Genomic DNA, 143,469 nt, shown 5'->3' on the forward strand with positions numbered 1-143,469 from the left:
CCTGGAATCAGGACTCGGAAAGTCATTCCGACTCTCTCCCTGTGTCTCCTACCATGTCTTCTCTTTGCACATCTACTCAGTCTCCTCTCTTTCTCTGCTGACCAGCCTTCTTTGATCACCAGAGCAGAAGTCATGACTACCGAGGTCTCCTGAGGATAAACGGTACAGTCCAACCACGTTACTCTCAGCCCCAATTCAAATTGCCAGGGTTACAACTTTGATTGGCCCAGCTTGAGTCAGCTGTACAATCAATTGTGGCTGGAGGTCAGAGGCATGTTCAACCAAGTGGTCCTGGGGACCATTTCCTCTGAATTAGGAAGCCCAGTTATGAAGGTTACTATAAACTGAGCAGATACTCCAAAATGTGTCCACTATACACACCTGTGCTGAAGAACAAACCAACACTGTAAAAATCATTATGATGCATTCTTTTACTTTTTAACAGGTATTTAATGAACCCCTAATTTGTCAGACACTGTTCTAGGCTCTGAGGATTTAGATAGATGAGGTCCAGCCCTCCAGTGGGAGAGATAAACAAAAGAACAATAAGCTTGTAGGTAAAATAATAATAAACTGGAATAATTGCTACATACGAAATGGAAAGGGTGATGTGATAGAATGTTTGAGAGGTGCATGTAGAGGTGTGCTTACTTGAGGCCTTTTTGAAGAGATAATGTTAAATATGGTGATGTCAGCAGAGGGAAGGCAGGTGCAGAGTTGGCCCCAAGAAGGAAAAGGACTTGGGGCTACAAAATGCATTTAGAGAAGTGGACGAGATCCAGCCCACACCGGTCCTTGTGTGCCATGTTTATTCTAAGTGTGGTAGGAAGATGTCAATGAAGATTAAGCAGGAGAGAGAAAGACGTGATCTGATTTATGTTTTGAAAAGCTGACTTTGGGATGGGATTTAAGGAAAGCAGGAGTGGAAGCAGGGAGGCCAGTTAGGATGCTGCTGTGGTAGCTCAGGAGAAGGAGCAGATGAATCTTTGGACCAAGAGAGGTGTTATTGGGATGGACAGAAGAACTCAGATTCTAGACGTATTCTAAGGTAGGATGAGCAGAACTTGCTGAAGAGTAGGATTTAAGGAGAAAAAAAGAAAAGTTGCAGATGACTCCTAGTTTAGTTTGAGTGGCTGGGTGGATGGTGAGCTATTTTCTGGAATGGGGCAGACCGGAGTAAATGATCAGGACTTCATCACAGAAGATGTCAAAGCAAGACCTCTACAACCCCAGACATCAAGGGTCCCTGGATCCTGTTCTGGTGAGAAACTTGGGTTGGTTGTCTCTGCAGCCCAACGGCTCCTACCCTTTTAGAACACCATTGTAATCCCACCTCAGCTGTGTTGGCCTTCCCATCCAAGGCACGCCAACCACCTCCTCCTTCAAAATTCACCTACATTCCAAAGCCTCTCCTCCTCCCTGAGGAGCTTAGAGGAAGAAAGGCCTGGGGTTGAAGCAATATTAGGAGACAGTGAATTAATCCAGATATCACTTCTCCCGCTTCTAGCTTCATACACTATTAGGATACATTGCTTGGTGCCTTATCAGCTTCACCATCTATAATAAGGGCAGAGAAGAGATGCTTTATAGACTTTTCATTTTTAAGACTGAAACAAGACTACATGTGTAAAGCACTTAGCACAGTGCCTAAATTACTTTACATGTTTAATACACATTGGATGTCATTTTTCTTAAAGTTTCATTCTTTTACCCATTATCAAAGTAAATTTACCAGGTACCAGTTTGCTCCTTATACAGAGAGCCTGGAAATAAGTTTTGTTTGTCTCTAGCTCCACAGACCAGGAATGTTTAGGAGCAATATAATTATTCAGGCAAAAATTTCCACCACCAGGAAAACAGATATTCAACTACGTTTGCCCAAACTAAAAATCAAGATGGATTAAGACAGAAGATCTTTTTCTGATTTGTGAAGTTGTATGAAAAATCTTACTAAGATATGAAATTTAATTATATTTTATTATACATTTAATTAATTCTTTATTGAGAAGAATAAAATTATATGAAATGAGAACTATTCCAGAAATTCAGGATGTATGGTCATTGTCTAATGCGATCAATATAATGGGGGTTTACTTGTGCTTCCTGCCAAAGAATAGCTTCTTTGGCGTGCAGACATGACTTAGAAGTTGAAGACAACGAAAGAATATCTCACTGAGGAACATTCTGGTATCTCTTTCCCTATAAATTTCCGAGTGTGGAGAAGACAGAATGTGTCCACTAAATAAGCACAATAATAATTCTTTCAAGAGACTAGAACATGTGTTATCTGACATGATTCCCTCTATTTCCACACCCTCCAGCAATACGTTCTCTCTTGGAAGCCATCTCACCAAAGGGAAGATCATAAACTCTCAGAGTTAGGAGAGAACTTAAAGGTCAACAGTCCACCTCTCCATCTGGATAGAAAATAAATGAGATAACGATATATTCCCTCCTTTTCTAGCTCTATCCAAGAATTGCTACTGCTCTTCCCACCATCTCACATTCAGCTGCCCTTGCAGGAAAAACTAGCAATCCTGCCCCATCGATGGGCATAGTCTCACCATGTTTACAGAAGCAAAGTGATCAGATTCCCACGACAGCCCTGCTCTTAGTCTTAGTGGCTTCTCCTTTTGCAGGAACTCCCCATGAGCCACAACCATCTAATAAATCCTAATACATCAAAGAAGCAAGTATGGTAGGCAGAATAATGACCCCCTAAAGATGTCCACATCCTAATCCCCAGAACCTGGGAATACATTATATTACATGATAGGGAGAAATAGTGGGAAGCAAGGGAGAGAGAGTCAGAGTCAGAGAGAGGTTGGAAGAAGCTACCCTGCTAGCTTTGAAGATGCAGGAAGGGGCCAGTAGCTGAGGACTGCGGGCTGCCTCTAGAAGCTAGAAAAAGGTGAGGAAGGAATGCAGAAAAGAACCTCCAGAAAGGAACGCAGCCCTGCCAGCATATAGATGTTGACCCCGGTGACACCCACTTCAGACTTCTGACCCCTAGAACTGTAAGAGAATAAATTTGTGTTATTTTAAGCCACTAAATTTGTAGTAACTTGTTACAGCAGCAACAGAAAACTAATCCACAGGTGGGTAAACATTTGAGGGTAAAAAGAGACATCGTTTCCTCTCAAGGCCTCTTGGAAACCTCACAGGGAGCAAATGCCCCGGGTACAGAGCTGCCTGTCTTCTCGGCCCTTGAGGGTCGGCCTACTACTCCTCAAATACTTAAGGCTTTACCACGGCATAGTGGTGTGAAAACTTCAGGAGGCTGGTTACGTATTAGCATGCAAAACAGTTTGGAGGGTTAAGCTAGCCCCGTGGCGTAGTGGTTAAACTTGGCACGCTCTGCTTTGGTGGCCCGGATTTGTGGGTTCGGATACCAGGTGCAGACCTACTCCACTCATCAGCCATGCTGTGGTGGCATCCCACATATAAAGCAGAGAAAGATCAGCACAGATGTTAGCTCAGGGCTAATCTGCCTCAGCGGAAAGAAAAAAGTTTGGAGGAGACAGTGAAAGTGGGGAGAAATTAAAGGGCACTATGTAACGGGCCAGGTATGAGGTGATGGAACATGGGAAGGGAACAGAGCAGGAGCAATTACGGAAGTCATGACTCTCAGGGTTCCCCCATTCCACTACTACCAAACCCTACCTCATTGGCCTTCCTTCTCTTCCTAGAACTCACCACGCTCACCCAGGGCTTGGGCCCTTCTCCCTGGAAAGCTCTTTCCCCTAATAGTGCATGACTTTCAGACCTTACCTTAAATGGCACCTCGTATACAGCTTTTCTATGGCAGACACCCAGGCAGGATTATATCACTTGCTTCAATTCTCTTCTTGCACTTACCAATATCTGCTCGTTTTCTTGTCTATGTGTTTATAATTTATTTATTATCTATCTTCCCTAGCCAGAATATAAGCTCATGAGAGCAAGGACCTTGTCTGTTTTCTTCACACTTGCATTCTCAGGGCCTAGATCAGTCCCTGGCATATAGGAGGTGCTCAACAAATACATGTGGAATGAACGAATGACAGTTGAAAGGTCTTAGTTACTCATGGGACATAGGTAGAAATGAAAAGATGAGTCACATATGGCTCCAAAGTGCTTAGCCTTCAGTGACTGAGAGATGGCGGTGCCATGGACAGAGATAGGAGAACAGAATGAAAACATAAATTGGGGACATAAAGCCAAGGATGAGTTTGGTTTTAATACGTTAGGCATGAAGTAACCTCAGGAAGTCCTGTAGCTTAAAAACTGAACTCAACTATTGCAAAGTTCCACTCCGATGTCTCATCGTCTTCTTCCTAAACTGGCTCTCCTTCTCTCCTCCACCTACCTCATTTGGTGACACCATCATTCAGGCAGTTGTCCAAGCTGGAAAGCATGGAATTCGCTCTGGACTCTCTTCTCTCTCTCATTCCAACATCCAATCAGGCCAGTTTTCAAATTGCCAAACTTAAGAGGCATGTTTTTTCTTTTGCAAAAAGACAACCTACATTTGTGGCTTTTTTCTTTGACAGTGTCAGTATGCTATCTAGCAGTTGTTTTGGGGGCAAAAAAACAGCCCCTTAAAGTAAAGTTAACATTTTAACAATGCGTAAGAAAATAATTACTTTTTGAAAGAAACTCCTACCGAGGAGAAATTTGGAAATGTTTCCATCATTTTGTGATTTTATTGCCAAAGATGATATGAGGGCATCACGTGAACAAACGTTTGGTTTAGAACACTCTAAAGGCTTGGGATACAGAATTTACTAACCTATTTTAAGAATTTTTAAGCAGAGCTTCAGCAGATATTGAACCAATTTGTTGACACTATGAAAAACATGTACCCCTTCCAATTAGCTTACAAAAACAACTGATTGATATCAGGGATAAAGGAAATTACTGACTTGAATTTCAGCAAAAACGTTTGCAAAATTACTAGATAGATCTAGAACTGAGTCTAGGAAGAACTGATAAAGGAAGTGTACTTGCAATTGGGTTGACATTGCTTTATGAGGCCTTTTCTACTTATGTCAGCCATTAAAACCCAAAACTGAAATAAGCTTAGAGCAAGACCTACAAATCATAGTATCACAAGTATGAGCCAAGATTGTAAAAAATAGACACATACAATCATGAGGCTTTGTCTATTTTAAGTAAATAAAATAAAAATTTTCTAAATGTTTTAATCTCATTTTTACCTTATCCTTTTACGATTTCCATTTTGCAGGATGTTTTTAAATGGGCACAATATATTAGTGTAGCAATAAACATATGCAATTTATTTGAAAAATATGTACATTGGGAGTGTGTGGCTGAAATTTCTTTACCTACAGGATGCCAATCGCTGCTCTGTGAAGGCAGAGGAATTGTCATGAAATTCACGTGGGCCCACAGCATGGAAACCCTTCCAGGCCTTCGCATCCTACACCAAAGAGAGGGGTAATATAGACTCATGGAAGTGTGCCATGCTGGGTGTACCCAGATTTGATGAAACCCCAAAATCTTGGTAAGGCGGTAAAGCACAGAAGCAATTTGTTAATACCATGGCCACAAGCTTGCTGCTTGGATGAGGTGAGCAGAGAGTTATTCTCAAGCCCTGGCTCCTAGCCCTAGCTCCATCCTTTTCTTTCTCTCTCTCTCAAGAAAGCATATGGAATGCCAGTGGGGGGCAGTCACCATATTATAGGGATGACCTTGAATTTGCTCTAATTTAAGTTTTTTCAAGAGTAAAGCCATTACAAACCTAATACTTTATTATTAGTAACACATTATTTGGCTGCACCCTGGTGAATCAAAGAACCTCTGACTCACAGAACCAAATCTCAGCTCCCTAGCAGCATTCTTGACCCTGCCTTCCTCTCAGGTCTCACCTCCTACCAACCTCAGTCTCACACTTTACATTCTGTTGCCTGTACATGCCATGCTATTTATCCCCTTGTTCATACAGTCCCCTTTGCCCAAAATGTCCTCCACTCCACACCCCAACCTGCTAATTTCTATTCTTCCGTTAAGACTAAGCTCAAACCACTTCTTCCAGGAAGTCTTCCCTGACCTACTGCAGGCTACCTTTGCTGGCCTTTCTTTATGCTCCCATTACACTCTTGCATAGCTCTATCGTTGCATCACAATTATCTCTCTATGGGTTGCTCATTCCCACCAGACTGTGAGGTTTCTTTTAGGCTGAGGATGGAGTCTTACTGGTAAGCACAGTGCCTGGCACGTAGCAGGCATTCCATAGATGTCTGCTGAATGAGTGAGAGCGTGAGGGAGCGAGTGAATCAGAGAGCATCTGTAAGCCATTGGATATTTAGGACTGACAGAATCAAAGGTTAAACTAATGACAAAACAACTACATTTAATTGCTGACCCTCCATTGCCTAAGAATATGGCTTGAATGAGAAATTGCCAAAGAATGAGAAATTACAAGGGAAGTAGGAATGGGGGAAGGGAGGTCATGGATAGTGTCCCTCACCCCACCCACACGAAAAAGGCTGCTTCTGCCCTGTCTCAGATATTACCACAGAGCAAAAACCTCTGAGGTAGCTTGTGGCTGGAGAGGGTTAGAACAGCCCCCAACCCGAGTCGTTAACCCGTTAGTTGCTGTACTGTCAGGAGGTCTGAGGTGATTGCAGAGGAGCCAGGAAGTGCGGGTGGGGGGGACTCTTCAGGCCATTTTCCAACACTTAAGAAACTATTTCAATTTTTAAACAATTGGTGCAGCCACTCCAGTGAATACCAGCTTAATATGAGCCTGCCTATAGGTAAATCAGGTAATACGGTCTGTGGCCCTGAGTCTCCATGGAGAATAATGGCCCCTTTAAAAGCTGAGAGTTTTTTTATTAGCTAAGAACCCTTTCCCTCTTGACATGTGAGAACACTTTCTTTCTCAGAACTTGAGTGGATAGAGCAAGCTCTAAACCAGCATTGAGTGATTTTTTTTTTTACTCTTTTTGTTCCCCTTAAAACGCTGCCTGTAATTGTGTCGGGGAGCTCTGTTCTTCCCCTTAGCAATGAAATGAAAGCTGATTCAGGCCTTACCATGTGGGGGACTTTTAGTCACAACAAGCAATAGCTTTACAGTTATTTGCATGCTAAGCTTCCTTCTTTGTGTAATTGGAAGAGATTACGATTCAGTCCTTAACCTAGTTTTTACAGTCTCCACCAAATGCCTCAGACCCAGACATACTCTATTACTCTCAGCTAAATAAATGAAATGGGCTTTCATCAGAAATGATCAGTCCTCCTCCCAGAGAGAATTTCCATGATTCCAGCCCTTGATGAGGTTTTTTCCTTCCCACCTAATGGATTTACTTCTCACTTGATTGTCCTTTCCACACCGAGTCTGCACTGTAGCCCTTTCCCACGTGGAACTCATTCCGTGTTTTCATTTTCCAGGATTGATTCACTCTCAGAAGGTGAAAGGTGGGGGGCTCTGAAACCATCTCTGAAATGACCTAAAATAGCGGCAGTGCACAAAGCAGCCGATTAAATTATTTTGAAGAGCTGATGAATGCTGTAAAAACCTCTGCACTGAATGCAATTACCAATGTTTCTCAAAGTGCACTTGTAGGCTACCTGCATCCCAACTGCCCTCGTGCTTGTTAAACACGCAGAGTCGCAGGTCCCAAGAAAGGACCAAACTTCTCATGGTAAGGGCCTGAAAATCTGTACTTTAAAAAAGGAAAAAAAAATTCTTTAATAAAACAATATGCATACAGAAAAGTACACATACCTTGCTGTGTTTCACCTTGCTGAAGTTTCACAACTAAACTCATCTGTAAAACCAGCACTCAGATCAAGAACCAGAATATTCCCAATATCCCAGAGGCATCCTTCTGCTCCCTTCCAGTCGCAACCTATTCCCCCACCCCAAGGTTAACCATAATCTTAACTTCTAATGCCATAGAATTAGTTTCACCTGGGTTTTTTTTGTACTGTCTATAAATAGAATCACACAACATGCATTCTTTTGTGTCTGGCTTCTTTCACCAGTTATATTTGTGAGATTCAGCCATGTTGTTGCACGTAATTGTGGATTGTTCATTCTCTTTGGCTGAACAGTATTCCATCGTGAGATTATACCAAAACGTATTTATCCATTCCAATTTGAAATACCTCTATATAACCACCAGAATGGCTAAAACTAAAACAGAAAATACCAAGTGTTGATGAAGATGTGAAACGACAGGAATAATAAACACTAAAGAGGGACTATAAACTGGTACAACCAGTATCTACTAATGCTGACGATGTGGGTAACTGGTGACGCAGGAATTTCTCTGCTAGATATATGCCCAACGCACATCTGTTCACCACAAAGCAACAAATCAGAATGTCTACAGCTGTTTGTGACAGTCAAAAATTTGGTACTACCTAAAAGTCCATCAACAATTGAGCCTAATTTGTATTTTTAACAAGTTAACTATTTGATTCTTATGCACACAAAATTTTGAGAATCTTTGGATTTGAAATTCTGAAGATTTACATTGAGAATAAACCTAGGAATTTCAGCAACTATCAAAATCCTTAAGGTCAAGATGTTTAAATTTGTCAAAGGAAAAGTTTTTTTTCATATTAAACTTACAACCAGGCTTCAAGCAGGAGTGTATACCTCAGCACCATATATATTTCCCCATTATGTTGAAAGCTAAGTGCTACAAAAAAGAGCGTTTCACAGAATGTGTTAAAATTTTCATGGTATCTCCCCGCCGTGGACTTGGGGCAGCTGCCGCTATTCCTCGATCACACTATCACTGTTGTGAAGGAATATTTCATATACTGCGGTTTTCCTATGAAGTTCCTTTGATTAAATAAAAATTGGGATTTGTGAGCTCAAGAAATAACTGAAAAAAACTCAGTTCTTAGCAACTTAGACAAAAAGCAATGGAGCAGACCCCTAGTCTGAAGTCAAGTGTGAGAGTTTATTGTGTGCTGGTGGCGGCTGACAGATTTGGAACAATCACCTACATAAAGGACTCCCCTTAAGACGAGCAGCCTTAAATAACACACAGATAAGTCAATTATCACTCCTAAGGAGTTGGAAAAACACCCAGGAAGCACACCACCTTCAAGATGAACAAAGAAACAGGCATTCTTTTTCCTCAGCATTTCTATAGACTGAAAATGGTCTAAACAAACCCCAAATGCAAACTGTTTGGAATCACCAAATATTTAGAACTCAAAGAGACCCTAAAGGATGTCTGCAAAGAGGAAAGGAGACTCTTATATGGATTTAATCAACTAACCAAAATTATGCATGGCTGTGATTTAAAAATAATGATCTCTAGCCAAATTCTTAGCCACTCAATAAAGACTGAATTTAGACTCTGTGTGACACATCTCAGCAGTTACCAAAAAAAGCACAACAAACTGAAGGAAAATTTAGTATCTCCAGGTGTAAGCCATGAACCTGTCCTTCTTCTAAGACTAGAGGCGTCATAGATATTGTTCCTTTTATTATATTAAAATGGACTATTCGGATGGAATCTACCACATCACAAGGTGAAAGAGGCTACTAGCAGCCAACAATATCTCAAACCTAAGGTTCAGAAGGGCACAGTGGTGTTTAGAAGTGTATACTTGATGGGGAGCATGTGTCAGCCTCAGCAGGTGAAATGAAAGAGTGTTGTCCCTGGGCCTTGGGAAACAAACACCTTCTATATGCAACTGATAGTGACATGACAAAATGGAGGAAGAACTCTGACTGTAGCAGCAGGAAGTTTGAAGGCTGAGAGTAGAGAGAAAAAAAGTCACCCCTCCTTCCATCATTAATCTACTTGGTCTCAAGAGAGATGACAAATACTTGAAATATCAAGAGGCTTGGTCACTTATAAGAAGCAGCCCATCTGGGAATACACATCTAATCCGCCCTAAATTCCAGAACTTCACTTCACTTGGCCCTTAAGACCACACTTAACTTGCCAGTGGAGCTACAAGAAGTGGGTGGGAGTGGGATGGGGAGAGTGAGGGGGAGGGGATAATAGTTGGCCTGTGCTGGGAAGTATGGGCTTTGGAATGTCCTGTCTTTGTGACCTCTGAGGACTCCACCACCCTGTCATTCATGCTCCCTAGAATGGCAGCCTCAAAGGGTATTGTCAAGTGAATGACTCTCTTTGTTTTGGCAGTTTTTTGTAGAGAAAAGAAGTTGACTCCTTTTAGGACAATGAGATGATTCTAAATACAGTGATTTCTTTTTTTTAAGTTGGAATCTAACCTAGCAGTTAGCTGTTCTTATCCTCATAATTTAGTTTCCTTGAACTGCACAGGAGTTTTCTAATCACAAATGGTCTCTAAAAGTGTTACTAATGAGCTCACTGTTATTTCAGGTTTAAAATACAACTTTGCCTACACACAGCAAAGATAAACCAAGGACAGCAGCTATGGCCCTCAGAGGACCCTTCCTCTCTCAGCAGGAAGTAGATGCTGGTGCACTTGAGTTCTCCTGCTCCTGAGTGCTAATTAAGTCCACCTGTACTTCTTAAACAGGGGTGATGTGGCTGCCAGCAGACCTGTTGTTGTACTGCTTGCATCCCGTTCTTAAGGCTATCCTCATACTACACTGGCCCAGGTTCTGCCTCACCTTCTCCTTTGTCAATGAAAACAATCCATAACCAATCTATGAATGAAAATTTGGGTGAGTTTATTCTGAGACAAAATGTGAGGACCATAGCTCAGGGCCTTCCTTCCCCAAGGAAGGAAGGGCACCAAAGAAGTAGGCTGCACAGAGTGGTTATATACCCTCAAAGGGGATGTTTCACATATGATGGAAGTGTCCCTTTTACAATAGTCACAAGACTGCTCAGCTGGCACAGCGATTGATGGACACAGCAGGTAGTAGGTCTGCTGTCTGGGGGACACAGGGTGGCAGGTAGATCTGTTGTCTTGAGCTGGGTGGTCACAGGTGAGCACAGCGATCAGTTCCTAGCCCAGGGAGAGATCTTTATCCTTAAGGAAATGCCAGTGTGAGGGAAGTTGCACCTTTATCTTAAGGGCATTTTTCTTGCCACAGGAAATGTTTAAAGTGGATATACAACGCATGCTCAACGGCCATGTCAGGCTCTTTTAGAAAAACAAAGTCAGGCTAATTAGGTTTACACCAAATGGCTTCCTCATATACTCCAATATATCCTATTGCTTGCCATTTCTGTTTGTCACCTTTATGGGTCAACCAAGCAATCCAATTGGGGAACCTCTTACATTTCTGGCAAATAGGGGAAACTCATGAACTGTCTGGACTAATTCCCGTCAAGGCCACCCTGGTGCCAAGCTGATTCCGTCACATGTTTGTATGGTATTGGGGGCTAGACAAAAGTACTCCTGGGACAGATACATAGGAAATATGGTCCACGAAAGCAGGTGTTTGTGTGTGCTTTATTCAGTTCCACTCCCCAGGGCCTAGAACAGTGCCTGGCATATAATAGGAGCTGGATAAGTGTTTGGGGAAGGGAGGTGGTAGTGCTGATGCAGAGAAGATGAGAGCATGAATCAGAAGGAACCAGGGTTCAGCAACATAGGCCTTATTCTTATGAGCTAGAAGCAAGAGAGAGGTAGCAGAACCTTGTAGAATTCAACACCCACTGCAAGCATTTTAAAAACTAGCTTATTAAGGTAAATCCTCCCTTATTAGCATTTTTCATTAATTTGGCAAATATTTATTGAGCACCTACATTGTTCTAATACTGTTTAGGTGCTAGGTGTGCAAAATGAACAAGAAAAACCCATGTTCTATGATGTTTACACTCTAGTAGGGAAGACAGACAGTAACCACACAGGTATTTTGGAGAATTTTAAGTGCTAAGAAGAAAATAAAATAATCATTACAATGGACAGAGAGTGATAGAGGAAGAACAGTGCTAATGCTTCCTCTAGGATAGTCCAAGAAAGCCTCTCTGAGGACCAGATATTTGAGTTGAGACCTGAACATTGAGAAGAAAGCAGCCAGGGGGCCTTCTGGGAAAGAACATTCCAAGCAGCACGAGCAAAGGCCCAGATATGCAGGTGCATTAGGAAGGTCAAGGGACAGAGTATGTAGGTAGAGGTATAGGCTGAGATGGGGAGAGAGAGGAGGAAGGTTGAGTTGTGGGTCCTTGTAGCTCTTGGTGAGGAGCTTATATTCTATTTTAAGTGAAAAGAAACCATAAAATGAATTTAAGTGGGAACAAAATTTGCCACTTCAAAATGTGTCTCTTTGACATGAGGATTATTTCAGGCTAATTATTTTTTAAGAAATAGAAAGACTCAGGAAGTTTTGTTCTCTGCCTCCCCACTAACTGCCTAAAAGAATTTAGATAGAGGGCCTGGTCCAGGAAGAGCACTACCACCAGAGATATCCACAAAGAATATGGGCTAGGTGTGGTGGAGAGAGCTCCGCAGGGCCTGGAGATCAGAGTCCTGTCTGTGTTACAGTGTCTTTGAATGGCATGGCAAACATTTGTTTACCAAATATTTGCTTTCTCCTATTCCTGTGAATTGTTTTCCTCCCCTTTGGAGTCTCAGAACCCTATTCCCTTCTCTCTAGCTTCTCCTGGCAAACATTTGTTTACCAAACATTTGCTTTTCCAATCTTCCTGTAAATTGTTTTCCTGCCCTTTGGAGTCTCAGAACTCTCCTCCCTTCTCCCTTCTCAATTGCCTGTCAAGGAAACTCATATCATTGGGGTTCCTGCATGTACATAATTAAATTTTATTTTCTCCTGTTAATCTGTCTGATGTCAATGAATTCTTAGACAAGCCAGAACCTAGAAAAGGGGGAGGAAACATTTCTTCCTCCCCAACAATCTTTACTCATCAAAATTACTTCTCCAGCTGCTGTATGAAGAATGGCTACAGGGGGAATCTGAGAGACAAGTTAGGAGGCTGTTGCAGTGGCTTGGTTAGGCTGTAGGAGTGGAGATGTTGAGAAGTAGTCAGCTTTAGAAACAGTGTGCAACTGCAGGTCCTGCTGATGGACGGCATATGAGGTATGAAATAAGTCAAGAATGAAGAGTGACTCTTAGGATTTTGACTAAGCAATTAAATAGGTGGTGGTGCTATTTACTGATATGGGGAGGTTAAGAGAGGAGCAGGTGCATGGGGTGGGTGCAGAATCAAAGTCTTTTTTAGCTATGGCGAATTTGAGGTTGACTATTAGACATCCAAGAGTCTCATGCTGTCAAGCAATAGTTGGATATACAGATCTAAACGTATGAGCAGAAATAGGGCTGGAGATAGTGACTCAAGAGTCATCGGTATATTCGTGGCATGTAAAGCTCTGGGTCTGTATGAGATCATCTAAGCAGAGTAGCTTTGCATCAATAACATCTTATGCAGAGATGACTAGCTCTGGGGTTAATGGAGAGCTCTCCAGCATCCTGCTAGCTTATAGCCAGATTTCTTTCAGATCCTTTCTTGTTTCTCTTTTTGATGTAATGGGAATGAATTAGGGGAAATTATAGGGAGAAAATGTCTGATAAACATGAAACTTCAAGTATGATGAAAGTTCCTTTTTAAACTAGATAATCTAGAGTGAAAAACAGCAAAATATAAAGCAGAATACAATAATCATTCTTCATCAACTTGGTTTCAAGTCTGTTTTCCTGATGAAGCTAATGCCATCTGAAAAGCTGGGAGTGGAGGTAGGAAAGAGCCTCCAAACATTCCTTTTTAATGACATCATTGATTCTAGCCAAAGAATCAAGGGATCTTAAACAGCAGGACTCAGGAGATAAGGGAAAGGCCAAACAATTAACATTTAGGTAACATGAAGAAACACTAACCTTTTTGTTTTTTTAAACTTTTAAAATATTGCATTTTGAAATCTATGATTTTTCATTCCAAATATATTTGATTTTTATCTTAAATTGTAAGGTCTCGTTGTATTTACTGCAATAAACTTCAATGGCACATCTGCAATTATGGGAAGAAAACTAAAGTTTAAAGCTCTATAACAAATAGATCTAGTTTTCTATTTTGCCACTGAGAAACTAGGCAAACTGCAAATTATGTTTTATAACCAAAATCCTCCGGAGTCCTTACACAAAACCTAAGCTATATACATGATTCTACTTTGAAACAGTGGAATCTTGGGGTGCAGCCAACCTTCACAAAACAAGTCAAGGAAATTCCCATGATGCCAAGGACTCTAATCAGAGTCTGTAGTACATGGGGCACCATTTTCCCCTCTTACTGAGTTCAAATGTAAAGAAAAAACAAAAGAGACAACCTATCAATCAGGAGAAGATATTTGCAAATCATATATCCAATAAGAGGTTAATATCCAAAATACATAAAGAATTGATAAAACTCAACAACAAAAAAACAAACAACCCAACTAAAAAATGGGCAAAGGATCTGAACATGGGTTTTTCCAAAGAAGACATACAGATGACCAACAGGCACATTAAAAGATATTCAACATCACTAATTATTAGGGAAATGCAAATCAAAACTATAATACCACCTCATGCCCATGAGAATGGCTATTATTAAAAAAGACAAGAAATAAGAAATGTTGGAGAGGATGTGGAAAAAAGGGAACCCTCATACACTACTGGTGGGAACGTAAACTGGTGTAGCAACTATGGAAAACAGTATTGAGATTCCTAAAAAAATTAAGAATAGACCTACCATATGATCCAGCTATTCCACTTCTGGGTATTCATTCAAAGAATATAATAACACTAATTCTAAAGATATTTGTACCCCTATGTTGACTGCAGCATTGTTCACAATAGCCAAGACTTGGAAACAACCTAAGTGCCCATCAATGGATGAATGGATAAAGAAGATGCAGTAGGTATATACAATGGAATACTACTCAGCCATAAAAAAGATGAAATCTTGCCATTTGTGACAACATGGATGGACCTTGAGGTTATTATGCTAAGTGAAATAAGACAGATAAAGTCAAATACTGTATCATTTCACTCATAAGTAGAAGATAAAAACAACAACAACAAACGAACACATACATACGGAGAACAGATTGGTGGTTACCAGTGCGGAGGGCAAGAGGGCAAATGGTACATTTGTAAAGTGACAGATGGCAACTAGACTTTTGGTGGTAAACACCGTGTAGTCTACACAGAAGTCAAAATATAGTGATGTACATCTGAAATTTATATAATGTTTTAGACCAATGTTACCTCAATAAAAAAAAAATAAGTTTAAAAAAAAAGAAAGGAAGGAAGGAAGAGCGAGAGGGAGGAAGTTACCACTAAAGAGCAAAAAAAAAAAAAAAAGCTTGGCTTTTTCCTGGAATAGTTCAATCCTGATTCAAGGGCAAAGGATGTATATGGTTCCTCTCAATTTGTGCCAGAAAATAGCATATTTCCTGATCCTTCACTCTAAAACCACTGCAAAATGAAACTGGATCTAAATCCTAAATTTCACCTTGAATTGAGAATCAATCTATACACTCCGAGTGTTCTTCATCACGTCTTCCTTTCACTGAAAAGAAAAAGGAGGAGAGCAGTCTATGGCTTTGGACATACTTACAACAGTGCCATCCTAGTGCTGAAAAATGAAAACCAGCATCCTCATTTTCTCTCACTCTCAAATGGCTGCTTCTTTGAACTTGACCTTGTACATTGCATCCAATATATGATCAGGTTTTAGCAAGTCTACTTTGAAATTGGCCTGCTTTTCTCTACTCTCCCCTCCAAACATTATACTCACTACAACTAGATTTATCTTAGTAAAGAGTAAGCTCTTCCATGCCTCTATGCCTTTGCATACACTCTCTCCTCTCTTATCACACTTATCTGTTTCACCCGCTTGTGCCCCCCACTTATATCTTTCACATTTATACCCTGGTCTAGCACCACACCTGAAGGAAGAGGTCACAAGTAAAATAGTTTAAAAAGTCCTCCTAATTTAGGTCCTTTGTTAGATTGATTGTATTAAGGGCCCTAGTACTTCATTTTTGCCTGGTAACTTGGCAGTGCCCTCACACTCTGGGTGGAGCGTTCTACTCCAACTGTAACTCTGGGTTCGGACAGGTGACTTGCTTTGGTCAATGGAATGTTAGCAAACATAATTCAACCAGAGGCTTCAGAAAGTTACATGTTTCCACTTGCACTTGTATATGCCTTCGTCATTGCTATGAGAATATGCTCAGGCTAACCTGCTGGCTAGTCATGTAGCAGAGTCAAGTTGCCACGGTCACCTAGCCAAGGCTAACCAATATCAGCAGAGCTGCTGAGCCAACTCACAGCTGACTGGCGATTCATGAGTGAGCACAGCCCAGAGCATCCAAGCCCAAACCAAATCAGATTCATTAGGTAAATCAGGGGTCAGCCAACTATGACCCAACAGATCTGGCCCACCATCTGTTTTTGTATAGCCCATGGAGAAAAAAAATCACAGGCGATTCATGGTTGAAAAACGTCAAAATAATATTTCGTAACATGAAAATTATATGAAATTCAAATTTCAGTGTCCATAAATAAAGTTTTATTGGAACATAGTCACACTTATTTGTTTATATATTGTCCATGGCTGCTTTTGCACCTCAATGGCAGACTTGAGTAATTGTGACAGAGAATATGGCCTGAGAAGCCTAAAATATTTACTGTCTGGTCCTTGAAAGAAAAAGATTGCCAGGAAGGTTGGTATCAAGATGGCGGCATAGGCAGACTCTGAACTCACTTCCTCCCATGAACACAACCAATTTACAACTAATCTTGGAACAATTACCCCTGAGAGAGAACTGAAAACTGGATAAAAAGAACCCCTGCAACAGGGGACAGTCCTGACTGAGGTAGAAGAGGCAGAAATTCCTTTCTGGAGAGAAAAAAGCCATCTTCACAAACTGCAGCACTTCATGGCTGGCTAGGAGCAATCCTAAGGTATGCAGCTTTCCCTGGAGGAGTAGGGGACCTGAGCGGGGGAGCATTACTGCTATAAGCATCCTTTGGACTCAGCACAACTGAGATGACTGTCATAACATCTGACTTTGCTGGCTATTAAATACAACAGGGAATACTCCCAGAAAAGCTATCAGACATAAGGATAAAAATGCTGGCTCTTAAAGGACCCATGCACAAATTTACCCATTTCAGAAAGCAACCTAAAATCATCAGAAAGAAAGGTGCACAGTCCTTTCTTGAAAAGAGACTCACCTGATAGGCTCTGGGCACATCTCAGTCAGAGGCGAGACCTCTCCAGGGACCGAGACATTAGAAGCAGCCACTATTGTGACCTAGTACAGGCATGCTGACACTGATGCTGGCAGACACCATTGGAGTTCTTCCACTGGTCTGTTAGCTCAGGGTCTGCTCTGCCCACTAGAGTGCTGATTTAATCCAGCTCAGATGGAATGGGAAGCCTGCCCTAGGGTCTGGCCCTGCCAAACAGCAAGCCCTCAGGTAACTTGTGGGCCTGCATAGGCTGGGTGCCTGGATCCTCTGCAGCCAGGTGTGTGGGTCCTCCTTTGCAGGGCAGGGCATGTGTGAGGAGCCAGGGGAGTGTGGGAGGGCCTCTGCAGGAGTGCAACTGGGTCTACTTCAGGTGTCAGGGCATGCACAGAGGGCAGGACTGTGTTGATGGTCTGTGTGGCCCTGTTGGCGATGGGGCTTGTCAGCAGCAGAAGACTTGTACTTTTGACACAGCCACATAGAGAATCGGCCCCACCTTCCAAAGCTGGAAACACTTGGGAGCTCCCCATAACTGGGGCCAGTCCCACTCAGCTGCAATCCTCAGAGAGCTGACAAGAGCCTTGCAGGCTGGAGGCCTACAGGAATTGTAAGCCCCTGAGCCTAGCAACCAGCCATGCTGGGGCCTACTCACTTAACAGAAAAGCTGCAACAGGAATGAGCTATTAGACCTTGCAGCCAACAGTGCCCAGCCCAGTGGCATAGTGGTTAAGTTCCCATGCTCTACTTCGGCAGCCCAGGGTTCACAGGTTTGGATCCTGGGTGCAAACCTACACGCCACTCATTATGCCGTGCTGTGGGGGTATCCCACATACAAAAATAGAGGAAGATTGGCACAGATGTTAGCTCAGGGACAATCTTCCTCACCAAAAAAGGGGAAGAAGAATAAAGAAAAACATTGCCAAGTTCTGAACTAAATAAATGTTTATTGCTGTATGGCCCTGGGACTCAGTGGTGTTTTGCCATACAGCATTACTATAGCAAAAGTTCACTGACACATCTTCTCATCTGAAAGCTAATTCCTTTCTCTATTCCCACAGCAGAGAGTACTGGTGGAACAGCAGAGGCCTGGGGTCAGAACAAAACCAACTCTCTCCCCCTCACCACTACAGGCATGGATTCCATGACAAGGGGCTCCAAAGATAAATGCCAGTACATCAAAGAATGTCATATTCTTCAGTGGCTCCCAGTCCAGGGAGTAGATAACATCAACCTCTCTGCCACAGTGACCAGTGAGGAACCAAAAGGCCCCTTATCCTGCTGATAGTGCCACAAATCTATGAGCCAGGAATTCCATCCCTAGCCAGCTGCGTACCTAGAGGTTAACTTGCATAGGAGCAGAGAGAGGGAGAAGAAATCTGGAAGATAAAAGGAAACTGAGCAATTAACTAGATTATTACATTGGACTAAGTTTACCAAATTGCACTAAAATTTAATTCCCACCCTGGGATCCAGTGGTGGTAACTTGGGAGGAACACTGTTTCAATTAATCAAGAAAAATTAAGAAGTTACATTTTCTTATCATCTCTCAATATAATATGAATTAATTTTGCAAACCTGATATGAATTTTTGTGGAATAAATAAATAGATGAATAAATGAATGAATAAATAAATAGTAAACTCCCCACCATATTGTCACATACTCCTCCTACCACCTCCTGGCATTTCGATTGAGCCAAAGTACTAGTCCAGAAATAACCCATTCCTCCTCTTGAACTGCCTTCCAATTTCAAGGAGTAAGCAGTGACTTCTAGGTCCAGCTCCCCTCATTCAGAAATGCCTAAACATCCTCCCTCTTCCTCTGTTCCCATGGCTCAGGAATCTAATAGGTGGTCTCAAAGCCTTAGATGAATTTACACAAAACAGACTGGCATCCTCCAGGTTAGAGGAATGAGGATCTTTCAGTAGACTTTGGCCTTAAACCTGTACTGAATATCGTCTGAGATTATAACGAGGCAATGTTTTCCCCAAGAGGAGAAAAAGTCAGATTCCCACATCTGGAGTTTGACCTTTGTGCATGTTGTCATTTCACCCACCACAGGAAACCTTTCTGGGCTGGGCTGAAATGTGTTACTTCTCAACAGTGTGTCTGGTAGCAATCCCACCCAGCTGTGTGGAACGGGAAGTGACAGGGCAATTAATATTCTGTTAAAACTTCAGGGGGCTACACTAAAGCTGGCCAGATTTCAGGGCTGACTCATCATGTTAAAACCAAACATGGTATTGTCTATTCACTTCTGCTGACTCACTTGTCACCCCTAAGAAATGTGCGCTGGGCAGAGCTGCAAGGTCTCAGATCTGCCTTTCCAGAGTGTTACACTTCAGTGCCAGCCATGTCAGATAGCTCTGTGGAAAAGCTTCTGCAATGAGCTATGGATGATTTTCAAATATGTGAAGGACTACGTTATGGAGATGACCAGCAACTTCTCTGCATTGTTTTATATGAAAGCAGCATGGACAGCAACACAACTGACATTCAAGAAGAATCATAGCATTTCCAAGCCGGAAGGGAGGCTTAGAGATCAAGCTAAAAGTACTTTCTTAAGAGAGGGTGTCAAGGTGTATAGCATAGTAGGTAAGAGCTTTGAGTCAGGCATCCTGAATTCATGTCCCATCTCTGCCACTCTTAGTGGAATTATAAGTAGGAGGCTAATGCAGCTATTAAGTAACTTTAAGCAAATTGCTCAGACTCTCTGAGCTTCTACTTCCTTATCTGTAAAATGAGGACTAATTATAGTACCCACCTCATTTGGCTATTGTGAGAATTAAAGGAGATGTATAAAAAGAATACAGTGCTTGGCACAAAGTACTCAATAAATAGTAGCTGTTATTAAGGCTGATGAGGCAATCCATGGAAACCTCTTTCCTGGAAACAGGGTAGATCTACCATGTGTTTGGTATTATATGGGTAAAGGGTAGAGGAATATCTTTGCAAGCTGGATATTGATGGATGTGGGGAGGGCAGAGGAGGAATAGTTGCCTAGGGCAAGGATGGGTCCTCAGTATCTTGAGGCACCGCGACTTAGGGCCCCAGGTAGGCAAAGACCCACCTTTCTGTCCTGGTTTTAGGTCTGCCAAAGATAGTCATTCATTTTCAGAAAAGACCTTTCTGATTATGTCTTTGAAGGCTCTGCTCAGATTTCCCTGTAGGGCCTTGTTTAAGTACACACACAAGGCAGCACAGACCAGTTAAAAAAAAAAAAAGGCCTGGCCAATAATGGCATACAGAAACTGATATTTACATGATACTGTTAAGTGCACTCTTTTTAAACCACTAATTCTTATTCCACAGAAAGTGGTCTTTATGTCAAAGTCCTTAAGAGGTCCAACAGCTTGTATAACGAGCAAACCTCATGGTTAGTTAGCAGCTTTCAGGACTTGGATTCCCGGTGATAAACAAAAGAATTCCGAAGGCCACAATCCATAAACTCTCCATAGAAACATATGGAACTACTTAAGTAGGTTGGCTCAGAGCTGTTGTTTTGAAAACAAGTATCCTCAGCCGGAATCTCCACTGAGTGCTATTTATTGAATGGTTGGAGAAGGGCAAGACCCCATGGGTCCTGTAGGACTGCTCTTCAGCAACCTCAAATATTTCGCAGATATGGCTCTAAGTCTCCCAATACCTGGGAAAGCAAAGGAGAAGTCTGCACATTTGTATCCATTGCACCAAAAGCATTGAGAACACTGATTGAGGAGCTTGCACTCCTTAAATATCCTTCAACGAGTCTCTGATTGCAAGATCTTATGCCTCCATTCTCTCATTTCTTAATCTCAGAACTTTTTTTTTTTTTACAACTTTTTCGATTATAATTCCCTCTAATCAAGACTCAAGTGGCCACTCTGTACCTCGACAATAGTCCATCCAAATTTCCATTATATGATAGATGATTCCTAACCAGTCTCCTACTACTGAACTGTAAGATCCTTGACAGTGGCGACTTTTATCTGCTTCTCTTCCCTATCTCCAGGATTTGGCTTAGTACGTGCTTGCCAATTTTTTCATTGTTCTATTAATAAAATCTAATCAATTGCCTAAGATTATAAGTTACCCAATGAATTAATTAGGCTCTGGCCATCTTGACCTTTTGAGACAGTGGTAGAGGCAAGACTAGAACTCAAATTTCTGATACTCATGATGATGAGCTACTTCACAAGGACTTCCAGTAAACTCATCATGTAATTGTGCTTGCTTTCTGATGGCAGATTATGTGGCCATCAAGATGCAGATATAGAATAACTTTGTGATCTACTGGTCATCATATTTCAAAACATGGACATAGCCAACCGTTCCCGCTTGAGCTGTTTGAGAAATTTGTCTTGGTCCCAGAACAACACAGGTTGTCATTCTCTTTTTAAAACTGATAATACGGGATTTTTTTTTTCTCACTATTAAAGTATCATTGAGGACTTTCTGTTTTAGCAAAGTGGAGACTATGATAAATCTCACTATAAAGACCTACAAATGAGGGATAAACCGTAACTTTTAAAATATTTGATATTCATAGCTAAGCTCTCAAGAAAGAAAAAGAAATCCCCAGGCACCAGAAACAAAGAGGTAATTGAAAACAGAACAAAGTTTCAAAATGTCAGCTCATGATGTAGCTGCATTATAGTGATAGAGGGTTTATTATTGATCTATTCACCTAAGGGCTTGGAATTTCTTGCTCATGTGGGGACATATTGTGGGCATTGGGCCCAAGTGAGCAGGGAATTAGATTGTGAAAACTACATAAAAGCTACAACACTTAAAGTGGTGTACCCTACGTGAAAGGGCAGTGTAAGTAGAAATCTGTCCATTAGCAGAGCAAGATATCAAAAAAATTGGGAATATACATGGATGAGTTAAACAGCAGTTAGATACAGCAAGAAAATTCACAAACTGGAAAACAGATTTGAGGAAATTATTCAGAAGTCACAAATACATAAAGATCTGGAAAATGTGAAAGATTGAGAGACACAGAAGATGGAATGAGCAGGTCCAACATATACTGAATTCCAAAGATTGAAAATAGAGAAAATGAGAGAGAGGTAATCTTTAAAAAGATAAGAGCTGAAATTTTTTCCGTAAATCACTAAGACTTGAATCCTGAAGTTCAAGAATAATGAGTTTTGGGAAGGATAAATTAAACTAAACCCAAAGCTAGACACAATATAATAAAACTTTAGCAACTGAAAGACAAAGAAGAGATCTCAAAGTGCTATGCAAAAATAATCATGAACCTAGAATTTAATACCCAGCTAAACTCTCATTCAAAAATGAAAGTAAAATAAATATGTTTTTTAAAAAGACCAAGAAAGTTAGTTTACTGCTCACAGATAGTGATGAAATCAGTACCTGACCAAACTTTATGCTGTGATTTCTAAAAATTAAAAATTGAACTGTTAAAAATATTCTAATTTCTACTCTCTTGAACAACTATCATGACCCCTTTATAACCATAATGCCATATCCCTCTATTTCTTCAAAACAAAGACTCTCCATCTTTTAAAATGTATATTTGAATCTCTTTATGTATGTATATTTGAACTCTTTCAGCCTTCTTGTTTTGAAAATGTATAGTGGATTCTCTTTTGAAGTTTGTTTATTTGCGAGTACTAGGTCCTCCCTTCCTTGTAGATTCTAAAGTAATTGTTGGAAGGGGTACACGTGTGTGTTGGGGTGGAGAAGAACTTTGCATTCATACATAAAAGAGAATTTAAAAAATGAGTGTAATAAGAGCTGAGGTGTGATAGGTAGTCCTAGTCTCTAGTCTTTGGTCTTTTCATTTCTTCCTGCATAAATGTCTTGAGTACATGACAAAAAGGCATATTTTAAAATTCTAAATCTGTAGCGTTTCCAAAACACGGACCTTACAGAAAGAAATACTAGGAATATACTCACAAAGAAGAAAACTTTAACCAAAAGTAAAGAAGTGGAATGCAAAGAGCAAAGGTGCTCAAGAGTAAATAATAAACGTGTGGGTAAATTTAAACAAGCATTATATTAGTCAGAGTTCTCCAGAGAAACAGAAGGGATAGAGAGAGAGTGATAAGAGGAAATTTATTATAGAAGTCCCATGATCTGCTGTCTGCAAGCTAGAGAAGCAGGAAAGTCAGTGGTGTAATTTAGTTCAAGTTCAAATGCCTGAAAGAGAGGGACCAATGGTGTACATCCTGGTCAGAGTCCAAAGGTCCAAGAATCAGGAGCACTGATGTATGAGGACAGAGGGAGACAGATGTCTCCACTCAAGCAGAGAGAGAGAGAGAACTCACCCTTCACTCGCCTTTTTGTTCTATTCGAGCCTTCAGTAGATTGGATGATGCCCTCACGTTAGGGATGGTGGTCTTCTTTACTCAGTCTACTGATTCAAATGCTAATCTCTTCCAGAGAAACCCTAACAGACACACCTGGAAATAATGCTTTACCAGCTCTCTGGGCATCCCACAGCCCAGTCTAGTTGGATACATAAAATTAACCATCGCAAGCATTGATAGTATTAATTAATAAGAATAACTAATAATAATAGTTATGATGGTAATAATATTATAAGTCAGCATCCAGCTTTTTTGTGGTTAGGTTTTATTGAGGTATAATTAACAAATAAATTTGTATATATTTAAAGTGTACAACATAATGATTTGGTATACGCATACTTTGTGAAATAATTACCACAATCTGGTTAATTAACATATCCATTACCTCACATAGTTATCTTTGTATGTGCATCTATGTGTGAGAATGCTTAAGATCCACTGTTTTAGCAAATTTCAAGTATACAATACAGTTTTACTAACCATAGTCACCATGCTGTACATTAGTTTCCCAGAATTTATTCATATTATAACTGAAGGTTTGTACCCTTTGACCGTCTCCCCATTCCCCCATCCCCCAGCCTCTGGTAACTGGCAACCACCCTTCTACTCTCTGTTTCTATATGTTTCACTTTTTTCTTCAGATTCCACATATAAATGAGATCATACAGTATTTATCTTTCTCTGTCTGACTTATTTCATTTAACATAACATCCTCAATGTTCATCTATTTTGTCATGAATGGCAGAATTCCCTTCTTTCTCGAACCTGAATAATGTTCCATTGTCATATCTTATTTATCCATTCATCTGTCAGACACGGGGAGCCAGCCATGGGGTTGGGAGGAGGATCATGGGTGTGGTACATGGAGCATTGGGGGTGCCCGTGAGCCAGTTGGTGGATACACAGATGAGGTGTCTCCAGCAGCCCATGGTGGCCTTTCTGATGAAATCTGTGAAGCAGTTAGGATCATGTCCCTTTGATGTGATCCAAGCCCTGCCTGCTGTGCTCCTGGCTTCTCCCTACCCTTCAGTTGCACAGATCCCCTCAGTATTCTGGATTGGGTGAGAAAAAAGTGAGCCTCTTTGGCAGCACCCACACAGCTAGGTAAGCCAAGCGCTCAGTCACATGCTCTCACTTTCCTCCATGGGAGAAATCACAGGCCTAAAAGTCTCTCTTAGCACTGAGCTGTGCCATCTTGGCAGAGGAAAGACACAGGTCAAGTGAAACAGTTCCTCTTACCCTTCAGTGCATCCAATTTCCAATTTTTTACCTCCAAAGGTGTTCTGGAGTTTCTTCACTGTACCCAGACTCCCACGAAGGTACTCTCATCTGTGGGTGATGGTCAAATCAGTGTTCTTTGGGATGAAGACAATAGAAAACTCTTATACTGCCATTTTGCTGACAACCCTCCCCACTGTAAGTCTTTTTTTTTTTTTTTTTTTGCTGGGAAATATTCACTCTGAGCTAACACCTGTTGCCAATCTTCCTCTCTCTTCTTTTTTTCTCTCCCCAAAGCCCCAGTACATAATTGTATACTCTCATTGTAGGTCCTCCTAGTTATTCTATGTGAGCCACTGCCACAGCATGGCTACTGACAGATGAGTTGTGTGGTTCTACACCCAGGAATTGAACTGGGCCGCCAAACATGAGCACACCAAACTTTAACCACTAGGCCATCAGGGCTGGCTCTCTAAGGCTTTTTGACAGAGGGAATTTAATTGCTTACATGGGTGATGGAAGCATGAAGAAGTCAAACATAGAATAGAGGCAACCCAAAGATTAGCAGCACAGGAAGCCACTACTATCCCTGGGCTGCAGGAGAAGGGCTCAGAAGCCAGGCACTAAAATCAGAAGGAGGCTTCTCAGCTGGAACTGGGCATGAAGTATGTGGCACCCCGGGGGAGCTGGCGTCATGGAGGAGACTCAGCCACAGTCAGAGATGCCACAGGAGGCATCCAATCTCCCACCAGTGTCTTCACTTATTAAACTTACTCAGATATCAGAGGGCAAGGGACCCTGGAAATGTAGTTGCCTGTGATATTGAGCACAATAGGAGAAGGGCAGGCAATGGATCCAAGAGCAAATGGCAGCTGATTAGGACTATAATAATAACTAAGTTAAGCTTTCATAAATTAGAATAAATTTCAGAATTAAATAAATAACAAAAGGCATAAGACGGGAAAAGGGTGATTAAGCAAATAAAAGCTTAGTAAGACTTTAGAAAAGTTGAACAACACAATTAAGAAGGTTGACTTAATTCAGAGCTGCTAACAGGTGTGTCAGGTACCCTGAAATGCCAAGATATCAAGTTACAGATATCCATCTCCTTGGCCCTGAGGGTGGCCTGTCAGGGCCTGCCTGGAGCCCCCAGACTGTGAGAAGCTGCAACCAAGGCCCCTTGGAGGGAGGCTGGAGCAGGACCAGGCTTGACAGGGAGCCCCACAGTCTCTGGAGAAGCTGAACACAATGAGCAATATGGAGCACTCACTGCTCTGCCACATGCACTTTGCATGGCCAAGATGCTTTCCTACCTGGAGGTCTACTTCAGCAGCACAGCAAGGCAAATCCCTGCCCACTGGACTCAAGAGGTAGGTGGAGCCTCATGGGATTTGGTGTTCCAGGTGCCCAAGGAGCAAGGAATGTAGCCCAAACTGCAGCCATGGGGTGGGGAGATGGTGGAAAGGGACTCCTGGTATGGTAGGTGCTATTCCAGGCAGTGGACCAAAATACTTATCTTCATATGTATTGAATACTGTTCTGGTTATCCATTTCTGTGTTACAAGCAACTCAAAACATGATGGCTTAAAACAATCATTTCATTATATCTCATTATCTTCAGGGTCAGGACATTGGGCTAGGCAGTTCTTTAGCTCTATATGAGGCAAATTGGAGTTAGTTGGTGGTAGTCAGCGGGTGGCCAGGCTGGGCTGGAGAGTCCAAGGCGGCTTTACTCACACCTATTATCTTGACAGGATGGCTGGACAGCTGGATTATGAAGGGCCCCCTACCTCTCCACACAGTGTCAGTTCTTCTCTACATGGTCTCTCTAGGAAAGTCATTAGATTTCTTACATGGCAGCTCAGACACCAGGAGGCCAAAGCAGAAGCTGCCAAGTCCTTTTAAAGAACAGATCTGGAAATGGTACAGTATCACTCTTCCTTACTCAAGCGGTCAAAGAAGTCACAGGTCAGCCCTGATTCAGTGGAAAAGGAAATAGACCTCACCTTTCAACGGGAAGAATGTCAAAGAGTTCACAGCCATCTTTAATCCACCACCAATGATTTGTCTGTTTGTGACTAAAGTAGTATGTACATGAGTGATCTCTAAGCTAGAGACAAGGAGCTGCTCTACCAGTACATTTGCATGGTAAAACTTCACTAGAATGTTTAACCACTTACTTTGTGAACTCTATGTTTGGAACTGAAATCGATTTGCCCTATGTGTTCAATCCCAGATGTACAACCACTAGGAGATCAGCTATCTAGCTAGCTAGCTGGATACATAGATAATTAGCTAGATTAATAGATAGATAGATAGATAGATAGATGACAGACAGATAGATGGTAGATAGATTTATTACAGGGATATTACCTTATGCAATTGTGGGACCTGGTTAAACAGTCTCTGAAAGGGTGTTGTTTTCATATCTAATAGTGGATTTGAAGCCCACAGAGTAGGAAAGATGAGTGTAAATGAGGGAAAGCAAAGTCAAGGTGGAACCCACCAGCATGAGCTGGAAAGGATGGTCTGGGACCAGTGTCAGTTGTTGCTGTCCCCAACCTTGATGAAGTGAGTGTCCTGCAGATGTTGATGCCCTTTGTCACAGAGCTAAACACACACCTGGCTCAGGACTTAGAACAGCTGAAGGAAGATCCAGCAGAAGGTGTAGCCGTTTCAGACCCAGTTTGCTGCCCTAAGCAAATGAGATGAGCCAGCAGATAAAGCAATACATGTGAGCTAAAAAAAACCCAAAAATCACCAGCCTCAGCATTCAGAACAAAATGGTTTCCACTTCACTTTTACCCTCCAAACCTTGTATAAAAATGCCTCTTGTAGGCCATCCTAACTAGAAACCAACAGGGAAAGGAGTTCTGGGAAAGGTAGTCTGCCTAGCCAACTTGACACATTATGGACCCTCCACCCTCTACCACAAGAAATTTCAACATTACATTTGTCAGTGAGATAAAGGAAGAGCTTTAGCTGCTTTCAAAATAATTTCAACTGAATTTTTTGTAAAATGTTTTAAATAATTTTTGTTGTTTATTTGGGCAAAGTTTTTCATTGTTTTTTTACTACCAAGAATTTGGAGAGATTAGAAGAGATCATTATTAAAAAGTCTTAATCAGGAATGATATAGAGTCACTTCTAACATAAAACCTGGTATAAAAAGGTTATATTTATGGAAGCAAACTTAAGTTTCTCAGGTAAAATTCTGAAAACATTTTATCTAGGTTTATAAAAATTTAATAGTTAATATCTTATCTAATGTTTTACATTTTTTCTTATAACTGTATAAAATAAAGAATGTGCAATACGTATTTTACTAAGCCCTACACAACATATTCAAATCAATTCCAGCTTATGCTACTGTGCTGTACAAATATTACAATTTTCTATATGTGCCATGGCATGAAAAGGATTGGAATAGCTGATATAAACTGACATATATAAATTTCTGTGGCTAACAAAAAGTAATTCACATTCTGTTCAAGTCCGCATTGCACATTTGCAGAGACTGACCACATTTCAGGGCACAAAGTACATCTCAACATACAGCAAAGAATCGATATCACATATACCAAGTTCTTTGACCACAATGCAATTATGTTATAAATCAGAGAAAGCAAAAAGAGCTCCCCAAATTTGGGGATTTTGAAACATGCTTTTTCTCTAGGCAAGATCTTAATTAACTTCTAGTTTCAACCTACTATCCAGAAGAAAAAGTCTGAATACATTTATGACAGGAGATTTTTGAAAATGCCTTTAAGTAAATCATGGATCAAACAAGAAATAAATAATACTGGGAATTAGAAAATACTTTCTATTGAGTTACAATTAAAACCTTTTATAAAAATGTGTGAGATGCAGCTCAAGCTATATTTAAAGGGAAATTTATTGCCTTAAATGCAAATCTTTGACAGAAAAGACAGAAAATTAATGAGCTAAATAAACAACTCAAGAAATTTAAAAAAAAAAAAAAAAAACAGCCAAGCAAAGGCAAATTGAATAAAGGAAACAAAATAAGACTGAAAATTAATGAACTAAAAGCAATGAAAAAATAGAAAGAATCACAAAACCCAAAGCTGTTTTGAAAACAAACTTCTAACAAGATTTTCAATAAAAGAGAGAGTAAGAATAAAAGATATTGTGGACAAAAGACCTAGTGACAAATATAGTTGATATTTAATAATCATAAAAGGATGCTTTCAACAACCATATTATAAATTAATTAAAATAAGTGAAAATTGGGGCTGGTCCTGTGGCATAGCAATTGAGTTTGCGCGTTCTGCTTTGGCAGCCGGGGGTTCACTGGTTCAGACCCCGGGTGCGGACCTACTCACCTCTCATCAAGCCATGCTGTGGCAGCTGTCCCACAGACATAGTAGAGGAAGATGGGCACGGGTGTTAGCTAAGGGCTAATCTTCCTCAAAAAAATAAATAAATAAGTGAAAATAACAATTTTCTTGAAAAAAATGTAGAACCAAATCCAACTGAAAAAAAAAATAGAAAATCTGAATAAACTACTGAACTGGAGATAATTGAATCAGTACTTAAAAGATACCCATTAAAAAACATGAGGACCAAACAGTTTTTTAGAGGAGTTCTACCATACCTTCAAGGAATAGACAATTCTAAAATCATACAGAGAATAGAAAAAAAGAGAACAGAATCTACACACAAATCTACTTATTTCATGATACAGATATACCTTGATTCCAAAAAACAGATACAAATATGAAAAGTCAATCACAATCCGGAGCAGAGACCCAAAAATTCTTTTTTCTTTTTTATTGGGGAAACATTTTTTTATAATACTATATAAATTTCACTATATTTCAATTTCTGCGTAGACTACATCATGTTCACTACCCAAAGACTAGTTACCATCCATCATCATACACATGTGTCCTATCATCCCTTTCTTCCTCCTCCTTCTCCCCTTTCCTTCTGGTAACCACCAACTTAATCTCTGTATCTGTGTGTTTGTTTGTTGTTATTGTTGTTGTTTTTATCTTATACTTAGGAGTGAAATCATACAGTACTTTCCCTGTCTGACTTATTTCACTTAGCATAACACCCTCAAGGTCCATCCATGATGTTGCAAATGGCAAGATTTCATCTTTTTTTTATGGCTGAGTAGTATTCCATTGTGTATGTATACCACATCTTCTTTATCCATTCATCCATCGATGGGCACTTAGGTTGTTTCCAAGTCTTGGCTATTGTGGATAATGCTGCCATGAACATAGGGGTGCAAATATCTTTATGCATTCTGAAAATTCTCAATGAAATATTATTAAATGGATTTCAGCAATGTATTTAAATATATGTTAATATTTTATTAATTATTTTTAAATTCTCATAATTTTATATTAAAAGAGAAAAATATAAATGCATTTCAAGGCATGCAGAAAAAATATTTTATAGAATTCAATCATCTTTTTGTGCTTTAACTGATAGCTAACACAAAACAAAAGCAAACTTCCTTAACCTGATAAAATGTCCTTACCAAAAACACACAGTAAATATTATACTTAATGATTAAATTCAGAAAAACTCCTGCTTAAATTCTGAACAAAAGGACACCCATTATCATCACTTCTAGTTAATCTTGTTCTGGAGGATGTAAAATCACTACAAGACAAGAAATAAAAGGAGTAAAGGATTGTGAAGGAAGAAACAGAGCTATAATTATTTGTAGATGGTGTAAGGGAGTTCGGCAAGGCTGATGGATTGAAGAATCATCATGTATATACAAATAGCATTCTTATACATCAGCCACAAACAACTAGAAAATGTAGTTTTAAAATAGATTCCATTTACAATAGCAACAACAAAAAGAAAAACAAATAAGGACCTGGGAATAAATTAAACAATAGATGTGCAAGACTTTATGAAGAAAAATTATAAAACCAATACCATGTCATACCTCTTAGATAAAGCATGAGGACACAATCTGTTGGTGAGCCTATGAGGACTACAGCTAAAAGAAAAGCTAAATAAATGGAGCTATATATTTATTCATGGATTGGAAAATTCAAAATCATAAATATCTTAGTTATCCTCAAACTAATCTGTAAGTTTAATGCAATTCCAATCAAAAAGGTTTTTAATAGAATTTGATAAGTTAATTCTAATGCATATGGAAGAATAAAGTGTCAAGAATAGACAAGAAACATTCTGAAAGACACCAAAGTAGACAAATAAATGGAAAAACATCTTCTGTTCTTGCATAGGACAACTCAGTATCGTGAAAATGTCAGTTCTCCCTAAATTAATCTATATATTTAGGGTAATCTCAATGAAAATAATGACAAATGTCTTCACAAAGTTAGACAAGTTGATATTAAAGTCCAAATGCAAAAAAAAAAAAAAAACCGTGAAACAATAGTCAGGAAAACACCTAAAAAGAAAACCAATGGAGGGGAGAGGAGAGTAGCCCTACCACATTAAATATACTATAAAACCTCTATAATTAAAACAGTGTGATGGAAGCACAAGAATAGACAAATAGACCAGTGGGCTAGAATGGAAAGCTCAGAAGTAGACACAAGTTCATTTGAAATTTTAATATATTATAAAGGTGGCATCTCAAATCATTGGTATAAAGATGGATTTTACAATAAATGGTGCTTGAACAACTGGGCATTTATTGGGAAAAAGATAAATTAGATCTATAATTTACACCATTTACCAAAAAGTCTCTAAATAGATTAGAAATCTAAATGGGAAAAAAAGTGAAACCATACAAGTATTAGAAGAAAGCTTGGGGGAATTCTTCTTCAGCCTTCATATGGGAAAGGCTTTCTAATTATGACTCAAAATTCAGAAGCAATAAAAGAAAAGATTGATAAATTTGACTAGATAAAAATGTTTTAAATTGTGTGACAAAAAAATAAAATCAAAAGGTAACTGACAAACTGGGAGAAAATATTTGCAACATATACCACAAAATGCTAATTTAAACCCTAATATATGACAAACTCTTAAAAATTGAAGGACAAAGGACCAAAACCCCATAGGAAAATAGGAAAACGATATGAACAGACAATTCACAAAAAATTGATATAAAAATCTTCAAACTCACTCATAATTAGAGAAATAATGTTAAAACAATACTGTGATACCATGTCGTACCTCTTAGACAAAGCATGAGGACACAATTTGTTGGTGAGCCTATGAAGAGAGGCACTTTCATACAATGCTGGTGGTACTGCAAACTGGAGAAAAGTTTAACAACACCTAAAAAAACTACATATGCACTTACCTTTTGACCCAATAATCTCACTTATAGGAATCCACTCTGAAGATACACCAACGACAACATACAGAAAAAAAAAAAAAAATGCATGTCCAAGGTTAGTCATTGAAGCATTGTTTGTAATTGCAAAAAGTTGGAAACATTTGAAATTCTCATATATTGGAGGATGGTTGAATAAACTATAGTACATTCATATAATGGAGCACCATGCAGCACTAAAAAAGAATAAGGAAGATATTGGTGATTTCCAGGATACACTAGTAAATTTTTTTAAGTGCAAAAGAGTATCTATAGTGCTGTTCTCCATGTATAAAAGAAAAAATATAAGAAAATAAACATGCATCTGCCTATTTGTGCAAATGTAAAAGAAATATAGGAAAGATAAACCAGAAGCTAATGAGATTGGTTACCTAGCAGGGCAGATGAGAACAGGGTGGAAAGAACAGGATAATAGGGACAGAAATGAGAAAGGAAGCCATACTTCTCTGAGTATACCTTTTTGCATAGTTTTGATTCTCAGAAGCATGGTGTGATGGTTATTTTATGTGTAAACTTGACTGGATTCCTAGATTAAACATTATTTCTGGGTGAGGATGTTTCCAGATGGTTTAACATTTGTGTTGGTGGACTCAGTGAAGCAGAAGGCCCTCCCCAATGTGGGTGAGCATCATCCAACCCATTGAGGTCCTGAATAGAACAAAAAGCAGAGGAAAGAGAAATTCAACCTTTTTTTCCTACTTCACTGCTGAGTTGGGACATCTCATCTTCTACTGTCCTCCAGCTGAGATTTAAACCATTGGTGTCCCTGGTTCTCAGGCCTTCAGGCATTGACTGAATTATACCACTGGAGTTCCTGCATCTCCAGCCTGCAGACAGTAGGTCATGGGACTTCTCAGCCTCTGTAACTGCGTGAGCCAATTCCTCATAATTAAGATATGTGTGTGTGTATATACATTTATATGTATATATATATATACATATATATATATATATATATATATATATATATATATATATATATATATCCTACTGGGGTTCTGTTTCTCTAGAAAAAACTGACTAATACACATGGTAATATTTCACATACAATAAATAAATAAATAATTAAAAATCAACCAGAATGTGATGGGAACCTCAAATGGAATACAAACAACAACAAATGAATCTGACTGTAATACAAATGACTAACATAACCAAACTGAAGGCAGTAGTGAAGAAAAAACTAACCTAAATATCTTTGGAAAAGAGTATTTTGACTGGGCACTGCAAGGTTAAAGACCAAAAGAAAAAAACCAATCTGTACAATTCTGTGTAGGTTAGTATGGGTTGATAATTCTGTGTAGGTTAGTACGGGTTGATAATTCTGAAACTACTTTATGTGTATATTAGGATCAAAAAATTAAGTAAACATATCGTGGATAGTGAGAGCTAGGTTTCTCACTGTCAACAACAAAAAAGCTACAAATAAGGAGAAGGGAAAGGCTAGCATGATACCTGTAGTGTTGGGGGAGGTAAGAATGCATGGTTAATATGTATACATATAGATACATGCATAAATAAATATGAATGTGTATCTTTCCTAGTTCTGTTGACTGAGAAGAACTAGAAACAATGACATCTTGCAGCAATGAGAATACCTTGGTGCCCAGATCTTGGTTCGAAATACAATTCTTCAATAAAGGAAATCAAAGCTGCAGAATTAACCCCGGAGAAATGGTTCATTCCAGGGGTAGGGTAAAGAAAATAGCAGATGGTCTGGAACCTATACTGCCAAATAAGAAGGTGCTCAGAAATAATTAGGGGCATGTTGAAAGGGCAGAGAAGCAACTTGAAGGAGCTCCCAAAGACCAAAGCTGGTTCACTTTGACCACAAAAATAAATTATAATGCATCGAATTATGAACCATGAAGTCTATACTAATATAAATTAAAAATTGAATAAAGAAACGGGGGAGAAGGGATAACTCTTTTTTACAATGGATTTCGACTAACAAATTTAGAAGAAATTATGGGAAATAGAAAAATCACCATTAGGCAAACACCACAGTAATAAATTATGCAGGCGAGAACCGTCAATGGATGCTAAAATTAGAGAGCAAAAGTATGACAAGAAACAGGTTATTTGCATAGTATCCAAGTACCTCCCTAGAAGCTATTTATTGATTGCAAAGGGGAAAACAGTGGCTTCACAGCTGAGAAACTTGGCAGACATCACCTTAACCAAGTGATAGAGGCTAACATCAACAGTAATAAGTCGTATTGACGTCATGTGCCCTTTGATATGATATGCTAAGATGGGCACAACATCACTCAGTGGTGTCCTTGCCAAAAAGGCATAACCTCAATGTAATAATGAAAAAACAAAAGACCATTCCAAATTAGGGGACATTCTATGAATGACTGACCAGTTGTCTTCAAAAGTGTAGAGGCCATGAAAGACAAAAAATGACTGAAGGTATGTCAGATTGGAGAAGATTAAAGAGACACAACAACTAAATGTAATGTAGGATCATGGACCAGAAAAATTAGTGGGAAATCTGGTGAAACTTGACAAAGATTTGTAGATAAGATGATATTATATCACTGTTAATTTCCTGGTTTTCATACTCTTACTATAAGGGAAACTGAGTGAAGGGTATACAGGTACTCTCTGTCCTGTTTTTGCAACTTTTATATAAATTTAAATTTGTTTCTATCTTTCTTCTTTTTTTTTTTTTTTTTGGTGAGGAAGATTGCCCCTGAGCTAACATCTGTGCCGATCTTCCTCTATCTTTGGTATGTGGCATGCTGCCACAGTATGGCTTGATGAGCAGCATGTAGGTCCACACCAAGGATCCAGACCCATGAATCCCAGGCCACTGAAGCAGAGCGTGCAAACTTAACCACTACACCACTGGGCCAGCCCCTAAATTTATTTCTAAATCAAAAGTTTTTTAAAAAATAAATTTGAAAAAAAGTAAAACAATGAAAAGAAATTTCTTTCTGCACAAAGCCTACCTTTCAAGACGATTACCTCACTAAAGAGGTCAAGAAAGTCAACTCTAATTCAGACTGGATCAACTACTTTGTTCCAAGTAGTTCCCATTCTCTCCTTCCTGGTACATAAATTCTCATGGCACAGACAAGAAAATGAACAATTGAAAGGAAACACGATTTATACGGGGAAAAGTGAAAGTCATTGGTTTAATATTTGCAAGAAATTTCTTGTTTACAAAAGAAATGATCATCTTAATATTAATATGTGTTTTTCTGCTCCTTTTCTAAGGTGCAAATGCCATCAGGTCCAAAGGTCAAAAATCAACATGGAGTGCAATATTAGAAATAAATAAATGTAGTGACAGAAGTGGAATGTGGAGACTCAGGGAAGGCATTCAAAAAATTTAGCCAGTGGCTGAATGATGAGCAGTCAAAGGGTACTTTTTGTCCGAAGCAGCAGCTTAAGTCACTTTCTCACTTCCATTAGCCTAACAATATTTTTTAAATGTCAAATATATTACTGTAATTATTTTTCATATTTCTAAAAATATAACCATTTACCTTGGTTTTTTAGCACGTTTATCAATATGATGATGAACATAGGAACATTCCTATTGTTCTTCAGTACCCTGCAGACAAAAATGAGAAACATCATACCTTTGCTCTTCCATATCTGTGACATCCTAAAACTCATTGTCAGTTTTACCTCCTTCCATCTAGTGTCAGAGTTATTTTTTACTGTGTCTTATTTCCCTATTGCTATATAAGTCCCTTGGGCTAAACACCATGACTGGTCGTGATGGTATCCCTAAGGTACCAATGCCATGTACATAGCAGATGTTAAAGAAGAATGATGGCAGCTTATGGGCTGGATCTGATGAGATATTAGAAATTTTGGCTTATGATTGGGGCTGAGTAACTGGGTGTCGACATTCATTTTGTAGCTAACGATTTAATGCATTTGGTAGGTAACAAGTGGTATGCTAAGTGGTAGGTACTGTGCTAGGTATGGGAATACAAAGGTGAATACAAATAATAGTGTATGCTTATATGGTGCATACAATGTCCCAGGCACTGTTTTAGGCCCTTTACATATATTAACTTACTTAGTACGCATAATAACTCTATAAGGTTATTTTAGAGAGGAGGAAAATGAGAGGTTAACTAACTTGCCCAAGGTTACACAGTTAGTAAGAGGCAGAGCCTGGATTAAAATTAGATAGAGATGTCTAGTAGACTATTGGAGAGATATTTGCCCAGAGAGAGTATGCAGCATGTAGAGTAGGAAGAGAGTCTGTAACCAGAGCCTGATGCCAACTCATAGAGGAATAGGTTTTTTAACCTAATTTGAGTACTTATATTAAGGATTGTAGAGTTAAGTTCTAAAGACACACGAGCCCATGCTTTACAACATAATCAAGTGACATCTAAAGAATCTGGTATCTTACTAATAAAGTGAAGGCTTCCAGTTTGTGGTCAAAATTAGGAAAAGTAAGATTTGGAAACACAAAGGATCCATACCAAAAATAGATAGCTATACTTTCAGTAGTGATGAATACTTTCACTTCAAGAGACATATAAATCTTAGAAGTCAAGCCAAGAACAGTATTGAAGTTTCAGCCATCCAACCCAAAGTGATGGGATTTTAGACGTATGGTATCTCATTTCACAACAACAACATAGATGCTAACTAGGTTCCTGTTCCATTTCTGGCTCATAGTGGATGGAAGGACGGCCCACCCCAATGTAGTTTATACTGAGATGGGTGATACATGTTTGATATCAGCCATAATGAAAGAAAAAATGTGTGGGTAAAAGAGATATTCAGATAAACAGAAAGAGAACACCTTCCTGCCAAAATCTAGCAGCAGAGAGAAACAAACCAACCAGGAAGTGTCGAGAAAGGGAATCAAGTCTAAGGTTTGTTCAGTTTTGGGTCCTGCTGGCCTTCCTGGAGCACTGGCTCTTCTTTTCACTTTCCATGTATTCACGCTGCTTAGAGACCCTTGAATTTCCTGTAAATTACAGATATTCCAGCAATAATCTCGAGACATGATTGCTTCTGTTAATAGAAAGAAGATCTTTTGAACACTATGACATGTTTTACTACTACCTCCTTCAAAAACGTACAAAATAATGAAATATGTGACTACTCAACGAACATAAGTCATGATGAATCAGAAGACAAAAACAAGCTGCATTGTTTCCTAGAGCCTATACCATAAACTTTCAATCATCTAGGACCCAATTATTGAGAATTATGTTGGAAGCAGGGGTGTTTTGGAAAAAAAGGAAGAAAGGCTAAAAGGTAACAATAAAATATTAGGGTTACTTGTCAACTGTATCTCAATAAAGCTGAGGAAAAAATACTAGGGATTGCAAAAAAAAAAAAGGCAAATATACCTTCCAAAATTGACGTAATAGACACAGCTGTGATATGACTTCTTTCCTACTCTTCCTACTGCTTCGGCTAAGGGGGCATCACCAGAGAAGGATGTCTAATGCAAAGGCAGCCAATCCATGGGCTTATCAACAATCAATGGCCTGGGATCTAAGTAGAATAGATGAGTTGGGCCAATCAAATTCTTCTCCCCTGAACCTGAACCAAGAGACTCTAGATAAGTTTTCACTTAGCAGTAGGGGAAAAAGCCAAAGGGACTCATCAAGAGGTCCCACGATATAGAGAAGACTGGAGTTCCTATTATGGGCCATGTGCAAGCTACAGTTATAAGGGAGCCAGGAAACTGAGAAAAGAGGATAGAGGCAACAAAATCAACAAAAGGAATGTGTTGATTGTGTGGCCAGAGAGAGGAGGAGGAGGGAAGCAAGAGTAGCCTTGGTTCATGACAGCTTCCCTTTAGACTCACCTGTAGTTCAACTTCTGTCCTTGGGTATCTCTGAAATCTCTCTGAAACCTAAGGTTCCTTACACAGTAAGTAAAAGCGCCCTAAGCAAAACAATGAATCCTAAGGTTAGTACACTTCTGGACAATCTCCTATACTTTATTTATCTGCAAGAATTGGTACACAGAATAAAGGCTTTTGATCAATCAAGAAAGTAATTTGCTGTAAAGGAAATTGGTTCCACTGCTGTTAGTGTAATCTTGGGCAATTCACTTATCTCCCAACCCTCACTTTTCTCATCTATCAAAAAAAGGAATACATTTCAGGCGTGTTGCAGAAATAACAATATGTATAGAGCCCCTGGCCCCTGGGCACTGAGAACTTGGTAGTTGTCATCTTCATCAAAATAAAACCTAAGACTTGTTTGAAGCATTTCCATACTCTTTATCTAATTTGATACACTCTACATCCTGATGAGGTAGGTAGGACACGTTTTACTACCTCCATTTTACAGATGGCTTAGTGAATACCCATAACTCTCCAGGACCAGAGAGTTGGCAAGTGAAAGAACATAGACTTGAATAACAGTGCTTATGATTGCTGGTCAATTTGCATTTTTCACCAGACAGCCTCTCATTTTACCAAAGACCAGAGACTGCACCCACGGATTAAGAAAAAATTTGCAAGCAAAAAATTGAAAAGTTGTGGAGAGAAGGGTCCTGATTAACCTTCAGTTCAAGAGAAAAATCCATTCCATTAAAATTCGCTTTCCCTGGGCATTCCTGATTTGAGATTTTACAGTTCTTTGAAATACCAAAAGATCAACAAAATGCACACACTTACAGCTCCATGAGATAATGAAAATCATGGTACTTTCTAGGGTAGAGAAAGAAAAATTCATTACACTAGACAATCCCAGAAGAATGACATGAGAGACCAAGACCAATGCAAGTAAATGTAGAAAAGGAGGGAGGAGAGCAGGAGGGAGGGAGGGAGGAAATTATTTCTGGTACGCCTAATTACTACAGAAACTCACCTCCTAATCCCCAGGGTAATTCACACTTTTCAGATCAGTATGTCAAATTACCTTTTCAGATCTTAGTAAAATAATCCTGAAAGCTTCAGATTTGGATTGTGAGCAAACTTTATATTAGATGCTTTGGCGGTTCTAAATAAAAGTTAGTTGCTAAATCTAAGTTTTCAAAGTTTCATTTTCAGATACAATAAGAAACGTTTTAATAATTGTACATGTTTACCTTCTAATGATTTTAATCACTAAAACTATTAAAACCACAGCCATGCCCTGGTATAGAAAAACCCAGAGGGGCAAAAATTCCACTTCGCGAGAATTCCATGTGGCACCTGGAACTATGAACACACAATACAAACCATACACTGCTCCTGGTGCATTCCTGTTGGCAGCCTTGACAGGAAGATATAGTCAAATGAGATGAAGCACACAGGACTCTCATCTCATTGCTCAGGGCCTCAGTTTCCTTGATGACATGACCTCTAAGTTCTCACCTAGAGCTAAATCTCTCAGCTCTATGAGCTTTCTCTCCGAGTCATTCCTTCAAATTAGGTTTAATGAGAATATCGGATGACTAAACGGCCTCATGAGTCCAGTTAATGTTCATTAAGCCTTGCACGTCTTATATGATCTCAAAGCCTAGAGTTACCACAGGCTCAGGGTTAAGAGCTTGAGCTTTGGTATTTACTAGCTGTGTGGCCCTGGGAAAGTAATCTAATCTCTCTGTGCTTTAATCACCCCAAGCATAAAATGGGGTACTACCTACCTGATAGTATTGTTGAGAGGATTAAATGAGCTAACGAGTTTAATACACATGAAATGAGTACTTAAAAGAATGCCTATGACATTGTAAGTTCTCAGTAATTGTTAGCTGCTCTTATTATCATCTTTCAACTATGCAACATTCTTTAATATATGCAAGCACAAAGTCTATGGAAACACCTGCCATCAGGGAGAAAAGATGAAATTCAAATGTGCATAACGATCAAGAACAGGAACATATGAAACAATATATTACTTGCTATGGCCTGCAGCTGTTCAACTGAGCTGAGATGAGCTTCACGTTGTTCCAGGAGTGGCCTACACCATCAGCCTCTGCTGGCAGATGGGAGGTGCTCATCAAGCTGACTGCATGAGTGCCGGTGCACCAGCACAAATCCATCCTTTCCACTGGTTAAAGGGCCTGGCCCTGCCTTCTCTGCTATCACTGCATTAGAGTACATTGGACACAATACCCTTCTCACAGGTTCTAGGAGTTCCAGGGGTTTGGGAGAAAGAACCAAGGGCATAACGGAGGAGTTGGCATTCAGGGTATCTTTGTGAAGTGGTCTTGAGCCACTTTGTGAAGGAGGATGGAAAGAGGGCTTGGGGAGAAGCGAGCAGAGCTTTCCAATGGGAGGACTGGGATGTATGGGCCCCTGGGCACAAAATTTGGTACAGCCCACATGGAAGAGCCAATAATGTTGCCAGGAAGAGAGAGTATGAACTAAGGTATAGCAGCAGGTACAGCCAGTAAACAGCCAGGAAGGATTTTGCCTAGTTTGCCAACTTCTAGAGAAATAATCTCTATAACTGGGTGTGCTTTGTTGTCAAGTTAGCTGCCTTTTAGGATTATATTTAGACTTTCTTTTTCTTTTCTCAGACAACCTCAAATGACTTCAACTTCCACAGAATGTTTAAATAGGTCACAATAACCAAGGAATGCTTTTTTCCTTTCAAATAGACCCCTGAAACCCTAGGTTCCAGAGAACTAGATGCTAATTCCCTCTTTCTCCCAGGGGAACAGAAGGGAAAATTCAACGTACCCCACTGCCATCTCCCTCCACTATTTAAGGGCTCTCAATTCACTGTTCAGTAAAAGGAAGGAGCATTTTCTCTGAAAGGAAACCAATTCTCCTGATAAAGAAAGCTGGGTGAGGATTTCTAAAGGTTAGAAACTTCTCACAGAAGTCAAAGCATTTTATTTCACTCTAGAGAGAGAACCATGGGGATTGGAGGGATATTACTATAGAGAAAAACAATAACACTTAAAACTGCAAACTCCACTAACTCCCTTATATAGCAACCAATAATGATGCTCAATATCTGTTGCCATGGCCCAATAGTTAGATGTGAACCTCAGCTCAATCACAGAACTCTTTCATCCATGCTGCTCATACAGAAAAGAGAAAAACAATGGAAAATCTTCCAGGAAGGATTTTTTTCCTTTTTAAAGTTCATCCTGGGGTTCAGGGAGAACTTGGAAACAAGATTCTAATTAGGAAGAAGTTATCCTCCTTGAGACAGGCACGTCCTACCAGCCCCTTTCACAAGCTCTCCAACACATGCTTTACACATTGTGAAGTCATGGCTTCCCAGCTTCTTCATCTGACTCTTGATTCCTTTTCCAATCTAGGGAAATGTTGCCAGAGATTTTCACTGAACCTCATTTTCACCAAAAAGACTCTGATTAAGAATTTTGGAATCTTGGACTGGAAAACTTTCTGAGATAGTTATTGTAATCCAGGGCTTCAAAGGAGTAGAAATTGAGAGTAAAAGAAAGAATTCCAGTAGATAATCTATAAGCTGCTATTAATTACCCCTTCCCTCAATTCTGGCTTTGTTCTTTCCCTGTGAGCTTACTTCTGAGATTCTGTTAGGCATTCCAGCCAAGGCCATGGGATTTATGACAGCATAATTTAGGAAATAGAGGAGAAAAGAAGACGACTCTCAAGCTCCAAACTCAAAATAAAAAAGAGAATGGGGTAGACGATATAGGTAACGGATTCATTTTTGAAGGGAAAAGGATGGAGGTAGGCTGAGAGGAAGTTAGAAATGTGAGACTGGAGAGAAGATGTGAAATGGAGCTTCAAAGATAGGGTAACAGGGGCCGAGCCGGTGGCATAGTAGTTAAGTTTGCATGCTCCGCTTCGGGAGCCGGGGTGCACAGGTTCAGATCCTGGGTGCGGACCTACGCACCCTCATCAAGCCATGCTGTGGCAGGCATCCCACATACAAAATAGAAGAAGATGGGCTCAAATGTTAGTTAAGGCCCAACTTCCTCAGCAAAAAGAGGAAGACTGGCTCTGGTCAAGTCAGCTTACCAAACATACCTTCTTGGTCTCACATCTATTCCTCTCCTCAAGCTATATCCCCTAGCTGAGAGGTTCTCTCTCCTCCATAGATTTTGTTTTCCTTGCAATTGTAAGAGAAGCTGAAGCAGGGCTGGCAGGAGTAGACTTCTAGATCACAAGGATGGAGGAGGTAAAAAGGTAGGGGGGTTCCAAACAATGCAAAGGGAGATATAGAAGTAAATACAACTTCTGGTCAGGGGCCATTCCTTCCAAGCAGTGTTCAAGGACTCAGCTTGGACAAAGTTTGGGGGTGACAATTGGTATGGCGTTAGGAGAACAAGGTTCAGAGGCCAATTGTGTCACCTCTTTCAGGAGAAAGCCGGTGGTCCAGGAAGGTAAACCACGTGGGGCTGGGTGGATGAGGCAGAAGAGGAATAGGGTGTCTGGGATGTCAAGCTAAAATGTGACAAACAGGGGAGAAGCCAGAGAATAAGGTGAAGCTACCAGTGATTGAATGAGGAATAAGAAATTAATGAGAAGCCAAAATACAAGTTGAATCTGATGGAGATCAAGTAGAATCAGTTATATTGTGAAGTTTTAGGACTGGTCTTTTGATCCTATCACTTCTGGCCCTTAAAGCCATGGAATGACTCAATATCTTGGGATGGACCCTTGACTTTCTACCTCTTCTAAAAGGTAAGCCTTTATCAGAGTCTAGGCACACTTTGAACACAGGGCATGAGGATAGGGTTGTACTGCTTCCCTTCCTGCCACCCTGTAAATAGTCAATACGTATAAAGGGACAAGTCATGATGAAGATAATGCTCTGTCTGCAACTTCCCCTAAGGGCAAGAAAAGCAGACCAGTCAATCACCTTCCTGTACCAGCTTTGTGGTCCTGTTCTCATTATCTTTGTCAACAGTTTATGAAAAAATATAAATAATTCAAAGCTAAGTGTCCGTTAATAGTTTTAATAAACTCATAATTTTACAGCATGAAAGCCATGTTGTTTGCTCATATTACTCACTGTCCAAAATGACAAAAGCAATAATAATATACCCGACATGTAAGATGCAGCCTTAAATAGAAATTGCAACATCCATAGAACGTCGAAAGAGGCCCTTTTCCAAACAGTCAGAAAACCACAGAAATCAATGAGTCCCAGGGTATTTCCACCCTGGGGACACTAAGAATCAGCACTTAATGAATCATGCTGCTTTCTCTACCCTAATCATAAAAGGTCTGCCCCTTCATAGCCTCAGAAAAGCCAACAGAGGCCATGAAGATGAAATTTACTCAGATGCAGGTTGAGGCAACTGAAAGAGGGCTATTGAAAAGGGTTTTAACTCCTTGACGTCAGTTGTCACAATGATTTTTTGGGGGATTGACAACAAAGGCAATGGCAACAAAAGCAAAAGTAAACAAGTGGGACTACAACAAACTAAAAAGTTTTGCACCACAAAGGAAACCATCAACAAAATGAAAAGGTAACCTACAGAATGGGAGAAAGTGTTTGCAAACCATATATCTGATAAGGGGTTAATATCCAAAATATAAAGAACTCATACAACTGAAAAGCAAATAATAATAATAATAATGATAACCTCATTGAAAAGTGGGCAGAAGAACTGAATAGAGATTTTTCTAAAGAAGATGTAAAAATGGCCAACAGTTAAATGAAAAGGTGCTCAACATCATTAATCATCAGGGAAATGCAAGTCAAAACCATAATGATATATCACCTCACACCTGTTAGAATGGCTATTATCAAAAAGACAAGACATAAGAGTTAGTGAGGATGTGGAGAAAAGGAAACCCTTGTGCACTGTTGGTGGGAATGCAAATTGGTGCAGCCACTATGGAAAACAGCGTGGAGGTTCCTCAAAAAATTGAAAATAGAATTACCATATGATCCAGCAATTTCACTTCTGGGTACATAGTCAAAGGAAAGAAAATCACTATCTTGAAGAGAGATCTTCACTCCTATGTTCATTTCAGCATTATTTGCAATAGCCAAGACATGAGATCAACCTAAGTGTCCGTCAATGGCTGAATGGATAAAGAAGATGTGGTATATATACAATGGAATACTACTCAGCCACGAGAAGGAAGGAAATCCTGCCATTTTTGACAACATGGATCAAACTTGGAGGGCATTATGCTAAGTGAAATAAGCTAGACAGAGAAAGACACACACTGCATGGTATCACTTATATGTGGAATCATAAAAAAAAACAAAAGCCAAATTCATAGAAACAGAGAGTAAAAAACGGCTGCCAGAGGCTGGAGGGCGTGGGGAAATAGGGGGAGGTTGGTAAAAGGGCACAAACTTTCAGTTCTAAACTAGAGTCTGAGGATCTAATGTAAAACCTGGTGACTTCAGTTGATAATGTATAATTGAAATTTGCTAAGAGAATAGAACTTAAATGTTCTCACCAAAAAAAAAAAAAAAAAGATAAACATGTGAGGTGATAGACACATTAACTAACTACATAGGGGGAATCCTTTCACAATGTGTACATGAATCAAATCACCATGATGTACACTTTAAATATCTTACAATTTCATTTTACAATTATACCTCAAGAAAGCTAAAAAAAGAAAAAGAAAGGAATTTTAAGCTCTCTAAGGAACCTTCTTCTAACACTAAGAGTCTCTACTTTCGAGAGTACTGTGGAAGCTCTACTGAAAAGAAACAAAAAAACAAACACAGCAACAGCAAGGAGTGGTGGTGTCAATAACACTGGGGATAATAGCAGCTGCTGAGAGAGGGTTTTCCCACACTGTGGCTGATCAAGGGGGTTCTTAATACTATGCAGGAAAAAGGGGGTAAGGCCGCACAGTGAGTACAATGATTTGCACTTGGATTGCACCTGAGAATTAAGACTTCACACCAAACTCCATCTTATAAAGGATTTCCTTGTCCATCAGGTTACCTTGTAACTCAAAAAACGATTCTGTTGCAACACTTGGATGGCTCCCAAGGTCTAAGACTGAGGTCCTGGTTCTTGCTTTGTTTAATGCCCGTTTTCCATCCTCTTTATGCCAGGTTCTGTCTTGTTTTTGTAATTTACACAATAAAATGCTTTCTGTTCAAAGGGGAAGATCATTAGAAGGTTTGCAGGAGCCCCTCAAACACTCTATTCATTTTTAATGGGGTACTTGACATCCCGCAAAGTTCACACACATGAGGAAGACGTTGCACAGCACGAACTGGAAAAAACCCACTGCCTATTCCTCCAGGAGGATGCTGATAATGTGAGGCGACTAGTACATGACATGTTTTATAGGACAGCTCTGTAAATGGTCATGCCTTTCAGCACAAAACAAATTAAAACATAATCATAACCCCAGTACCACTGGGTGGCATTCTTTGTAATTAAATATATATCACATTGTTTCCAGGCCTGCTAGGGTAAAAACTGTGGAAATCAGAATGGCAATTTACTTCAAGTTTTGAAAATAAAAGTGATATACCAGAAGAAGAGTTTTTTAATTAACTCTTTATTTTCAGTTACAAGTCAAATCATTACGATGAACATCGAGGGGGTGTCTAACTATTTTCCCAACAATATAGTTTCATGGTGTCGAATATTGCTCAAAATAAATAGACCTTTTGATAAATATTTTGAAATCTATTCTTTAAGACTTCAATTTACTGTCAAAAAAATCTAAGATATAAAAAGTCAGATTTACAGAAAAGATAAATTGGAGAGAGGTTGTAATTTACATCTTCTTAAAGAGTTCACCACAGGATTCCTTCCTAACAAATCCCTGTGATGAAATGGAGAACCCACAACTCTCAGGTGGGTTCCTGCTGCTATGTGCTTCGGGTAATTTTCTTCCGTCAACATTTGGGAGGATCAAAGAGAAAGATTTTACTTCTCTTTCAAAGAGTGAACCTTTCCCAGCCTCCTCTCTGACCGCCAAGCTCCACAGTTGAGAACACATCCAAGAGTGTGACTCAAGTAGGCCACCAATCGTTGCACCCTGTGTGAGGAAGGGAGCCCGTTGCTAGTTCTCCACAACTTTAAGTCTTCCTTCCTCGGCTTTATGTGAAAACCATTCACCAGCTTTTCAGGGGCCCTATGGCCCCAGACACTCATTCTCTTCCCTTTACACCTCATGGAAATAATTGGGTCTACACCTCATGGAAAGAATATGGGTGTTGGAGTCTGAATCCCAATCCTGACTCCACCACTTAGTAGCCAAGTGACTGCAATATTCTGGAACTTCAGTTTTCCCACCAATAATGGGGTAATGATATCCAATTCATTGGAAAGTGGGAGGATAAGTTAAGGGGTGATAAAGCACTGGGCCTGTCACGTAACAGATGCTTAAGAAATGGGAACTTTCATGATGACAGCTATTATCCTGGTTGTTTCCTAACTGTCTCTTTTCTGTCTCGTCTGTTTTTTTTTTCCCCTTCTCTGTTTTTAATGTTCTTCCAGTAGGCTCCGGGTTGATCCAGAGTTCCTTCCTCTTAACCTTCATTTTCCCCCATAAACTCCTCATCTCTTAGTCTCCCTCCTCACTAGCAAGTTCAGTGGATCAGCATTCCCATCCCTCTCAACAGGAACCATCATGCCTTTCTCCTTAACTCCCTCTGCAGCCAGACACTATTTCCATAGAACAATGGTACATCTGCATGTCATTACCGTTTGGCTCCCCCGGCCCCAGTGAGGCTGAACAGGATGCCAAACCCACAATGACTCTGAGGGAAGTGGGATTCTGTCAAAAATCTCCTCTGTACATATAAAATAGAATTTGATTTATGAAACCTTCAGTGTATAGGTAACTTGCAGGAACAAGTCTGCGGTTCTTGAGAAGTGAGATTCACAATTTTAAAAGCTCAGGGCAATATGTGTCCCTAAATTGAGCCTTCTCCAGGATAGGAAAGGAGACAGGCATAAAGGTACCTAAAATTTATTGAGCGTCTATTTTGAGCAAGGCTCTTTGCTAAGTGTTTCACAACCATTATGCTATTTAATCTTCATAACCACTCTCATAAAATGAGTATCGTTATTCTTACTTTATGATGAAAAAATTTAGATTCCAAGAGGCCAAGTGACTTGCCTAAGGCATAAAGTGAGTGAGAAGCAAAGAAATATAAATCCAAGACCACCTCACTGTTTATGGTACAGAAAGCTTTATAACATGTAAAATACAATAAAGCATGTTCTTCTTCTTGACTTGTATATTTTATCCAGTGCTTTGGACCATTGGAGGTGACAGACCCTCATATAGGAAGTGAGAGAAATCTGACACCTTCAGCACACGGGTGGTTGCAACTCTCTCAAGTTGCAGGAAGTCTTAAGGACCAGCCTGATCCCTTTTTCATTTCAGGGTTTCCAGAAAGCCCCTAATTGCCTGGTGGGAAGTTTTTTGATTCAGCTCTCACAATCATACAGAAAGTACTAACTCTGCTGACTACAAACTAATCCTCTTTTCCTGGAATTGTATGTGAGCAAAGGTATGGAAAAACTGTGGCCTCTTTCATTTAGAGACAGACAATCAATGGGCTAGCCAGGTAAGGGCTTAGGACTCCAGCTGTTACCAGGCATTATAATTTGACTATTATATATAACGTGAGTTCAAATTCCATGGACACATAACCTGGAAGTGTAGAAAATTATATTTATCAGGCATCCTGTCAGGGAGTATGCTGAATGTGGAGGAAAGTAATACCTTAATAAGCTGCTTGGGATGAGAGAAGGAGACTCACAAGGAATATGATAAAGTCATGGCTGATGAACCCTCAACTGTGTTCCAAGGAGGTGAAGTCAGAATGACTACAGGGCTCTTGTTTTGTAGGGTGGGCTTTGCATATTTGGATCCAGAGCCAGATTGTCCAGAACAGGCTAAGCTCTGCCACCTAGCATTCATTCATTCATTCATTCATTCAACACATGTGTATTGAGTGATTACCATATACTGTTTTAGTATATGCTCTGTTTAAGATGCTGGGGATAACCTAGTGAACAAAATGACAAACAAAAAGACTTCAACTTTTTTGCTAAATAAATTTTGAAAAATACTTAATGGCTTCTCAGGCCAGTAAGTGGCCAACTAAGCTAATGCAGAACCCCCTTCAACTTATAAACTAAAAATGACAGTCATAATAAACCAACAATGTTTTTAACATAGTTGAGATTGAAAGAAAGGATATCCTAGCATTTGGAAATGAAAAGGAAATATAAGATTGAAGTAGTGACAGTGACCCAGGGAGGGACTGGACTAACTAGAGACCTCGGTCTACTAAGTGCTAGGGTTTCAGTACCAATGGGTGTCAAGAGACATGACTTTGGGCTCAGATAAGACAGGAAGCTAGAACTAAAATCCCTAACTAAAGCTGGTACCCTCAAATTTAAACACCCATGGTGAAAGGGACTAAAAATAGCCATTCACCAGTCCAGAGAAGTGACAAAGAAGCAAGGAAGTATGTCTCTTCTCAGAGTCTTTGGGTGAAAAATAAAAAATCTAGTCCTGTGCCATGTCCAGATGGTGAGTTCAAAATTTACACTGAGAGGTGCCAGAAATTCACAGAAAAACTGGTCCCAGACTGACACCTGACAGAAGCATTCTAAACGGTTTTCTAGGATACACAGACTTCATAGAAAAAACCATCCTCACTGAAGATAAGCTCATAAAGCATTACAGAAATAATCTACCTTGAGAGAGAGTCAGCAGACACAAAAATTGGGAGGATTAACACCCCCAAATAGTTGAGATAGTAAAATAATCTGGAATAGGCTATAAAATAAGAATGACTAAAAAGACAAAAGACAGGAATGAATTGAAACTAAGAAAAGAACTGGATACTGTGGGAAAATAATTAAGAATATCAGTCTGTTGATACACCAAATGACTAACCTGTGAATACCAAAGTACTGACCTACCTTGAATGCCCATACATCTGAGTCCAACTGCTTCCATTTTATGATTCTGCAATTCCTTATCACATTCAGAGAACAAGTATTTACCAATGCAAAGAGCAGAATTGGGTGTACTATTCTATTAGTATTCCAAGAACTTCTCAATTTAGTGTATTCATCTTTCCTTTGCAAAACTGGGGGCACTAAGGAATAAAGACATCAATTGAGTTTACCTATTGCACTAGGATGAGGGCCAGGCTTTTGTAACAAAGAGCTCTGCTCCACCAGGACATTTGAGAACCCAGGTTCCTTTCATGCTATCTCTCCACCATACCATAGGGCATTTTCCTAATCTATGGTCAAAGCTAAGTCATGAAAGAATCCTGTTTCACTTTAGGGATAAGGGACCAGTCCAAACTGGAGCATGAGCCTATTGTTTTAAGGCTAAGCGCTAGAAATGGCACACATTTCTTCCACTCTTATTCCTCCTCCTGACCTCAGAGACATGGAATCATCCAACTGCAAGGGTATCTGGGAAATACAGTTTCTAGCTAAGTGACTATGTGTTCAGCTAAAACTCTACTACTCTAGAAGAAGGGAAAAATGTATTTGGGGATCATCCAGCAGTGTGTCATAGCTATAATTCTAGCAAATATTGGGGGAGGGGGAGTTAGCTAAGATTTTTTTTATTTTTTAAATATGCTTCAGCCTATCAGTCAATCACAACTATTTACCAAGTCCTGCTATTAGCTCACCATTGTGGGTAGAAGAAACAAAAAAATGAGGTGGCAGTTGATAGTGGAATATGTCACCCTGAAATATGCTTCTTTGGCCTAAGGATTATGTTTAGCTGACTATTTTTTAGAAAAAGCAGACATAGGAGAATCTGTAAATGTAGAGTAGAATTTACTCTTTTGTAAGGAAAATTTACATTTGCATATAATGGAAATCTCCATTTCTAGGAGTGTCTCCCTCTCTGTACCAGGAAGAATGATACTAAATCACAAGAAACTCTTATCTATGGAGAGGGTCACTTAAATCTGCACAGCAACCTTACCCTTGTTTACTGTACTCTTCCTGATAACCTCCCATAACTGACCTCCCCACCCAACATTTTTTCTTTTGTCTTTAGCTGAAGATGGTATTTAAGGTGATGTCTTGGGCCATTTGAGGGAGTTTTACTCAGTTTTCCTGGATATCTCCCATGTATACAGGAGGTATACATGTTATCAAACTTCTGTTTGCTTTTCTCTTGCTAATCTGTCTTTTATTACAGGAAGGTCTCAGCCAAGAACAATGAAGGGTAGAGGGAAAATTATTTTTTCTCCCCTACACCTGAAAGTCACCACTGGACATTGTCTCTCTCCCCACCCCCACCCCAGCCCCTTAACAGACTGCCATCTATTTCTATTGATTCTACCAACAAATACCTACTCATCTCCCTTCTTGCCTCTGTTCTATCTCAGGCTCTCATCATCATTTCTTACAAGGATTCTTGCACAGATCTTAAGAGCTTCCTTTCTCTCTCTGCTCCAAACGATTGTAAACACAAAACCAGGAGCAGAATTTGCCACCCCAAAACATGCTTCTTTGGCATAAGGATTATTTTGAACTAATGATTACTGAGAAACAGCAGACACAGGAAAAGCTCTGAAAACCTCGTGGAAGTTATCCTTTATAAGAGACATTTACATTTGTAAGTAAAATCTCCATTTGTAAGAATGTCTCCCTCTCTGTGCCAGGAAGAGAAGGATGACTAAATCACAGGAAACTCTTATCAATGGAGAAAGCAATGACTTAAATGTGCAAAACAACTTACCCTTGTTTACTGTCCTTTTCCTGGTAGCCTCCCATAATTGACCGCATCTTAACAGGATGTTAAACCTGTTTTTCAGGGCCAGGGAGCCAGCCAAGAGCATGCACAGAAGAGAAAATTTTGACCTGCCAATCAAAATCCATCCTGCCAGTGTTTCCGCATACCAGCTGGCCCTCCGTAACCCTTAAAATTTACCCCAAACCCTGGATCAGGGAGACAGATTTGAGAGCCTAGCCTCCTGTCTCCTTGCTGGTCAACCTTGCAATAAAGCTTTTCCTTTTCTCAAAAGCCTGTGTGCCGTGGTGTCAGCTTCTATGTGCACCGGATGACAAGCCCTTGCTCAGTAACACTATCCTCTATATTGCTTCCTGAGTGATCTTTCTAAAACACAGATCTTTCTATCTATTTATGTATGTATGGATGGATGGATGGATGGATGGATGTACGTATCTATCTATCTATCTAGTGTCTACTTTGTAGCAGGCACTGTCCTAAGTGTTTGGAATTCAGCAGCAAACAAAACACATAAACATGCCCTCATGAAGCTCACATTGGCAGAGGGAGGCAAAGAACAAATGATATACGAAATAGTGAGTACATAATAAAGTATGTTAGAAGATGATAAATACTAAGGAAAAAAGACAAAGCAGAGCAAAGAAAGGGGGATTGAGAGCATTGAAGGTGGGAGTGAGATGGTTGGCCAGGACTCAAGCTTGTTGAGAAGGATGTTCATTAAATGAGAAGGTAATAATGAAGCCAAGACCAAGGAAAATAAAGGAGTTAGGTTTTGAGCAGAAGGGTGGCATGATCTGACTTCAGTTTTTTAAAGGACCACTCTGATGAGAGTAGACTGTTAGGGGAGGGATGGGAAGGAAAGGGTGGAAGCAAGTAGACCAGTTAGGAAGCTATTGCAATATTGTAGGCCAGAGATGATCAAGATTTCTACAAGGGTGAAGGGCTCTGGGTGTGTTTTTAAAGCAGAGCCAACAGGATTTGATGCAAGATATGAGAGCAAGAGAGAAGTCAAGGATGACATCATGGCATTTGGGGCTAAGCAAATAAAAAAATGGAGATGCCATTAACTGAGATGGGGAAGACTTAGGAAGGGGCTGTGTAGGGTTTGAAGGGAGGTCAGGAGTTTGGTTTTAGAATAAAAAACTTGAGACGTCTCTTTGGCATCTGAGTAAGGATGCCAAGTAAGCATTTGTATGTATAAGTCTGGTGTTCATGTAAGACGTCTGGCCTGGAGAACAATAATAAAGCCAGCAGGTGGATACGTGTAGGCACTATTCTAAGCATTTTACATAGGCTAACTCATTTAGTCCTCACAACAACCCTAAGAGGTAGTAGAAAATGTTATCCTCTCTTATGTCACAGACTGAGGAACTGAGGCACATAAAGGTTAAGTAACTTGCCTGAGGTCACAAAGGTAGTCTGTGGAAGAGCCATGATTTGAATACAGGTATATCAGAACCAGAATCCATGCTATGAGTCACAATGCTGTAGCATAGGTAATCAATTTGGGAGTCTTCATCGTATGAAGGATATTTAAAATTATGAGTCTATGTGAGATCACCAAGGGAATGTGATAGAGAAAAAGTGGTCTGAGGAATTTGTTTAAAAATAATATGGGGTGGGTGGAGGGAAGTGGGTAGGAGCATAGATGAAATAAGTTTGGCCCAAGTAGATAAATATTGAAGCTGGGTAATGGGCCCATGGAGGTTCATTATACTTTGCTATTTTGTGTATGACTAAAATTTTCCATAATAAAAAGTAAAAAACAAAGACAGGGAGATGAGGAGGAATTATCAAAGGAGATCAAGAAAAAGTGACAGTGAGGCAGGAAGAAAGCCAGAAACATGGTATCCTGAAAATCAAATGTTCCAATTGTCCATTGCTGCATAATAAACCACCCCAAAACTTCATGGCTTAAACAAACAATCATTTATTTTGCTCAGAAACCTGCAATTTGGGCAGGGCTCAGTGGGGATCTGTCGTCTCTGTTCCTGTGGCATCAGCTGTCAGGCAGGGTGACTCTCCTGGGCCTCAGGACTCATTTCTAAGGTGGTTCACTCACACGGCTGGCAAGTTGCTGGTGTCGGCTGGGAGCTCAGCCAGTGCAGTCCTATCTTTATATAGGGTCAGCCCCAGATTTACTAAAGATAAGTAGTGCAAACGAGAATTACTTGAAACTACTGCAAGCATGTGCCTTACTCTCCATTGAAAAATGATCCTTCAGAGAAAATTGAGAAAGATTCCACTGGTGCTGGGATTCTTTCCTTTACAGTTACAGGAAATGAAGAGAGCATATTTGTTATCTAGATCTTTGTAAATGTCAGGAGAGCCCCTGCACTTTACGGTAAAAGATATCTGAATTTTGTGCACACTCTTTGGTTGCAGCTCCTCCCCAGAACTTTTCCTTTCTAAAATGCTTGGTTTTTTTAGATTTATTTTACTTTATTTTATTGAGGTCACATTGGCTTATAACATTATATGAATTTTAGGTGTGTATCATTATATTTCAACTTCTGTATGGATTGCATCGTGCTCACCACCAAAAATCTAGTTTTTATCCATCACCATACACAGGGGCCCGTTTACTCCTTTTGCCCTCCTCCCACCCTCTTCCCCCTGGTAACCACCAATCTGTTCTCCATATCTATGTGTTCGTTTGTTTATCTTCCACATATGAGTGAAGTCATACAATAATTGTCTTTCTCCATCTGACTTATTTTGCTTAGCATAATAACCTCGAGGTCCATCCATGTTGTAGCAAATGGCAAGATTTCATCTTTTTTTTTTTTATGGCTGAGTAGTTTTCCATTGTATATATACACCACATCTTCTTTACCCATTCATCTGTTGTTGGACACTTAGGTTGCTTCCAAGTCTTGGCTATTGCAAATATTGTTGCAATGAACATAGGGGTGGATATATCTTGTCAAATTAGTCTTTTCATGTTCTTTGGATAAATACCCAGAAGTGGAATAGCTGGATTATATGGTATTTCTATTTTTAATTTTTTGAGAACTCTCCACACTGTTTTCCATAGTGGCTGTACCAGTTTGCATTCCCAGCAGCAATGTATGAGGGTTCACTTTTCTCCACATCCTCTCCAACACCTGTTATCTCTTGTCTTTTTAATAATAGCCATTCTGACAGATGTGAGGTGATATCTCATTGTAGTTTTGATTTGCATTTCTCTAACAATTAGTGACATCGAACATCTTTTCGTGTGCGTTTTGGGCATCTGTATATCTTTGGAAAAATGTTCGTTCATATCCTTTGCCCATTTTTTGATCAGGTTGTTTTTTGTTGTTGAGTTTTATGAGTTCTTTATATATTTTGGATATTAACCCCTTATTGGATAAATGATTTGCAAATATTTTCTCCCACTTGGTGGGTTGTCTTTCTGTTTTGTTGATGATTTCCTTTGCCACGTAGAAGCTTTTTAGTTTGATGCATTTATTGTTTTCTTTTGTTTCTCTTGCCAGAGGAGACATGATACTCAAAAAGACGCTGCTAAGGCCAATGTCAAAGAACACACTGCCTACTTTTTCTTCTAGGACTTCTATGGCTTCAGGTCTTCCATTTACATCTTTAATCCATTTTGAGTTAATTTTTGTATATGGTAAAGGATAATGGTCCAGTTTCATTCTTTTGCATGTAGCTGTCCAGTTTTCCCAACACCATTTATTGAAGAGACTTTCCTTTCTCCATTGTATGTTCTTGGCTCCTTTGTCAAACATTAGCTGTCCATAGCTGTGTAGGTTAATTTCTGGTCTTTTGATTCTGTTCCATTGATCTGTGTCTCTGTTTTTCTGCCAGTACCATGCTGTTTTGATTACTAAAGCTTTGTAGTATATTTTGAATTCAGGGTGTGTGATACCTCCAGCTTTGTTCTTTTTTTCTTAGAATTGCTGTGGCTATTCAGGGTCTTCTGTTATTTCATATAAATTTTAGGATCCTTTGCTATATTTCCACGAAAAATATCATTGGGATTCTGATTGCGTTTACACTGAATCTGTAGATTGCTTTAGGTAATATGGACATTTTAACCATGTTTATTCTTCTGATCCACAAGCACAGAATATCTTTTACTTCTTCATGTCTTCTTCAATTTCTTTCAATAATGTCTTATAGTTTTCAGTGTATAGGTCTTTCACTTCCTTGGTTAAATTTATTTCTTGGTATTTTATTCTTTTTGTTGTGATTGTAAATGGGATTGGATTCTTGACTTCTCTTTCTGCTAGTTTGTTATTAGTGTATAGAAACGCAACTAATTTTTGTATGTTGATTTTGTACCCTGCAACTTTACTGTATTCATTAATTATTTCTAATAATTTGACGGATTCTTTAGGGCTTTCTATATAGAATCATGTAATCTACAAATAGTGACAGTTTTACTTCTTCCTTTCTAATTTGGATCTCTTTTATTTCTTTTTCTTGCCTAAATGCCCTGGCTAGGACTTCCAATACTATATTGAATAAGAGTGGCAAGAGTGGCCCTCTTTGCATTGTTCCTGTTGTTAGAGGAACAACTTTGTTTTTCACCATAGAGTATGATGTTAGCTGTGGGTTTGTCATATACAGCATTTTATGTTGAGGTACTTTCCTTCTATACTCATTTTATTGAGAGATTTTATCATAAATGGATGTTGAATCTTATCAAATGCTTTCTCTGCATCTATTGAAATGATCGTGTGATTTTTGTTCTTCATTTTGTTAATGTGGTGTATCATGTTGATTGAATTGCTGATGCTGATCTATCCCTGTGTCCCTGGAATAAATCCCACTCAGTTGTGGTGTATGATCCTTTTAAGGTATTGTTTTATTTGTTTTGCTAATATTTTGTTGAGAATTTTTACATCTATGTTCATTAGTGATATTGGAGCTTTTTTGTGTTGTCCTTGTCTGGTTTTGGTACCAGGGTGATGTTGGCCTTGGAGAATGAATTAGGAAACATCTCATCCTCTTCAATTTTTTGGAAGAGTTTGATAAGGATAGATATTAAATCTTTGAATGTTTGGTAGAATTTACCAGAGAAGCCATCTGGTCCTGAACTTTTGTTTTCTGGGAGGTTTTTGATTACTGTTTCAATCTCTTTACTTGTGATTGGTCTATTCAGATACTCTATTTCATCTTGATTCAATTTCTGGAGGTTGTATGATTCTAAGAATTTATCCATTTCTTGCAGTTATCCAATTTGTTGGCATATCGCTTTTCATAGTATTCTCTTATAATCCTTTGTATTTCTGTGGTATCTGTTGTAATGTCTCCTCTTTCATTTCTGGTTTTATTTATTTGAGCCTTCTCTCTTTTTTTCTTAGGGAGTCTGGCTAAGGGTTTGTCAATTTTGTTTATCTTTTCAATGAATCAGCTCTTAGTTTCATTGATCTTTTCTAGTGTTTTTTTTTTTTTTGGTCTCTATTTCATTTACTTCTGCTCTAATTTTTATTATTTCCCTCCTTCTGCTGACTTTGGGCTTTGTTTGTTCCTATTTTTCTAGTTCTGTTAAGTGTAATTTAAGATTACTTATTTGAGATTTTTCTTGTTTGTTGAGGTGGGTCTGTATTGCTATGAATTTCCCTCTTATGACCACTTTTTCTGCATCCATATGAGTTGGTATGATGTATTTTCATTTTCATCCATCTCCTGATATTTTTTATTTCTTCTTTAATTTTTTCATTGATCCATTTGTTGTTTAGTCTCCACATATTTGTCATTTTGCCAGCTTTTTTTCTTGTAGTTGATTTGTAGTTTCATATCATCATGGTTGGAAAAGATGCTTGATATGATTTCAATCTTCTTAAATTTATTGCGGCTTGCCTTGTTTCCCATCATAAGGTCTATCTTTGAGAATATTCCATGTGCACTTAAGAAGAATGTGTATTCTGCTGTTTTGAGATGGAATGTTCTCTATATATCTATTAAGTCCATCTGGTGTAGTTTTTCATTTAAGTCCACTATTTCCTTGTTCACTTTCTGTCTGGATGATCTATCCATTGATGTAACTGGGGTGTTGAGGTCCCTACTATTATTGTGTTGCTGTTAATTTCTCCCTTTATGTCTGTTAATAGTTGCTTTATATACTTTGGTGCTCCTGTGTTATGTTCATATATATTCATAAGTGTTATGTCCTTTTTGTGGAATGTCCCTTTTATTATTATATACTGCCCCTCTTTGTCTCTCATTGTCTTTTTTATCTTGAAGTCTGCTTTCTCTGATAAAAGTATGGCAGCACCTGCTTTCTTTTGCTTGCCATTTGCTTGGAATATCGTCATCCATTCCTTTACTCTAAGCTTGTGTTTGTCTTTAGAGCTGAGATGTGTTTCCTGGAGGCAGCACATTGTTAGGTCTTGTTTTGTTTTTTAATCCATCCAGCTACTCTGTGTCTTTTGATTGGAGAATTCAATCCATTTACTTTTAGAGTGATTATTGATATATGAAGGCTTAATACTGCCATTTTATCTCTTGTTTTCCTGTTGTTCTATATTTCCCCTGTTTCTCTTCCCTTGTATTTCTGACTGACATTCCAGTTTGGTGGTTTTCTGCGATGATTTTCTCAGTTTTCTCTTTATTTTTGATTTGTGTCTCTGCTCTGATTTTGTGTTTAGTGGTTACCATGAGGTATGTATAAAATATCTCATAGATGAGATAGTCCATTTTCTGATAGCCTTTTATTTCCGTTAGCCTAAGCAGGTTCCATCCCTTTCTTTTCCCCCTTCTAAGTTATTGCTGTTGCAAATTATCATTTTGGGTGAGTTTGTTGTGAATTTGTGATTAAAATGAAGTCTTTATAGTTATTTTTAATGCTTTCTTTCCCTTTATCTTTTATGTTATAATTGTTTTATAACCTGTTCAGATAGAGAGCTGTAATTTTCTAATTTTGTCTGTTTATTTATCTCCTTGCTCAAGGCTTTGTAAACCTGTGCCTTTTTGTTTCAGGTATAAGGGCATCCTTGATCATTTCTTGTAAGGGAAATCTAGTGGTGACGAACTCCCTCAGCTTTTGTTTATCTAGGAAAGCTTTTATTTTTCCATAGTATCTGAAGGATAGTTTCACTAGATAGAGTATTCTTAGCTAAAAGTTTTTGTCTGTCAGTATTTTGAATATTATTCCAATCTTCCCCAGCCTGTAAGTTTTCTGCCAAGAAATACACTGAAAGCCTGATAGGAGCCCCTTTATAGGTTATTCTCTTCTGCCTTGCTGCCCTTAATATTTTTTTCTTTGTCATTGAGTTTTGCCATACTATTATAAGCCTTGGAGAAGGTCTTTTTGCATTGACGTAATTAGGAACTCTATTGGCTTCATATACTTGTAAGTCCAGTTCTTCCCCCAGGTTTGGGAAGTTCTCAGCTATTATTTCTTTGAACAAGCTGTCTGCTCATTTCTCCCTCCCTTTTCCCTCTGGAATACCTATAATCCTTATGCTGTGTTTCCTAATTGAGTCAGATATTTCTCAAAGAATTTCTTCATTCTTTTTAAGTTACAGTTCTCTCTCCTCCCCCACCTCAAGCATTTCTTTTTTTAAAAGATTTTATTTTTTCCTTTTTCTCCCCAAAGCCCCCTGGTACACAGTTCTATATTTCTTTTAGTTGTGGGTCCTAGTGGTGGCATGTGGGATGCCACCTCAGCATGACTTGATGAATGGTAACATGTCCGTGCCCTGGATCCGAACTGGCAAAACCCTGGGCCGCCAAAGCAGAGTGCACAAACTTAACCACTTGGCCATGGGGCCTGTCCCCACTGAAGCATTTCTATATTTCTGTCCTCTAAATTACTAATTCTGTCCTCTGTAACATCAGCTCTGTTTTTTTAAGGTTTCTAGATTGTTTTATATCTCATTCATTGTGTTCTTCATCTCCAGAATCTCTATTTGGTTTTTTTTTTTAGAGTTTCAATCTCTTTGGTGAAGAATTCCTTCTGCTCCTTGATTTTATTCCTGATTTCACTGAACTGTCTTGGGTTTTCTTGCAACTCATTGAGTTTTCTTATGACAACTATTTTGAATTCTCTGTCATTTAGATTATAAATTTCTGTGACTTTAGGATTGGTCTGGAGAGTTGTCATTTGCCTTCTGCTCTGAAGTGTTAATGTAGTTCTTCATGGTGTTTGATGAAGTGATCCTTTGCCAATGCATAGTGGTACTATCAGGTCTCAGATTTCACCTGCCACTTCTGGGAGGGGACAGGAACTGTGTTTTCTGACCTTGTTGCATCTGCTAGAAGTTGTGTGAATAGTGCTCATCTGCATTTGCCTGTTGGCCACAGCCACTTGGCAGGTCACACACATAATCACAGGTGCTCTGGTGCAGAACCACTGCCTTGGCCAGGGACCAGCCAAGCTGGTGCACTAGGCAGGAGGGGAGGGGCACTTTCTTTCACACTCACACTCACTCTGGGCTCATAGGCAGTTCACCTAGGCTGCTGTGCTTGGTAGGGGCACCCATGTGATGGCTGAGCCACACCACTCAGCATGGAGCATTCCTGGAGGCTGGACTGCAACTCCAAAAGCAACAGTATTCCCACACAGGCCTGCATGCTCCCCTGCCTCCTTTTACAGTCACCCACTGGCTGCTGTGTGAGGACCCACAATCAAGAACACTGCCACTGGAGAGGGAGAGGAGATCAGCTCACCTCCTTCCACTGCTTCCTAGGGATTCAGTACCCCCACCTTCAGATGTATGGCTTTGTGGATCTCTCAGACATCCTATTGTGCTTTGTAGGGAATCCTCTGTTGGTTGATGAATGTCCATTTAGTTGTAACTTAGGGGGGAGAGATTAAGGAAGAGATCACTCCACATGATGCTGACATCACTCCCAACTCAGCCTGTTTTGAATCCACCTAATCAAGGGCATGGTGAAGCACCTGGTAAAATGCTTTGTCATAATCCCTTGCTTTTCTTGGATCTAACAACCTCATACACTTAGTTTTAAAAATTACATACTAGCTTTTTATTCCTCTGGAGTTTACCCACATAAAACTTTGAGAGTCTCTTCCTGGGTCTTCTGTGCTCTGGCCATTTCCCATGGTAAGTTTCCATAGGCTCTCTGATCTGGCCTTGCTCAATAAGTTTCTTTTCCGCTTCCCCTAGCCCTACTTTCAGCAATCTAATACACAAGGAATGGCTCCTCATTTTAGCACCTGCCCTTGGCTCTGTTCACCACTTTCCTTAATCACAGGACTTTTCTACCCCATCACCCCTTCCTCTACCCTAGACCAGGCCCATAAGACTGAGCGGCATTTTCCAAGTTTCACTTCATCAGCTCTTGATCTGGTCATGCCATTCTATAGTCTCACTCAGGCAGCAGCCTCTACTTCACCCTGAAACGTAATCTTCAAAATCCACATTTACTTCACATCCATGAGCTTTGTCTATAGTAAGAAAGAGTACTACAGGGCCAGCCCCGTGGCCTAGAGTTTAAGTTTGGCACACTCTGCTTCAGCGGCCCAAGTTTGGTTCCTAGGCACAGACCTACACCACTTGTCAGTGGCCATGCTGTGGTAGTGATCCATATATGAAATAGAGAAGGATTGGCACAGATGTTAGCTCAGGGCAAATCTTTCTCAAACAAGAAGAGGAAGATTGGCAACAGATTTTAGCTCAGGGCAAATCTTCATCAGAAAAAAAAAAAAAGAGTTTTACAGCAACATATAGCATTGGGATCCAGGTTTCTACATCTCATTTCTCTTTGCAATTGGTATGACCCCTGTGTAAACTAACTGGCTCAATTGTTTCGAGCTGTCATTTCAAGCTTCTGTGAGCTGCAGCACATCTTATTCAAATAAAATCTTAGTGCTAGCAAGTAACACCTAAAACGCTGACTTTCTCTGGCTGGCATGGGTGTGCAAGTCCCTAGCCCCCTTTGCCTTTCATTCTCATCACCCTGAGGGATTCTGCAGAGCCTCAAGGTTGGAATACCACTGGGTTAGAGCACATTCTAATGAAGCCCAAATGGTAACTGTCACACCATCGAGCCAGGTTTTGCCATAAGCCATGCGATATCCTGGTAAGCAGTGTGACAATGATTATGTGGGCCAAATGCGGAGAAGACTTCCAGGGTTCAGAGTTCCACTCCGCCACTCACTAGCTGAGACTCATTGGGCAATTTACTTAACCTCTCTGTGCCTAAGCTTTCTCCTCTGTAAGACAAAGATCATAAAGATCCCTGCTTCTTTGTTTATTAAGATGTTTAAATGAATAGGCAGAGAGAGTTGTAAGAATGCCTAGCTGACCCAGAGATGTGGTAAATACATACTTGCTACTATTATCTTCCAAAATCATACACTGTTTCCAAAGAAGACCTGGGGGCAAAGTGTAAGTGACTCAGAACAGTCTCACTGTCAGAAAACACAGCCTGTGTCAGCAGTCAGCAGTCAGCCCTGTCCTCCTCAGTCATGAGGTGTCACAGCCTGTCCCTTGGCAAACTATGTCTTGCAGGACAGGGAATGGTAACTCAGGGCCCTAAAAGGAGACATTGGCTTCATCCCAAAGAGTAACTGGCTCCACAAAGAAACTTACCCCCCAAAGTTTACTACAGATTTACTTAAAGTGAAAGACTATACACAGTGCACAGCTTTTCAATGGAAACGGATTGGGCCATTTGATTACACTTGTAAATCTAAGGTTAATTGGGAACTGAGCATTGCAAGTCTAGGAAATAGGATACCTGGCATGTTTGTATACTTCTGAATCTGTCCTGTTTATAGCTACAAACATATGCCATTAATTTATGATTTTCCTTCTACAGGATTCACCAGGGTAACATAAATAGAGATTAGTCATTAAACCCAGAAGGAATTGGAGAGTGGGACATAAAATTTAAAGAAGGTTATACACTGAGAAAAAAAAATGATATTAAAAGTAAAGGCAACAGAAAATTAGCTGCTAAATCTTCAGAATAATGCATTTTTACAGGTTGTTTTTAATAATACTCACTCTATTGTACTTTAATCTGTAGTCCTCCAAGCTAAACTGAGTAATTCCCTAGAGAAGAAGGGGAGAAGCCTTTCCAAGTAGTGTAAATAGCTCTTTCAAATGAAAAAAAAATCCGAATCTTTTCTTTCCAGAGTTTGTATTTTCTTTATTGCTTTTTCTTCACCAAACCTGCAGGGAACATAGAGGGTGTACATACTGACTACTTCCTGAGTGCCTACTTTCCTGACTAAACCCTGGAATGAGATCGGACCTGAGGTTCTTCAGGCTTAGCTGAGTCAGACTCCTTCCTGGCCAGTGCAGGAAATGTAGGAATAGCTTTGTCAGCATCTTCACGTCCATGCCTCCAAATAATTGGTGATGATACAGGTCTCACTTCCTTACCCTCAATTCCAAAATCCAAAATGCCCTGCAACCAAAAGGTTTTTCCACAAATTTGCCACAAAAATTTGTTTGGTGGCAAAATCTGACCTCCTTGACATGGAGCCTAGTAGAGTCATTATTCATCTCACTTACAGTGAGGATGCATCCCTTTTGTGGTGGAACTATGACTGAACTTGTTTATGGGGTGTGGACTCAGACCCCACTAGACATATTATACAATATATGGGATATATACCTCTTTACCTTTCTAAAGTCTGAAAAATTTTGAATTCCAAAACATATCTGGCCCTGTGAGTTTAGATAAAGGATGGAAGTTCTGTCCTAAGTATTCTGAGGTGGGAAGAGGTCTGAAAAGAAAGAACACATTCTGACTCTGCAGGAGGAAATGTGAACCACACATCCAGAAAGGTGGTGTGCTTCAGAACGATGGAAACTCAAAGGGAGCTGTCAGTGTTACCTATCTCAGCAGGAGGAGCAGGAAACTAGTGCAGTAAGTGACAGAAATCAGTCAGCAGCCACACTCGTTGACTGACTGCCCATCATTGCCCACCAGTACAGCCTGAGGCCCAGGTGAGCACAGAACAGAGGATATTGCCACATCTATCCACTGAGAATCCTCATCTCCAGACCTGCTAGTGCTTTTGCCAGCATTTTTCTCATTTTTCACTCTCTTTCACCATCTTTCTACTCTAAGCAATTCCTCTTCTGTTCTTACAAATTCTGTACTAATCACCACTCAGAATTCACTGGTGATGGTAAGTTTAGGAAATCTAAAAAGACCAGAATTCGTTTCATTCTGGTTATACTTGTTTCATTTTTTATTCTGGATTCAGACTGCCTGGGTTCAAATCACGGCTCTGTCACTTCCTCACTAGGTGACTATAGATGAATTATTTAATCTCCTTGTGCCTTAGTTTCCTCATCCATAAAATAGGGGTAATAGTACCTAACTCACACAGTTGTTGAGAGGATTAAATTAGCTAATACTATGTGAAACACTTAGGACAGTGCTTTGCACGTTGTGAGTGCTCCGTAAGTGGAAGCTACTATTATTTCTGTATGTGTTTGCAACTGTCTTCTAAATGAGATTCATACACTGATAATACGTTTTTTCTTATAGAATTCCTTAAACCAATTTCCTAAGATGGTACCAAAAGGACATTTGGTGGTCAGTAATTATTTGCCAGAGATGAAGACAAAGAAGAAGACACAACAAAAATAGATGCAAGATCAAAACCTCAGTCTGAAAAACTGAAGCCACAACCTGCCTTCATTGCATGCTGACTGTAACATTTTGATGGTGTGCACAGTTTTTCTCACTCCTTTTTCCTCCTCTTCCTAATTTGTTTTGAAATCTAAGAAATAAAATGAAAGAGGGTAATAAAGCATTTGATATACAAATTTCAAAATAAAACCATCAGCCAGGAACAAATCTTTGAGGATGTACTTCATATCATATTCACACTTTTGTTTTCAGGTTACCCATCCCTTAAACATTAATGCAAACAATATTAATCATGTTGTCTAGGCTGAGAATGCACTAAGAATAATTAATTCTGCATTAAACCGAACCCCTATTACTTAGGCATTGTAACTAGAAATCTTTCCGACGATACCCTTCCCCGACATCCCACAAAACTCCTCCCTTCAGAGTTAGACCTTGGAGTAGATGCTCCTTGATCTTCCCTAAGACATCAAAAGAAACATCCGTCCCACCTGGCATGTGGATCATCTCCACCAGTAGATTCATAATTTTCAGGTTTATATTCAGTGCCTCCCACCCTGAGTGCATGGCTGTACTAGAGAGACTGGGAACCCCACATACTCACCCACTCCTCTCTCACCTCCAGCTCTGACCATGAAATTAATGTTGGGGCTGCTATGACTTTTTCTCTAGAATCAGCCCTAACGGGATCAACCCATATTTGTCTCAGTCGAATTCACCTCCACCCTATTTTATTTATCAAAAAAGTGTTCACCAAAAAGGATGTCCAACTTAAGGTGAAAAAAATATATATCACAGCTAAATGTGGGTTTAAAGCTGAAGAGACTTGAGATTGAAAAACTGCCAGTTCTTACTGTTCACTTACTCACAGGAGGGTTTACAGCTCCTGAAATCATGCCAGGACTTTGAAAATGAAAGCTTGCAGTTAGAAAATGATGGCTCATGACAGCAAAGATCAGTCATGTGATAGGCCAAGCGTTTTCCGTCACTGCCTTCCTCAATCAGACAGAGCTCAGAAACAGAGGTTAATCGGTCAGATAGCATCCACAGAGGCTGAGGGCAGCAGAATCCGGCTGCAGCAATTAATCATTTAATTGCTTTCTGATTCACTTTAAATGTCTTTTAAAAAGAAATTAAAGAAAAACATTATTGAAAGGACATTTTAGACTATTTAATAAAGATCCAATATACCCTTTGTGAACCAGAAAATGGATGGATCTCTAGGCCAACTCTGCTCAATGTTTTCTTAGGCAACATTTTCTTATATGGAGGAAGAAGGGACAGAGCCTCTGCTCCAGGCAGGAGGAAAAGCATGTATAAAAGCACTTAGAAAAGAAAGCATGGGTGTAAATAAAAATAGTTTTTGCTTGTTAGGCTGTTTGTTTTTTTGGCTAAAGAGCAGGATCTGTGAGAGGGGTTGACAGGAAAGCCTAGAAACATAGAGAGTAAATTTTTGAGGGTCTTGAATGCCAAGGTAAAAGAGCCTGGACTTGATCTATTAGGCAATGGAAGCCAATGAAGATTTTTGAGCAGAAAAAACAGCATGAGTAGGGAATAGCATGAACTGTAGGGTCCATCAGCCCTGGGTTATGACCCTCACTAGCTGTTATGAGCACATTGTAACCTTTTTGGCGCCTCCCAAGCTATACAAAGGGAGTGATAATACCATTCCCAGGGTTATTTCAACATTAGAAATAACACATATACTACCACACTCTCACCCCAGTGAGTGTGTGTTACGTAACACATATATGTAACACATTCACCCCAGAGCTTGGCGCAGAAAAAGCACATATTAAATGGCATTAGCTGTTACTACTGCTGTGCTCTGGGTAGGAAGGTCAAAGGGGAAGAGATGGGAGGCAGGAGACCAGAGAGGTCCAAGTAAGAGGTAGAGAGGCTAGACTAGGCAGAGTACATATAAGCAAGGAGAGTGGCAAAGAGAAAGTGGCATAGAATGCAAGGGCCACTACAAAGGGAAAATCCAAAGAAATGGAGACTAAAAACATTAACTTGTCCAAAGCCATTTGATGATGACTGGACATGACCAAGGGAGGAGAAGAAGCCACAGAGACTCCAAGAAGCAGGCTGAGATAAGTATCACATAAGTCAGAGAGACACAAACTTCTATGAGGATCCAAAATAAATAATAAACGTATATAAATGCCAAACACTGCACTTGAATTTCTAGAACGACTACAGAAATAACCAAAACCATATTCCTTTCTGCAATGATCCCATCTGAATTCTTAATAATAAGAGCTGCCCTGAGAACAATTTTCAGATCCACAGGGCTAGAAGATTTGGGCCATCACATTACTCAGTGTCGTACACCAGGCAATGTCCTCTTCCCAGACACCATCACCATGGCTCACCTTTTCACGTCACCACCGCCACAGACGTCTCCACCATTTCCTTAGGCACCTCCTCCAGCTTCATTGTCATCACTCACTTTATGATCCTCTCAACACAAATACCCGCTGATATTCTCCTCAGGCTGGAACTGCCTTCCCCACAAGACTCGCCTGTTTGGACAACAAGTAGAGAAATACCTGGCACTTCAGAACAGCAGCGCAGCACCTAATAACTCACTGCACCTGACATTTTCATTACACACTGCGTTAGAAGTTTCTTCAGGAAGGAGCCTTAATGATTTCGTACTACTCTGCTCAGAGGGGATTAAGACTACTTGCTTACACATAGGGTCCGCAGTCCCTCATCCAGCACAAGCTTCTGTCCTTGTCTGGGTCAGTGTGGGTTTCAGCCGTGTCAGCTCCATGTAATTCACAAAGGAATCAACCCACAGAAACTTCCCAGCTGCGCATGTGCCTGCCAGAACACCTAGGGGAAACTTTACGCGTGTATAAATAGACTTTAATATTGCAGTATACCTTTTGGGATGTATGTCTAATTTGTTAGAACACGCAGAAAAGCTGACAAGCCACTTTGTGCCTTCTCGGAGGCCTTTGCTTTGCGCTGGCTGCCCTGGAGAAGCACAGGATTGCACTGTCTCCCCACTCATCATCCTCTGAACTCTCCCAACAGGAGCGCTCTCACCTGAGCTCTGGAGCACTTAGACATTCTAGTTAGAAGACTAAGGGGGGGTTTGTGTTCCTGCCATCACTTTCCTCTCCTTCCAGTAAAGTTGTTTTTCTTGACATCTCTGAGAAAACACTGAATAAGATTCAACTTTATTTTATCATTAACTTCAGAACAAATGTCACGCTGACTTACCTCTGGTTAATGACGTAAATCCTGTGCAACCTGACTGGCTCCAGAATAACAAAGTTCAACATCCAGTGTTTTGTAGGTAAAAACGTTTTATGCTTTACAAAGGGAAGTGGGGCTTGGGGAGGGGGTTGATAACAATGTGAGATGAAAGGATGTTTAGTAGTCAACTCATCATAGATAGGAAATGGTCCTTCTGGATTCTTCACATTATTCTTAATCTGGGGCACTTGGCACTAAATGGGGTCTTTACATGGCTGATTCTCTGGTGACATGCAAGTGTTTCTCTTTCCAAGTTACTCTTGTTCAGAGGACTGGAGACTGATACCTCTGGTTAAGGTTTCTACTCTTATCTCTTGTACCAGAGTGATATTAATGGTAAACATCTACTGTTCATTGAGCGCTACCATTTCTATTTTACTCCTTTGTCACCACCACTCTGAGATAAGGTACCATTATTACTCCTATTTTACAGATGAAGAAACTGAGCCTTAGAGAGTTTAGATAACTTACCCAAGGCCAGACAGCTGGAAACTGGGAAAACTAGAATTCTAATACCAGTCTCTTTTATATGAGAGTCGGAGGTAAAAGTCATTATTACTCACTGGAACAAGAGCATCTACAAATGATATTACAAGAGCACTTACTGGAAAATTCTAGCTTGATACCCACAATAAAGAAAAATAAAAGCCTCAGTACTTACTACTATAAGTTTGCCTCCACACATACTTATGAACATATAATAACCTTAACCACTTCAGGAAAAAATGCACCAACTCTGTGATATTTACTGACTTCTTACTCTATAAAAGATGCACAGCTAATTAATCACGAAATGGGGGAGGCTGGATGTTGAGAAGAGTAAGATATCAATTTCTCAGGGTACCTATAATCTAGCTGGGCAGACATGCCCTAAACACAAGCATTTGGTAATGCTTTTAGGTAATGTCAGAAAAGGGATTGCAAAACTAGATGAAATTCATTACCAGCTTAACAACACAGAGCAGAAGTCCTAGGGTGAGCCAGGCGACGGAGACTTCTCTCCAAGCAGGAGGAGTCGGGGGAGACTAGATCAGAGAGATGGGACTTACGGTGGGAACTGACGGAGGGGTAGCACTTGTTGAGGCCGGAGATTGCTGGGAAGTGGGAGGGGCATCCAGGAGAAGTGAGCAGGAATCCCTGGAGTGGGTGAGAGGTCTCCACAGTCCTGCGTCATTCACTACACAGTGCTCGATTGGAATGCAATGTGAGCCCAGACAGTTAAAGCACAGTGACACACTGTTATAGACTAAATTACGTCCCCCTAAAATTCACATGCTGAAGCCCTACCTCCAAAGTGACTATATTTGGAGATAGGGCCTTAAAAGAGGCAATTCAGATTAGATAAGTTTATAAGGGTTGGCCCCTAACCCCATGTCCTTATAAGAAGAGGAAGAGATACTAGAGATGCTCAAGCACAGAGGAAGGACCCTGTGAGGACAGGGCAAGAGGGCGCCATCTGTGAGCCAAGGAGAGAGGCCTCAGGAGAAACCAAACCCTCCGACACCTCGATCTTGGACTTTCAGCCTCTGGCACTATGAGGAAATAAATTTGTGTTGTTTAAGCCCCCCGGTCTGTGGAGTTTTGTTATGGCAGCTCTAGTAGACTAATACACATACCTTCAGCTATTTCACATATAACTTCCCTGTCCTGGCTGGACCTGCCACCCCTCCCCTATGCTATCCTTGATCCTAACTGTCTTAGACAGTTTGAAACCTGGAGTAGCAGGTTCCTAAACCAGTGGGCTATTCCATTTGGTTATCATGAAGACCTCTGTTGGGATGCTGGGCCTCAGAAACAAGCCGAAGATGATCTAAGGCAGTGCATTTCAAATTCCCTATGGTGAAAGACCAGTTTTCCCCCATTCCTTTGCCAACAGATACATGAACCTACTGTGCATGTTGAGCAGACAGCAACAGCCACAAGCAACTCACTGTGCAATTTTAACAACATCCCGTTCAACAGTGTCCTCTGTTCAGTGCATGGATATGGCAGCCAAGCAGTGGTGTGCTGGTAAATGTTCAGCACCTGGTTCTGAGGGTAAGGGGAGGGGTCTCCTGATTTGTAGCATTTGCTCATTTATGTGATAAAAATACCTCCCACCATGGTTGATTTCAAGCTAGCAACATGAAGTCAAGTAAGGCAGAGATGGGAAGAAATGCCCACAATCGGCTCTCTCCAGCCAGCACCACCCACCTCCGGCACATCACAGTGGCAATGTCCAATTACTACAAAGTTTCTAAATACTTCCTATCATTTTTGTACTCACCTCCTTGCAGAAGGCAGATCACACTTCGCATAACCCTGACCTAGTTACTAATCTCTCTAGTGTAAGAATCCCCAAAGAGGTCTCCTAAAGTCCATTAGCTCACTATTTTAAATACTGGACTCACAAAGTTCTAAGAAAACATTTTCAGAAAGGGGTTTACCCAAAATTAGCTATGACAAAATGGCAGGAGCTCAGCTCTTGCCTTCTTTCCCTCCTTTTTTCTTCTCTTCTAGAAATATTATTATCTCAAAGACCTCCCGATCTCCTCTTTTATTTTCTTCCTTCTCTTGTCCTCCCTTTCCTAAAGGATTGTTCTTCCATTTCCTTTGCCTCTCTTCAACATCATAGTCAAGCACAACCTTTCCATGGTCCACTCTCTTCCTCCTACAATGCAGCTTTATTGTGGGGATGGGATCCTAGTCTTTGTTATGAGGCGCAACGAAAGAATAAACTCACTCAGGCAACTCAAGGGTACAACTCAAAGCAGCAAGAAGATTTAAAAGGCCTGCAGGATTAAAGGCAGATAATGGAGAGTTACATTAGCCCTCTTTATCCTTGCTTTCCCAGAGCCAATTCAGCTTTGTTCTTTTTTTTTTTTTTTCAAACACAGAGCCAGCCATTAGTAGAAAAGCCAAAGACTGTGGCACACAGAAAAAGGATAAATGGCGATTGGAGTGGGAGTGACCAGCACTGAAGTCCAGACAAGAGGTAATTAGGGCTGACCTTGGGAGGTGGCCATGAGAATAGAAAGAAAAACACAGATACAAGCCATAAAGCCATATTTTGAAGTAAAATCAACAAGATTGGATCACTGATTAGAGATGGAACAGCAAGGGCAAGGGAGGAAGATGGCGCAAAGTTTTCAACACTGACTGCAGCCAAATGAGTCATCCTGGAGCTCGGCTCCAATTGAATTACTCAAATCAGAAAAAGCCTTCAATGGCTTCAAGCCCACTACACACAAAATAAAGTCTAAATTCCTATATAAGGACTGCCACAATTTTGCACCAAGTTATCAGCAAGCTGGATTGATTCATTCACTCAACAAACATTTATTGAACAATTACTATACATCATGCTGGATCTGGGAATCAAAAATGGGAAAAAGTCAGCATTCCTGACTTTGAGGAGTTCAGAGCCTAAAGGGGATAAACTTTCAAATAAATTAATGCGCATATGCTCAAGCTCTATTCACAATGTTCTCTTCATCTGAAATCCCTTTTATTTACTGAGTGCCTATTACATGCCAAAGTCTGTTCTTGGCCCTGGAGACCCAGTCAAGTTATTTCCATTCATTTCTCAATCAGACCTATAGATATATTGATTTGGGATTGTCTGCATAGAGAGCTGAAGCCAAAGGGTACCTCTAAGGGGAAAGACTGAAGAAGAAGAGAACCAACACCAGACTCTTGGACTAATGCCTACAGTTCAAGGATTGGGAAAAGGGAGAAGAGCCAGAGTGGCCAGAGGAGTTACCGGAGAGGGAAGAGAAAAACAAGCGTCACAGAAGCTGGGGGTGGAGAGTTTCCAGAATAAAGGAGAATCTGAACTGTGTTCGGTGCAGCTGAAAGGCCAAGAGAGAGAAGGCTGAGAAAGGCACCACACAGCCAGTCAATCCAGGTGATAGATGGCAAGAGTCATGAACAGGCCGAGGGAAAGAAGTTGGTGGAGAGGGACAGATTAAAGACGCACAACTGAGCAACGGAGCGCCTTATACAGACTCTGAAGCTGGAACTGGCGGGGCACAGAATTCATGGGCGCAGGTGGAAAGGCTGGCCTTAGAGAGAGGAGAGACCAGACAGCAGGAAAGGACAGATGAATACGCAGAGACATGGGGTAAAGCAAGGTCACAGAGGCCCCAGGGGAGTTGAAGTGGACAATCTCATGTTTGAATCCCAGATACGCCACTTACTTTCTGAATCTTATCAGGCAAGTTGCTCAAGCTCTCTGATCCTTAGTCTCTTCATCTAGAAGATGGATATAAGAATGCCCTTCTCATACAGTTGTTGCAAGAACACACTGAGAAAATATATGTGCTACCAGTTTCCCCTTGCCTAACCAGTCTAAGGTACATATGGGGGGGTCACATAATAAAGTCTACTGGCCCTTGCTCCTGTCTTCTCATATAGGACAGCGGCCTTCTGCAAAGCACTCTAGAAAAAGTGCTCACAAGTGAGTCCCTGTCACTGAACTCCAGTGGGTCAGCCAAGCCTTTGGTGTCCCCAGACTGCTGAGCTGAAGTCCTGGAACAAACGAGACCCCACATCCAAGCGTGCTGCTTCGTACTACAGAGTTCTGCTGAAGCAGCCTTTCCAGCTTTTACTTAGAGCCTTTCCCTGACCCATCCTCCGCTGGTCTCAGCCAGGGCCTGGACAGAAACCTGAGGACAAGCACTATGCTACACCTACCATTATCCCTCCTCTCTCACGACCGGCTTTGAGTCAGGCTCGGGGAGTCTCTTTACCCTTCATATGAGCATGTTTTTGGTGGGCCCACCCCATTAATTTGCTAGACACCTCCTGTTACATATCAGTCTCAATCTAGATTACAACAGACCCTGGCACACAGCAGGGGCTCAATAAAAGTCAGTTCCCTTTCTCCCTTAATTCAGCACCATGGTTTTATTTATACTTCTGATTGGGATGTCCCTTCTCCCACCCTCAGTCACATCTGGGTTTGACCCAGGTGCACAAAAACTTGGTTATACTGTATTGTGGTGACCTGGTAAATGTTTACCAACCAGCTCTCTGGAAGAATAAGCCTGATTTTGTAGTGTTTGCCAATTTTCATGGTGTAAACACTCCCACAATGGCCGATTTCAATCTATCAACATGACATCAACCACCTTGCAAAACTTCTGAAACTGTAACAATCAGTTCTCCCAAGCTGGTATTAGCTGTCTCCAGCACACCACTCGACAGGTTACCTGGAAGTCTTGGCTAGTGGCGTATTGAAGCAGATCTGAAGTTTACGCCCATTTAATAAAGCCCCGTGTATGTCCAGCTACTGCTTTGTAAAGACAACATCCCACCCCAACTGGATGAATTGCAAAGGTACCAAGATCTCATTTAGAAATCCTCACTATTTTCATGTGATTTGAGAAAGGATTGTATTTAAATGGCGTTTTGGCATTTGGAGGGAAACAGACACGCCCTGTCGGGTGAAATCTCAGGGATGATCAGTGAACAAAAACACTGTCACCAAGTAAGTAAACAGTGACAAGTTTATAAGATGCTGTTGGCAGTAGCTGGATTTCTCAGCGCTGAACACTTGAGCTGGGCATGGTGGGAGCGGCTGGTTAGCCATTTGTCAGGCAAAGTCAAAACAGCCCTCCAGCTACAGCACAGACGGCAGTCTGCAGCTCGTCAGCATTTTATTTATGACTCTTAATTAGCAAGCAAAAAAGGAGGGAAGAAGTTCCCAGTTTGGGATATACATACTTATACATACATATTTTGCCCAGAAATTATCTTTGTCAAAATAATTTAAATCCTTACAACCCTGGGATGTAGATATTATAATTTACATTTTATAGACAGGAAATTCCATCCTGCAAGGTAAGTATAATTATCCTGATTTTACCCATGTAGGTTCAGAGAAGCCAAGTGATTTTTCCAAGGTAACACAGCTAGAACATGGGGGAGCTGGGACTGACAATCTTCAAACGCTAATGCAAAAGGCTCTTTCAAACACACCATGGTTGGCTCTTACCTGGCACGTCATAGTAATAGTCCATTGACTTTGGTTAAAAGAGAGTTGACTACCAAACTCATTACACTTGTGAGTAAACTTCTCGTTCTTATGGTTAGAATTAATTCTTCGGAGGGAGGGGAGTTATTGAGCCAGTGAGGAACAAAAGATGACTGAGTAAGCAAGGTCAGCTCTCTGCCTACTTTGGAAGAACTTGGGGTCTGGCACTGCGACCCACAGAGTCTAAGCAGGCAAAGGGTAGGGAATAAAAAGTGGATCCCATGAGTCCAAAGTGACTCTGCTCTATGGTGAAGGAGTCTTTGAGCTGCGGAGCCTTCGAGTGCTTGTGAGGTGTAGGAAGCATCAGACACACGAGCGGGCCTGGCAACTCTAAACATGTCAGATTGCTTACGCCAACCATCTCCTTCCAGATGGCACTTAGAAAGGGTTGCATCAATTACTTCTGATCACTGATTTGACCAAAAAACAGGAGTTATTTATATAAGATAGAAAAGAACATTTTTATTGACATAAATCTTCATTATTGCAGGTTTTTGTTTTTTAAGTCCTGTGAAATCCAAAGGACAAAGTGTGTCTATTTATTCTCAAGGATTCCAAGCCTCACTAAAGGATGAACTGGAAGGCCACAGCTTCCAAACCCTCTGAGGAGGTGTGGTTGGCATTGTGGAGATGGCCAGTATTTCTGGTTCTCTCCTCCTGCAGGGACATGAAAAGATCGCACTTCTCCATCCCCCTGAAGGTAAGCAAGGCCATGCAACTTTGGCCAATGAAGTACGATCAGACGTAATGTGTGTCACTTCTTGGTAGAATTAGTTAAGAATTAGTGCACAGTTATCCATGCTCGTTTCCCCTGCTGTAGCGATCCCAGCAGCACACACCGAGATGACAGACTGTCTGCCATTTGGGTCCCAGAGTCACTCTGTCAGGTAGAATCTCCACTGAGTTTTGGAAGCTGTTCTTACCACAGCATAATTTCACCTATGCTAATAGGAGAGGAAAATAGTCTGGTGGATGAAGAAGTTAACTAAGAGGAAAAGTGAAAAGTAGAAAGTCAAAGGCTGAAGACTCCTGGACACTTCTAATCCCACAAGAAACATGGGACTCTGAGTGCCAGAAAACTCAGTATGTAGGGTGCCATTCTTCCTGAAGTGAGCAAGAGAAGGTAGAAGTTGGAAAGTTGGTCAAAATGAATCTATACTTCCAGGTTTACAATCGGATGACTGGAAAGGATCTAGAACATAGTAAGAAATCTCCGGAGCTGAACATGAAATTGAGGTTGAGTCAAGTCAACTTAACAAATATCCATTGAGTGCCTACTCGTTGTACACTGTGTTCGACATTGCCAGAGATGCTTAGGAGTATAGAAGCCCCTTCTTTCAAGGAACTTACAATCTAATCAGTGAGCTCAGACTTAACATCAGGAAACATCAAATAATAGATTTTTTTTAACTTCAGATAATGATAAATGTGATGTCACAAAGCAGTGCAATTAGTGACCAAATTCACCATATAGAAATCCCTATACATGTGCTGAAGGGATTCAGCCACCGCTAAAAACCTAACCATAGCTTGCACCCTGCTTCATCCTCACACCCAGTTAACATACTCCCACCACTGCCTTATGGCTGAAACTGGTTACAAGTGGAAGAGATGGAGGGGATGTTCAGGCTTTCAAGGCAAATAGCAGAAGGAGAAAAAGCTCCTCAAGTTCTTTGTGACTCAACTGGAAGTAACCAAATGCAAATAAACTGCCTAGTTTTGATACGTGCCCTCAGTGTAAGAGTAAAAGGACTAGAGGAAGGCCAAGGCTAAGAAACTGCAGCAGCTATCTGGCCATCATATCCCATGGGCCCCCCTCGCGCCTGCTCCAGATGGCTTGGCTATAATAACCAAAGATGCTGCCAACTAACTGGCAACAGGTAAGTTGCTCATTGCTGCATATGTTATGGCACCTAGAGGTAGAACTTGAGAATCTGTTTTTGGATTAAAATATAAGTCAGATCTTATTAAGTAAAACTTGATTATGACAAGGAGACTAGTATCTAATCCAACCACTCCCCTCCCCCGTCCTGGCCCAAACAAACCTGTGCTGTGCGAAATTGCATGACATCATGGTTCAAATGAAGGTTCTGTTCCCTTTTCTCCAAGTCTCTGGAATCATTGAAGGTTGAGGGTAAATTACTACCCTTAAGTGTGTTCTCCAAGCTGCATGATTGAATTCTTGCAAAGAAGCAAAGAGGTGAAGAGTTCTTCTCTTCCTAGGGTTTGAGCAACCCACCAGGGCAGCAGTACTCTGCCACCAGGGCATCCAGCATCATGGAGCCTCAGAGAACACTGCTGCTCCTTCTTTTGCATGGAGAAAGGGGCAAAAGGTCAGTCAGTGCCTTCCACACCCGCAGCCCTTCTGAAGGGTATAGCCGTGCTCACCGTTCAGGCTGGGGAGCACCCTGAGCAAGTCTTTAATAAGGGTGACTCAAGGACTGCCAATCATAGTCTGGTTCATCCCCTGCAAGGTGGTCTAGCCTCCAAAGCTCTGCCCAGAGAGGGACTATGTGATTATGTGATTAACTGAACTAATGAGTCTCTCTCTCTCCTATCCTTCTCTTTCTTTCTCTCTCTCCCCTTCTTTTTCTGGATATTGAATGGGAGATACAGGGAAGATAATCGTTGAGTTGTTAGTGGGAACAAAGGTTGAAAAGATATAAATAGAGAGCACATGCCATATAGGAAAGCTATGGGACAGAGGGTATGAGAGTGCCAAAGTCAAGATTAAGCTAAAGAAATTAACTGATGAAAAGATGCACAGAGCTAAAAGCTGGGCCAAGTTGGTGGCAGCAATTGTGGTGTACACAGAGGCCAAGTCCTTATGACAAATAGAGGTGGGGTAGGAACTCCCATGGCTGAACTGTGCTGAACCCCCAGTTCCAGCTTCCTCATGGCCTCCTGAAGACTAGTTACCCATGAGTCCTGTCTCCCGTATCCTGGGGATAAACCCTATCCTCAAAGTTGCCTCAGTGTTCCAGCTCTTGCCCTCAAACCACCTAATACACATGTAGAGGGCTAGGTTCTCCAGATACCTGGACCCTGGCCAGGCTAGACTAGCCCTGATGCTCCCTCATCCAAGTCACCAGATGCTTTTCAGCACAGGCATTTGACACTTAACATGTCAGGCTACATTGGCACTTATTTGTGCAGGTTTTGATGCTGTCTCAACAGCTATTTTTTCTATGGAGTATTTTTAGTATGAGATGGGGGAGGGGGCTGGGAGAATAGTTAGGGAAGAAGAGAACTGTCGTAGGTGGGAGGTGGGGACAGTGTCGCATTCTCAATGCTTGTTAAGTGTCTTGCACATATACATGCTCCAAAAGACGATTGTCGATGGTGCTGTCTTAATCCCACCTTCCTGTGTTTATAAAGACAAGTACAGACAACTGAAAATGGGGTTCCAGGGGATCCCTGGTGACTGAAACTCTTCCTCCCTTAGGGAGTGAACCAGCGAACACACAAGTGTACCCATGTGGTCTTCATAGAAAGATATCACATAGGGCAGAAGATTTCAGGAAGAAAAAAGAAAAAAAAGAAATCTTTTCAAATCCATTTAAAACAATCCGTGCAGCTGTTTCCTGAACTCTCCAGAAGAACTGAGATGCAAAATGCTATATCTCCTCTCCATCACTCCCCCCACCCCCACCCTGCTAACTGGCTTTCAGGTGACGCAATGATGAGACCTCTGCGGTGAGCTCTGTCTGGAGGGATGCAGCCAGCTAACAAAGCATGGGGTGCTGCCACCTCTTGGATGTTCGTAGCCAAAGCAAGGCTCTGTCCCAGAAAGGATGTATTTCGGTGATATTATGAAATGTTAACGGGCAATCTGTTCTGAAATAATTGCTCAGTGTGTTGGCCTCCTTTTCCATTTTAGAAATTCAAAGGCATTGCAGGCCAAAAGCAGTGCCAGCCTGTTAGTGGTACCTACATTGATTAAATCTAGCCCATCACAACCACAGCTACACAAAAGCTCTTTTTCTCAATTAATAAAACGCAATTAATGGTATCATTGAAAAACTCCTGCCACTTCAATTTAGAGCTATGTACAGCTTCAATTTAGAGCTGGGGGCAAATTTTAGGATATGCTTTTTTTAGCTAACATGATTAACAGCACCTAATTTCTGGGATACACCCAAATTTCTGCAGGGAAGAAAGAACGTTTACCAGAAACATATACAATAATGACAGCTTTCTTCCCCTTCTTTCCCTACACACACACACACACACACACAGGCTCACACATATGCAACTCAATTCAGTTCCAGTTATTTGGTGGTCACACTGTCTCCCTTGCCTGTGGGAAACCTGATATGTCCACGCTGGAGATATCCAGGGTGCTCTGAAGTAGGATACAAAGTCTAAGTCCTTTATTGCATGATGGCTCTTTTGAAATATTTATATTGATCAGCCCAGTTCCTGAGAGGAAATACCTTGTTTCTCTTATTCTCCCAGGTATAGGTCATTTGAGCTGTTGGGTTGTCATTTTTTTAATCTCCTCATTTCCCTAAGGATGGTGAGAGGATGATTTAAACGGCAACATTAGCTGCTTTAGGCTAAATTTTCAAAGCTACACCAGGGGAGTTAAAAGCGCAAATCCTGTTATTGTTACCGGATTAATGCACAGAAGTCCCAGAATGCCACTTGGAAATGTAGCCAAGGAATATTATTTTAATGTACTGTATGTTATTTTTAGACTCAACCATAGCCCAATTATCAGCTGGCATATCAAAAATGAAACAAGACAGATAGCTGTCTTTAATCCAAAATTCTAATGAGGTTTTTGATGTTTGTGTTTTCTCATCACTTAGAAATCTGGATATTTGGAGAAAAAAGTAAAAGAAACTACAACGGCTACCTCCTACCTGCTCTGTTGCTATAGAGGCTGCTACTTAGAGTACTGGTTCTATAGAATATTTTATCACGGTTTTTTTTTTTTCCTTGGAGAGGCAGGTGGTAGGAAAGGAGGTATTAAATCATTGAGACCTCTTGACCACACCATAAAAAGCTGCAAATCAACCACAGCATACTAATGATTTCAAGGCAGCAAGTCAGGGTTCCTGCCACCAGTCATTTCTATTTCTGCTTTTACACATCTTAGATTGTTATTTAAAAATAACTATCTGCAAAAGGTCTTCCAGTTGGAGTAACTTTGCTTCCAAGTTGCCCTGTGGGCATCAACCAACATTTATTGATTCTCTAGACGCCTGCTGTTGGGTTTTATTAAACTGGGCCTGTCTTTCCTTTTGACCTCCGGGTAATTGCATGGATCAGGAATGACCACTTCACTGTGTCTTGGCTACATCTACTCTGCTAGATGATGGCCCCCAGAAGAACTCTTGCCTTTCCGTTAATCAAGAAATCCTCTACACCAGTCGTTCCTCTCACTAATTTTAAAATCCCAGAGCATCTTTTGCTATCTCAAAAGGTATTGCATCTTTCTAAAAGGAACAAGCACGCTTGCACAGACCTGTTTTTGTGTGGGGCACAGTGGTGGGCCGTATCCCCACTTCCGTAAACTCCAGGATTTCACTTGGTCAGTAAAGACAGTTTCACTTGGAACTCTCTCTGTCTTTGGCCACCAAGGACTCGCAGATCCCAGAGCCATCTCAGCAAAGAGAACCAAACCCCTTTGGCACCACAGTGACCACCAGGCCTGACCTTGCTTTTCGGAGCAGATGTGAGGAGAATTAAATGAGTAACGTTCTAAGAAGCACTCAGCACAGTGCTTGGCACACTGTAGGCTCCTCTGAGTTAAGGAAGGCACAGCACCAACAATTTTTAAAATTCATCTTTTATATTTATGTGCATTTTTCAATTTACAAAATTATTTTTACACATTATTTCATCAGCAATACAGTGATGAGCCTCGTTAATGCCTGCGGTGTGTACTTGATGTGCATTTAATGTGGAGCTGACTCAAGTTACATGTCGGCTTTTCCCGTGTCGTTTGTACAAAGAGGTTGGGCTATAAATAGGACTGAAATGAAATTCTGCACTTCAGTTTCTGGGGCGTTATTCACATCATAACTACTATTCATCTGTGTTTCATCATCTCTGAAATGGAAGTGATTGGAGCCTAGACACTCAAAAACCAGAAGAGCGCTCCCAGTTGTATATCTGAAAATTTTAAAATAGATTAATTAATAATTCTTATGAATATTTGCTATTGGTATAACAATAAATTAAGCACTATGCTATATATACTTTATGAATAGTTCCTCCTCTCAAGGAACACTCATCTAAGAACTACCAGGATACTTGTGTACACCTATACTTTATCAAGAATAAAAACTTACCAGCACCTAACACAGTAGCACACCTCATACTTTATAATTCCACATATTCATGGAATAAATACGTAAATGAATGAACACTGTGAATCACTAAAGATGAATTTCAGTGTCAGTTGGTGCAAGTAGAGAGATCTGAGAACTCATTGCCCCATCTGTAAAATGAGAGCACTAGCACTGCATTGGAGAATTATTATGAGGATAAAGTGAGACAATGTATGCTAGGCAGCCTTCCAAAATAGCTCTCAATGATCCTCGCCTCCTGGTTTTCATGACCTGTGTAATCCCCTGCCCTTAAGTGTGAACTGGTGATGTGCTTCTAACTAACAGAATATGGCAGAGGTGGTGGGATGTCACTTCTGTGATTAGGTTACAAAGACTATCACTTCCATCTTGCTAGTGTTCTCTCTCTTGCTGGCACTCTCTCTTGCTCTCTTGCCTATGAGATGCTCAGATGGCAAGGGACTGAGGTAGATCTCTGACCAAAAGCTTGTGAGGAACTGAGGCTTTAGTTCAACAGCACTTGGGGTTCTAAATCCTGCCCAAAACCACGAGTGAAAGCAAATTCTCCCCTAGTCAAGCCTTGAGATGACCACATGCCTAAGTAGCACCTTGATTGTGGCCTTGTGAGAGACCCTAAAGCTGAGGACCCAGTCAAGCCACACAAGGACTCCGGACCCACAGAAACTGGGAGATAATTAATGTTGTTTTAAGGCAATTTTGGTTTTTGGGTAATTCGCTATGCTGCAGCAATAGGTAACTAATACCAGGCCCTATCACACCATGGCTTTTTTAAAGTATTCACTTTATAGAAGCCATTTTATTATATAGCAGGGTTGTAAATTAAAGTGAGCTTGTCTACAGGACTAGAGTTTTTACAGCTAGCAAAGAGAATCACAGAGTTGCCCTTACTAAGGAGAAGAGCTAACTAGTTAGACAGTGGAAGGGAATGACTGGGATCTGTTCTGCTGATAATCTATCTCCTCAGCAAACACCAAGACTAGATCTGAATTGCAACCAGTTCCAAACAGCAGTGATGAAAGAATGTCTCCAATTACACAACTGGTGGGCAAAGACGCAGTTAAATTCATCACTGCTGAGCAGGGGTTGAAATGGCAGTGGTCTCCTATAACCACTTCCATAAAACATTGGGAAACACGGTTGTTTAGTGTGAACCCGGGCCTTGCAGAAATTAAATGATTCCCTCAGCAGTCCTATTTTGAACTGTTCTCATCCCCTGCTGTAGACAGTTGGCTCTTAATCCATTTTATAGAAGCACTTTCTGTTCCTTGGATAAAAGGAAGTACATAAATTTCAAGTGCCATATTACCATACATGCTTGGTTCTGTTTGGGCACAAGCACGTTGTTCTTGTCATAAATTCTGACTCAGAATGGGCGCTCAGGATTTACCATCTCACTCTTTATAGTTACAAGATCGACTAAACTGATTACGAGAAGAAATATGTAAGCTTTGAAACTGTTCACACCAGTGATGTGGCTCAGTAGCTTATACAAGTGGCAAATAACAGTCAGCCAAAAGAAGAAAATTTCAGGAGAGACAAGGCTCCTAAAAACACAGGGTCGGTTGTGTTCAGAACTCAGGAGCAGTTGGTTCTCTTTGAAGCCTGGAATACTTTCTCTACTCCCTGTTGTTGGACTACGGTCCTTGGAAGCATGGGTTTATCGCCGTGTAGTTCTCCCTCCATCACACTGGAGTTTCTAAGGCCCTTCTCTTCTCCGGGGGGTGGCACCCCTAGTAAGTGAGGGGCAGTCATTCTGGGGAATGGAATTTTCTCAAATCCTCTACATCTTCAGCTACAGATTGTGTGTGTGTGTGTGTGTGTGTATGAATATGTTGGTTTGGATTGGTCGTTTTAGCTACTCAAGAGGGATCTTGAGCCCCACTACAGGCTTCTTTTTGCACTAGTCCAAGACTTGAGGCAGGATAGCACAGTCACTCATATTGAAGGCTGTGTAGGTAGACCACAGGGTGCAAACCCCAGCCTCACTGTTTACTAATGCGAGGGCTTGAACAAATTATTTAAATCCTTTAACCCTCAGTTTCCTTATACAAAAAATAGAAACGATACTACCTCTCTCATAAGGTTGAGGTGAAGATGAAATGTGATAATCCATATAAAGCATTTAGCGTTGTGCCTAACACATAGTAAATACAGTGTAAATGTTAATGTTTATAGTATTATTGGTTTTTTTGTTGCTAATCTTCTTTTCATGTGTCAAACTGTTAGCTCTTTGAGGACAAAGAATGTAGGGATTTTAGGCATGGATTTTCACATAGTTGGATATTTGTGAGTGAGTTTACCTAGGCTGAAAAAAATCCCTGCCAAGCAGTATTGAGAATGTCCTCTTTTCTATTCAATCTACCATCCCTCCCTTGGTGATCTCATCCCCTTACGACTAAAAACCATCTGCTTGCTGACAACTCCCAAATCTAATATTTTCAGCCCAGATCTCTTCTTGAACTCCAAATTCTGGTATCTAACTGCCTACTTGACATCTTCATTAGGATGTCTAGTGAATATCTCAAACTCAACACATCCAAAATGGAACTCTCAACCTTCCCCCCAAAACCTGCCCCACTGTAGTTTATAAGTTGGTGGTAATTCTATTTATTCAGACACTCAAGCCAAAATTCTTGGAGTCATTCTTGCATCCTGTTTTCTTTTCATAACCTATGTTCAATTCATCAGGAAGTCCTATTGGTTCTACCTTCAGACTATATCTAGAATCTAACCACTTTCCACCACTGTTACTGTCGCCTCCTGGTCTAAGTCATCATCATCTCTCACCTCCAATAGTCTTCTTTCAGAAATAAAACTTTTTGAAATAGTTTTAACTATATATTCTGAACCTTTTGAGAGTAAGTCCTATCATCCCAAGGTATTCTGTAATGTGCATTTTCCAAAAACAAGAACACTCTCCTATACAACCAGCATACAACTCTTTGAATTAGGAAATCAGCATTGATACAACATGACCATCCAATCTCATTCAGATTTCTCTAATTGTCCCAAGAATGTCTTTTTTTCCTCTGTGATCCAGGGTCCTCTTAAGAACATGTGTAGCATTTAGCTATTATGATTCTTTAGAGTCGTTCCATCTGGAACAATTCCTGAGTCTTTCCCCCTCTTTCATGAACTAGACACTCTGTAGGATGTGTGATACATTCTGTAGGATAACCTCTGTCTTAGTCCATTCAGGTTGCTATAACAAAATACCACAGACTGAGTAGCTTAAAAACAGCAAACATTTATTTCTCATAGCTCCAGAGGTTAGGAAGACCAAGATCAAGGCACCAGCATGGTTGTGTTTTGCTGGGGGCTATCTTCCTGGTTCATATCCATAGCCTTCTTGCTGTGTCCTCACATGATGGAAGGGAGGTAGGGATCTCTTTGGAGCCTCTTTTATAAGGCGCTAACCCCATTCATGAAGGTTCTACCCTCATGACTTAAACACTTTCCAAAGGTCCCGCCTTGTAACACCATCACATTGGGCATTAAGATTCTAGCATCTGAATTTGGGGGACACACAAAAATTCAGGCCACAGCAACCTCCAGCATGGAATGTCTGATGTTTCCCCATGATGAGACTCAGGCAATTCACTCTTGGCAAGAATTCCACAGAAAAATTGCCTTACTTGTCTCAGTGTATCTCATCAAAAGACACAAAGTCAATCCATCCCACCAATGGTGATGTTAACCTTAATCACCTGATCATGTTGATGTCTGCCAGATTTCTCCACTTAAATTCACCATTTTTTTTTCTTTGTAAATGACTAATATTTTATGGGGAGCTATTCCTATATTATCTAAAAGTACCGTGTTCCTTATGAAATCTTCACCAGTCAGCCTTAGCTGATTGACAGCTTCAACCAAAATCAACCACATCTGTGACGGTTACCAAATGGAGATTTTCTATTTCCATTATTCCTTCTACATTTATTAATAGGCATTCTAAGCCAATTTTTTTAGGCAAGCTTTCCCTTTTCATTTATTTATTTATACCAGTATGTACTCAGGGATTCTTATTTTATTCAATGGGTTGTAATCCATTAATACCATTTCTTATGCTAAGATTGTCCCTGATTTGGCCAATAGGAGCCCCTGTTTCCTTTGGAAATGTCCTCATTATTCAGTGAGTATTTCCTTATTTTCCAGCATAAGAAGATGTTCTAGGTTCACTGATACTTTCCAGCCCCCACCCTGGAATCAGCCATTGGCCATTTCTCCAAGGACCCCTGGCTTCTTTTAGTGCAGGATGGTATTTAGAAACCAACATCTGGGTAGATAATTGTATTCATTGTTACTAGGGTGCCATTGTTTGTAAGGCTTCTCAGTGGACATAGTTAGGAGATACGTATATGTATATTCATGGACACATGCATTTATATCTATAATGAGAGACTGAGAGAGTTCATTCTGATACCTCCAATTCCAAAACCACACTTTAGAGTTCCTTCTAGCCTTTCCCCTTTCTGTGCTTGTAAATTTCTTCTACAACAGTGAGAAACTTAGCTTCCATTATCCTCATTATATTTATTTATATGTGCAATTAATTTACTAATTTGCTCAATATAATCAACCCCCCACCATGCTGGCTGTCTCTTATGCCTACCACCTCTACACCGCCTCCTCTCTGCAGTATTCTCAGCTGCCGGCCCACCAGCATTTACCTCCCCAACCTCAGCCCATGCCTCTGCATGACTCTCCAACTCCCCTTACAGCTGCCATGTTGTCTCCTCCATGTGGAAGGGAACAGGAAGGAGGCAGGGATGCAATAGCACCCTCCACCCCCTGGGTTATCCTCACTCGAGAGAGTGATTCTGATAAAATGTAAGTCCAATCATGTCAATCCTCTGTTCAAAACCCTCCATTACACTTCATTTCTCTCAGAGTAAAAACTAAAGCTCCGATGATGGCCTAGAAGGTCCAACATGATCTGGGACTTTTTGCTTCTCTGAGTTCATCTCCTCCCATTTTCCCTTTCACTCACTCTGCTTCAGCTACAGTGTCCTTGCTGTTCCTCAAACATGTCTGACATGCTCCTGCTGTGGGGCCCTTGTACTTGCTCTCCTTTCTACCTAGAATACTTCTGGCCATATAGCTGCAGCACTAACGGATTTACCTCCTTTAAGTCTTTGCTCAAACGTTATCTCATAGGGCAGTTAGCCCTACCCTAACTATCCTTCTAGAAAATGAATCCTTCCAAACACATTGGATCTTCCTTTTCCTTTATTTTCCAACTCTATATTTTTCATTGCACTTACCATCTTCCAACATGCTGTATAATTTACTTAAGCATTATGTTTATCATGTATTATCCATCCCCCTCCTTTTTATTCCCCCAACTATAACATAAGATCCTTTGGAACAGGGGTTTTATCTTCTACTGATGCACTCCAAGCACCTAGAAGGGTATTTGGCACATAATGACTGAATAACTGAATTAATTAATGAATTAACATGAGCATTATTATCTCCTTTTTACGGATGAAGAAACTGAGTCTCAGAAAAGCCAAAATAATTGTTCCAAGACTCCAAGCTTAAAATAAATTGCCCAGGTCACATACTATTAAGTCACTGCTGAAATTCTATCCAAAATTGTGTAATTTATAAACCAATTGGCATTTTAATAAATATTGATTAATTCGATTGACTAACTCAGAATGGGCACCTCTAAGGTGCCTAACTTAGAACCAAAAAACTTTCTAAGAACTATGATAAGAGGACTTACTGTGTATTAGATATTAGTATTTCCTCAAAAAGAAAAAGTTAGTTTTGTCACATGTTAAGGAGCAGAGTCAGAAAGAGGTTCTTGAGAAGTTGGCGAAATCTCAGAGTCACTGAGATCATCAAAATGATTTATTCTGTACTTTCTAATTCTACTTCCCTTATTGAATCAGGCCAGAACTCCTGCTAATGGAGAACTTCCCTAAGAATAAATGACTTTCCATCTCCCCTCATAAAGAAAGAAAATCCTAGAATAAATTGGTTTTATACACAAAGATGTTCATTATGGCATTGTTTATTATAGTAAAATAGTAAAAGTAACCAAATGTCTACCATGTGGGAACAGTGAAGTAAACTGCGATATATGCTTTTGTCAAGAACTGGATTTGTACTTGTGGTCCTCCAACCAAACTCAATGTCAAATCTACTCAAATTAAACTATAATGACCAATAACATTTATTGAGTATTTACTATGTGGCAGGCAACGTTTCAAATAATTTATATGTGTTATCTCTTTTAACCCTCAAGAACTCTATGAGACAGGTACTATTATTAACACTATTTTACAGATGAGGAATCTGGGGCTCAGGAAGGCTAAGAATCAGGGAGTAGACTACTGAGAGAAGTGACCTTTCCATCATGCTAGAAACTAGGTAGAGACAGACACCTGGGCTCTCCCTCTGCTTCCTCACTTTATCAGTCTGGGTCCCATCAGGAGAAAGAAGACACGTGGTGATTTGAGCAAGAATGTTTAACAAAAAGAACTACTAATCATATCAAGAGATTGGAGTAAAAAGGAACTGGCTACTAAGAAGTAAAGAGAACTCTAAAGAATATGGGACTAAGGAGCAGCCACTACCTCCCAGGGCTGAGATAGAGTGCCCACAGAATGCTTCTAGCCTCTCCTCAACCAGGGCTAAAATTCAGACCTCACTGGAGAGGTCACAGTCAAAGCTCAATGAATGGCAGAGAAATTGCTATGGTGCCATGTTGGTGAAACTTGCTGGAAATCTGCTATCTGGGACTTGCTGGAAATCCATTCTCTAGGGTGTTGGGAAAGCTGTTCACAGGAGATGACTCACTGGAGGCATGCCACCACAAAATCACCAGGAAGAGGGGCAAGAATAAGCTGCTGGGCACTGGGTGCTGCTGCCTACCATGCACGGCAGAAGCCAGGTGCTGGAGAAGTCACATGCACTCTAGGAGTCTGTTTAGGGAGCAAAATTCTTTCCTCCTGAAATGTCTTTCAGGCGCTTTCTACTGCCAAAGCTTAACACGGTATCATCTGGCAAACAAAAAATGTTTAAAAGGCCCATATACATTTTCTTGGAGCAGGCAATGAAGAGTGAATTGTAACCGTAAGGCAATAAATTGATAACTGACACATCCTCTAAGACAAGAGCATCACTTATTCTTGCTAAGTTTGGTTCCAGGAAAGGTCGGTGTTGTAATAATTATCTTCGGCAAAAGTACATAGTTTGTTGGTGTAATTTCTTCCAACGATACAAGGGCTGGTGAGAGAGTTGTGGAGCCTTCCAGATCCAGAGACCTATTATGGAGAGTATCAGCTGAAGCCATGTGCCTCATCTGGATCAGTGCAGAGCAAGAGAAGCTATGTGGGATACGCTACATCTATCTGTTCCCACCCTCTGAGGACACCTTTTTTGTCCATAAGATTTTATATTCCTGCCCAAGTAATTTGGCAACATAATCAAAGCTGACTTTACGTGTACATTGCCATCTCCTCTACCAAGCTATGTCCTACCTGAAATGCTACAGCATTCCATAGAATGTTATGCAATCATCAAATATGTTATTAAAAAGACTTCACAGTAAAATGGAAAAACATTCGTGTTATAATTCAAGTGAAAAAACTAGAGTGCAATATTGTAAGATAGGAAAAAAAGCAAAACTGCATAAGAAACAGCAGAAGGAAACACTCCCAAACTCAGTCATTGTCTCTAGGTAGTATCAGAGTAATTTTCTTCTTTTTCGTATTATTTTTCTATATTGTACAAATTATACTATAGTGAGCATGTACTTATAACTTTGGACAAAACAATTTATCTAACAACAACAAAAACAACAACAAATATATATATGTATGTGTCCTGAAGTCTTAAACCGAGCCAAGGCTTGGGATCCAGAATTTGACAAATAGAGCTTTCTAGACAGCATTGGAACCACTTCTCTCTAGTTTACCCAAGCCAAGGCAACTGGGACCCAATAGTGGTCTGGACAACTGAGGTTAGATAGATCATCTGCCCCAGATGAGGTGGAAAAGGGCAATATATTTACAAAAAAAAAAAAAATGAATTCCACTTCTTGAACTTTAAGAGTTACTGAGACCTGGGGCCAGCCCTGTGGCGGAGCGTTTAAGTTCGCACGCTCCACTTCAGTGGCCCAGGGTTTCGCCAGTTCGGATCCTGGGCGGGGACATGGCACTGCTCATCAAGCCATGCTGAAGCGGTGTCCCACATGCCACAACTAGAGGGACCCACAACTAAAAATACGCAGCTGTGTACTGGGGGGCTTTGGGGAGAAAAAGGAAAAATAAAATGATTAAAAAGAAACGAGTTACTGAGACCTATTCAGATATCACAATAGGATATAAGAGAAAACCAAATATAAAGAATTAACCAGCCAAAGATAGGAATTCAGCCATATCTAAGCAAATACAGAATTTGAAATGTCAGCAACTTTCTTGTTAAAGAACTAGACAAGCCAATCTCCTTATAATTCTAATAGCAGATTTAGGGAATTTTCTAAACACTGAACTCTCAGTTTAGGCCCCTATTCCCTGGAAATTTTTATTTAAATGTCTCCTTACAAATCAGTAATTTCCCCTACACCATGACCCCTGCTACATATTAAGAACTCTGCAATTCTAAACTCTAGGACACCCTCATAATTCTCCTGCAAAAACCTTGGCAGCCACACTTCCCTTCCAATTCCATAATAACTTGTAAAAAGAAAAAAAAAAACTGGAAAAGAGGGAAGAAATTCAAATAGCAAATAGTAAGGATTATAAAATGATGGAATAAGCATCAACCATTCCTTACCTGTGGATGCTCCTTGCCCAGCCCACAACTGGGAACAGACAATCTGAACAGACCATCCAAATGAAACTTGCTGGGAGGCAGTGGATGACTTCATGACATCTGAGGATCTCTTCCAGCTCTGGAACTCCATTATTCGGCAGAGGTCTGGTGTATAAAGAACATACTAGAAAGAAGCACTCAGCCTACAACAGAATGAAAAAACGAAGAAAAGTTGAGGCTGTGAAGGAAGAGAAATACTAACTAGGGTGATCCTAGTTTGCCAAGGAATGTCTGGTTTTACATTAGAAGTTCTACATCCCCGGAAGCCCCATGATCATGGGCAAACCAGAATAGCCGGTGACCCTGCTACTTGGATCTGACAAAGATTATCTTCTTTGAGTTTCCATGCAAATAAAAAGTTTTAACTAACTAAACCTCATCAACCCCTTGCCAGAGAGATAATTATTTACCTCACTTTCAACTAATGACACTGATTTCTGCCCCTTCCACTCAGCTCTGTTTAAGCACCCACACAGGGACTGGACTCTGTGGGTCCCTCCCACTGGAGTCAGGAGCAGCTGTATGTAGTGAAAGCCTTGTCCTGCTGGAAACGTTCAAGAAAGATGCTTATTCTTTCCTTTACTAACTCTAAAATGGCAAGCCCTCCAGGAGAAAGGGCCCCCTCTGTGGTGGGTTCTCTGACTACAGAAGAAATGTATTCCTGAAATCCTAATAAACTCAGAGGCCCACGTGGTTCAGTTTTTGATTAGCACTCTCTTCAGGAAGCACAATGCAACAACCCGAATAATTTAATAATCAATCCTATTATTTATTTGTTTCTTCTTAAAAGGCAATAAAGAGTATCCAGATACATGATTTACACAGTACTTTCCTCTTTTCTCTGCTTCCTTTCATCTACTTCCTTCTGATGTTTTAATGTCTCTGTCTGCCACCCTCTGTGATCCCCAGAAAACCTCCTCCTCCACCCCCAGCCTGTGTGGTTTTCTTTCCATCTTCTCCTCCCTCTACTGTCATCATACTAGCCCATCTCCCAGAAAGACAAGGCTTTTCCATAAGGAGGCGGGAGGACAGGAGAAATTGGGTTGGTATTTACGGGATTCTCTTTGGCAGGCTAGGAAAGATCGGACGTTTGACAACATTTCCATGTTAACTATTTTTGTTCCATGGCACTCCTAATGTTGGTAAGTGTCTGACACATACTCATAGCATGTTGGTGCTGGAGAAAGAATAGAATTCACGAGCCCAATCCCCTAATTTTAACAAATGGGACAGCTAACAGAGACATTAAATGATTTGTCCAAGGTCCCCAAGTGTCCTTCCCACTGCTCTATGCCAAATGCACTTAAATCCTGTGACTTGTGGTTATCAAAAAATAATAATAATTGTCAATGCCCTCCAGCCAGAGGCCACCAGAAACACATCTGTAGTTGAATAAATTGGGATTATTGCATGCTGCAGTAAGGGAGAACACACGTAGTGAGAAACCATGGGGTGTTCTGTAAGAAAGTGTGAAAAAGGACTTATTATAGACTTTGGGCTCTGTTAGGTGATTTGGGGGAGGGTTTAAGGAAGTGAGATTTGCTCTGGATTGGGTGCTATCAGGAAGTGGGAGTACTTCTATAACTGAGTGTCTTAATAAGTCTTATCAAGAAAGAGGGAAGGCTAGAGCCAAGCAAACGCTATATATAATTTGTAAAGAGTCAGCAGTCACTCATATGAGCCAGAATAAAGAAATGTTTGGTCACGTTTGTGGATTGGACAATGTCCCTATTTTGTCTGTGTTCAAACATGGTTACACAGTGGTCTTATTTTGTTGGGTTTTTTTTCCTGAACCCTCCATGATCACAGAGTGGCCCTGCCTGATGTTGACATTTTGTGGAATTGCTTATGTTCAACAGGAGAGCACCGAGACCTCTCTGTGTCAGTCTAGCTCCTAGACGTTAGGGGCTGCTTTTTTCTTTCTCATAATAATAAAACTACCATGTAATGAGTGGGGGGTTTTTTTGAGGAGGAGGAGGAGGATTATCCCTGAGCTAACATCCACCACCAATCCTCCTCTTTTTGCTGAGGAAGATTGGCCCTGAGCTAACATCCAAGCCCATCTTCCTCTATTTTATATGTGGGAGGTCTACCACAGCATGGCTTGATAAGTGGTATGCATAGATCTGCGCCCAGGATTTGAGCCTGTGAACCCTAGGGCGCCAAAGCGGAACCCACAAACTTAAACACTACGCAATGGGGCCGGCTCGTAATGAGTGCTTTTAATGTGCCAGGAAAGTTTTAATCTTCATCACCATCCCGAGAGGTAGGTACTATTATAACTCTAATTTTCACATGAAGAGTCAAAGGCTTAGTGAGGTTGTCCGATTGCCTAGTTCACAGAGCTAGTAAATGACAGAGCTGGGCCTCAAAACTAGGCAGGCTCTCTCCAGGGCCTGTACTCTGATCTGCTATCTGGTTCTGCTAAGTATAACCTGGAGTATTGGAGGGGAGGGGGCTGCTAATCCATGGAGATGTAGGATATTTTCGCAGGAAATACAATGGGGAGAATAAAGGGTTCGGGACAGCAGTCTGCACTGAATGACTGGATCATGAGACACTCAGGATGGAAGAAGAGAAAATGTGGTAAAAACCAGCTGTGACATTTTGCCCATAAAATCTTCGTTGGGAACAGTCTAATAAAAGGAAACCCGACTTATTGTTCCTTAACTGAAGAATGACTTTTATGATTTAGAATATTATTTTAAACTTTACTCTTTGTTTTCAGTATGAATTTAAATCGACTGACAAGAGAAGGAAAGATCAGCAGCAACTCCTCTGGCACAGTCAGTCAGAGCATCTCCATGTAGTCAAACGGTAAAGCAAAATTATTCAGAGCTGTGTGATGGAAGCTGCAGGCACCTGGCAGTACCAACGACTTAATCATAATGATTAGGGGAGAAATATGGTTATTAATAGCCTGATAAATGCATTCATTTTTCAGAATCCCCTTATGGAGAGAAATGACAGAATAAAACTCAAATTAACAGACAAAGGCCCCCATTCCACTGTTCCACACACCCGCAGCTCCTCCTGACTTCAGTGGGTGTTCTGGGCACAGAGAAAGAACAGGAGCAGGATATTGATCTATTTCTAGTATTCGAAAGAATTCTTCTCTCTGTATATTTCAAGGCAGCCAAGATCCTAATGTTACAGCAGTGCTACATTCTGTGCTCACCTTAACAGATCCAAGTAACAGCACTGAGATGCAATAGACACTCTTTTCCCAAACTAAAGAAAAACAGAGTTCTCTCAGGTGTGGGGTGGGAGGTGCTGGGGAGGTGGTTTGATAAAAAGAGAGAAAAATGGGAATGGAAAAGTTGCTCTTCAGCTACCGCAGCTTTTCACCAAGCTGTTCTTATCACACATTCACACTTTCAGGTATCGTTCAACAACCTAATGTACCTCTACTATGTCCAGCACTGTGCTAGGCTCTAGGAATAAGAAGTCCATTAAGACTTGTACCCTGCCATCAAAAACTCTACTTAGGTTGTCTCTCTAATTTTTCTTTACACCACATCTTGGGTAGTGCTTGATAGATGTTTCCTACTGATGACAATTATAATGATAGTATTGACAATGATGACAACAAAAAACACAGCTGTCCACAAGTCTAAGTGGCAAACATTAAAAGAGTTGTCCCAAAGAAACTTTCATTCATCCAAAAAGTAATTATGGAGCAACTATTTTGTAGTTGAGATGTTGCTCTGGGCTCCGTGAGAGGTATAGAAAAGGCTTCCACTCCCAGGAAGGCCTGGTGATCTTACAAGCTCACTCTGGAATGGCTAAAAATTCCCACGTTGGCCTTTGGTTTCTCCAGACCTCAGAAATGACTGATGGACAGTCAATTTGGCCCCGCTGCCTCAGTTTCCATTACACCTGTAGGACAGGTTGAAAATTGGCCCATGGAAGTAGCATATGGGACAAATAACAATAAAGTTAAGTAAATTCCACTCATTCTCTGGGCAGCAATACCAGGGAAAGCACTGGACATCCCGCATTTTCAAGGCCATGCATTCAAGACAAGTTTACTTCTGTGCCCACAGCAGGACAGCAGCACATGAAAGCCACATGAGCTTATGCTTGCAAGTTATCTTCAACAGCACAAGGCCTTAAGAAAGATATGCCTGTATGGGAAATCACCTGACTGTGCCATTAATTGAAACAACCCATTTCATTTCAAAGTGTCAGTGAGCATTGTATGGGCAAAGCATTGCAGGGTGAAGTGACAAGAATGTGGATTATTTCCCAGATTTTTTCTAGGAGCAAATAGCAATCACTGGCTATGGGATGGATTATTTGCAGATGCACATGGCTTCTTCTGCCCCAAGAAGAAGGACAACACCCCCGCCCACCTCCCCACCCTTGTTTTTCCTCAGCTTCCACCCCACCCCCAATGCCACATCCTTGCAAAGACATCTGCTTTTCTGGATTCCCGGAGAGTCCACCTCATGCAAACTTCCCAGCATCTTTAGCCATGCCCTGGATTCTACATCTGATTCACTTTTCCTGTTCCAGATAAGCACTGCATCTTCACATTTGCTATTGTGATCACTGTTGAACCACAAAGACAAGGATGGATGAGGATAAAGATACGCTTCTCTGCACAACATACAGAAGGAATGGTCCTGGATTAAATCAGGGTTCTTAACCTCAATAATAAGGAAAAGCACATGGATCTCTGCTGACTGAGATCAGAACCTTAGCAAGCCTCTTCTCTCAATAAAACACAGAGAACAAGGAAAGAAATTGACATTTAACGAATACTTACTATTTGCCTGGCCCTCTGTTAGGTGCTTAATACTATCTTTTTATCTTTATATCATTATGGCAAGTTTGGTATTATTATTCTCAATAAATCCTAAAAAACATTCCAGAGGCTGAAAGAAGGTAAAGAACTTGTCCAAGGTCCCCCAACTAGTAAGTGAAAGAACTGAGCTTTGAGCCCAAGTCTGTCTGATGCCATTGCTGTCACTACATCCCTTAGTCTTTCATGCTGAAAATGTACAAAGAGGGGTCATGAAGGTGAGAGACCCTCCCCCGGGATCATAGTTTACAAAGTCAACAAGTCATACTTATCTCTCCTATAAACCTGACACAGGAGCAAATGGATTCTAACCCCTTAGATGATCTAAATACATTTGTGATTTTCATTAAAGCAAAATAGCAATTATGTACTTGAAATATTTATAAAATAAGTCAACTACATTTGAGGGAAAATGTAAAAGCATTGCAATTAAACAGATCTGCACACACTGCAGGGTGTTTTTCTAACAAAAGGAGTAAGGAATAATGCTGCTAATAAAAACAATGATGATCTTGTTTAAATGTTCTAATAACTCATTCAGCACTGTTCTGAGTGGAACTGTATATTAGTAATTTCAAATAAAGTCTTTGATGAAAGATTAAATATATCTTCTGCTCATTCTCCTCTGCAAAGCTAGTGATTCAAGTGGCTAATTTGTTCCCTTTCTTCTGGTAAAATGTTTTAAGTAATCTATAAATGTTTTTCTCCTTCTATTCATATTGTAAGAGGAACCAAGTGAATAATAATGACTAAAAATAGTGAGTTATACTGATGCATTGGAACATAATTGGTGCTCCCACCATCACCACCACCACTAGACACACACACACAAACAAGCACACACACATTAAATTCTCATTTGGGCTTCTAATAAAAATGGGCAGAATCTCACATGTCAAAACAAATATTCATTCAGAAAACCACATTAAACAGGAGTTAACCTAAGACAATTTCCTGGTCACCTTTGAAAAAATTATCATGCTAATTAATAAGGAGTAGAGTTTTTGTTTTCAGAAAGGGGGGGATCTAAAGGTGCACAATATCATACATATTTAGCTCTTCCAGCAGAAATAAAGGTGTGCTGATTAAATTCTAAACTGAAAATTTTCTCTTTGACACTTTGAACTTAATATGCAGTATCTGTGGTGCTTCTACGCGAGTGTGGGACACACAGGCCAATTCCTTTTAGTCTCTTTGGGCATGAAGGACACACAGTAATAGATCAAAACAGTTGCATGCATTGAAATGTTTCTCCTAAATGAACAAACCTACATTTAGCCAACATATCGGATTGGTCATTAATGAAAAAAAAAAAAAAAAAAAAAAACCTGTTTAGAGGACAATATTGGATGTAAAGAGCTTTGTTTGCAGAGCTGTGCTGAAATTCTCTAATGCAAAGCAAACCAGCCATAGTACTCAACACACTTTCTATTCACAGCCTCCACAATTCCTATGGGCACCCTGAAGGAAGAGATAATACCGTATTATTTCTCATTTTCTCAGTTTATAGTACTAGGCATTCAATAAATATCTGTTGAATGGAATGAACGAATCTATCAATCAACATTCGGTCTGAACTAATTTCTACATTGGTAAGCATAGTTCTAATGTTTTCTTCATCAGGTATGACCTGAAAAACATCCTAATTTCAAAAAACAGGTCAAGTCTTGTTTCTGGAGCCTACAAAGCCCATTATGACTTAAAACATGTTGATTCAGGTCCCCCCAGAAATGAGTACCAAGGCAGGTCACATTTTCTCTGAGGATAAGATTCAAGCTTGTCAAAGCCAAGTCTCAGGCCTTGGCCCAAGCCCATTCCAGTCCAGGAACATAGAATTCCTGAGGAGGAAAACTACAATGACGAGAAGCACAAGAATCCCAGGTAATCTACTTACTCCAAATTAAGGTGAAATGAAAACCTGAACTCTCAAAAGATATGCAAACCCATCTGGAGGCACAACATTATCCACAAATGGGGTGTCAAGCAGGTCTGCACAAAACAGTCATCTCTCTTACTGGATGACCAAACCAACTAAAGACCCTAGTCCTTTAGAATAAAAAGGGTCTTTGCGGGGAGTGGCATTAGAGGTGTAAATGTACAGTCTCCTGATAAAAGAGACTGTTTGATTTCAGTCGGTTTGTGGAACTCTTAGATCAGGACTTTTCCTCTACCTCCAGCATGAGGGCCTCTCTGCTTTCCAAGCTTACCTGTTGCTGGACTTGCCTTGGCATCTTTCCACCTATTAGCCATTTCCCTTGTAACTGCTTAACCTCAGTCCTGACCACATCTCTAATACTGACTCCTGCACCTTCATCTAAGTCATCTAGTCCATTTTAGGTCCACAGACCTGGACCTCAGAGCTCAGCCCAAGAAAGAACACATCACTGAAGACAGGGTTGAGATAAGGTGCCATGTGGGTGATTCAAGAGCAGAAGAGAGATAGAAATGTTTTGATATGTCCTCCAGAAGCTTATGATAGCTGTGAACATCTAGATTTGCAATTTTACATTCTTCACTGTAGTTTTATACTTTGGGTTGAAAAGGTTTCAGCACGTTGGATAGGAGTGGAAGAAGGGACAATCAGGGACCTATCATGTCAGCCCAACACAGACATGCACACACACACACACACACACACACACCCCACTTGGATATGAGAAGTGTGATCACGTGATTTAAGCCTCATCTGAAACTTGTCAGTCTCTTTCAATGTTTTATCCTCAGGTCCCTATGACCTTAATACTGCATGAGATCAACATACTATTTTGAAATAATCCTTTATTTTAGAGTGATTGAGTATCCTTTTTTTTATTCACTGAGATTAAAATTCAGTTCATCCTGAAAAAAATCAGTTCATCAGAGAAACAGAGAGTAGAGCGATGATTACCAAGGTGCTGGGAGTAGGGGAAATGGGGAGATATTGGTCAAAGAATACAAACTTCCAGTCATAAGACTGACATGTTCTGGAGATCTAATGTACAGCATGGTGATTATAGCTGGTAATGCTATATTACATACTTAAAAGTTGCTAAGACAGTAGATCTTAAGTGTTCTCGGCACAAAAAAGAAATGATAATTATGCGACGGGATGCAGGTGTCAGCTAAGACCACGTGGTAATTGCTATACAATATATAAGTGTAACAAATCAATACATTGTACACCTTAAACTTACACAACATGTCAATTATATCTCAATAAAATTGGGATAAAAACAGTTCATATTATAGCAACATATATTTAGGTTACTCATAAAAATTTCCCAAGGGTAAGAACTTGTACCAGCAGCATGTTAGAGTGGAAGGGAAGAGGGTCCTGGATCTGAGTTGCTGGGCTGGTTTATCACACATTAGCTATGATCTTAATCAAGCTATTTGACCTCTCTGAATTCGAGTTGTGAGGTTTAATTGATATGATATAGGAAAAGTACTTTGTACATCAAAAAGTATTTTTTTAATGGGCCAGCCTGGTGACGTAGTAGTTAAGTTCTGCACTCCGCTTTGGTTGCCCAGGGTTCGCCAGCTTGGATTCCATGTGGGGACCTATGCATGACTTATAAAACCATGCTGTGTCAGGCATGCCACATATAAAGTAGAAGAAGATGGGCATGGATGTTAGCTCATGGTCAATCTTCCCCAGCAAAAAAAAAAAAGGAGGATTGGCAGTGGATTTTAGCTCAGGGCTAATCTTCCTCAAAAAAAAAAGTACTTTTTAAAAATAGTCTTATTATTGTTGTGGTGTGAATTCAGCAAGATAAATAACCCAAAGCTAAATTTCTTATTACTGACACATAATTCACCCGAGCTTTCACTTTCATCAGGAAAGAACTGCAGACTGGCATGAGGGATGTTTAAAGTTCTGTTTAGAAAAGAAATAAGGAAGGGAAGAGGTAGCCCCAGGAAGCTGGCACAGTGTCTACGGATGGTAGAACATGGTAAAGGAAGGTGGCTCACTCTCCTGCATCAAGGATGGCCTCCAGTGTGTAAGGCCAAACAAAAAGGGAGGAAAAGGAGGGCTAACAAGATTGGGTGAGAAGATATTAAAAGATCACAGTTGAGTTAAACTAAGTCAAAACTGTAAGCTAGATACATTGTAATGCAAGGTACTGGAAGGACCTGTAGGTTTGAGCTCAGAATCATTATCAACAACCTTTGAGGAACTACAGTTTGCAGGAGGAAGGCCAGAATACTGAAAACAGAATACTGCCACAATTTTCAAAGAAGGGCTTTTTCCGGAAATGATGATCTACTGAGCTTGACATAAGTCCTCAGAAAACCCTACAATGGATCACTTTAAATGACTTTTTAACATAAATAATTATGTTACAGAACAGTGTAAATATTATCAACCTTGACACTGTGAAAGCAAATTATAGCTGAGAGGAGCTAGAAGTTGAAGGAGGTGTACTCAAAAAAAAAAAGACAGAGGGTGGGGATATCACTTACAAAGTGAATGGTCAAGAGATTATGTCAATAGCTGATTGATTGAGAGAGGTTTAAGTACATTATTTTGAGACACAAAAGCAACCCTTAGAAGAACTAAAAATAGTGATATAATCATACAGTCATGCACCACATGACAATGTTTTGGTCAACAGTGGACTGCATATACACTGATGGTCCCATAAGATTAGTACCATACAGCCTAGGTGTGTAGTACTCTATACCATCTAGGTTTGTGTAAGTGCACTCTATGAAGTTCACACAATGACAAAATCGCCTAACAATGCATGTCTCAGAATGTATCCTCATCGCTAAGCCAAGCATAACAAAGAGAAAGAAAAATGGGGGTGGCGAATGAGCTAAATTCCCACCTACCATAGCAGGATATCAATAGAAAGTGTCTACAGCAGATGAATCAAGAATTCATAGTAAGCATGTTTTTAGAGATATGGAGGTTACTGCCAAAAGAACTAAACACAGAAATGGTTAAATGTAGGGACTTCTGAGAAGTGAGGAGAGTGACAGAGTAATAATACTTTTCAGTATAAGCCCTTCCACACTATTTACTTTCTTAAGCCACTTTCATAGATTACTTACATTTTTTAAAAAATTGTTTTTAAAATGATACACGAGCAGTTTAGAAAAAGCTGCTATTAATCTCTAGGACTTCGTATAAGCTCACCAAGAACAACTCATCCACACTAGCTTGGATAGGATAGGAGGTTGATAGAAATATATCTTATTTCTTTCCACCTCACGCAGTACACAGAATATAATACCCATTCAGCAATTATCTCTTGAATGAATGAATGAATGCCATCTTTGTTTCAGTTTCTAATGAAGTTTTTGTGTGTACAATGAAGGAATTTGGGAGGAGGATGATTTATTTGAGTGCATGTGGCTGAGTCTTTCCAATCCAAGAGCCTTGAAGTCAGGCATTGGCCATAATTCTAGATGTCTCCCAGTGACCACCAGCAGCTCTGAATCACTGTTACCAAAACCTGCCAGCAACCACATTCAGCACTGGTGGCAGGGACTTCATCCTTCCTGTGCCCAGGTATGACTGTAGCTCCACAAAAAAGTATCCCAGCACCAAGGGGTAATTTTCTCTCCCTACCTGTTAGGTGTATTTAACAGCCACGCAACCTCCAAAAGGATGCTTGGAGTGAGTCTTTTAAACAGCATGAAAACATTATTTTGTGTTGAGCTTGCTTTTAAATACTGTGGCTCACTGTTTGTAATTTAGTGATTAATCTGGCTTTGAGTTTCTTTGCTGCCAAAACATCTTGAAGGTAGGTCTCCATAGCTGAAATGGACCACTCAGTTAAGTTGAGAGAGAAAACACTGCATTCAAATTCAGAGAAGAGTGAATTAATTTTCCAGGTCTAGCTGGCTCTTGAATACATAACTTTGCTTAAGAAAATTCCCTAACATCTGGTTCGTTTTTTTTTTTTTTTTGGCATAAGGACAAGCATAGTGGGAGGAAAGTATGCCATCTGTCCTGAGAGTAGCTAATTCATTCCTCATAAGGCTAGGTGGAAACCATAATTTTACAAGTCCACAGAAGAAAGTTTTAGAAATAATCAAGGAAATAACCTTAAATATACCTTTGTTTAATACAGGACAATGTGTTCACTTTTAACTTTAAGTTTTTCTTACTTCTAAATATGACACCTTCAGTTTGAATTTAATACGGTAGTATACGATTGCAAGAAAACGTAAGACCTGAGTCACTTTTTAAATGGATTTTGAGAGACGGACAAGATTTCACCAGATAGAACCTGGAATGGGAAATCGTTCCAGGACAAGAATAATGTGAAGGCTTAAAAATAAATAAATAAAAAGTAATTTCTCATGGCTATGTCATAACGTCACTTTGGAAGCAAAATTAAGTTACTACAAACGACTCCACTCAAATAGCTCTTCCCTCGCCTATAGCCTCCCTTACCATCCTTCCCGCCACTATCCTCCTCCAGGGGCCCACCCCTGCTCCATGAAACAAACACACCGCATCACACCGGAAAACTGTGACTCCAAGATAGGGAGCCCAGCTTGACAGGAGCAAGGCTGAATGGCCCTCTAAAGCCAGACTCAGAAAGTTCTGACATTTGAGTCTTAATGTCATTTAATGATAAATGATCCTTTCCCCACAATTTGCCACTGTTGTTAAACAAGGGTCTTAACAGGGCCCTCCCACATGCACTCTACCTTTGTAATTAGTACATCTGGTCTCTGTGCATATATTTCATGGGTGACTCACATTTAAGCTAAGTGATAGGTAACCAAATTACAAGGCTATAAATACATCAAGTGTTGCCCGGAAAAAAAGCCTGAGTGGTTTATGAAGTCAGCAGTATTCTGACAACTGATCCTTACAACAGGGCTTAGTTTTCTTTCCCTTCCTCCTCCTCCCCACTTAGGTAATTTGATATTATATATGTCTCCAAGTATAAATCACAAGTGAATTATTGGAAAAAGGTAACTTGGGCCTGAAAGATTTTAATTATAGCAACATTTTTTATTTATAAGAAGTCTTAGCTGGACAATCTCCAAATAATCTACATCTACCCAGAACATTTGGAAACAGGAAAGAATTCTTGGTATGTAAAGCAAATCTGGCCATGCACCAATTGACTTCTTCTCTTGATATTATCATTTTGTTTTTTCTGTCCAAGTGAGTGTTAGCTACTGAATCCTAGAAAGAAATCCATTGGGTAGGATTTCCCAAAGTGTGGAATACTAGGTTTCACATGTCAAAAGGACCAAAATTGACAGGAAAAATCATAACAATGAAGACAACCAACGCTGAATGGAAATTTACAGTTAACACTTCGCCAATTTCTATTCTCTAGTTTACCCTCCACTCCAACAACAGAGCTATTTTATTTAAATTTTAAAAATTGTCCTTCTGCTGCCTAAAAACTTCTATTAACATGAAAGCTAAGCATTTAATCTGAACTCCTCCTACATTATTATTTGTCCTGATATAGTTCTGACTCATCCTTGAAAGCAAGAACTATGTTTTACCCATCTTTGTACCCCAACTACCTACTGCAGAGTCTAACACAAAATTGTCAAATGTTTGTGTTGAACTATAAACTAAACCTTATTAAAAAAGATGCCTAAATCCAAGTGTGTGTGTGTGATATTTATATAAAGCTTCTGTGAACTCTTGCTGTTCACAGCTTAAAATCTAACCTCCTCAATGTGACATAGGGAACTTTTCTCAATATGACTCCAATCTTCCCTTCGAGCATTATCCCCTGCTCCTCCACCTCAGCACCATATCTGTGCTCAGCTTCTCCGATGTCAGGGCAAAGGTTTGCTCTCCTCCTAGGCACACTGCCTAGACATTTATGGAATAAGATCTCACTTAATGGAAATTGAGTCTTGAGGCGTTCCCATAAAGGTCAGAAGCAAAGACAAGAGTGAGTTGTGGAATGCAGGGAACAAAAGCCAGAAAATAAAGACATTGTAAAAGAATGGAAGAAGAAATTTAGGCTAAAATATTTTTTTTTCTAAAGACTAAAACATGACTGTGGCTAATGTTGACCTATTCATGGGAAAAGGGAGAAAGGGATGTATTTTGCTTTGGGAGATAAAGAATTAGAAAGTTGGTCTGAAGTATATTGTAATATCTAGAACAGAACTAGTTTCACAAATATAAGCATAGTTTTGTATGCAGTATCTCATGAAGTAAGTTATTTTATTGGTGATGGTGAGTCACCACAAAATCAACACCATTGTTTCATCCTCCATGTTTGTTATTGCCATTTTCACAAAGAGCTCAATCTCAGTTGACCCCACTACCTGTGGGGTATACCTGTTGCTCAAGTCAATAGCAGCCTTCCTACCTGGAGCTGGCACTCTGTACACCCAGATCCTCGCACTGCTGGAGTCAGCTCAGAACATCACATGGATACGGAAGCACTGCTCAACCACTAGGGGCCAGGACTGCAGGACCCCTGCAGACTTACAGACAGATGAGATGCTGAGAAACCTCACTTCCCCAGGTTGAATGAGATCATCAGAAGTCAATATTTCCAAAGAGTTTTGCAGGTGATTCGTCAGGCCTTATCACAGCAACTTCACCAAAGAAACAGAAGCCTAAAATGGCCAAATGACTTGCTAGGAACATGTGCCAAAGCAACGGGAAAAAGGCATTTCCCTCATTCAATTTAGTGCTTTGTCTTCAGAACCATATTGTCTCTCCTTTTAAAATGTCTGTGCTCCATGGGGTAAAAAGTTTTCTTAGAAACATGGAATGGTGCATTTCCTAATTGAAGAATGTCTCCATTTCAGTGGATTGCCCTCTCTTAAATCTTTTCTTGTGAAAGTTAGAATGAACTCCTCTTTATCACTAGGTTGGCTTGGCCCAATGAGACCTGCTGCCCCAAGGGAATTGTCTCTGCTTATAACAGAGACCTGCTGTAGAAGAGCAGTTCTCTCCTGCAGAGAAAGCCAAACCAAGACCAGAAGAAGAGCTAGATGCAAAGCCTAGTCCAGATTTCCTTTGAGGCAAATTGCATTTCTCTCTCTAGCTGCATCCTAGAATTGCAGGGGTTGGGGAAGGGAATGACATAAATGTTATCTATAAGATCACTGAATTTTTTAGCTAAATGAAGAAACTAAGGCCCAAGGAGGTGACATGACTTGCCTGAGATAACACCAAAAATTATCAGAAGAGCTCTAAGTAGAATTCAGAGTCCTAGCACTTGATTTATTAAAAGAGGAAGCAGAGTAGAGTGTGGTCTCTGAAGCCAGACTCCCTGCCTGAATACTGGTTCTGTGGCTGACCAGCTGTGTGACCTTGGGCAGGTTTCTTAAAGTCTGTGCTCTTTCCACATCTGTAAAACACGAGTGATTGATCCTCCTATGGGATTTTTATAAGGTTTAAATGAGTGACTAGGTGATCAGTGTTTGGAATAGCAATTATTCTAACCTAGAAAGTAATTATTGTTAGCTTCTTTTTAGCTTAGAATCCTTTCCAAACTTTTCAAACAGCAAACCAAAAAACTGACTACAGAAGGGGGGAAAATGCCATGGAGCTGGAAAACGAGCTCTTCATATGAAGTCCTTGCCATCCCAGTCTCCTTCATCCCTCGTGATGCTTTAAGGCAGGCTACTGTATCGTTCCCTGTGACCAGGTCTTTGCCAACTAGAGCTAAACACTTCTTTTTTAACTTTTTAAAATTATGATCCTAGAATGCATTCTCCCCGTGACAGCATTACTGGTCATGCAAGTCTGTACAAAGTTATCTTTTACCCAGTATGGTGAGGAATTAGCCAGTGAAGTCATACAGTTCCTCTCTGTCATCTCACCAAGTCTATCCACCTCAGGATGTGACAACTCGATGTCAGTTGTATGCCCTGATCACACTTTGGGCTAGGAAGGGAAGCAGCCACTCCGGGAACGACTGTGGGCAAAGGAGAGTGAGTAAAGCTCCCTCCTCTGAGGACTCCTCATTACAGCTTAGGAGCCCTGAGAAGGCACACACATGAATAAAAAAGGTCTTAGAAGGAGACGGCGAATTCCTGCAGTGACCTCAGGAAGGAAGTGTCTGGGTATTTCTAACATTGCGCATTAGGGAGTTGGGGTGGTGCTGGTTTAGCATTTGGGAAATGCTAAAGAGTAACTGAAAGAAATAGGAGATGAGGAGGCAAAATGAACAAAATGCCAGATACGTCCACGTGCCAATGAGGAAGACATGAGGAGGTGAAGTGTGAGGAGAAGTCTGTCACAGTGGCCAATAAACCATGAGGGCCAAATGCTTGGCTTGAATAACTCAGAATCTGCTCCCTGCCTCTAGCAGGGCTTGGCAGTGAGTCAGCAAATCCAGCAACAGAATTTCTTTTTCAGGAGCACAGACAGTCCATTAACATACACGCACGCGCGCACACACGCGCACACACACACAGAATCTCTTGTAGATATATTCTTTATCAGAAAGGAGAAAAATATGGCATTTCTTACTAGATTTCCAAAACCATGTATAACTTTGAAAACTATCAGGACCTATTCTCCAAGAAATACAAAGATTTATTTAAGCATCATTTTGAATATTCTCTTAAGAATACGCCACACGTCTTACGGCAACTACTTCTAAACCGACCCCCCTTTGTTAAAAGCAAAACAAAAACACAAGGATATAACCAAACTGTTAACACAAAAACTATATCTGGTTGTGAGATTACAAGGTAATTTTCCTTTCCTTTTCTTTGTTTGTTTGTATTTTCTAATTTGTTGCAATAAACGTGTATTATTTTTTAATATTTAAAAGATATGTTAAAAATAACAGTGTGAGTAAAAGCAAAAAATTTCCAATGAGCAGCCTTGCTGTTTTATGATTTTCCCTCAAATGACACCTCATGGAACTAGGAAGTAGCAACTACAATATCCTCTAGAAAGGGCAAGGCCCCCAGGGAAGGGCAAAGATACTTCAGAACACAGGGGAATCACAAAGACGATTTCAAGGCCTTGCCAGGAATGCTGAAGCCTGTGCAGTGACTGTTAAAGATACATTTTAACGCACTGAGGAGCCTCAGCGGGACATCAGTACCTCCCAGACATGTGAGCAGCAGAAGCCCTCAAACTATTGCTGGTCCCAGGTAGGCCTTGTGCAACTCAGTTGGAATTTTCCCTTTTGCAAGGGTATTCCCATTTTTCACAGGGCACGTGAGTTGAAGTGCTAATTAATTGGATGTGGATGGAGGAGACGTCCATGTAATTGAAGCTAGTGCTATCTGATAATGCCATTTTCAAAGCGAAGGCCATTTGGTTCTAGGTATCAGGCAGACTACAAAACAACCGTGCACTCTGAAATCTCTTCTGTCCCACGAATAGGAAAATGTCCTTAAAAGGCCCATTGGAGAGGCTCACTTTGGTTTCAAGTGACATCTTCCTCACTTCTATCTGGTGTCCTTGACATTGAGGAACCCACAATATCAGAAACCCTGACCCTTCCTTTAAAAAATGCAGCTGCTGCCAAACAAACCATCCCAGGATTGGCTCTGACTATTGGCATTCAATTCAGAATCATCCGTTCCCACAAACTACAAGTATTGGACACACGCTGGAGATCACACCAGCTTCGGTTGTCATGTTACAGGGTCTTTAGTGTGCCAGAGGTAACCAGTAACCTCACATTATCCAGTCATTTCAATAGCCATGTCCCCAACCTAGGGAGCTCGGGACAAGTGGAAGCAGAAGGAATTCAGGCAGGAGAAGCACTGGTCCCTAAGGAAGGAATAGAGGTTGGGGTAGGAGACCACAGTCCAATGGACAGTATGTGAAATGAAAAGGCACATTTGGGCTCACATCATGTCATATCTCAGGGTCAGTTGTCATGAACAGATAGGAGACAACAGCTGGACTTCAGTAGAGGTTTACCTGTGACCAAGCCCTGACCTGCATCCCATTTCTAGTAATTAGATCTCTATCAGAAATGCCTACCTGGTATTCGAGTTCATCTAAGGCCTTAATTATCTCCGAAAGTTTTACAGCTATACTCCTGAATTCTGGCCCTGAAGTGTAGCTCCTGTCTCCAGCTGGCAGCCCCCTTATGTTGCGTGCCAGCTTTTGTCCTGCATCTCAACTTTTCTGACAGACTCCATATTATGGCTCCACTACATATAGCAAGCAAAAGGGTGAGGAAGAGGCATCTACACCTGTGCTTGAGTCCCAGATACCAACTGTGTGACCTTGGGCAAGTTATTTTTATAAACTTCAGCTTCTTATCCATAAAATGGGAACAATAAGCGTTTCTTCATACTAGGGTTATTGTGTGGATTAAATGAGATAATGGATGCAAAATAGAATGCCTACCACATGGTAAGTGCTCAATAAATTTTAGCAGTGATAATGACAATGATGAAAAAGGATGAGGAAAACATGATGGGGGATGGATCTTCTTAACATTGGCCACAAGCCTGGGACTCAGCCATACCACAGTGGTTTCCAGGGGTGATTTTGCCTCCAGGGGACATTTGGCAATGTCTAGAGATTTTGCTGGTTGCATTAACTGGGGGGCCAGGGGGAGCCATGAGAGTGTGCTACTGACATCTAGTGGGTAGAAGCCAGGGATGCTGCTAACTGTCCTACAATGCACAGCACAGCCGCCTACAACAAAGAATTATCTGGTCCAAATGTCAATAGCGCCAAGGTTGAGAAACCCTGCCCTGCCAGTATTGGCTTCTCCCTTCCCTGCTGTCAATGTGCCCCTAGCTGGTGGCTGTGCCTGGTCTCTAAGACCTAACCCTTCCCAGGACTGGCCTAGCCCACTGTCTCTTGAACTCCTGAGCCCCCACTCTGTGGGATTCTTTGTCAAATGGCCACGAGGCTTTTGAGTCCATAACAGCAGGGATGGAGAGAATGACTGGGCCTTCCCCCTGACCAGCAACAGGCGAGAAACTGCTTCCTGCAGGGCCATGGCAGAGAGCCACATGAAAACAAGCACAGCAGCTAGTCGAGCGTTCCACCCAAACTGGCTCCACACCAGGCCCAGACCATGAGTCACCACCACATGCTGCCGCCTCTCTCCATGACCTTTCTTTATCCCTTCATTAGCTATAAATCTTCAGGAGCAAAACAGCAGGGAACAGACTGGGAAGGCCCTGGCAGAATATCATGCCTGGCAAATGCCCAAATCAAAATTCAGAGTTAAGTACCCGGGCCCTGAATGAATGCCAATCACGTCAAACCAAGGCTCCCCCGAGCCATCCCTGTGAACCAGAGAAGTGGACAAATGGAACCTCCTCTCTTGACATAATTTAAATCATGTGGCAGCACTGAAGCATCCTCTCCAGGAGAAAGAACAGATGTGTTTAGCAATACCCAGATGGCTGGGGACAAATTGAAGGACCTGTGTAATGTTTGCCCATAATTCATGCTTGCGCCAAACCACATTGCACCCCTAAAGAAATCTTCCTTGTGTCCCTGATTCCTCTTACGTCAAATGGAATTAATATTGTCTTCCATGCTGTGTCGTGAGAAACAATTAACATGGGTTATTAAATAGTACTTTGGCTCAAAACAAAACAAAACTGGCTTTTTTGCTTCTGCGTTTTTGGAAGCAAATCATCATGCTGGGGAAAAGGCCAGCGGACAGGGCATCTGCCTTCTGCAGAGGAATTTACTCCTCCCAGTCTCACTGCAGTCATCTTTCTCAAGGTGTGGTCTTCTAACGACCTGCATCAGAAGCTGAGAAAGCCTGAAAACAAGCAGATTCCTGGGCCACAGACAACCTACTGGATTTTTGTGGATGAGGCTGGAAGTTACCCTTTAAACAAGCTCCCCACTCGAATTTTACACCCACTAAAGTTTGAGAACCTCATAACAATGAATAAACCCTGGGACGGCATAGCCGTGGTCACTATTTCCAGTAGTAAAAAGAAAGACTAGGTTCTTCATCTTATTTTCTGGGCTGATGTTGCCCCATCTTATGCAAGTGGAATTCCTGAACAAGATGGGACAGATCCAGAATGACTCAATAACTAAACTATCCAACCTCACACTTATGTTTATAACACTGACAGCAACAAATTGCCATTTGCCCTTCTTAGTTTTGTAGTTTCCCTCAACATTCTTGAAGTTTAAAAGGACTGAGTGTTTCCCCTTTGCTGTTGGACACCTACCACCCTGAGCAAATTCCCATCTCTATCACTTGTTACCAGGGAACGAAACATAAATAAATAGACCTGACCCACAAACAATCAGTCCCTCCTCCCCTCCACTCTACAATTGTTTTGAGTATTTGGTATGTGTTCCAAACATTTATATTCATGGTCCTTACAACAATCTTGTGAAGAATTATCTCCATTTTACAGATGAGGGAACCAAACCACCAAAAGGCTATATGAGTAACAGGACTGCTCTTTGACTAAGCTTTCTGAGTTCAAAAGCAATGCTCTTAACAGCTCAGATTGAACAAACCAACGCTCTAAGCTGCTCTGATTCTTACTGTCTCTAGGAAATTATAACTCTGAAATAGCTATCAATTGAGTTTAGTTGTGTAGAGTTTAAAATCCTCTGACCATACCATTAGCAAGCATGTCCACACAGACCAACCAAAGCGGAATTATGACTACTAGACCATTCAATTTCATCAATTATGTTATGTAACTTCACAAACTTCTGAGCTAATAACAGCTAACATTTGTTAAGCACTTGTTGCTACAAAGAATTGTTCTAAATGCTTTAAGTATTCAACTTGTTGAATCCTCCCAACCATCCTTTGAGGTTGGTACTTCCACTCTTCTCTCTTCACAGCTGAGAAAACTGCAGCACAGAAATATTTAGTAAGATGTCTAAGGTCACAGAGCTAGTGAATGACAAGGCTGGGAAATATACCCAGATAATAAGGCTCCAGAACCAATGTCTTAACCAACCTACTTTACTGCGTATTCCAGTATTAACACAATGAGAGCCACATCAATGCAGACAATAGGGAGGAAAAAAGTCTGCTTTTCCTAAAGATCTTTCTAGCACTCCAGAGAATTCATATTGTTTTGAACCATGGTTTCTGAAATGTTATAGAAAACAGAGATCCATAAAATGCTAGCTCCAAAATGGTGTGAGATTCTGCCATAAATAAAGTCCTAGAAGGATTTCAGTTCTGCAATGTGCTTTCAACAAAGGGCAGGGAGAACTTTGTTATGATTATTACAATCTAATTTAAAGCTGAAGCCAGACGGGAATGAAAAAAAATTGAAAATAAACTCTCTACTAAAGCTGTCGGCCTGGCTGTGGCCTCCAACTGCTTTAGTCACTAAAACCTTGTATGTAATGGTCACTTTTATAACAAACACTAAGAAAGGAATACAAAGCCCTAAATCAGAGTTTATTTCCAAAGAACGGAAAGAAATGTATTGGAGCGCTAAGGAAGGCCACAGAGAGAAGGTGCTGCCACGCTGCCCTTCCTGGCAGTGATTCTGATGCAAGTGTCAAGCAAGACCTCCAGTTTCAAGCTGTAATCCAACCGCCTTATTTCTGCTTGAAGGGAACCCCAGCTGTTCGTGCAGAGTCCAAGTCATTCCCAACACCCCCAGCAATAGCAGCTTCTGTCTATTCAGCCATCCCAGACCTAGAGCTTCTACATTCACGCTTCAGAATGACCATCTTTCCTGGTCAGCATACATTTTACATGGTGTTCTTGCCACAGGAAGTAAATATCGGGTCGCCCAAGTGAAAGTCTCCCATAAACCTCATTAACAAAGTACCAGAGCATTCATCTGCTAAGCCCCAAGGATGTGGTTTGTCTCTGACTACGTAAGACATCTTTTAAATTCTTCTGCTCAGAACATTCCAGGGATACTATTATGGTCTGTCACTAATTGCAGAACCAACAGACCAAATGCTAAGACCATATTTGGCCAGAAGATGTTTAGATGTTTTCTAATATTTATAAGGTAGTGCGATCAAACTAAAATCTGGTAAATATAACCCCAGCAAATGAGCAAATGCTTCCTTATCCTTAAATCCCAGCTCCAGTGTTCCCTCCTCCCTGACTCGCCCAGGTCAAGTGAGTTTCTCCCTCTTCTGATTTCCCGTGACATTGTGTTTATACCTCAATATGGCACTGAACGTGTTGTGTTCCAATTATCCTTTTTACATCTGTCTCCCTTACTATCTTTACTATAGCTCCTGGAGGGCATGGCCTGGTGCCTTATCATCCTAATGTTCTTAGCACTTAGCAGAATTGGCAAGTAGGGACTCAATAAATATTCACTGAAGAAAAGAATATGATCTAAGATGGAGGGGGGCCCATCAGTTTGATTCAAAATGATCATATTAATTAATTAACCTGGTGGTACTGGGTCAATATTTCTGTGGCTCCATTTTCCAACTTTGCCCAGCTCTCATTCTGCTTCTCTTCAAATATGATCCTTAGATCAGACGCTGGATCAGTTTCCCTAAAACTGATGTAATAAATACATAAGCATATAGGCTTGTGATAAATTGACATACTATTCACTGGATTTCTCAGAGGAAGAAAATAACTAACTAGTGTGTGGATGCTTCCGTTTTCCATTAGCAAATTGGGTATAATGAATCTGAGACTGTGTCCTTTCTCCTTAGAGGACAAGCTTGGGTGGCCATTCCCATACAGTCTACAGGAAACCTAAAGTAGGAGGGATCATTTGCTCCCCCCAGTCATTACCCCCAACCCTGCACTAATACCTTCAGCCCCTTCCATCACAAGGGCATTGAGACTCTACTCCCAGGTTACAGAGGCCAAAAAGTCCCTTATCCTGGGGCAAGAGAAGCCTGGGTAAAGGCAGGAACAAAAGAACAAAGCTCTGACCTTTGCGCCAACATACCTGAGTATATTCCTGAGGTAAGGCCACATTCCAGACTTCTCTTCTCTTCTACCACACAACCTTAATCACTCTTTATTTCCTAGATGACGGAGAAGATTTATTAACATGTGAGAATTCCCCAACCCACCCGCAAGCAGAAGAATTGTCTTTGTCAGCCTAGTTCATAAATCTTTTATAATACAGAATCAGGGAATGGGTAGTGGGAAAGGAGTCCAGAGAGCTGTGAAAAAAACTCTAACCAGAGAAGCTTGGCCAGTATCTACAGGATAAAGACCTGGGGGGAGAGGGGCACAAGGGGGTAAATCCAGTTGTCTGTGGATATGTTGGGAGGTAGTGAGTGAAAGAATTAAAAAGGGAAAGAAGAAAGATTTTATGATATGTTGTTGGTGGATAAGAACAAGTTCCCCTTTAAAGTGCTTTGAGAGACTCAAGTAAAGATTGAAATCACTTTTAAATTATTTTGGGCCTCGGCGAGGCTTATTTATAGAGAATTCCATGCAGCGATTGGACCATCTGGGCTCTCAGCTTGTTTTAGAGTTATACCTACCAGTACCTAATGCAGTAACACCTTTCCAGTTTGGGAAATTTGTCTATGGTGAGAACCATTTTACCATGCTCTTTCTAATATAATCCATGAGGGACCAACTTTAATCCACAAAGGATAATTAGACTTGTTTACAAGGAAGATATAAAACTAACTTTTATGTTCTGTACCTACTATTGGGCAGGCACTGTGAAAACTGCTTTAAATGTTTGCTCCTTTACTTAGTAATGAATTTATTTTTTTAATCCTCTTTTCAGAAAGGCTAAAAAGTAGCTTAGAGAAGTACTTAAAACATAATAACATAAATGAAAAGTGAGAGCAAATTAAAAAAAAAATAGTGAGTGTGTAAATGGAGCCATGTATGAGGTCAAAAACGCATGCCATGTGTACACCTTTGATGCTGATGGAGCACACATTTGGTTCCAGGCTTTCTAGCAGCTAGTTCAAAGAAGGAAAATCAGTCAGTTATACAAATTACCAAGCCCATAAGCACAGCAAGAGAAGAGAAACTATTCTTGGTATTAAGACCAGATAAGAATTTCTTCAATGGAGAGGAACAATCTCCATTGATGGACAAACACCATCCTCCACAGCATCCTTAAATAGAGTTCCAAGGGGCTGGCCCAGTGGCACAGTGGGTAAGTCTGCGTACTCTGCTTCAGCAACCCGGGGTTTGCAGGCCCAGATCCCAGGTGCAACCTAGCACCTTTCGTCAAGCCGCACTGCGGCAGTATCCCACATAAAATAGAGGAAGATTGGCACAGATGTTAGCTCAGGGCCAATCTTCCTCACACAAAAAACAGAGTTTCAAATACAAGTTTTCAAAGACTATTTCTTATTTGATGTTGCATAGAAGCTGACGACTTTATGACTAACTAAAAGCAAGTCAACACAGAGCAGGGTTATTGCATAGCACTGTGAAGTAGATATTATTCTCTAGCCTTGTAGATATGGAAATTAAGACCCAAAGAGGTTAACTGATTCATCCACAGACACACTCAACGAGGTGCAGACTCAGATCTTGGGGTTTTGTACAGGGTCATCTGACTCCAAGGCCCAAGCTCTTTGTGCTACCTACACCACGCCAGCAATGCTAAACCGCATGGAAGGACTCCTCTTTATCAGAAGTCATTTTCCTCCAAAGTCGTGATGATACACACGTATTTCCTTCTCAAAAACATGGAAAACAGATTTTCTCAGGAGGCAGTATTACAAGCCTCTGTTATAAGAGAAAGGCCCTCCTCAACTTTGGGGTGGTCTCTATCCCAGCACCAGTGTTTATTTAAGTATTCATTTAAGGATAACTGAAGTACGTGGCACCCGTGGATAAAATGCCTGAGTACGGACCTGCGGAAGAGGCTGACCCATGTTGGTGGTAACAAAGATCTTGTTATGCTGCAGGTGTCTTTCCAGGTGTCCTCCCACAACGAGCAGGTGAAGGTATCTCTGGGAACATTTCTCTCTCCTATAGGATGGGATGACAGGAAGAGATGCTCACGAGAAGAGAAACAGGAAGAGGAGAGTGAGAAGGAGGCTGAGTCACATTGAAAGGATCTCAGTAACACTCAGGAAGCAGGAATGTGTTGCCCAGATTCAAGCAGCTGAGGACCTACGGGCCCAAAAGGCCAGAGGAGCAAGATGGAACAGCTGCATGCAGGACAGAAACAGCTGGACAGCAGTCCTCAAATCAGAATAATACAAGAGCTTTCCAGAATCACATTCCCAGCCCCGCCCCAGACTACTGAATGAGATTCCCAGACCCCCAGGGATTCTGTTGGGCAGAAAATTTGAAAACCTTTGAGCTTGGATTTGAAGTGAAGATCAGTTCTTTAAATTCACAAATATTTATTAAGGGCCTTGTATGTGCCAGACTTCAAGCCAGACGCAGGAAAGAGGCATGAGCAAAAATACAAGACCTGGTTCTCAGATCTTACAGTTCAGGGAAGGAGACAGACATTAGGTAAATAAACACACACTTATAAATCTACACCTTTCTCTCCCCTAGAATCAAGTCTGTTGGCCCACAGCTGAATGTACTGAATTTCCCAAGGCTCAGGAAACTCGCTTGGTTCTGAGAAGTATGAGGAGCTGCATTTCAAAAAGGCATAACCTGAAAGGAGAAAAGCACCCTCTTGTGGCCCTCTGGGTGGTGGCAACTGAAAGAACCCCCAGTTGTAAGAGGTAGGAGGTTGCCCTGGGCAGGTGACCTGAAGGGGGCAGCCCTAAAGCAGCCAGGAGCGTCAGTGGGCCCTGTTTTGCTTTAGTGGTAAATCTCTCTTCAGCGTTGAATCAGCCACTTCGTGAGAAGACATGTTCCCTTGTGTCCATTGCTAAGTGGTTTTACTTCTGGACACCTGGGCTCTTTGGTGTGGAGTCAAGTGACACATTTTACATCCAGGCATCGATCTGAGTGCATTTCCACTCTCCCCACAACTCCATCATGCAGCAGGGCCTGGAACAGGGAGGCCTTCAATGAATATGCAGTGAAGAACTGGATGAAGTGCACCATCCCAGCCAGCCCAACATTGGCTGCTGCGTGGGATCTTGGGAAGACTGGACAAATTATCACAGTGGTTGAGTCCCTGATTTCTCTGAAAATAAATGACTTCTTAAAATGTAAAATACAATCTATGTTCCTCCTCAGAGTCTCTATGAAAAGGATAATATTCACAAGGGGTATACTTTGTTCTTGGAGCTAAGCCTGGTATAGTTTAATTTGTAGGAGAGTAACATGTAAATTTATGATAATAAATTATATGATTTAAATGAAATTATAAAAATAAGAGTCGCTCACTCATATTCAACTTTCATGAGTGCTGACACTTCTTGAAGAATATGGAGGTCTGATTTGTATTCAGGCCTGAATACCAGCGTGAACCACAAGAGTCCAGGGACTGCTGGTTTCAAGTGTGTAGATCGGAAGCCCAGTCAAGCACCGGCACAGTATATTTAGCATTTCTAGCACGTCTCCACTCAAGAAGCTATGAGGAAATCAGCTCAGTACAGGGCTCCGGGTTATGAGATGGCGCTGACACAATCACTCCACGCCATTTCTCAAAGGTCACTAGGCAACAAGGCCAGAAAAGGAAGGAGGAGAAAAGGAGTACATTAGAGGGTATGGTGGAAGAATTAGAAGGGCAAAGAGAGCGAGAAAGGCACAGAATGAAAAAAAAGAACTATTTGCTACAGTACTTAATCCACAGAATCCAAAAGTAAACAAACCAGCCAGTTGCCTCTGAAGGAGGGAATTGATTTTTAAGACATGTTGATTCTGCCTCTAACTCTGAAGCTTGTGAAATACTCTACTGAATTAAGAAATACCAGAGGCTGAGAAGTACTTCTGGCCAAAGAGTGAATCCATCCAACTTGAAAAGACCAGCACACAGGAGGAGAGAGGGTAGGCTAAATGACCCATCCCTGCATCGTCATATGCCCTCACTGATACCACTCTGGAGCCGAGAGCCTCCTCTGTCCACCACGTCTGGCTGAGCTCAAGGCATCAGCTTTAACACCTGTATGTGTGGGATGTTTGCAAGGGAGCTAACGCTGACCAGAAAAACAGTTTCAGTCACCTTCAGATAAGTTGCATCAAATCCTCATTATTCATAATTTTGGAACCCTATCTCTGAAGTTTGCTGCATGCAATAATCCTACATTACTCCCAACAACCATCCACATAAAATATATGGGAGGATGTTTAAAAGTATTAGCTTTGGGGGCTGGCCTGAAGCTTAGTAGTTAAGTTCACACACTCCACTATGGGGGCCCAGGATTCACAGGTTTGGATCCCAGGCATGGACATATGCACTGCTCATCAAGCCATGCTGTGGTGGCACCCCACATACAAAATGGAGGAAGATTGCCACAGACGTTAGCTCAGCGACAATCTTCCTCAAGCAAAAAGAGGAAGTTTGGCAACAGATGTTAGCTCAGGGCCAGTCTTCCTCACCAAAAAGAGAAAAAAAAAAGGTATTAGCTTTGGAGTCAAATACTCAAGGATTTGAATTCTGGGTTTGTCAAATAGTAGCTGTATAAACTTGGGCAAGTTTATTTACCTCTCTGAGCTTCCATTTCCTCAGTGTTAAAATGCACATAATTATAGTATCTACCTCAAAGGACTATAGTAAGAACCAAATGATATGACATATGTAAATCTGTTAGCAAATGCCTGGAAAATAATAAGCTTTCAATAATTTTTTTAAAGTTTCTTACCTGAGTCCAAAGATCAAATGGCTTCCCTGAGTGACAAAGAGGCAACCCGGCACCATTTGCTCTGCATTATCATGAATGGGTTTCAATTACTAATTGTATGACATATTATTTATTCTCTCATCTAGTCTATTAGTAAATGAGCTAAACTTCAAAAGAGCCTTGTTTCATCCCTCATAACATTTCAACCTTTTTGGAGAAATAGTTATTAATCATCATTCTCTGTTCATAAACAGTCAGTTAGGCTCACATCCAAATGTCAAGTGTTCAGACCTGCAAACGTTGAAGTAATTTTGCCAATAAATTTCATGAGTTTCCTCATAAAGTGTTTCAATTAACTCCATTTTGCTAGATGTGATCGTAATCCTTAAATCAGCAATTAATCTTAGCTAGTGGTGTTTTGGTTTTCTCTTTAATCAAAATTAAAATATCCTTGAGGACAAGACTGCGGCTTCTACTTCCTTTATACCCCACCCAATATTTGCCAGAGTATTAAGCCTAAGTAGATGTTTAGTATCTGTCTGATCAGGTACATCCTCGGTACCACTGAACATGACTATGATAACCTCTAGTGCAGGAAAACAAAACAAACTGAGTCTCTTTCTCAAACTAAAGTCTAGGACTACAAAATCATAAGAAATTTGTTTCTGGGGCTGGCCTGGTGGTGCAGTTAAGTGAGCACGTTCTGCTTCTCCGCAGCGGGGGGTTCACCAGTTCGGATCCCAGGTGCAGACATGGCACCGCTTGGCAAAAGCCATGCTGTGGTAGGCATCCCACATATAAAGTAGAGGAAGATGGACACGGATGTTAGCTCAGGGCCACTCTTCCTCAGCAAACAGGAGGAGGATTGGCGGTAGTTAGCTCAGGGCTAATCTTCCTCAAAAAAAAAAAAGAAAGAAATTTGTTTCAATCAAAGCGACCACTTTGAAGCTACTGTGATAACCTCAGACTACACAGATAAGAGTGAACCGGCCTCCTTGAGTCCCACCGGCCTCCTTGAGTCCCCAGTCCCACCATTTTCACCAGTCCGTTTACTGAGAGAACCTTCATACTGTTAAAAACAGAGTGATAAAAACCAAATAATCTAAATTTCCTCAGCCTGTGGGTACACATGGGATATCACTAGATTCAGATAGTGAAAGACCTCAACAACACCACCCTTCCCCAGCCGTTCCAGTTATGTGGTAGCCATCACTGTGTGGTCGTGAACTATCACCCTATGACCCTTTTCTCTGTGCACTCTTCACACCACACTTAAAGTCACAGAACACAGCCCCTTGCCAGTCTATGGAAATCCTAATTCCTTGCCTAGGATTCTGTGCCTAATGTTCACAAATCTATAAAGTCACCAGATGCCAGAATGGTACCACGTTCCCTTCAGTGCTCACTTGACCACGGCCCACAGAGGTCCTCACAGTGCTGGAAAGAATGCCACAGTTCTGGGTGTCTTCACTTAGCAAGTCCACATATGTCATAGTATTGTGGTTAGACACATGTGCTCCAGAATCAGACCACCTAGGAGGGAATCCTAGCTCTAAAACTCAGCTAACTCTGTGAACATGGGTAAATTACTGAACCTTTCTGAACCTCAGTTTCCTTACCTGTAAAATAGGGATAATACTATTATCTCAAAGATTTATTATAAAGAGTGAATGAGATAACATGTATAAAGCAGCCAGTATAGTATCTAGCACATAGTAAACACTCCATAAATGTTCGCTATTGTTATACCCTGAGAATGACTGGCTGCCATATCCAGCAGGAAACTCTAAAAGTAAATCCTTTTTTTGCCAGACACTCTTCTGGACCATATCACATAGTTTAATACTCACAAGAGCCATTGAAGTAAATATTGTTCTGTTTTTATAGGCTCATAGAAGTTATTTACCCAAAGTTAATTTGTCTACATAAAATAGCCAGTAGCTGCCCAAAGCCCCTGTTTTCTCCACTAAGTCATGGTGCTTCTCATGCTTCAGAAGACTTGAGACTTTTTCATTGGTGCCATAGTTATATTGAAATTAGCAACACATTCGCAGGTTTGATCTGCAGTCCAGATAATTGCCTAATTCCTGCCTATTTCAGCTTCTGCCCACAGCTCATATAGACACAGCCATCTACACAACTGCTAGATTGTCACCTTTGAAGTTTTATTTATTTTGAAGTCAACAAAGATAAGTCTTTACAAAAGTAACCAGAAATGACCCTCAGGCACTGATGACTTCCCAGCAGGAGCCCAGCCCCTAATTTATCTCAAAGACTTTGCACCCATGGCTCTTCCAAGCCTCTTTGCAAGGAAAGGTTCTAAATCAAGTAATCTTTTCTGAGCATTGACTTCCTGACTGGAGTTGGGGGCTTCCTTCTTTGCAAGAGAGAGGAAAAGGCCCGGGATGAGGTCTGAGCTGCTTCTTTCAGCCTCTGGCATGGGACACTCATTAGTGCTGGGAATGTAGAGAATTCTGGTCCATCACTCAAAGCTCCACCTACTCTCAGCTCTGTGCTTAATTACCACCCTCCTCTGCACCAGCTTTTGAGTGCTTACCCATCAAGAAGTGCCACCTTTGATACTTCAGGAGGTTAACTCCCAGCAAGACCCTTCCTGAATCTTCACACATGTCTCCACAGAAAGGCACATTGGGAGGGTGCTCTGGGAGACTCCCTTAGAATCCTGTCTTCCGATTTCTGTATTCTCTTAATGGCAAGGTATAAAGTTTTCACCCATTCTCATTTCTGAAGTCATAATCTATCATACAATTGACAAATAAAACTAGCAAGTAATAGGATATATTGGAGTATATGAGGAAGCCATTTTGTGTAAACCTAATTCGGCCTGACCTTGTCTTTCCAAAAGGGCCTGACCACAGCCGTTGAGCATGCATTGTATATCTGCTTTAGATATTCCCTATGGCAAGAACAAAGGCCCTCGAGATAAAGGTGCAACTTCCCTCCCCCTCCCAACATTGGCATTCCCTTAAGGATTAAGCATCTTTCCTTAGGCTAGAAACTGATTGCTGCACTCACCTGTGACCACCCAGCTCGAGACAATAGACTTGCCTCCTGTTTCGCCCGCCAAGATAGCAGACCCACTACCTGCTGTGTCCATCAAGCACTGTGCCGACAGAGCAATCTTGTGACTATTGTGGGAAGGACATTTCAATCATATGTGAAACATCCTGTATGGGGGTATATAACCACTCTGTACACCTCACTTCTTTGGTGCCCTTTCTTCCTTCGGGAAGAAAGGCCCCAGGCCATGGTCCTCACATTTTATCTCAGAATAAATTCACCCAAATTTTCATTTATAGATTGGTTATGGATTATTTTCGTCGACACAATAGATGTGTACATTTGATGTGGAAATATCTCCTTTTTTTTTCCTCAAAGATTGTTATTATTACAATGATGCATTTACATTTGCAAACTGCTTAGAAGTCAGTAAAAGCAAAATAAAGACAATACCTTCCTCTGAGTCCCCTTGGTATTTTGTATGTTTCTCTATTATTATTTTTAAACCATTTGTTTTAATATCTGTCTCCCCTACTAGTCTCTAAAGCCTTAAAACCATTTGCTTTCATATCTATCTCCCCTACTAGTCTCTAACTACCTTAAGGGATGGAACTTGGTTTTGTTCATCTTTGTAGTCTCAGCAAAATGCTGAGTTCCTGAAATATAGCAGAAATATATCAACAAATGTTTGGATGGATGGATGGTTGGTTGGATGGATGGATGGATGGATGGATGGATGGATGGGTGGACGGATGGATGGATGGGTGGACAGATGGATGGGCGATTGGGTGGATGGCTGGATGGATGGACAGATAGACTGATGTAATCCTCACAGACTTTGTGAACAAGCAGGTGTTTGAGCAAATCTAACATGAATTTCTCTTTTTTACAGTGTCATCTTTTCACTGGACTACAAGCTTAGAGACTATAGAGATGAAAATACCATCAACCAATTTCTCCCATTCCTTTTCCCCTTTGTGGTTCTCCTTGCCATCAAAAGGGCACAAAAAGAGTCCCAGGCTCCTCCATCCAACCATTTTCTTTACAGATAAGCAAGTTTCTTCAAAAGGATATGTTTAGTCAGTTTCAGGTTTAGGGGCTTTTAAAATGCCATCTCATTTCAACCTTGCAGACCATTGCAATACTGGTATTAACAACAATAAAAATAGCTAACATTTATTGAGAGGCACTCCATGCCAAGAACTGTGTTATGGCTTTACAAATATTGTCTCATTTAATCCTCATGATAGACCTATGAGGCTCAGACAGGTTAAGTAGCCTGCCTAAGATGACATAGTGAATAAGTGGCAGAGCCAGAATTTGAACTCAGACAGTCTAAGTTCAGACCTCTACTTGTTTAATCTGATCTCTGATAAAATCACTCACATTTTTCTTTATAGCTATTCGGAGGGTTTTATTCTTAACGAGGAACTGCTTTCATTCTATCACAGACGTGAAGTATTTCAAGTATGTCGATGCAAATCTACCAACAGGACATATTTAGGAAATAATTTTATATCTAAATTAATCCCACAAAAGGAGAGAGACTTCTATTATGAAGAATCTTTGAAATGAGAGCTCAGACGGGAACTGGAACAGGAAAGCACATGGAAACCCAACGTGCTGATTGTCTTTGCTGCTGCACTGGCCAGCAGTTGTCCCTCCGAGGGAGCAGTGAAGTCGCAGGGGATCATCCACTCTGTGTAAGATAACACATCTTGATTAAATTTTTAAAAGGAAGAAAAGGAAAGTGTAGCCTCCGTCCTGCCTACTTGAAGGTCACAGCATATGCAGGAAGCTGTGTTTTCTCTTACTGGCTGTTGAAACATAATATTATAACTTGTGCCTACTTAGAAATCAACTCTGAGAGGGGAATTTGTATCTATGAATTCCTGGTAGCTGGCTTTATTAACATCTTGGGACATTAATGTTGCCTCTAACCTAATTATTCATGCTATTTTCAACCACAGATTGTGTCACCATCAACTCAGTCCAAAGACTAAAATAAAAAAATCCTAGGAAAATTCCAGAGGCATACTCATCAAAGAGGGATATGACCTTCCAAAGGCTTACTGAAATGCTTGCTCAAAATCCCAGCATTCTCTGCTACTCACATGCACAACAGAGCATTCCCAACTCTGACTATGTTTGCAGTCTCAAATTCTTTACTCACCCCACCTGCTTGGCAAAAGACTTTCTCTACTGGGACGTGCCACAACTTGTAGAAAGAGCTCCATCTAATTAGAAACACTGCATTGACAGTGGTCACGAATAAGTTGTGCCAGGTGTTCACATGTCATGAATACCAGCCGTGTTTGGTTATTTATAACACAAAGTCAGGGCAATGGAATGCCAAGTCTTACGGGCTGCTTCTCTGGTCACTATGTGCATTTTAATTCATATCACAGACTAATTAAAGGCACTAGAAAGTATAACTTTTACCTCAAATTTTCAAAAAGTAGAGAAAGAAGAAGGAATCTAAAGCATATTGAATACCTACCAAAGACCAGGCCTTCTGCTGTGAGCTTTACTTATATTACCTCTTTAATACCCACCACAATCACACGAAGGAGGTATTATTGTTCCCATCTGACAGATAAGGAAACATAACCTCTGAAGGATTAAATATCCTGCCCAGGTAAGTAGTAAAGCCAGGATGGGAATCAGGACTGTGTAAACCCAAATTCCATGTTTCTTTTCACCACCAGATCAAAATTTCCCCCACACTGCCTAGTCCAGGACCAGAAGCACTAGAATAGTGGTTTAAAGGGTACAGATTCCACAGTCGGGCTTCATTCTGCTCCATCGCTTTCTAACTGTGTGACCTCATCAAGTTACTTAGCCTCTCTAACCCTCAACTTCCTCATCTTCAAAAAATAGGGACCATTACAATCCTACCTCATAAATTTTAAATATTTGACAATAAACTCTTATTTAAATTTTATTTATTGAAATATATATTTGAAAAATAGATATTTGACAATAATTATGACATTATAAATTATGGCCATTTTCCACAAAACCTCTTCAGCCATTAAATAGAATAATAATAATAATAATAGCTAATATTTATTGACTACTTACTACAGGCCAGGCACTATACTGAGGATTTTACATGAATTATCTCCTTTAATTCTAATAATAATCCAATTAAATAATAATAACTAACTTATTGAGCATTACTATAAACCAAGATCCGTTCTAAACCCTTTACTCATACTAACTAGTGAGTAACTGAGGCAGGTAATATTGTTGTCCCCATTTTGCAAATAAGAAAATGGAAGCTCAGAGAGGATAAGTAAACGCCCATGGTCACACAGCTAGGAAAAGATAAAACCGTGTTAAGAATTCAGACAGCCAGACTTAGGAGTTCACGGTCTTAACCTCAACTCCCACGTTCCTGGACCTGGGCTGGGCCATACAAGAAATGTCTGATGCAGTACCTGTGCTTAAAGAGCTCCCAAATGTATTGAAGCTGTAGGACCTACAGACTTAACAAGTGAGGATGCTGTAACATTCTGCAGCCAAATGTTCAAAATATGCAAAATACACACTAGCGGCATTGGAAGATAAATCAGAGAGTGGGGTTGATGACCTGTGGGTTCCAGGCAAGCCTTTCTAAAGAATATGTGGCTTTCACTGAGCCTTGTGGGATAGGGGTTAGTCAGGAGGAGAGATGGGGGAAAGCATCTCAGGAGGGAGACTCAGCAAGTGCAGAGATGTAGATGTGAACTGTGTTTGGAGAAGAATAAGGAGACTGGCCTGATGAAAGATGGGTTTCATACAGACATGAAATAAGGACAGATTACAGAAAACCCTTGACAACAGCCTGAAAAATGGGACATCACGTATAAGGGGTAATAGGAAGCATTAGATTCTTGAGGAGGAGAGTTACCTGACAAGAGTGCAGTGTGCAGCATGGCTTAGTGTGGGGAGCCTGGAGAGAGACAGGGAGGAAGCTCTGGGAGATGCCCCAGTATGAGGTGGTAATAGCCCTCCCTCACTAAAGTGACAGCAGCAGGAAAGAGAAGGAAGAGCCCAAGTAGAGATACTGTGAGGACAGAATCAACAGGGCTTAATGGAAGATTGATGCAGGAGACATTTAGAAGAGAACAGGTCTATGATGTCAGGATCCGTGCCTGCTCAGTCACTGTCATATCCCCAAACCAGGCTCTGTTAATGACTGATCAACACACTGTAGATGCTGAAAACATATTTGTTAAATAAATGAGTGAGTCATCTATTCATTTTGCACATGAGGAAAGAAATCCTGAAGGTTAGGTGAATTAACCAAAATTATGTAAGTGTGAGCAAAAGAATCTAAACTAAACCCCCAAATCCTGACAACTATTCTAGAGCTTTTTCTACTATAACTTGTTCTTACTTTGGAAAATCTTGGGAACTATAACATTGGTGATACTGATAATAGATATTGAGATTTTGGGAGAGATTACTGGGGTTCTGGGATAATGTTAATTTGATTTTGGATATGTAAACACTGATGTGATGACAGAACTTCTAATTAGAAATGTCCCATAAGAGGTTTTCAATCAAGGACTAGAGTAAAAGTGAGAATTAATGACTAGAGATAGATATATTTGAGAATCATAAACATAGAACCATTAGATGAATAAATATAAGAAATATATTTTTGTAATATCATGAATAAGAAATGTTTTTGGTTTCCCATTACTTTAATTAAATATTTTTTAGTCTGCTGAAGAATTGTTGAACAAGCAATGCACTTAACTGCAATCAGTATGTTAATGTCGTTGGAATCACTTCATTTGCTCATGTTAATCTTGATCTGCCTGCATACACAATAATTCAGGACTGCCGCATTGGCCAGGCTATCCTGGTGCCCTTTGAAAGCATTGCCAGGCTCCAGATCTGTCTCCGTGGGTCCTGTTGCTATTTTTATTCTGTACTTTAGTTAGGTCTTGCCAACTACTATTTCCAAAGGCAAAGCAAAACGTCTTAAAACTTTTCTGAGATTTATGGAATATGCCCATGCCATAAGTGAAGCAAAACCCTTGGATATCTTTGCTGCCTCATCGTTCATGAGTCAGCCTACATATCCTGTAATCTGAGAAGTTTTACCTAAATAAACCCAACCTGTGATCCTCATGCCCACCCCCATTAAGCAGTCATTCCTTTCCCTCCATTCCTTCAGTACTCTAAACATATTTAGTTAGAGTATATGGCATGTTGTCTTGTGTATATCTCTGCTGCTGTGTGTATCTCTTCAACTAGTGAATGTGGGTGTTCATAAAAGTAAGCCTTTTAATCTTCCTCATCTTGATGACATCATTGCTGGCACATGGCAGAAATTCAACTCTTTTTGGTTGAAATCTTTAAATCTCTGGGTATCTGAAGAGTCAGGGTAATCAAGGTTGATCTAGTAGTTCATGGGAAGAAGAAACCATGTCCACACAGATTCATTACAGCAAGAGGGAGACATTCTTTCCCAATCACAGAAACCCACATAAGGGCAAACAGTTAGGGAGTAGGAATGAGCACAGTGTGTGTGGAGGGAGAAAATTGATCTCATTGGAGCAGAACAGCAGAAGTTACATAGGAAAGAGAGATAAAGTTGGGTATGTTGGGTGGGATCAAACAAACCTGGCAGCTTAAAATAACACAAATCTATTATCTTAGAGTTCTAGAGGCCAGAAGTCAGAAACGGGTCTCACTAGGCTAAAACCAAAGTTGTGTTTCTTTCTGAAAGTGCTAGAAGAGAATCCCTTTTCTTGCCTTTTCCAGCTTCTAGAGGCTGCCAGCGTTCTTTGGCTCATGACCCTCTTCTAACTTCAAAGCCAGTAATGATTGGTCTTTCTCACATCACTACACTCTGACACTTTCTTATGCCTCCTTCTTTCACTTTTAAGGACCATGTGAGTACCTTGGGCCCACCCAGATAATCCAGGATAATCTCCCCATTTTGAGGTCAGCTGATTAGCTATATTAATTTCATGTGAACCTTAATTCCCCTTTGCCATGTAGCCTAACATATTCACAAGTTCCAAGGATTAGGACATGACACCACGGTGGCCACTGTTCTGTCTACCAGACTCAGTATGAAACAGGAAGCTTCTATCCAGCTCTTAAACCATAAATGCCGTGACAAAAGCATAGGGCTCCAGACTGAGCTGCCCTGAACCACTCTTTCCAAAACCTTGCGCAACTGAGTCATGATGAGGACTTTTTTTTCACCTTTGTGCACAATGAATTTTTTTTAAAATAGCAGATATACATTAGGCACTTTACTTGCATTCATATAGACAGATAACAAGAACATTCGAATCCTGTTCTACATATAGATGATGCTGGCCCTAAGAAATGGCCCAGCTGTCTTTAGGTGGGATGCCCATATGCATAATATTTTGAATGATTTTAACTTATTTAATGGCTTCTGAGTTCCTATTGATCTGATGGGCAGTGATTCCCATGACACTGATAGGGCTGTGTTATTCTCTTGCTTTTGCATAATACTAATTAGTAATGATAATACAACTATCTTGAATGTAGTTATCATCTTTCTTAGAACTCAAAGAGTTTCACAGAATTTAACCTTTTTCTTGCAAAAATATGCCTATGGGGTTACCAGCTGCAGTATCACTATTCAAGGTTAAAATAAGAAATAATTTTCCAACATCACTGAAAGGTATAAGGAAATTTATAAATACAGTGATCTGATTGAAAAAATAGTCAAACTATTTGTTTTCATATATGCAAATTGTAAATTCAAAAATGCTTGAGGGAAGATTTCTGAGGTTGACTATTTGTATCTTCAAAGCACAGGTGACCACCTCTGCATTCATTTATTCACTCTTTTAACAAGTGTTTCATGTAAATTCTCAGGTACCAGACATCATTCTAGGTATACAGCTTCAACAAAGACAAGACAAAATCATTGTCTTCAAGGAGCCTACTGCTAGTAGGAGACAGACTATACACTGCTGGCAAATATAAGCAAATCATCTTTCAGGTAGTGAAAACTGCTCTGAATAAAAAGAAAAAAATAGCACAGGATAGAAAGAAAGAGAGAGAGAGGAGGGATGTTATTTTAGTTGGCGTGGTCAGGAAGGCCTGAGCAGATATTTGAATAAGGAGCAAGCCATGTGAAGAAATGAAAAAAGGGTGAAAACGCTAATTTGATTCAACAAACAAATATTAATTAAGCATAGACTACAGGCCAGGAATCCTTTATGATGCTGAGGAGAAAGCAAGTATAAAGACAAGACAAGCCTGAGGAGATCAAGAAACAACAACAAAAAGTATATGTACCATTTTGTTAATAAATGTCTTTACCAAAGACATTTACCTTTACTAAACACATTGACAAGTAAAATAATTACCAACATCACAAAATCCTAGTGCTATAGGTCAGTCTAACTACCTGTCTTCCTAGATCTATGGTTTTAAAATGTTTGCAATAGGATCACTTATTTAAACAAAGTCTCATGTGGAATTCCAACACATCAAACAAATAAAAGTGATCTGTTGTGTTGAAGGATTTGTGGATGTCTGTAGCCCGAACTATTCTGCCTTCCTGAAAAGTCCCTGCCCCTGTTTTGTAGTGATATTAATTTCTTAGTTTTGATCATTGTACCACTGTTGTATAAAATGTTAACCTTAGGAGAAGCTGGGTAAAGGACATATGAGAACTCTACATACCAGTTTTGCAACTCTGTGTAAGTCTGCAATTATTCCAAACTAAAAAGTTGAAAGAAAAAAAAATCCCACTACCATCACCACCAGGCAGACAACTTAGGGTCTGGGGGACATCCCGTTAAGCCATTAACCCTGCTGACTAGCCATGCCTTGCTGATTTAGCCTACTTATAAGAGACCTTCAGAAAAGGGCAGTTCCTTTCTGGGTTGGCTTTTCTGGTTTTTAACCATCCTCAACACCAGAAAATTCTTTCTTGACTTTTTAAACCCTTCATGCTCTGGGATAAACCCACTTTTTCAAGCTTTGTCATCAACAGAGAATTAAATTGCTTTCTCAAAATAATATTTTGCGATATATTTATAGACCACATAATTTTGCATTAACCTTCTTTCTACAAATTAATAGTAATGCCTTCATCTTTTCTCACAGGTCTTCTTTTTCCACATTTGAATCATTCAGGGGATTCTCCACTTTAAGCTCTTTTGGCCTTCTTAAACTATGGTGTCCACAGCTTATCACTGGACTTTAAAAAAATAAATAGATAGAAATAAAATTATAAGAGGAGCCAGTGAGTGTAAAATACCTTGGGTAAGGGGAGTGTATCATCACTCAGACTTTATATACAATACTCCTATTTGGATATTATTGCCGTAACAACCTCACTACATTACCATATTTTGTTTTTTCTTACACATTTTTTCACACTACTATGACAGTCGTTAAGCCAAGTGCCCCAGGCATTTGCTCCTAACCAATGAACAGTCAGACTGGGAACTTCAAGTCTTTCAGCAAGGCACAACTGCCAAAAAGGCTCTCTTGCCAGGAGACATATTCCCAGCATTATATAAAGTAGAAATTCGTTCTGAAATCATTCACCTGGTATCATTAAACAATGAGATAAGTAAACCGAATGAGTCTGTGACCTTGTTTGTTGGACCTCTCCATGCTTTTGTTGCCTGCCTGAAAAGTGAGGATAAGCGTGTTTACCAACTTTGCACGGGTGTTGTAAGAGTTGATTAATGCTTATAAGGCACCATCTGATGAGAGGCTCTGTGCAGTACCACCCAAGTCATACAGGCTGTGGAATGTCAGGGTCCCTCAAGGGCACTCCCGCAAAGCTCAGTACCATGACTGTAGGTGATTTGCTGTGGCCCATCACTAGTTTGTGACCCAACTGTACTTTCAGACCTGCACACCGAGCACCAGTAAGGCTATTGCCCAAAGCTGAAAAGCAGTTTTTCTAATGCTGCAGGCTCATGCACAAGGCACCAAAATAGCACTAGAAATACTATACCCATATTGCTTTATCCTAGACATCTGACACTTGTAAAGCTGATGCCAAATTTCTTGTCACATATGTGTCTGGAAGCCTTCGTGCTGAGAAGCGTTTCTTATCTTCTGACATTTCAGAGAGCTGCATGGAGCTAGACAAGCACAGACCCTCCTTCAAAAAGGCATGAGGCAAATGCAAGCATTCTTTTCGGGTGACCTCCATGGCTCTCATTGGAGAAGATCCAAGACACTCTTCAGCGTATCTGTAATCCTTAGGATATTCCAAATGTTTGAATGTGCTTCTTCCAGTGAGTAAGAGCTGAACTGCCCTGGCTCTCCAAGGTCATCTGGAAATGATATGCCCATTAGCCAAATGAGGAAATGCTACTGCAGGCAAACCAACCATAAGATCAAACGATCCTCAGGGGTCCAGGGGCCCAGATACTCTGTCTCTGGTGACTCAGGCCACCTCCATCTATTAAAATCAGGCTTCAGTTGACTCTAATTACTGTTGTGACTGACAGAAACTAAACAGAAGCTAAACTAGGATTTTTGCACATGATAAAATAGTAGATAATTTCTAGTGATTCCTTTCTCTTCTGATCTTGCCTACACAACCTGCCTGACAAAGTAGGTGCCATAGAGACCCCAACCCCAACCAGCAAGGAACAGGGTTTCCAGTAGGAGAGTCCCTAAAGCAACATATGTTAGAAAAACCTGGTTTTAAACGCAAATTCCTGGGCCCTAGACAGACCTTTGAATCAGAAACTCTGGCAAATGAGGTCCAAGCATCTGTATTTTTAACAAATTCCCCAGATGATCTTTTTTTAACTTTTCATTTTCCCAGATAATTTTAATACACACTACATTTTTTAAAAGGCTGACAGAATTTTCAAGTAAATTAAAATTCACGAAACCATCAGCTTGTTAGGAGTTTCTGGCCACAGGCTTATATCTAGTGGTCATTGATTCATCTACCCTATAGACACCCACAAGCAAACTATGACTGCACTCAAGAGGAAGGAATGTGTTTCATGACTTCTTCCTTCTCCAAGCCTCATTGTTAATGCTCCTCTTTTGGAATAATAACCACAGCCATATGATGCTTCTGGCTTCAGTTGCCTTGTATTGTTTAACTTTTTGTATTAGTTTTCTATCGCTACCATAACAGATTCCCACAAACTTGGCAAAAATCCATTACCTTACAGTTCTGTAGGTTAGAAGTCTAACAGAGGTCTTATTAGGCTAAAATCAAGGTGTCAGTAGGGCTGGTTCCTTTCTGGAAGCTCTATGTGAGAATCCATTTCCTTCCCTTTTCCAACTTCTAACTGCACACAATTCTTGGCTCATGGTCCTCTTCCTCCATCTTCAAAGCCAGTAACGCTGCATCTCTCTGATTATTCTTCAAATTTCCTTCTGACTCCTCTTCTGTCTCCCATTTCACTTTTAAGGAACCTTCTGATTACATTGGGACCACTCAGATAATACAGTATAATCTTCCTACTTTAACCATCTTAATATGTGATTAAATCTGCAAAGTCCCTTTTGCCATATAAGGTAACATTTTCACTGGTTTCAGGGATTAAGATGTGGACATCTTTGGGGGGTCGTTATTCCGCATACCATAATTTGCATCTGTAATATGAAGGATGTCTTCATTTGGGTTCCCCTAAAAGCAGATCCTGAGACTAGGAATTAAGTATGAGTGCCAGGAAGCCTAGTAAAGGAGTAGGGAAGCCAGGCAGTAAGAGAGGAAAGCAAATAAGTGAGTTAATGAACAGGACATCGCTACAGGCAATGGACCGAATTCGTCGAAGGACTGTGTAGAACACACCTCAGAACAGTCCCACCAAGGGGCAAAGAAACTGTGGCATTTATCTACCAATTCCCATCATTCATTAGTTAGGGGTCACATTAACTCCCTGGCACTTCCAGCACTTCCTGCCTAACTCTAGAAGTTCTCCACAGCTAGAGGATGTCCTTGGCAGGGACACACAAGAGGCCATAAGCTGCTTGTATCTAAGGGGCCTCCAGAGTGGACCAAGGGGCTAACAGCATCTGAATCAAGGGGCTTGGTCTTTAAGGGTAGTGTGGCGTTATGCATCAAAAGTTCAAATGCTCTGGGGGCCGGCCCCACGGCCGAGTGGTTAAGTTCGCACGTTCTGCTTCAGCAGCCCAGGGTTTCGTGGGTTCGGATCCCGGGCAAGGACATGGTGCCACTCATCAGGCCACGCTGAGGCAGTGTCCCACATAGCACAACCGGAGTCACTCACAACTAGAATATACAGCTATGTACTGAGGGGCTTTGGGGAGAAGAAGGAAAAAAAAAAGAAGAAGAAGATTAGCAACAGATGTTAGCTCAGGTGCCAATCTTTAAAAAAAAAAAAGTTCAAATGCTCGTATCCTTTGACCCAGCAATTCCACCTCCAGGGAATTTAAGTTAAGGGAATAATTGAACACACATGCAATAATTGTTTATAATATTATAAAGAGTTGGAAATAATTTAAATTTCCATTAATAGAGGATTAGTTAAATAAATTATAGTGATACTACTGAATGTTCTACTATAATTAAATATAATGATGTCCATCTACATTTCTTGACATACTTCTGAGTGAAAAAAAGGTTACAAATAGTAAATATATTATAAATCCATTTATATAAAATTATGTATGTATTATACGTGTGTGTGTATGCCTAGCAAGATGGTTGGAAGAATGTCCATCAAAACTCTAATAGGAGTTATTTCTAGGAAGCAGAATTTCTCATCTTTTATAGTTTATTCTTCATATTTCTATGTATTACAAAAAAATTATAATAAACGTTTTACTTACTAATCAACCTATTACAAAGATGTTTTGACATTTAAAAAAAGAATTCGTTTGTCCTAAAAGATAAGCTTCTTTTAGGTCTAATATGATAACATTCAATGTGCTCTTACACACTTCTCCATTTTAAAACTGCATGAGGCTAGGGACCATGCATTACACAGAATACTTAGGGAGTATTTTGAACACAGCAGGTGCTTAATAAATATTTATTCTTTAATTGATTTTCATCAGTATGAAATTCAGTAAAACAACACACTGAACAAACTGGGTCATGGTGAAATTTTCACACTGCAGGGAGTGAGCTGAGAAGCCTAGTGTGGCCTTATCAGGCAGGGGCCTGCCACAGCAGGCAAGAGCAGGCCTGTCACTACATGGACACACCCACCTCATCCCAGAGATGCTATCATCTCAGGCAGAAGTGAAAACCAGTATGAATACAGCCTTAAAATTTTACAGCACAAACGAGACACGTGGAATCTGTGAGAAATTAACTGAACAATTTGTCCCCTGATACTCCAGGCCTTCCTCAGAAACAACACTGTACTTTCAGTTATGCACAACAGTAGAGCTAACAGGAAGTTCAGAGAGAAAGAACAAGTGTGAGAACAGGCCATGGTGTGCCCACAGTGCAACAGGAACAAGAATATTTAAACGTGAGACTTCACAGTCTTCCTTCCAGACCCCATTTCCCCTTTTTATGTCTAAAGGGAAAAATTTCTCACCTGTCCAGTTTGCTCTTGGAGTCTCCTTTGTTGCTCAGAACCTGAATAATGAGCAGATAAAGAGAAAATAGAAAAATGCATGAGTCCCAGTTGATTTATATACTAAAGAGCTGAGAGAGGTGACAAGAGGAGGAAGGAGAGAGAGAGCCCAGAGAATCACGTGAAATGGTACCAGTGAGAGTTTGTGGCATTGGGAGGTGTCAGTTGGAGATTCAGAGCTTTGGGGAGCACTTGATGTCCATTTGGAAGGGAATGACAGTGAAGTAGAGAGGTTTTAAGATGCTTTTTCCATATTAAGAATGCATACCCAGGCCATCCCCAGTGGCCTAATGCTTAAGTTTGGTGCACTACACTTCAGCAGGCTGGCTTTGGTTCCTGGGTGCAGACCTACACAACTCATCTCTCAGTGGCCATGCAGTGGCGTGGCTCACATACAAAAAGAAGAAGATTAGGGGCCAGCCCAGTGGTGGAGTGGTCAAGTTTGCACATTCTGTTTTGGCAGGCCCGGGTTCGCCAGTTCAGATCCCGGGTGGGAACCTACGCACCACTTATCAAAACATGCTGTGGCAGACGTCCCATATATAAAGTAGAGGAAGATGGGCATAGATGTTAGCTCAGGACCAGTCTTCTTCAGCAAAAAAAGAGGAAGATGGACAGCAGATGTTAGCTCAGGGCAAATCTTCCTCAGTCAAAAAAAAGAAAAAAAGACTGCCTACTCCATACTAAAATCTATTGAACTGTATGCTTTAAATGGATGAATTATATGGTATGCAAACTGTATCTCAATAAAGGTTTTTTTTTAAAAAAAAGAATACCCTCCCAGGAAAATGCACAGCCCACTTTGGTAGTTTATTGAGAAACTAAAAAAAATATTTTAAGAACTCATTACTTTTTGGGTACCAAACCATTTCTTTGAATTCATTCTTATACAGAAACTGAGCCATGTGGAACTTCAATTACGTTTGGGTGACAATAGATTAGAGAAAGGATCCTTAAAGATCCTCTAATCCAAGCTCTCCTTTCAAAGATGAGGAAATGAAGCTGGGAGGTTAAGTAAGTTTTCATTGTCACACAATAGTAAAGCTGGGAACTACAGAGGTCTGAAATCTACCACCCACCCCCATCTAACGCTTTTCCTGCTATTGTTTACAGAAAGAAACAATTCAAGGATAAGTATGATTAGAACACATAATTATTATGCCCATGGCTGAATCCAGTTTTTCAGGCCTTTAGAACAAATCAGTTAGACTGCCATCAATCTAATCAGCTGCACACCATCGCCCAGCTAACAACCTAGGATGGAGAGGCAGCCTTTCTGGCCCAAGCCTGGAGAATAATCAGTCCTCACAATGGCAATGTTGCCTTCATCGTCCTTTGAAGAGCAACAGGAAAATAACAATAGCTACCATTTATTTGGGTACTTATCTGTGCCTCAACTTGGGCAGGGCAGTCAGAGCCCTATGACATTGCAATTTGGAGAGTTCAATTTTTAAATAGGAATTTTAAAACTACTAGATGTCACTAATGTAAATAACACCCATCTGTGAATCACATCAGAAATTTATGAAGTTAATTATGGGATCGCATCTCTGATGCTCTCCGAGGATGGCTCTGGCACCTGCTACGCGCTAGGCGCCAGTCTAGACATTTTACATATGGCATCTCTTTTAATCCCCACAATAATTCCATTACATAAGTATTAATCACCCCATTTTGAAAATCAAAAAAACTGAAAACATAATGGAAGCAGGATCAAACAAGTAAGAGACAAGTATCCTTAGGGTTCAAGGAGGGTAGTCTTCATGATATGATTTAAGGCTGTACCAAAAGAGTTCCCTTTTATCCCAAAAGAGTCACCCTAGTGTCTGTCATTCCATCATTAGCTTCATTCATTGTGACTTAAATACCCTTAATAGTCACCTATGAAATTAAAAGTAACCTGTGGATTGGTCAGAGTAGAAAATGCTATGCTACAAAACAAATTGGAATCTCAGTGGCCTGACATAAAAAAAGTATTTCTTGCTCATGCAAAGTCTGAAGCAGATGTTTGGAGTCCCTTGAGGGGACCAGGGATGAGATAAGGAGAGCATGGAAGATGGATGGTACAGGATGTTTTAGATTAACAGCACACAGATCATTCAGGCCTACGGGTAGAGTACATCATTTCCACCCATGTTCTGCTGGCCAGAGCTCAGTCACATGACCAACTCACCTGCAGAGGCAGCTGGGAAAGTAGGGAAGTAGAGGGATGGGTGAGCACTATAATCCCCGCCACACTCCTACAAGAGTTATAGCTTTGGTTCCTGTCTGTCAGAACATTAGTTAACAAGAGTTAGTAACAACAATAGACACGAATAGTATATAAGGAGTCTCTTATTTAGGACAGGATCAGAAAGGAAGAGATGGAAAAGGACAGTGACAGAGACAAATGTACATATGTGATAACTTTGTTGGGTTTTGCCTGACTCAAAAGATCCATGTACTAAACTGCACTGTTTCTCCAGCTCATTGCTCATGCTTCCAATGGCTTTGACTGTATGATGAATTAGACCTTACATTTTTCAAGTATAAGTTTTCTCAGAAATAAAGCTATTTGTTCATTTTATTCATAGAGGCAAATAGGTACTTTGGGAGATACAACTAAACAAACAAATATTTTCCTGACAAGTTGACTGTAACAGATACCAATAAGTTGACATATTTTCCTATTTATTTCTACCCTAAAACTCAACAACAACAAAACAATGAACTGGTCCCAAAAGGAAACAATAAATCAAATTTAGGGATGCATAAAATTTTAAAATCATATATTTAGGGGCCGACCCGGTGGGACAGTGGTTAAGTTCACACGTTCCGATTCTCGGTGGCCCGGGGTTAGCTGGTTCGGATCCCAGGTGCAGACATGGTACCGTGTGGCAAGCCATGCTGTGGTAGATGTCCCACGTGTAAAGTAGAGGAAGATGGGCATGGATGTTAGCTCAGGGCCAGTCTTCCTCAGCAAAAAGAGGAGTATTGGCAGCAGTTAGCTCAGGGCTAATCTTCCTCAAAAAAAAAATAAAATAAAATAAAATCATATATTTAAAAGAAAAATTATAATTTATCAGAACATTAATAACTATTGGTACATGACCCAATTAAGCCAGAAACCTGGCTTGAAACCCTCCTCTTCACTCAGTCTAATCACTGACAGCATTTGATTTTATCTCCAAAATATCTCTCAAGTTCATTGTCTTCTCTTCATCCTTCTATCCCTATTGTCACCGCCACAAACTTTCTCACTTGGAGAATCACATCACCTCCTAGATGATCTCCTGCATTCAGTCCTGCCCAGTCCCTTGATGCCTCCCTAGAAAGCAGTGAGCTTGAAACTGCAGCATGCAAGGGAATCCTTTTGGAAGCTAGTTGAACATGCTGATTCCCAAGTTTTCCCCCAGGAATTCTGATTCAGTGGATCTGGAGTGAAGGTTAGGGCTCTGAATTTTTAACAAGCGCTGCAGAAGATTTTAATGTGTGTGGTCCTAGGAGAAGCCCTGCTCCACACAAAATCTCAGTAAGATTCCCAAATCTCAATCGCCAGTCCTCTGTTTAAGGCAATTGAATGGCTGATCAGTGCCTACTGGATAAATTCCAAGGCCCTTATTATGGAATATAAAGCCTCCATGCCCAAGGCTTTGAATATCTTTCCAGCCTCATATTTCACTATTCCTCCTCAAACCCTTTACTTTCAGAACCACCAGTGCCAAAGTAATTCTATTTCCTGAGCACACTGTATTGTTTCATGCCTCCACGTTGAAGCCCATGCTGTTCTGGCTACCCAGAATTTCCTTGCATTGTCTTCCTGATAAACCAGCATTTACCTTCACAACTGAGTGCAAGTCATTTTGTTTGTTAGCGTACTCTAATATGCCACCATTGACAGAGGTAATATCTTCCTCCTCTTTCTTTTTTTCCTGTCTGCTCCTGACCTTTGGACATACCTCTATGACTGCACCTCTTTGTTTTCATTCTTCTCATTCCCTGTCTATTCATCTTCTCACCTCCTTGCTTCATCTCTGTGCCTGGCATATAGAAAGCATTAAATAAACATTGTTCAACGCTGAGTAAATAGAAAATAGAAAAGTTTAGCTCCTTTGGAGATAGCAGTTAATAAAGATTCCTCTTCAAATTATCTGATCCTTTAAGTTAAACATTTTAGTTCAGTTCAGTTTATAGCATTTTCTCTTTCCTACTTTATTCAAACTAATTCTACAAACACTTTTTGAAAGCCTACTATGCGTGTTGTACAATAGTGCTTCTTAAATTCCTAAGTTTACATGCTAAAAACTACCAGATTTAGGTTTTCTTTGTCTTTTATTCCCTACTGGTCTTTCATTAATTTTCTTATTTAACTAATGGTTTCTGTCACAGTTAAGTGAGCTATTAGCACTTTGAAGACTGTCTGATATCTTTTGAGAGGCGTTATACTAGTGATAAATGTTTTCCTCCCAACAAAGCCAAAATTTCCTTCCAAATAGTATAGTATTAGGTAGTTCTAAAATGATTTCCCTACATTCTTGTTTCTACCTAATGGACTTCTTTGGGGAAATGAATGAGAGAGTTAATAGCAGCCTAATACTTAACCCACATTCCTAATCAATCAATACGTTGTGTGGTTTTTTTTTAATTGCATGACCTAAGCACCAAACTCATATCCTAGGAAGACTGTTAAGTAATAGAAAGAATGGACCACTGTCTTTCTATATTTATCTCTGGGTATTTGTACCCAATTCAAAGACCTCTTCTGGATTCTGAAAGCAGCCTGTGACAGTTGAAAATGTGGCATAAATATTGTAACCTAGATCACCCCTAGGTGAACTAAAAGACCTCTTTTGTATATTCATTCAAAAGTTCAGGTCAGGATCTTAAGCCTGTACATAACAATGTATTTAAACATCACTGCTTTATACAATTCCTTATATGTCTTACTGTATAAATATGTCTCTCAAAGGAGAAAATGTTATCATAAAATAGACAGTAAAACTCTTAAACTTGCCAAAATACTGCAGTCTAAAATAATTTTATAACAGAGGAAAACACTGCTTCTTTTTAGCAGAGGAATGGAGTTATTACAAATATACTCTTTCTGACATTAGAACAGTGAGAATGAGTACTCATCCTATATTTGTTGGCATAGAGTTATTTGGATGTGGTAAAAATATCTCCAAGAACAGTCTTCACTCTTGCCATAAACCTGTAAATCTTCCCTACAAAGATGAAAACTGTCCACAGCAATCAACAGTAACACTCCAAGTCTGACACGCCCAGACACCAAACAACACAGTGCTCGGTGGTCGAAGAGCACTGTTAGCATTAACCAGGAAACCACACAGAGCAACACACTCCTCTGCCCAGAGAACAAATGTCCTTAATGCAGCGATGCACCAAAACTCAAAACTGTCCTACAAAACACACAACAAAGAGTTACAAATACGCCCCACAGAGGGGTAGAATTTATAATAAAGTTTAAAATAATTTGTATGGTGGTTATATATTTTTTTTAAAAAGTAGAACATAGCAAGTGTTGATGAGGATATGGAGAAATTGAAACTCTCATACATTGCTGGTGGGAATGTAAAATGCTGATGCTTTTTGGCAGTTCCTCAATAAGTCAGACATAGACTTACCATAGGACCCAGCAATTTCACTCCTATGTATACACCCTGAAGAATCAAAAACAAGGCCTCGAATAGATACTTACATACAAATGTTCATAGCAGCACTATTCACACCAATGGTAGGGAACACGTGACTGTCCATCGACAGATGAGTGGATAAACAAAACGCAGTCTATACACACAACGGAATATTATTCAACCCTGTAAAGGAATAAAGTACTGATACATGCTACAATGTTGATGAACCTAGAAAATATGCTAACTAAAAGAAGCCAGGCACAAAAGGCCACATGTTGTATGATTCCATTTATATGGAACATACAGAGCAGGCAAATTTATAGAGATAGAAAACAGATTAGTGGCTGCTGGGGGCTATGGAGAGGGGAGAATGGGAGCAACTGCTTATTGTCTCCTGTTTCCTTTTGGGGTGACAAAATATCTAAAGCAAGATAGTGGTGATAATTGCATGACATTGTGAATGTCCTAAATGCCACTGAACTGTACATTTGAAAATGGTTAAAATGGTGACTTTTATATTATGTGAATTTTACCACAAAAAGAAATCATTTGGCAGCCAAATAATTTTTAAAGATGTGATCAATTCTGATATATTCCACAGTAAAAATACTTTTGATTAAAGCATACTTTATTAATACAAGCATTTGTAAATTGCTTGTATTATCAAATGTCAATCTTAATTGTTCCATTTCTAAGTAAATTTATCATTACAGTAGAATTTCAAAGAATCTTGAAAATAGAAGCTGTTTGGAAAATATTTGTTATATTGAAAAGTAGCAATGCTACAAAGTCAAATGACATAAACCCAAAATTCATAACTTTGCTTGGTAATGTGAGATAATTATAGATATCTACAGTTAAATGCTTAGAAGACCAAAAACTCCCAGATGTCTGAGAAAAACTAATGTTCTATTTGGAAAACCAATAAACTCTTAGCATCCCAAAGAATTATTGGCCTATATCATTACTCAACATTATGTATAAATATGAAGATTTATGCATAAACAGGAAGATTCATCGACAAGATTTATGCTGAGTGCTTATTATGTGTCAGACACTATTCTACACATTGGAAATACGAAAGTTATTAAGGCACTTAGGTTCTTGCCCTGAAGGATCTTATGGATAAAACTGAAACCATACATGTTTTACATATTGCAATTTTACATATGCCAATAATATCATCCAGGAAAAGTAGAGGGATGAATAGGGAACCAGAGTCAACAGTAAGTACAGATAAATAACTTATTGCTATTATCTTCCTAAGTGGTATTTAAAGAAAAGCACCAATAAATCAGTATCATTGTGTTGTCATCCAGACAACTGCTAAGAAACATCATGCTGGATGCTTGAATTGGTAATAACATTCTCCTGAACTCTTAAGCTCTGTTTTATTCATGTTCTGTCTCCTCAATCAATCAGAAGAGTGGATAAAAGCCTCATTTCAGGCTGCTATCACTAAGAATAGAAATGCTTGATACACAGAACCCTGTATCAGGCTCTGCGGATGGTTCAGAGTTAATGGATGACATCCCTACCTTTGTGTAGTTTATCATCTGACTGGGTAGGCAAAATGTCCATCAGAACTATTTAACAGCAATTATAGAGTGACCTAAGATCTAAACACATGTGAGTCAATGTAGTATAAACCAACCTTCCAAGTACTGTGAGAATGTGAAGTATGGACTACTCACAAACACAGCACTCACCTAGTACACACTGCCTTTCTGACACAGCACAGGTTATGATTTACATGCTCCCTTGAAGTTGAGAAACAATCCTAACCCTGATCTATTTTCTTCATATCACATGTAGAAGTTAGGGAGAAGAATCTAGGGCTTACTATGTTGCCAAGCACTTTGTTAGGCATTTTTATATTTAACTTCACAAAAACCCAGTCTACTTTATCATCACTATCATTCCCATTTTACACTTGCCCAAGATCACACAGCAACTCAATGTGATGGTAAGGGAGGAGTCATTGGACCCAGGTTGATTTCAAAGACTATTTTATCTACAAAATTTTGCTCCATGATGCCACACTCCTTAGACCATACCCTAAGAATTGTTGCCCTAAAGTAATGGCTCGTATCCAGAGATGCTTCTCATAATTACCCCAAGAGCTTTTTCAAAATATACATACTAAGAGCCATACCCCAGATACATCAGCCAGAAACTCTAGTACTGGGGCATGGGTGCATATTTCTTAAAAATGCTCCCAAGTGCAGCCAGCCCCGTGGCCACGTGGTTGGGTTGTCATGCTCCGCTTCAGTGGCCCAGGGTTCCACTGGTTCAGATCCCAGGCGCAGACATGGCATTGCTCATCAAGCCATGCTGAGGCGGCATCCCACATGCCACAACTAGAAGGACCCACAACTGAAAATATACAACCATGTACCAGGGGGCTTTGGGGAGAAAAAGGAAAAATAAAATCTTAAAAAAAAATTCTTCCAAGTAATTTTATACACTTATCTAGTTAAGAAGCTCTGCCATAAAGTATGCTGCCAGAAGGAAACATCAATTACATAATTCAAGAACATTTCACACACTGAAGAACATTAATTCCCAGATTAAAAGCACTCAACAAATGCCTGGCCTAACTGATGAAAAATAATCTACACCAAGGCACATCACTATGAAACGTAAGAACGCTTAGAAAATGAACTCTGAAGAGGTTTTTTTAAGTCACATATAAAGATCATGGAATCAGAATGGCTTTAAAAATCTCAACAACACTACTAGAAGCTAGAAGATAAAGGAACAATAGCTTCAAAATTGGAAGAAAATTATCTCCATCTCCAATCTAGAATTTTACACCCAGCCAAACTATTAGGCAAAAAGGAAGGTGAGATAAAAAGCAAGAGACATGCAAGGTCTCAAAAAAATGATGTCCCAAGCACCTTTTCTCAGGAAGCAGGAGATTGTGTTCCCCTAAAATGAAAGAATAGCAAGAATATTCTTAGAAAAAATAAGAAATGAGATCCTTTCCTAACAAAGGATCCAACACAGAAGAGAGCAAAAGAAATCCCCAGATGGATGATGAAGGGTGACACCAGACTGACAGCTGTGTGGTGAGAATAACACTTACATAATCATAATCATGTAACTGCTGGATATTGATGCTACTAAACTATATATTTATAGTAGGAAGATAGAGGAAAGGGAAATATACAAATATGTGGTAAGTGCAGGAGAGAAGAGTGAAAGCATGCTAAGCCCTCATCTTTCATAGTAGGAAATAACATCTAAAATGAAAATATCCAGAAGCAGCCAAGATGACTAACTTTTCATCCCCAACTGAGGCCAAACTTTGCAGAGTAAATGTAATGGGAGAGTGAGTACGAAGTAATGAAACACTAACGTGCCAAGCCATCATTGCCCAGGAGATTTTTTAAAGTTGTTACTCAAGATGTCTTATGACAATGCCCACATGGGAAATTCCAAGAAAAGAGAGACTACAACCAAAATAAAACCTCTAAAACCCCCCTCTCATCAACCCAGTGGGACAAAAAGATCTGATCCTTAAAAAAGAATTCATCCACTAAGGAAGACACAGACACTGATACCAAGGCCATTAGAAAGAGAACTGTGGTGTTGCACACTTATTGCCAGTTCTGGCAGAATATTACAGAGAGAGGTAAAACATCCCATAGAAAACAGGTGATAAAGGTTCAGTGCTTAAGACAAGATTTTGAGCAAATGCACAAGTAAAGACCGAAATCAGTAATAAAGAACTCAGAGTTTAGAAGGGAATTCCCCAGGCCACATGGAGCAAGAAGAATAGGCTCCTGACCTAAATTCTTCTCTAAACAACACAAGTTGTGGCTCCTCACCATCTTAGAGATGTCAGAATCTCTTGAGAGCCTCGCCAACTGTCTTTTGACAATCTAGGTTCAGTTGCTCCAACAATTACAATTACTTTTGGCTTCCTCATAAAACCTTGAGGTAAGAAATCTTTTTTTTGTTACATTGAGATATGAGCAACATAGTATCTTGAAATATTAACCTTTGTGGCTTTTTTTATTTTCTGCACTTCCTTGGACCCTATCCTAGTCAATCTGAGACACCCACATTGCCTTACAGAGAATTAGGACAGTTATAGAAGATTAAAGGAAGCAGAGCATGGAGTTTGTGTCCTAATAATAGATTGCAAAGAGAATAGAGAAAGACAAATGATCCTTTCTCCCTCTCCTATGTTAACTGAGGATCCCTTGGGCTGTGTTTGAGAGGAAAATGGTGGTAGGGTTGACTTTTTGGGTAAACAAAAGAAATGGACCTGGAGGGACCACATGGTAACTAATACCAGGGAACTGCATGGAAGCTGAGCCAATATTCATCAACCATACAATACTATTCTAACGAATATTACACATTAGCCACGGTAAGGAGCTATAGAATGACAGTCCACCCCTGACAAAGGCCTACACATCATCCTTGAAGCATCTAACAGATGGACACCCATTCATACCCAAAAGCATGACGAATCCCATATGAACTGCCCCTAGAGGACATCCCAGGAAACCTGTAAGTCCATGACACCCAGAGGAACAGTGGGTGACAAAAGAGGAGCCCTCAGCAGCATGTGAACTTGAATGGGGCTAGACACTAATGAAATCTACCCTAATTACAGACACTTGCACTGGGTGAGCTCTAATTGACTATAGAGTTAGCCAAATAGGCACTCTTCAAGGAATTCAGTCTTAATGAGACTTATTTTTCTCTACATATTTTAAAGGATTATGCCATGTGTGTGAAAATATGCATTCTCCAAGTTTCCACTTCCCTACGTGACATATATCAAGGGGTAAATGAGTTTACCTAAGAAACAAGCTGTGAAATTGAAAGTCCTGGTTAGTCTCTGATTTGAATGAGAGGTTCGTTAACAACAGAGTCCCCACTGGAATGCCATAAAGCCCAGATGAGATAGCAACTAATTCCAGGCAGTGATCCAAGCATCTAAAACAACAACAAAAAAAAGGAGTAAAACTTCCCTTTGGGTACTTGGTACCTCTAAACATTTCTATGTTCTTCTCATAAGAAAGTGCCCTTTTTTAGGGACTCAACTACTGCATTTATAAGCAAAGGTTAAAAGTTCTGCTCAGGCCCTGCATCTCTTTTCAGTCTTTACCAATAATTTATAGTCAGTACTATACATAGTCAACTTAAAGCTATGACATCCTTAATAAGCTTCCACCTCCAAATTTAATAAGTACATAGGAATCTGAGGTGAACAATCCTATACATATGTATTTAGGAATTTTCTCAGAAAGGAAAAATGATGTTGTGGCCTTTTTAAAACAGAACAGGCAATGATCTGGTAATAAACCTGTTGAATCAAGAATATGAGAGGGAGCTCAGACTTTCTCTAACAGCAAGTAGGAGAGGCCACCTAACAAGACACGCACTTATTCTTTAAGGCTTTTGATAGGACTATGTATCCATGTGGAATTAGATAAGAAAGATGGTTCCAGGCGACGGACTAGAGTTGAAAGGGCCAACCTCAGCTACCAAGTCCTACGTAGAATATTGTTGCTCAGGGGGAAATACAGTGGGACTATAAACACGTGGGTTATAGACACTAGCTAAGAACAGGCAGGCTGATTGGTGTCTGAAGCAGCTCCTGATAAATTTCTGGGCGCCCTTTACAACCTTACCAAACTAGCTGTCCCAAACACAACAGCTATGTTGTCTGACTTAAACAGACTAAGTTATTAAGTCTTAACAAAATGAGGAGGAGTTGCTGCCATGATAACAAGCTGTGGAACACAGTCAAAAGGTTGGTAAGAGCTTAAAGCAAGCACTGGGAGGAACATGGAACACAGGATAAGTATTCAGAAGGAAGCTGAAAAGAAGCCATGGTGAAGAAGAGATGATATTTTCAATGCATTTAAGGTCTGAAAAAGAATTATAGACTTAAAAGAATTATAGACTTTAAAGAATTATAGACTTTAGGGCTGGAAAGAATCTTAGGGTCTACCTAACCCAAGACTCTTTTTTAACCATGAAGAAAATGAGACCCAGCAAAGTTGTTACTTGCCCAATATCACGAGTTTTCTTTCCTTCCTGTTTAGACTCTTCCTACCATACTATTTTGGCCTCTTCTACTCGAGTTTCTCAAGGACAGTGACTTTAGCTTTCTAGACTGTCCTTGCATTCCATAATCCTTGTTTAATGAGGGATCTCATGGGTATAAATTCTGGCCCCTTAGGCTTCCACCCTGCAAGTCAATCCTTTCCTTCCTGTTCCCATACACCACACAAAGCAAACAAATACTAATGCAACATGTTTCTCCTCATGACTCTGTGGAGGAAGTAAATGGGTAGCCAGGTCTACCAGCAAATCATTTTTTGCTTCAAAGATGAAGGAGGAGTCATATAAGCATCACCCCTTGGGGAGGCTAAAATTCACTCTCAGAGGAAGATGAAGGACTAACATGATGTACATGCTGCGAAACAAATCTGCCAAATCAGGTCTGCCAGTGGGAGAAAAGGCCCACACCATATGGTTGGTAAATATTGGCACTGAGTCCCAGGTGGGTGATTCACAAATATCAAGTGAGGAATTAATTTGAGAAAGTCATATGGCAACTTCATCTCATTTTTGGTGATATAAATGCCCTTCATTTTTCCAGCAAATATTTTTGAGCACCTACTCTGTGCCAATCACTGATTTAGACACTGAATACACAGAGGTGGAAAAGCCAAAGTCCCTGCCCTTAGTCACCCAAACATAAAGTCACAGTTCTTCCGACCACTTCTTCCCCAGCTCCTCTACTACCCAGCATCCTACGTCCCTTCAGATATCTCTTTTATCACTTTTTCCCCTTTATGTTTGCTTCCAGAGCCTTCTGCCTTTAATAGTCCAGACCTTCATCATCTAGGGCCTAAACCAGTTTTCAAATTGATCTTCTGGTCTTCTTTCAATCTAAAATGTATACCATGATCAGGTTATAGTTTCGAAAATTCTGATTTATTCTGATTAGTCCAATAGTCAAAAGCTTCAAATGGCTCCACACAGCCTACTTCAAACTCCTGACTGCCACATCCCAGCCTCCAAATTCTAGCACCACTACTTCTGTCAAAACTTAATCAACAGGAATGCTATTCAGAAGCAATTTTAAACTACATTAATATTTTTGACCACATATCCTGTAAGTTTACACAAAGAGAGAAAAGATTTATGAGTCAAGCAATTCTTTCATTTATGTGGGTTAAGTTCCTGGAAAAGTTATTTTAAATCAACATAAAATAAATAGACTTTAATTTTCTCATAGAAACAATGTTATTATAAATGTTTTCAGTCTTGACTAAGAAGCTAATGCCGAACATTTTTATTGTAAGTCAAGACAGTGGAAAAAGTGCTGTAAGTCAAAACAATGTCAGTAGGATTTCTTTTCTATAGAAACAATTGTACTTCCTTTTTTTTTTAAGGTATGCATTTTTTTGCTGAGGAAGATTGGCCCTGAGTTAACATCTGTTGCCAATCTTCCTCTTTTTTTTTTTCACCCTCCCCAAAGCTACAGTACATAGTTGTAGACCCTAGCTGTAAATCATTCCAGTTCTTCTATGTGGGATACCACCACAGCATGGCTTGATGATGTGTAGTGTGTAGTGTGTAAGTCCATGCCTGGGATCTGAACCAGTGAACCCCAGGCCATCAAAGTGGAGTGCGTGAACTTAACCACTCAGCCAGAGGGCGGGCCCCCAATAACTCTATTTCTACCCAAGTATCTACTCAGTACCTTTTTGTGGAACTCACAATCACCTTCTATTATCATCTATAAGTCACTTCCCTGTGTACTATAAAATATAGAGATTTCTAAAGTGTATGTAAGCAAACAAGGTAATACAATCATAAGAATACATTTAATATGATATGCTATCAAAACTTATTATACAGTTTTCTTTGCTAACTTGATAACTTTCACTTTATTTTCAAAGCAGAAGGTGAGAGACACCTTCAGCAAGGACACAGAATTTAGGAAGCTTACCTTGGGTCAATTCTGACAGCATCTTTGAGAAAGAGAGACCTAGGGCTACTTGTGACTTTTTTCAGTGATACCAATTCAGAGATATCAAAATTGTTGGTGTTCCTTTTTCTTTTTCTCCCAAGAAAAGTTTTCTTGTAGTAAGCTTAAAAGCTTAAGCGTTAGAGATTAAATGAAAGGTCACTGTGTGCTTGAAAACTTTCTTGAGCAGCAATATCTCTAGTACAATTATCCTATAATGATGTGAGCCTCTCAATTAAATTCTAATTGTTTATTCTCTCACCACTTTTTACTTTACAGTGCTAAAAAGACCAAAGGTGTGGCGGGCAAAGCTAAGCCCAAAGAACTCAGTGCTAAGTTTGATTTCGAACAAGTGAAACAAGTCTCTCTACCTTGGTCACAACTGAACTGTTGGCTCATAGTTATGAAAGGCAGCCAGCCTTCAATGTGTAACCAGTAATTTAAGTGAATTTTCATAGATAGATTATGTCCTCAGGTCAGT

The 143,469-nt window shown here is 40.3% G+C and overlaps 1 long non-coding RNA gene across 2 annotated transcripts; it reads right to left on the reverse strand.

The window, feature by feature from the left end:
• Positions 1 to 27,669: 27,669 nt before the first annotated feature.
• Positions 27,670 to 119,051, reverse strand: LOC106782867 (uncharacterized). 2 transcript variants are annotated; one of them, XR_001380220.3, is made up of 7 exons: positions 118,982 to 119,051; positions 110,944 to 111,061; positions 109,053 to 109,131; positions 87,449 to 87,630; positions 35,448 to 35,515; positions 31,918 to 31,953; positions 27,670 to 29,884 (listed from the first exon to the last, which is right to left on the reverse strand). It is a non-coding gene; the product is annotated as an uncharacterized lncRNA (long non-coding RNA). The 2 variants fall into 2 exon arrangements; XR_011435669.1 differs by lacking the exon at positions 118,982 to 119,051 and having other exon boundaries at positions 110,944 to 114,682.
• Between the last annotated feature and the right edge of the window lie 24,418 nt (positions 119,052 to 143,469).

This window comes from Equus caballus, chromosome 2 (genome assembly GCF_041296265.1).
Source record: "Equus caballus isolate H_3958 breed thoroughbred chromosome 2, TB-T2T, whole genome shotgun sequence".
Lineage (NCBI taxonomy): Eukaryota > Metazoa > Chordata > Mammalia > Perissodactyla > Equidae > Equus > Equus caballus.